We start from the raw sequence: 144179 nt of genomic DNA, 5'->3' as shown, positions 1-144179 counted from the left end.
AGCTTGCTTCTTATTTTTAGATAACACTGAAATTATAGTAGAAGATTCACTTGAAGTCATTTCCATATCGGCTTCATATACGGTTTTCTCTTGCTCCACATGTCCATCAACCGTATGTTGATCACTTTCCCCGTTTTGTACAAGCTTTAGTTCATTTGTACCTTCATATAAAACATTGCTGATGTCTTTGCCCGCATCATTGCCTTGATCAGTGTCCAATTTTTTGGACAGTGAAGAGCAATGTGACGTTGTTGATAGCCTGTCCTTTTGCAAGACAGAATCAATATAAGAGCTTTTTGCTCCACCAAAGTCTTTGCGTTCCAAGTCAGGAAAAATAATGACATCTGTACCCATCTCCCATTGTGCACTAGGAGAGCTCTCCTGGCTCATACCCATTGAGCTCATGGTCTGGTTAGTTTCAGACTTCATAGACCCTGTGCTAGAATGGGATAACATGCACCTTTTCTTCCTTTTCGTAACAAATTCACCACTTTGTGCCTTTCTGTTGCTAGAAGAAAATACTTCATCCAATGGTAGCAAGGAGTCCTTGACTTTCCCAGAGAGAGAATCCCGGCTTGCGTTCTCATTGAATTCTGAAAGTTGTTCTAAAAAGAAATATAAAATATTTATTATATATTCTATATAAATAATACAGTGGCATCTTCTATGTCTAAGGGGTAGTTAACACAACGTTAACACAGGAATTTTGCAGTAGATTTTAAAATGCCAGCATTTTTTTAAACGTATTTTTCTGCGTCGCAGGTTTTTTCTGCCTCCCATGGTTTTCAATGGTAGGTCAGAGGCGAAAAGCGCTCAAAGAAAGAGCATGCCTCCCTTATGGGGACTCAGAAAGCCAAGTCCCCATGAGGGGATAGGGAAGAATGTCCTGCTTGTATTATTGGGCTGAAAATGCTGCAGCAGGCATAATGGCATCGGCCATGTTGAAATAGGGCTGGGCAATTAATCAAATTAATTCGATTAACTCGCCCTGGTCTGCCCCCTCCTGTTTCTGCTTCCCCATGGAACTGCTGTTCTGTACTGAACAAAATGATACAGCACGAAACAGCAGTTCCGCGGAGGAAGCAGGGACTCCTCGTATATAGCAAAACGACCCCGCTGTAGATAACACCCCCCTTATAGATCGCGCCGATGTAGATAGCACCTGCTTGCAGATCGCACCACCACCGCCCTTGTACCTTGCAGATCACACTACCCCCCTATTTACCTTGTAGTTCACACCACAACCCCCTTATAGATCGTGCCGCTGTAGATAGCACCCCCTTGCAGATCGCACCACCCACCCTTGTACCTTGTAGATCGCACAACCCACCCCTTATAGATCGCACCGTTGTAGATAGCACCGCCTTGCAGATCGCACCCCCCCTTATACCTCGTAGATCGCACCACAACCCCCCTTATAGATTGTACCGCAGTAGATCGCACCCGCTTGCAGATCGCACCCCCCCCCCCTTGTACCTTGTAGATCGCACCCTCCCCCATGTACCTTGTAAATCGCACCACAACCCGCCCTCTTATGGCTGGGGATTCAGCTCCTAGTGGCAGCTACAGCGGCGCAATCTCAAAGGGAGGGGGGTGCAATCTACAAGTAAGGGTGGGTGGTGCTGTAATTTACAAGCGAGGTGGGTGCGCTCTACAAAGGAGGCGGGTGGTGCTGCGATCTGCAATGGAGGGGGGAGTGGTGCTGCAATCTACATGTGGGGGTGAGATCTACATGTGGGGGTGCGATCTACGAGGTGAGGTACGATCTACGTGGGGGTGCTATCTGCAATGGCTTGTGGCACTGTCGACATGGGCATTTCTTTTCACTGTCGTGTGATTGTAGCCTAAATGACTATAATGCCGGGAGTCCCGTTCACATGAACCCTGGTAGGGCTGTGAAAACTGGCTGACACACGGATCATTTTTCACGGTCCAATCATCGGAGACCGGTTGAGGTGGTGACGGGCAGAGGGGGATGTTAGTGCACGCAGTGCATCACTGATTAGAGATTCTGTTAACCTGTTCCTTGCCGGGGAACACAAGGGGAACACATGTATCTATTCCTTTGCACACCTAACAATTATTTGCATTAGCTAGCGCCAGGTGCCCTATACTCTAGTATTTTATCGAATATTTTTTTCATGTGATGTCCTACTCGCCTCTTTGGGTTATATATTTTATCTTTGTCTTGTGTATGTGTCTTTTTTTTATTGTGGGCTTTGTCGGCCTTATTTCTTAAGATTTTAGTATTTTCAAAATGATACACCGTTTTTTTTGTTTATTGTCGATACCTTCCTATTGGTATACAAAATGAGCCAGAGCCCCAAACTACACGCTACTGAATGGTAGGTCCAGGGGACCTATACTGCAAGCAAGCGGTAGCCTGGGGGGGGGGGGGGTAACATTCACCAACCTCTCCGCGCTTTTTCTCCATCTTCCAGACTAATAACCTGGAGCACCCCTTAGTGTTACAGCCTTTACTAGGGGGACACTGGTGGGAGAAGTGTTAGAGGTGCCGCTTAGGTTGGTGGGTGACAGAGGAGCTGACACTCTTGTCCCACTTCACAGGCAGGTCGGGCATCAGTGCATTTGAAACATGAGAGCGAGCGCTCGCCAAGGAGAGGACACAGGTGTCAAACCGGGGTCTCATCTTCTTGCTTGATGGAAAATAAATGAAAAAGTAAAAAATCCTTGCTAGAGACTCTGCTGCTATCAGCAGAAGCGTCTGCCTCCTACAACACTAAGCTAAGGCCTCATTCACACGGCAGGGTTTCCCGGCCGGGTGCCGGCCGTTCATAAATCAGCCGGCACCCGGCTGCATTAGGAATAATAGACCCCTAATGGGGCTATTCACACGACCGATTTTTTGACGGCCGGGAAAACCAGCCGTCAAAAAATAGGACATGCTCTATCTTCGCCCGGGTACCCGGCCCCCATAGAAGTCTATGGGGCCGGGAATTACACGGCCATCACCGGAATGTGTCCCGAGTGATGGCCGGGTTTTCCGGCGCTTGCGCTCTATCTCCTCCTCCTCACAGCGCAGAGTGCATGTGAGGAGGAGGAGTTGATGCAATTCTGACGAATGGCATCGCTGTACACTGTGGCAGGGCCGGGGTGTACAGCAGGTGGAAGGGAGCGCTGCGCTGGCTCCCTTCCCCTGCTTGTTAAAAGCACCCTGGCCCGGCGACACCTTCGATGGCGCCGCTAGCAGCTGCTGCGGCTGCTACTACTGCAGCGACGCCACTATAGCAGAGCAGGGAGGTATCTCCCTGCTCTGCTATGTGCTAGCCGCACTTTAGCTCCTTGAAGGAGCGGAATCCCCGAACACACGGGGATTCCGCTCCTGGACAGAGCGCTTGATGTCTCTGTCCATATCTGGGCAGTGACATCAGGGGAAACTCCTGAAGCGGAATCCCCGAACACATGGGGATTCCCCTTCAGGAGTTGCCGCTGATGTCACTGTCCAGATCTGCCCGGCCCGGCACGGATGCAAAACTTAATGCAAACCGGCCGGGCAAAATGGCCGATTTTACCGGCCGACACTCGGGCTCGGGAACGACCCGGTCGTGTGAATCCCACCTTAGACTGAATAGGGACTGTGGGCAGGGTATATCCTATAAGAGGAGTCACTTTTTTTTTTATATCTTAGTGTCAAGCCTCCTAGTGGCAATAACATATAGCCACAGTCTGTGTCCCCCAAATGTAACGAACAAGAAAAGACAAATTATCGATAATATATAAATCCTAAGATATATCATGGTATATTTGTATGGGCTTTGTGTAATCGACATGCAGCCAAGTATTACCTTTGGAAGATAAATTCAAGGTATGCAATTCTGGTTCATCCAGCTTGTCACGGTTTTCTCTGACAACAGTGGTTAGTGGTGAAGGTGGAACAATAAGGCGATTTTCTTCATTCACCACAATAGGTTGACGACTGTTGCGTTTAACTTGCCCCACGGAGTTGGAAGGAACCCTTAATGCCACTCCTGTTAGCCTAACCGTTAAGAGAGAGAAACCGTAACATTATTACATACATTTTCAAGCTACACATGGTAGTTATGATCTCCTAATTATATGATAAAGGAGGCTACTGAAAAAAATAACTTGCTAATCGGCGAGTGTCCGACAGCTGGGACCCCCACCGTTTACAAGAACGGGGGTTCCATACCCCGTTTGAACGGCGCAGCAGATCGCTAATGCGCACTGCAGCTCTATGCATTGTCTTTGGGAGCGCCGGAAATAGCTATTTCCGCCGCTGCCATAGAGAATGAATGGAGCAGCAGTGCACATGAGCGAGCTGCTGCTCCATTCAAACAGGGTAAATGGTTGGGGTCCCAGCTGTCGAACACCCACCGATCAGAAATTTACCCTCTATCTTACGGAAAGGGGGTAACTTGTTGTACCTGGAATACCCCTTTAACCCCTTAGTGACCAGCCTATTTTAGGCTCTAATGACTAAGCAATTTTTTTTATTGTCGGATTCAAAGAGCTAGAACTTTTTTTTAATTTTCCGTCGACATAGCTGTATGAGGACTTGTTTTTTGTGGGGTTAGTTCTACTTTTTAATGGCACCATTTTGGGGTACATATTTTTTGATGAACTTTTATAAACTTTTTTTAAAAATTTTTTTTTTGGGGGGGGGGGGGGGATAGAAAAAAAACCTGAAAACCATTATCCTGTGCGTTTTAAATTTTGTTCACCGGGCGGTGTAAATAACACGTTCCCTTTATTCTATGGGTCGTTACGATTACGGCGATACCACATATGTAGAGGTTTTTTTTTATGTTTTACGACTTTCAATACTTTCCAAGAGCCAGAACTTTTGTAGTGAAATGTGGGCTTGTTTTTTGCAAGACGAAACGTAGTTTTCATTGGTAAATTTTTTGGGGAACACGGGACTTATTGATTAACTTTTATTATGACTTTTTTGGGGGGCAATGGAAAAACATGGCGATTTTGCCATTGGTTTTTGCATTTGTTTTTTATGGCATTCAGTTTGCGGCTTAAATTACATGTTAACTTTATTGTTTGAGTCCTTACGATTGCGGCGAAAACCATATAGGTGTACTTTTATTTCTTTTTTTACACTTTTACTAAATATAACCCCTTTTTTAACGGTCACCTTTATCAATCATTTTTAATTAACTTTATTTATAGACTTCTTATTTTTTCAGTCCCACTAGGAGACTTCACTATGCAATCTTTAGATCACAGATATAATATAACTTCGTATACTAGAGCATTACTGCCTGTCAGTGCAAAACAGTGCCTCCCCGGCGGCATTTAGCTCCGTGATCCAGCTGTCTCTAGACAGCTGTATCAGAGCTTCAACTGGAGACCACTCACCGCGGTCTCCGGTCATGTGATCGTTGTGACAACCTGTCACAACGATCACATTACTCCTCCCAGTGGTGCTTACGCGCTGGACTGTGAGGAGCTCTGTGATACAACTGTATCACGGAGCTTTCACCTGGAGACTCGGTCTCTAGTCATGTGATCGCTGCGACAGCCTGCCCACACCACTACCAATATTGGTCTATGGAGATTGCCTGGCAGTGCGCAGGATTTTATGTAGCTGTTTGCAACGGAAGTGGCTGAAACATCTAAAGTCAATAATTAGGAGGGATGTCCACATACTTCTGACCATATACTATAGAATCGCATTATATATTTCATATATTACCTAAAGCCTTGATACTCATCCGTAGACAATGCACTCTGCTGGCTAAAACGTTGACTCTTTGTTTCATTTAACGATAGACGATCTGATGACTATAGGAGGTAAATATTTAAAACAGAATACAGTTACGGTAGTTTCTTAAAAGCAGCAAAATATAGTCTGTTCACATTCCCATCTATTGAACTGTCAAACACTGAAGTAATACACCCCCTCCCCATCTCCACTCTTCAATCCTTTCAATGCATTACCACATATAGGCCTCCTATACACATTTTTTTTCAGCATTTTAAAATGCATGCACAAAAAAAATGCATTTCAAACTTTTTACATGCATTTTTAGTGGCGTTTTTAATTTTGCAATATTTTGTACATGCATTTTTCCTGGCATTTTTGAAGCCCTGTAAAGAAGCCTATGGAAAAACAACCAGGAAAGAAAATGCCAAATCTAGAGTGTGCTGCGTTTAAAACAAACAACAAAAAAGGTCACTGACCCCCAAAAAGCAACAGAAACGCCACAAACCCAGAGGCTCTGTATGTAGTTACTTTCATATATTACTGTTCAGTTTAACCCCTTCCCTCTTTGGCCGCTTTTGACCTTCCTGACAGAGCCTCATTTTTCACTTTATGTGGTAATAACTCCGGAATGCTTTTACCTATCCAAGTGATTCTGAGATTGTTTTCTCGTGACACATTGGACTTTATGTTACTGGCAAAATTTGCCCGATACATTCAGTATTTAATTGTGAAAAACACCAAAATTTAGCGAAAAATTGCAAAAATGAGCATTTTTCTCAATTTAAATGTATCTGCTTGTAAGACAGGCAGTTATACCACACAAAAATGTTGCTAACTAACATCCCCCATATGTCTACTTTAGATTGGCATCGTTTTTTGAACATCATTTTATTTTTCTAGGACGTTACAAGGCTTAGAACTTTAGCAGCAATTTCTCACATTTTCAAGAAAATTTCAAAATGCTATTTTTACAGGGGCCAGTTCAGTTGTGAAGTGGCTTTGAGGTCCTTAGATATTAGAAACCCCCAATAAGTAACCCCATTTTAAAAACTGCACCCCTCAAAGTATTCAAAAAAGCATTTAGAAAGTTTCTTAACCCTTTAGACATTGCGCAGGAATTAAGGCAAAGTAGAGGTGAAATTTACAAAGTTCATTATTTTTTTCCAGAAATTCATTTTTTTGTACCACAGAATTTTTTACCCAAGAAATGCAACTCAATATTTATTGCCCAGGTTCTGCAGTTTTAGTAAATATCCCACATGTGGCTCTAGTGCGCTACTGGACTGAAGCACCGGCCTCAGAAGCAAAGGAGCACCTGGTGGATTTTGGGTCTCCTTTTTATTAGAATATATTTTAGGCACCATGTCAGCTTTGAACAGGTCTTGTGGAACTAAAACAGTGGAAACCCCCCAAAAGTGACCCCATTTGGGAAACTACACCCCTCGAGGAATTTATCTAGGGTTGTAGCAAGCATTTTGACCGGCCAGTTTTTTTGCAAAAATTTTTGGAACTAGGCCATGAAAATGAAAATCTACATTTTTTCAAATAAAATGTAGGTTTAGCTAATTTTTTTTCATTTCCAAAAGAACTAAAGTAGAAAAAGCACCACAACATTTGTAGAGCAATTTCTCCCGAGTAAAACAATACCCCACATGTGGTAATAAACGGTTATTTGGACACACGGCAGGGCTTAGAATGGAAAGAGCGCCATTTGGCTATTGGAGCTCAAATTTAGCAGGAATGGTTTGCGGAGGCCATGTCGCATTTGCAAAGCCCCCTAGGGGACAAAACAGTGGAAACCCCCAACAAGTGACCCCATTTTGGAAACTATACCCCGCGAGGAATCTATCTAGGGGTGTAGCAAGCATTTTGACCGGCCAGTTTTTTTTGCAAAAATTTTTGGAACTAGGCCATGAAAATGAAAATCTACATTTTTTCAAATAAAATGTAGGTTTAGCTAATTTTTTTTCATTTCCACAAGGACTAAAGGAGAAAAAGCACCATAAAATTTGTAAAGAAATTTCTCCCGAGTAAAACAATACCCCACATGTGGTAATAAACGGTTGTTTGGACACACGGCAGGGCTTAGAAAGGAAAGAGCGCCATTTGGCTCTTGGAGCTCAAATTTAGCAGGAATGGTTTGCGGAGGCCATGTCACATTTGCAAAGCCCCTGAGGGGACAAAACATGGGAAACCCCCAAAAAGTGACCCCATTTTGGAAACTATACCCCTTGAGGAAATTATCTAGGGGTACAGTGAGCAGTTTGACCCCACAGGTGTTTTACAGAACTTATTGGAAGTAGGCCGTAAAAATGAAAATCTACATTTTTTCAAATAAAATGTAGGTTTAGGTATTTTTTTTTCATTTCCACAAGGATTGAAGGAGAAAAAGCACCATAAAATTAGTAAAGCAACTTCTCCCGAGTAAAACAATACCCCACATGTGGTCACAAACATCTGTTTGGACACACGGTAGGGCTCAGAATGGAACTAGCACCATTTGGATTTTGGATAGTGTCTGGGCGCCATGTTACATTTGCTGAGCCCCTGTAGTACTAGTACAGTGGAAACACCCCAAAATTGACTACATTTGGGAAACTGCACCCCCTGAGGAATCATCTAGGGGTATAGTGAAAATTTTGATCCCAAAGGTTTTTTGCTGAATTAATTAGAATTAAGCTATGAAAAATAATTTTTTTTTCCAACAAGAAGTAGTTTTAGATCAACATTTTTCATTTTTACAAGGAATAGAGAAGAAAAAGCACCCCAACATTTGTAAAGTAATTTCTCCCGAGTACGGTAACACCCCATATGTGGTTATAATAGGCTGTTTACGTATATGGGAGCATTCAGAAGAAAAGGAGCGGTATTTATCTTTTGGAGCGTCGATTTTGCTGGAATGGTTTGCGGACAGCATGTTGCATTTGCAAAACCCCTGATGTAACAAACAAAAGTGACCCCGTTTTAGAAACTACACCCCTAAAGGCATTTATCAAGGGGTGTAGTGAGAATTTAGACTCCACGGGTGTTTTTCCGAAATGAATACGCAGTGGATGGTGCAAAGTGAAAATTGCAATTTTTCCACTGATCTGCCTATTCATCGCACAATATGTTGTGCCCCTAGAGAATCTTACCCCATAAATTGTTAAGCGGGTTCTCCCGGGTATGGTAATGCCTTACTTGTGGCCATAAATTGCTGTTTGGGCACACTGTAGGGCTAAGAAGTGAAAGACCGCCATTTTGAGCATGGATTTTGCTTGGTAGTAGTTCTGTTTGGGGTTTTGCTGGTATTTCCGTTTATAATGTAGGGCATATGTAATCTGTGCCAAGTACATCAGGGCATAATAAGAGGGTATAATAATGGCGTAAATAATACAATTATCCATAGATGTGTGGTACGCTGTGAAGCAATCCGTTATGCACAGGCCGGTGTCACACTGATAAACGGTTTTCTTTCTCACTCCCCTTTTGTAACGCTCTGCACCTTTTGGGGACTTTTTCTCCTTCGTAGTTTGGGAAATATTACTGGGAAAGTTTTGCGCTGGTATAATACGGGCGCCCTCGCTTCCAGTGGATGTGCGATGTCCCTTCCCTTTCCTAGTTCCTAAATACTAGGGCCCTGAAACTGAAGGAATGTTCCCCTCCGGCCTGCGCATTGAGATGTTTTTTCATCACCGCATTACTAGTGCCGTAACTTTTTTATTTTTCAGTTGATTCAGCGGTGTGCGGGCTTGTTTTTTGCGAGACGGGCTGTAGATTTTTGTACCATTTTGGAACACATACGACTTTTTGATCACTTTTTATTTCATTTTTTGGTAAAGGAAATTACCAAAAACAAGCAATTCTGGAATAGTTTTTTATTGTTTTTTTTTATCGGCATCCACAGTGCGCCCTAAATTACATGTTCGCTTTATTCTGCGGGTCGATACGATTACGGTGATACCAAATTTATATAGTTTTTTTTATGTATTGCAGCTTTTGCACAATAAAATCACTTGTTTTATAAAATAATTTGTTTTCTGTGTCGACATATTGTAAGACCCATAACTTTTTTATTTTTGCGTGCACAAAGCGGTGTCAGGGACTATTTTTTGCCGGACGGATTGTCGTTTTTATTAGTACTATTTTGGAGTAAATGTGACTTTTGGATCACTTTTTATAGCATTTTTTGGAAGGAGATGTGACCTAAAAACAAAGATTCTGGCGTTGTTTTTCATGTTTTTTTTACGGTGTTTACCGTGCGGGATAAATTACATAATTGTTTTGTAGTTTGGGTCGTTACGTACGCGGCGATACCAATTATGTATAGTTTTTTTTATGTATTGCGGCTTTTGCACAATAAAATCACTTTTTTTATAAAATCATTTGTTTTCTGTGTCACCATATTCTAAGACCCATAACTTTTTTATTTTTGCGTGCACAAAGCGGTGTCAGTGATTATTTTTTGCGGGACGGATTGTCGTTTTTATTAGTACTATTTTGGAGTAAATGTGACTTTTTGATCACTTTTTATAGCATTTTTTGGAAGATCTAAAAACAAAGATTCTGGCGCTGTTTTTCATGTTTTTTTTTTTACGGCGTTCACCGTGCGGGATAAATTACATAATAGTTTTGTAGTTTGGGTCGTTACGGACGCGGCGATACCAATTATGTATAGTTTTTTTTAATTTTTAAGGTTTTTCCCATAATAAAAGACTTACTATGGGAAAAAAGTCAGTTTAGCTTTATTTTTATTTGAAATGTGTGTGTTTTTATTGTTTTACCACATTTTTATTATCTTTTTTTTACTTTTCTGACTTGTCCCACTAGGGGACATGAGGGCCTGATGCCCCGATCGCTAATCTAATACACTGCACTACATACGTAGTGCAGTGTATTAGCGCTGTCAGTTATTCACTGACAGCAAGCCTATGAGGACGCGCCGCAGGCGGGTCCTCATCGGCTCCCGTACAAGGCAGACTCGGACGCCATTTTCTGGCGTCCGATTGCCACAGCAACCCAGTGATTGCATCACTGGGTTGCCGGTAGGGTGAAAACCTATCAGATCCTGCGCTCTATTGAGCGCAGCATCTGAGGGGTTAATCTGCCGGATCGGAGAGTAGCTCCGGTCCTGGCAGTTACAGGAGGGTGCCAGCTGTATAATACAGCTGTCACCCCGCGGTGATGGTGCCGGCTCTGCTTCGGAGCCCGCACCATTACTGCGCCGTACATATACGGCGCTTTGCGGGAAGCACCTCCCGACAGCGCCGTACATGTACGGCGCATGTCGGGAAGGGGTTAAAGGTGCTGTTCCGGTATTAAATGTAATTGCAATATAATTCAGAATTACAAATTAATGTTTTGTAATTTAAGTTTGAAAAAAAATAAATTCTTACACACAGCCCTGCACACGTGCGCACAACTCTTCTTTAGCTTTATATGTTGGACTCTCTCTCTGGCTCTAAAAAGAAATGCAATGTGGGGCATTTGTGAAGTTTCTTCTAGAGGAGGCAAAGGCAGCGAAACAAAACGAGCAACCGTGTTGTGGTCAATGACTCCTGCTCAGAATGGTCCCCGGTTATAAGTGGTGCACCCCAGGGTTCAGTGCTGGGACCACTATTATTCAACTTATTTATTAATGATATAGAGGATGGGATTAATAGCACTATTTCTATTTTTGCAGATGACACCAAGCTATGTAATATAGTTCAGACTATGGAAGATGTTCATGAATTGCAAGCCGATATGGACACACTGAGTGTTTGGGCATCCAGTTGGCAAATGAGGTTTAATGTAGATAAATGTAAAGTTATGCATCTGGGTACGAACAAACTGCATGCATCATATGTCCTAGGGGGAGCTACACTGGGGGAGTCACTTGTTGAGAAGGATCTGGGTGTACTTGTAAATCATAAACTAAATAACAGCATGCAGTGTCAATCAGCTGCTTCAAAGGCCAGCAGGATATTGTCGTGTATTAAAAGAGGCATGGACTCGCGGGACAGGGATGTAATATTACCACTTTACAAAGCATTAGTGAGGCCTCATCTAGAATATGCAGTTCAGTTCTGGGCTCCAGTTCATAGAAAGGATGCCCTGGAGTTGGAAAAAATACAAAGAAGAGCAACGAAGCTAATAAGGGGCATGGAGAATCTAAGTTATGAGGAAAGATTAAAAGAATGAAACCTATTTAGCCTTGAAAAAAGACGACTAACGGGGGACATGATTAATTTATATAAATATATGAATGGCACATACAAAAAATATGGTGAAATCCTGTTCCATGTAAAACCCCCTCAAAAAACAAGGGGGCGCTCCCTCCGTCTGGAAAAAAAAGGTTCAACCTGCAGAGGCGACAAGCCTTCTTTACTGTGAGAACTGTGAATCTATGGAATAGCCTACCGCAGGAGCTGGTCACAGCAGGGACAGTAGATGGCTTTAAAAAAGGCTTAGATAATTTCCTAGAACAAAAAAATATCATCTCCTATGTGAAGGTGTAGAATTTTAGTTTCATCCCTCCCCTTTTTCCCATCCCTTAGTTGAACTTGATGGACGTGTGTCTTTCAACCTTACTAACTATGTAACCTCTAAAGGACACCGTCCCTGAGCTGCAGGTCTGAAGAAAATCTAACAGAGCAATTGGATTAAATTCGGAGAGGGGGGGGGGGGGGGGTGTGTTCTCTGGATCCATGTAAGGTATAGGGCTAGTTCTAGCTTTGTTAGAAAGATTGGTTTGCATGATAGTATGTTGGAATTTCTTTTTTTACACCATGTGCCTACAGATACTCTTTAAAGTAACACCTGGCAAAAGACGTTTTTAGGGAAAAACAGAAAAGTGTAAAAAAAAAAAACACCACCAAAAATGTGAGTAAACAGTGTGCGTGCGAATCGAGCCTTACTCAGATCCCTTACGATGCATCTAGGTTACCATTATGATTTTAACAGTCACTGGTATTGTATAAATAGACAATGAGGAAACAAAAAAGTGGAGAAAATACCTCCATTGTGCTGCTGATTTCAATAGCGGCAGGCAAGTTAATATTCATGAATACATCGATATCTTTAAGCATTTTGTTCTGTAAAAGAAAGCAGGTATTACCTGAAGTTATTTATTGTAACAAGCGTCAGTTCAGCAGGTCATTAAACCGGGGATACATTAAAAATTACATCAGTCCTCCATCCCCCAGCTGCTCCTCTTCCAAATAAGGGTGCGCACAGACGCTGATAACGTCACCAGTCGTGCCAACTTGCACCATTCACTTACACTGTGCGGATGTCAAATAACATCATCCGCACACTGGGACTGTGGCTTAAAGAGACTCTGTCCCCACATTATAAGTGGCCTATCTTGTACATGATGTCATCGGCGCTGTAATGTAGATAACAGCAGTGTTTTTTATTTAGAAAAACTATCATTTTTTACGGAGTTATGACCTATTTTAGATTTATGCTAATGACTTTCTTAATAGACAACTGGGCGTGTTTTTATTTTTTGACCAAGTGGGCGTTGTAAAGAGCAGTGTATGACGCTGACCAATCCGCGCCATACACTTCTCTCCATTCATGTACTCAGCACATAGTGATCTTACTAGATCATGATGTGCTGTCACTTACTCACACATTAACTTTACTGAAGTGTCTTGAGAGTGAATAGACATCGCTTCCAGCTAGGACGCGATGTCTATTCACAATCCCGACACTTCGGTAATGTTTGTGTGGGACTTAATGACAGCAAGCGTGATCTCGCGATCGTTGATCGTTTTTCTAAATAAAAAAACATTGCTGTAATCTACATTACAGCGCCGATTACATTATGTACAATATAGGGCACTTATAATGTGGTGACAGAGCCTCTTTAAAGCAGTTGGGTGCTGGATATACATACTATTGTGTGCTTCTGCTCAACACAGGACAACAGCCCTACCCTGACGGCTCAGTCTAAGTGTTTAATAACACGTGTAGAAGCAGTGGCGTCTGTAAGCAGTCAGTCATAGGTAGTCATGTTGCATGATATTTGGTCACACTCTTGACTATTTTAGTTGTAGACTGGAACCCGCTCTCTAACCATTGACTATAACTTATTGCAGCCACCTGATCTTTGAACTCTTACGTTAGGTTAGTCGCTAGTTCCTACTGGTCTGACCAGCTGCATTCACATGAACATGATTTATTGCTACAACACTGCAAGCTGCTATGCAGGTGGCGTCCCCCATCGTGCTATCACACGGGACCAGGGTCTTCCCTCAACCTCCAAAAATATTATAATTGACACACAAAAAAAAACCTGCAGGATCAAGAGCACCCCCTGTATACATAGCACGGTGTATGCTTTTGCTTACATACGTCAGTGTGGGAAAGCTGGGTGCCTCTAATATGTTACCTGTGCCGGCGCCTGGCTGACGTCAATTGCTGCCCATCAGTCCCAGACTGACTGCTCAGTGCCAACGTGTAATAAGTACGTGAGAAAAAGTAGCAGCATTAAAAGGTCAATCATATTCCATCCTGTTTTTACAGAAAATTCCATTACTACTAAAACAGGATAATAAAAAAAAAAAAAAAAAAAAAAAGGATATGACAGATTGTGGTCTATGAACATTGAGATTTATTTCAGGTATTGTACTCAAACCGGTCCCATGGAAAACATGGCAGCCACTGCATACACGTGAGAACATTTGCTGCTGGTGTCAGACTTACCACAATACTTAGGTTTTGTCTAAGCAAAGCATTCTGAAAATGCAGCATCTTGACTTCCTTCTGGAGGAACATTATGTCATTTCCCAATCTACTTGACTTCTCTTTCTCAACAGTTAGGGCACGTGCTAAAGCTTTATTATTGTGCTTTAGGGAAACTTTTAGAATAGATGAGTTATCTAAAAGACACAAAGATGGCACCAGAACAATATAGAAACGGTGATGCAGGGATTTTTTCTGTAATTGAAAAGTATATACATATTTTTTAAAGGTAATTTTTATTAAGACCTCATAACAAAACAGCGGTACAGATACAAAAACAAATTAAAAAATGTTGCATACAGTAATACAAGTATATACATATTTTAAATACATATACCTGCTCGGCCATGGGTAGCCATGCATAGAAGCTCCCAGGTCACAGTTTCCGTGCGTATGGTAATAGTGACGTCACAAGGACAGCACATCAGGATGTGGCTAGTGTTCACAACAGGGACATAAACCCAGTAGGGAATACATAGACATGTACTTAGTTTTACATATATATTTATTTACAGTGCATTCAGAAAGTCTTCAGACCCTTTCACTTTTTATACATTTTGTTATGTTGAGGCCTTGTGCTAAAATAATAAAAAATTCAAGCTTTTCCCCATCTATCTGCACTCAATACCCCATAATGACAAAGTGAAAATAGAATTTTTATAAAATGTATTAAAAATGAAAAACTGGACATAATTATTCAGACCCTTCGCCATGACACTTAAAATGTAGTTCCAGGGGCCTACCATCTCTCAAGATCATCAGTGAAATGTTTCTACACCTTGATTGGAGTCCACCTGTGGTAAATTCATTTGTTTGTACATGATTTGGAAAGACACACCCGTGTCTATATAAGGTCTCACAGCTGACAATGCATATCAGAGCAAAAACCAAGCCATAAGGCGGAAAGAACTGCCTGTAGAGCTCAGAGACAGGATTGTGAGGAGGCACAGATCTGGAGGAGGGTACAAAAAAAATAAATTATGCTGCACTGAAAGATCCCAAGAGCATAGTGGCCTCCATAATTCTTAAACGGAAGAAGTTTTGAACAACCAAAACTCTTTCTAGAGTTGGCCGGCTTGACAAACTAAGTAATCGGGGGAGAAGGGCCTTGGTATGATAGGTGACCAAAAACCCAATGGTCACTCTGGCGGAACTCTAAAGAGCTTGTGTGCAGATGGAAGAAACTTCCAGAAGGTCAACCATCACTGCAGCACTCCACTAATCTGGGCTTTATGGCCAGAAAGAAGCCTCTCCTCAGTAAAATACACATGATAGCCTACCTGGAGTTTGCAAAAAAAAGCACCTAAAGGACTCTCAGACTGTGAGAAACAAGATTCTGTGGTCTGATGAAACCAAGATTGAACCTTTTGTCCTCAATTCTAAGCATCATGTCTGGAGGAAACCAGGCACTGCTCATCATCTGCCCAATACATCCCTACAGTGCAGCATGGTGGTGGCAGAATCATGCCGTGGGGGCATTTATTTTTTTTTAACAGCTGGGACCGGGAGACTGGTCAGGGTTGAGGGAAAGATAAATTGAGCAAAGTACAGAGATATACTTAATGAAAACCTGATCCAGAATGTTCTGGACCTCAGACTGGGCTGAAGGTTCATCTTCTAACAAGTCAATGACCCTAAGCACACAGCCAAGACAACACAGGAGTGGTTAGGGACAACTCTGTGAATGTCCTTGAGTGGCCCAGCCAGAGCCCTGACTTGAACCCAATCAAATATCTCTGGAGAGACCTGAAAATGTCTGTCCACCGACGGTCTCCATCCAACCTGACAGAGCTTGAGAGGATCTGCAGAGAATGGCAGAAAATCCCCAATCCAGGTGTGCAAACCTCGTGGTATCATACTCAAGAAGACTGGAGGCTGTTATCGCTGCCAAAGGTGCTACAACTAAGTACTGAGTAAAGGGTCTGAATACTTATGTCACTGCAAGATTTTAGTTTTTCCTTTTTAATAGATTAGCAAAGATTACTAACATTCTGTTTTCACTTTGTCATTATGGGGTATTGAGTGCAGAATGATGGGGAAAAACATAACTTTTTTTTATTTTAGCACAAGGCCGCAACATAACAAAATGTGAAAAAATTGAAAGGGTCTGAAGACTTTCCGAATGCGTTGTATATATGCATCAGTCAAGACAATTTAGACCTATTCGTCCAACCATTAACTAGTCAATCTTTTGTTCAACAAGCTGTCGATCAATCGAGACGCTATATTGGATTCCCCAGCCAAAATTCTGAGGTATATGTTACAAAAAGAAGATTGATCAGGTGGTGTAAAATCACCTCAAAAACGCATCAAACCAGTTGTGTAGCGCATTTGATATTTTACTATAGACTTTAATGCAACATCTGGCCGCACTTAAAACTGCATGAAAAAAACGCCTAAAAAACCCCACGAAAAATGCACAAAAACCCAGCAAACCGCTGTGTGTGAATTAAGGCTAATGGGACTCTGTCGGTACTGAAGACACCTCAAAACGGCTGACAGAGCTATATAGAGGATGGGGAGAGTAACATAACCATACCTGTGGTGGCTGTCATACAAGTTGAATGACAGAAATCTCAATTCTAATGTCCCTCGCGCCACAATCGTAAGTGCCCCCTCTGCTCTGACTTATGGCTCTAGCTGCTATCCGATTGGACGCTAAAGCAATCACTTAGTAGAGGGGCTGGAGAACAGACAATTTAGAGAGCCAGGAGCACTGCACATGAAGGGGCCGCCCCCATGGCACTTATGATCGCGGCGCTAGGGGCATTAAAACGTATTAAACCTGCATGGCTGTCAACACAGATATGGTTACAGTGCTCTCCCCGTCGTCTATATGGCGCGGTGAGCCGTTTTGAGAAGTCAAAACGGTTTACAGATTCCTATTAAAAAAAAAACCCTGCATCAATACTGCTGTGTAAACAAGGCTTAACCGTACAGTCTGCAAAACGATCCACAGCTTGTTAGTCTAGATCTGAGCTCATACAAGCGTCATCTCATTTCTCCACACACAGAATTGTTTCTGGCAATTTAAACTGAATCAAAAAGCGCTTTAAAAACGCTAGCGTTATTAAAATGTTACATGCGGTTTTAATTGGGTGTCATTTTGTACATACTATTTTTCTGCCCTATAGAGAAGCCTATGGGGAAAAATGCCATACCCAGAGCATGCTGCATTTTGAAAAAAGACCACTAGCCACAAAAACCGCCACAAACCAAATAGTAGTTGTGTGTAGCGCATTGTATATCTGGCCGCACTAAAAAGCGCTTTAGGTAGAACAATTGAGTCATTTGAGACAAACTGGTTCCTATGGATACATTCACTGACAGATATAGCTTTATATATGGGGCAGTCAATCCCGACCAACCAGTCTGTCTCATTACACAGCTCTTCAACTCAAGAAAAACTGGCATTGTGTTGAGGGCAGAGAAAGGGCAACGAGACTGAGGCTGGGTTCACACGACCTATTTTCAGACGTAAACGAGGCGTATTATGCCTCGATTTACGCCTGAAAATAGGGCTGCAATACGTCGGCAAACATCTGCCCATTCATTTGAATGGGTTTGCCGACGTATTGTGCAGACGACCTGTAATTTACGCATCGTCATTTGACAGCTGTCAAACGACGACGCGTAAATTGACTGCCTCGGCAAAGAAGTGCAGGACACTTCTTTGCCACGTATTTTGAGCTGTTCTTCATTGAACTCAATGAAGAGCAGCTCAAGATATAGGAGCGTCACAGACGCCTCGTAAATTACGAGGAGGAGCATTTACGGCTGAAACGACGCAGCTGTTTTCTTCTGAAAACAGACCGTCATTTCAGCCGTAAAAGCCAGCTAGCGTGTGAACATACCCTTAGCAGTATTCAGTCTTACTTCTCGTCATCCCTTACCTAGAAATGTATTATTTTTTGGGGGTTAAAAACCATAAAAAACGGAGCAATAAAAGCGCTGGCGCTTTATAAAATTTAATACTTTGTAACATTCTCCCTGTGTATATACCATGAATGTCTGAAACAGGAAACCCCCTTTAAAGAGGACCCGTCACCTCTCCCAACATGTTGGTTTTAGTAAATAATTGAATTTCCTATGAAATAAAAATTCTGGAGCATCTTTTCTTAGACTCTGCGTTGTGCCGTTCCTCTGTTACAGTCGACTGCGCTATTGATTTTGTCAAAACCAACGGCACCCTGTCACAACGATGACAAACGGAAACCATTAGCGAGGTTTCCATTTGCCTTTCCATTGAGGGGTCAAACCAAATAGTAGTTGTGTGTAGCGCATTGTATATCTGGCCGCACTAAAAAGCGCTTTAGGTAGAACAATTGAGTCATTTGAGACAAACTGGTTCCTATGGATACATTCACTGACAGATATAGCTTTATATATGGGGCAGTCAATCCCGACCAACCAGTCTGTCTCATTACACAGCTCTTCAACTCAAGAAAAACTGGCATTGTGTTGAGGGCAGAGAAAGGGCAACGAGACTGAGGCTGGGTTCACACGACCTATTTTCAGACGTAAACGAGGCGTATTATGCCTCGATTTACGCCTGAAAATAGGGCTGCAATACGTCGGCAAACATCTGCCCATTCATTTGAATGGGTTTGCCGACGTATTGTGCAGACGACCTGTAATTTACGCATCGTCATTTGACAGCTGTCAAACGACGACGCGTAAATTGACTGCCTCGGCAAAGAAGTGCAGGACACTTCTTTGCCACGTATTTTGAGCTGTTCTTCATTGAACTCAATGAAGAGCAGCTCAAGATATAGGAGCGTCACAGACGCCTCGTAAATTACGAGGAGGAGCATTTACGGCTGAAACGACGCAGCTGTTTTCTTCTGAAAACAGACCGTCATTTCAGCCGTAAAAGCCAGCTAGCGTGTGAACATACCCTTAGCAGTATTCAGTCTTACTTCTCGTCATCCCTTACCTAGAAATGTATTATTTTTTGGGGGTTAAAAACCATAAAAAACGGAGCAATAAAAGCGCTGGCGCTTTATAAAATTTAATACTTTGTAACATTCTCCCTGTGTATATACCATGAATGTCTGAAACAGGAAACCCCCTTTAAAGAGGACCCGTCACCTCTCCCAACATGTTGGTTTTAGTAAATAATTGAATTTCCTATGAAATAAAAATTCTGGAGCATCTTTTCTTAGACTCTGCGTTGTGCCGTTCCTCTGTTACAGTCGACTGCGCTATTGATTTTGTCAAAACCAACGGCACCCTGTCACAACGATGACAAACGGAAACCATTAGCGAGGTTTCCATTTGCCTTTCCATTGAGGGGTCAACCCGACGGAAACCTGACGGAACCCCTCAACGGAAAGGGTGAACAGGCCCTCATACAATACATTTCATACTTACTTAAAGTTTTTGTCTTGATTTTTGCAGCAAGAGAAGTTTGCAGCTTTACAGCCTTCAAAGAGCCATTAAGTTTTCCCCGCATTCGTTCCTTTAAGGATTGTAAAGCGGTAATGGATGTAGAGTATGGAACGTCCATTTTGCAGACGTTGCATTAATCAAGCTGCAGAGAAAAAAGAAACCACCAGAGAAATAGAGAAAAGTAATGTGTATGGGAGGAGGTCATCTGTTGAAAGAGCAGTTTACTACTAAATAGAAATATTTGAGTTTGCCCTTTTCTATTCATATAGTGGTCAGTCAAACACTCGTTTGACTAAGGCCTGATTCACATTGCATTATTCTTCTTCCATCAGAGGTATACGTTGAGAGGAGTCCCAGCGTATACCTCCGATGGAAGGTGGCGACGTATCATACTGTATAGGCGTTCAGTGTGATACGTCACTTCGGGCACAGTGCTATTTGAAACTCTGGCCGTGGACTCTGCAGTTGAAAGCATCTGACATCACTGTCCATATATAGACAGCGTAGTTAGGGGCTTCTCCAGTTCTGGAGTCCCCGGCCGGAGTGCTACTGATGCTCTGACCGGGGACTCCGTAGTTGAAAGCTCCTGACGTCACTGTCCTTATATGGACAGTGACGTCAGGGGCTTCCCTAGGGCCGGAATCCCCGGGATGAGCGCTACCTGATGTTCTGCCCAGGGACTCCGACCCTGGGGAAACTCCCCGATGTATATGTTTAACGTCTGCATCTGACGAATGCCATACAGTAGCACCCGAAACACATAGGCTCCCACGTTGTAAAAACGTATACCGCACGGTATATATATATTTGCTGCAGGATCCCTCAGGATGGAATAGTGTAATCTACTACGTTATTCCATTCTCCAAAAAAGAGATATATTGAGCTTTACCAGACCCCCAGAGGACAATAGGACATTCTTTTAGCCTCTGTTGTGCTATTGGCGCCCTATGGACAGGTTTAGTGTCTACGTCTAGAGTTTCCCCAACGCACGCGCCAAACAAAGCGATAAAACGCAATGTAAATCAGACACCAAAGAAAAACTCGTGCAGGACAAAAGATGTCTGTAAAAGGTAGATTTTCATTAAAGGGTCCGAGATAAAATTACTATATATTAATGCTTGTAATTTATTAATGTAAATACATTTGTAATATACTTACATTTTCCAAATTGGCCCCGTTTCCAGATCCTGCCATGGGGTACTTGACGGGTGACGTCACCCTTTGGCCGCTGTGTTGATCTTCAATTATTTTCCGGGTAGACGACACGTCACTTTTGACATGCCGTGTATGGGCTGTTCTGTTATACCGCACATGCGCGGTCCCTGCTGTTCTCGATATAACATCAGGGACCGCGCATGCGCGTTACGGGCGTTACAACAGAACAGCCCATACACGGCACGTCTAAAGTGACGTGTCGTATACCAGGAAAATAATTGAAGATCAACACAGCGGCCAAAGGGTGACGTCACCCGTCAAGTTCCCCATGGCAAAATCTGAAAAATGTAAGTATATCACAAATGTATTTACATTAATAAATTACAATTAACACATAGTCAATTTATTTTGGAAAACCCCTTTAAGTCCAACAATAAAAATATGAAAAAACATATAGATGAAAGGTTAACGCACTCACAGACTGGAAAGAAATGGTGGGCTTTCCTGAAGCCAAGGAAGAAACGCTGCACTACTAACAGACTAAAACTGGCAAACGTATGTATAGAGAGTCCGTATCCCTGCAAAGAAGTAATAAATAGTAAAGAATACAAAAACTCTCATGTATACAAGAGACAGAAAAGACCCCCGAAGTGAGAACAACAATCAGTAATGACGTGTACCAATGGCAAGAAAACGTAAGTAAAGCAACAGGTGGACCCACCACTCCCGACGCACGTTGTCGCAAGAATGCAATGTGAATGAGGCCTACCAAAAAATTCCCCCCAACCACCCCATACCCCAGGAGTGCATGTGTACTCAATGGGGAGAGGAGACTACGCAGCTGACAGACACCTTTGGTGGCGGACTATCTCCTGTGAAGAAAAGGATCAGGCAATGTTGAAATCCAACATGCCCGATCCTTCTTTCCCAAACATCTGCCATCGGGGGGGGATACATATTAGACAATCGGTGGGTCCGGCCGACATTAATCTAATGTGTATGAGCATCTAAAGTTGTACTGATTTGTTGTTGGTCAGGACTCCTCTCTAAAAGCCAGAAAAGGGAAACCACCACAAAGAGCAGCTCCTGCTGCGGAGGATTTGGGGTGAACGTGTAATAGATGCCCACACATTTATTCATGTATAGTGGCGGGTGAACAGGTGGGCTGTTTCCATAATTCCCATAAAGTTGTATAGAGCGGCAGCCCGTATGTTCACCGCCACTGCATACAACTGCCCGTCACCGTGGTTGTGCTGGTGACAAGGAGCGGGGACTCGGATCTCCTGTACTAGTTTTGATGGTGCCAGTGATCTTACATTGATCACCAATCCTATTGTTGATTGTGCTAGCCAGATTTGCTATTCAGGAGACCAGAAAAGCATGGTGATGACCCCTGCGAGAGCTATGATGGGGCCATATTGCCTGTCACCCAGCTTTCCCAGACACAGATATTAGTAAGAAATGACAGCTCAAGGCTATATATTATATGTATGTTTCTATATAGATAAACGTATGTAAGAATAATGAGACGAGATATCAGGACCAGTGGATAACAATATCCGGATGATATGCATTTATAGGAGAACGGAAGCTGCTGCCCGGGTCACGGTAACGCGCAGAACGGACCGTGGATATGGCGTTATAGCATCGTGACAGAGCACAGCGGTGACATCAGGGGATGGAGTAGAACGAGCTGCCGTCCACACACCGCCCTCAACCAGACCGGGCTTACCTCTATGTACAATCACAGCCGCCGTTACTTCCGCTCTCCCCGAAAAAAATTCAAATTTCGAGCTCCGTGAGCACGCATGCGCAGCGCGTGTTGAAGCGACCAGTCAGAACGCACAGTAGGCGTGGTTTACCTACAACGGAACTTGCTTCGTTTGCCTTAACCGGCCATTTTTGTTTTGGGAAGTGGGAAAAGGCGCAATGAAAATGTGTTTAGTGGTTATCTTATTTCAGGCGTTATGGGTGTACAGTACATGGAGTAGGTACTTTTAACCTCCATTGAGTACTTAATTCATACTAATCCATGGGCATAAATGGTTTGATCTTTAAGGGGTATTCCCATAGTTGCCAATATTTCAATTTTAGGGTGTGGCGTCTTTGGTGGGTGTGTTTTATTGGGGGCGCGGCTTATCTGGTGGGGCGAGGCTTTTCAAAATTTTCTGCATACAAATAAACGAACAAAAATATCTGCACTAGTTTGGCTCACAACTATTTTGGTAGCCAGTATCTGTCTCTGGTTTTCCAGTTGTATGCAAGCAGGTGATGTCTCACTTTATCACTAGGGCTAGGCAATATGTGATGACCACTACTGGTAGTGTAAAAACCTAGCGTAGATAGTGCCGCACTCAGTTTCCTGCTCTGCCATAGTATTCAATTGTATCTGTGTCCTAAAGACGCAGATACAATTGAATGTAGCAGTTGCCGGGACAGTAATTTGCCGGGACTGTCTCTGTAAATTCGGGACAGTCCTGGCAAATTCAGGATGTCATAAATATCAGATAGATGCGGGTCCCACCTCTGGGGTCCCACTTCGCTGAGCTACACTGTTTCCGTAAGTCCCATAGTAATGAATGGCAGTTACGGAAGCAGCTTGGCATGCGAGCTATGCAATTTCGTAACTACTATTCAGTTCTATGGGACTTCTGGAAACAGCGTAGCTAAGCGAGCTATGCTGTTTTCTTCTTCATGGACGGAAATCACACTCTTCAGCCATAACACAAAGCGGAATAACAGGGTTTAGGGGGCCCCGTTCTAGAGATAGGTGCGGGTCCCAGAGGTGGGACCCACATGTATCTGACATTTGTGACATATCCTGTGGATATGTCATCAATATCCCTAATGGGAAAACCCCCTTAAAGAGACTCTGTCACCACATTATAAGTGGCCTATATCCTACATAAGGAGATGTGTGCTGTAATGTAGGTGACAGTAATGCTTTTTATTTAGAAAAACTATCTATTTTTACCACATTATTAGTGATTTTAGATTTATGCTAATTTGTTTCTTAATGCCCAACTGGGCATGTTTTTACTTTAGACCAAGTGGGCGTTGTACAGAGGAGTGCATGACGCTGACCAATCAGTGACCAATCAGCGTCATACACTTCTCCCCATTGATTTAGTCAGCGCACAGTGACAGTGTGTTATTCACTATGTGCTGTCTAAGGCTGGATTCACACGAACATGGCGTTTTTGCAGACGCAAAAACGCGGCGTTTTGCGCGCGCAAAAACCACTTGACAGCTCCGTGTGTCATCCGTGTATGATGCGCGGCTGCGTGATTTTCGCGCAGCCGCCATCATAGAGATGGGGCTAGTCGACGTCAGTCACTGTCCAGGGTGCTGAAAGAGTTAACTGATCGGCAGTAACTCTTTCAGCACCCTCGACAGTGAATTCCGATCACCATATCGAGCAACCTGTTTAAAAAAAAAAAACACGTTCGTACTTACCGAGAACTTCCCTCCCGGCCGTTGCCTTGGTGACGCGTCCTTGGTGGCGCGCCTCTCTTGACATCTGGCCCCACCTTCCTGGATGATGCGGCAGTCCATGTGACCGCTGCAGCCTGTGCTTGGCCTGTGATTGGCTGGAGCTGTCACTTGGACTGAATTGTCATCCCGGGAGGTCAGACTGGAGGAAGAAGCCGGGAGTTATCGGTAAGTCAGAACTTCTTTTTTATTTACACGTTCATGTATATTGGGATCGGAAGTCACTGTCCAGGGTTCTGAAACAGTTTAACTCTTTCAGCACCCTGGACAGTAACTATCTCCTGACGTCGCGTACCGGTGAAGTTCGGTTCGGTTGTCCGGGTTCGCTCATCTCAAAGACACTCCGTTTGGATGTTTGTAAACAGAAAAGCACGTGGTGCTTTTCTGTTTACATTCATCCTTTTGACAGCTCTTGCGCGAATCACGCAGTTCACACGGAAATGCTTCCGTGCGGCATGCGTGGTTTTCACGCACCCATTGACTTCAATGGGTGCGTGATGCGTGCAAAACGCCGAAAGAACGGACATGTCGTGACTTTTTTTCAGCGGACTCACGCTGATGAAAAATCACGGACATGTCTGCACGGCCCCATAGACACATGTAGGTCCGTGCAACGCGCGTGCAAATCACGCGCCTTGCACGGATGTTTTCCCGTTCGTCATAATAAAGCCTTATACTGACACATTAACGTTACTGAAGTGTTTAGACAGTGAATAGACGTTCCTTCCTGCCAGGACGGGATGTATATTTAGAATCCCGACACTTCCGTAACGTTTCTTTGGTACTTACAGCAGAGCAAGCGTAATCTTGCGAGATCACGCTGTAAATGACAGGTTACAGGGAGATTACGCTTTGCTCTGCTGTAAGTCCCACACAAACGTTAGCGAAGTGTCGGGATTGTGAATAGACATCCTGTCCTGGCTGGAAGGAATGTCTATTCACTGTCTAAACACTTTAGTAACGTTAATGTGTCAGTATAAGACAGCACATAGTGAATAACGCAGTGTCACTATGCGCTGACTAAATGAATGGAGAGGAGAGCATGATGCTGATTGGTCAGCGTCATACACTCCTCTGTACAACGCCCACTTGGTCTAAAGTAAAAATAGGCCCAGTTGGGCATTGAGAAATGAATTAACATAAAGCTAAAATCGCTAATAACGTGGTAAAAATAGATTGTTTTTCTAAACAAAAAGCACTGCTGTCACCTACATTATAGCGCCGATCTTCTAATGTAGGAGACAGGGCACTTATAATGTGGTGACAGAGCCTCTTTAACCCCTTCCCGCACCTTGGCGTAAATGCATGTCCAGGTGAGCAGTAACTTCGCGCACCTGGGCGTGCAGTTACGCCCGCGCTTTAACAGTTAACCGCCGCACGGCGCTACACCGCAGCGGCGGTTAACTGTGCAGGGTGTCAGCCCTGCTCTCCCCGTTGCCGATCAGTGGCCTGTCGCCGCTGAAATCGGCAATTAACCCCTTCGATGCGGTGGTCGATAGCGATCACCACATCGAAGAGGTTTACAGCGGATCGGCAGCCCCCCACATGCATTTGTGGGGGCTGGCGATCCTTATCATGGCAACCAGAGGCCAGACAATGACCTCCGGGTTGCCATGTACGGAAGCCTCGGAGGAGCAGCCTCCGGCCGGTCCTCCGATGCTTCCTGTCAGTGTGACTGTCACGTCACAATGACAGTTAGAACACATTACACTATGTATGTAGTGTAATGTGTTCCAGCAGCGATCAGAGCTGCAAGTCTAAGTGTCCCCTAGTGGGACAAGTAAAAAAAGTAAAAAAAAGATAATAAAAATGTTTTTAAAAAGTGTAAAAATAAAAGTTAGAAGTGACATAAACAAAGAATGCTTTTTTTCCTATAATAGGTCTTTGTTTTAGGAAAAAAATGAACACGTTAAAAAAAGTACACATATTTGGTATCACCGCGTTCGTAATGACCCCAACTATAAAACTGTAATATTATTTTTCCCGCACGGTGAACACCGAGAAAAAAATAAATGAAAAACAGTGCCCAAATCACAATTTTTTGGTTACCAACCCCCCCAAAATATACAATAAAAAGTGATCAAAAAGTCGCATGTACGCCAAAATTGTACCGATACAAACTACAACCCGTCCCGCAAAAAACAAGCCCTTACACTGCTTTTTTGACTGAAAAATAAAAAAGTTATCGCTCTCAGAATATGGTGACACAAAAGATTATTTATTTTATAAATAAGTGATTTTATTGCACAAACGCTGCAAAACATAAAAAAATTATATACATATGGTATCGCTGTAATCGTATCGACCCGCAGAATAAAGTATAATGGTCATTTATAGCCCAGGGTGAAGGCCATAAAAAAAACGAATAAAAAACATTGTCAGAATTGATGGTTTTTGGTCACCTTTCTTGCCAAAAAATGGAATAAAACGTGATCAAAAAAATTTCTGGTACCCCAAAATCGTACCAATGAAAACCTACAGATTGTCCCGCAAAGAATAAACCCTCACACAGCTCTGGTGGAGAAAAAATAAAACAGTTCTGGCTCCCAGAATATGGCGATGCAAAATGTGCAGTGTCCAAAAGCAGATAACATCGGGTGCCATTTATCAGTGCGACACCGGCCACAGATCTGCGGATTATTATTTATTTACTGCATTATTATACCCTCTTATTATACCCTGATGTACCCCGCACAGATAACATGTACCCTGATGTACTCCGCACAGATAACATGTACCCTGATGTACTCCGCACAGATAACATATGCCCCCACATTATAAACTGAAACACCAGTAAGACCCCAAACAGAACAACTACCAAGCTACATCTACGCCCCAAAAGCCAAATGGCGTCCCTCCCTTCTGAGCCCTGCAGCATGCCCAAACACCAGTTTACGTCCATAGATATGGCATCGCCATACCCGGGAGAACCCGGTTAATATTTTATGAGGTATTTGTAAAGGATCTGCCAGGCACAGCTTCGGGGTTAACGCCCATAGGTAATCAGTCTTCACCTGAGTCTATGTCTCTGAGACTGACTCCAGCTTCCACCACTCAGGCTGGCAGGCTTAGGAGTGGGAGAGACTATCGCAGCCTGGCCAGACTCAGCTAGCTTCCGCCCTCTGTCTATTTATACCTGCCGTTCCTGTTCCTCCTTGCTTGTGATTCTTCTCGTGTGGTTTCCTGGTCCAGCTACACCTTCTGACTATTTGATCCTGCTCCATATTGACCCCGACTACTCTCCTGCTGTGCGTTTGGTACCTCATACACTCCTGGTTTGACTCGGCTTGTTTACCTCTCTTGTTGCTCTCAGTGTTGCCATGGGCAACTGTCCCATTTCCCTTATCTTTGTGTACCCTTGTCTGTTTGTCTCGTGCACTTACTGAGCGTAGGGACCGCCGCCCAGTTGTACCCCGTCACCTAGGGTGGGTCGTTGCGATTAGGTAGGGACTGAGTGGCGGGTAGATTAGGGCTCACTTGTCCTTTTCCCTACCCCTATCATTACATAATCACAAGCCCATTACCTAGTCTACCCTGGTCCCTGTCTCTACTATGGACCCCGTTGAGACCCTGGCCCAGCAAATGCAGGGTCTCTCCCTACAGGTCCAGGCCCTGGCTCAGAGGGTCAACCAGCTTGACGCTACCATGGTAGTGCCCCTCACCTCACCTCTTGAACCCCACCTCAAGTTGCCTGACCGGTTCTCAGGGGACTGGAGGACTTTTCTCTCCTTTCGGGAGAGTTGTAGGCTTTACTTTCGCTTAAAGCCTCACTCCTCAGGTTTTGAGAGCCAGCGGGTGGGTATAATTATGTCCCGGCTCCAGGAAGGGCCCCAAGAGTGGGCCTTCTCCTTGGCTCCTGACGCCCCTGAACTTTGCTCCGTTGATCGTTTCTTTTCTGCTCTCGGACTCATTTATGATGAGACTTACCAAATGGGGTAATGAATGCATGACGTCATGTTTTTCTGTTAATTCTATTTCTCCCCCTGAGGAGGTGAACACGCTACCTGAGTTTGTTCAGGACTTCGTTGATGTTTTCTCTAAGGAGGCCTCCGAAGTGTTACCTCCTCATAGATAATACGATTGCGCTATCGAATTGGTACCAGGAGCTAAGCTTCCTAAGGGTAGGATATTTAATCTTTCTTGTCCCGAACGTGAAGCCATGAGAGAGTATATCCAGGAATGCCTGGCCAAGGGTTACATTCGCCCCTCTACTTCTCCGGTAGGTGCTGGCTTCTTCGTAGGGAAGAAGGATGGTGGTCTTAGGCCATGCATTGACTACCGTAACCTGAATAAGGTCACTGTAAGGAACCAGTATCCCCTTCCTTTGATTCCTGATCTCTTTAATCAGGTTCAGGGGGCCCAATGGTTCTCTAAGTTTGATCTACGGGGGACGTATAACCTTATCCGCATCAAAGAGGGGGATGAGTGGAAGACTGCGTTTAACACGCCCGAAGGTCATTTCGAATACCTTGTCATGCCCTTTGGGTTGTGTAATGCTCCGGCGGTCTTCCAGAATTTCATAAATTATATTTTGAGAGATTACCTGAGGATATTTCTTGTAGTGTACCTTGATGACATACTGGTGTTTTCCCAGGACTGGTCCTCCCACATTGAGCATGTCAGGAAGGTGCTCCAGGTACTTCGGGAAAACAAACTGTTTGGGAAAATGTGTGTTTGGGGTACAGGAGATACCATTTTTGGGTCAAATCCTCACTCCTCATGAATTCCGCATGGACCCCGCCAAGGTTCAGGCTGTGGCGGAATGGGTCCAACCTGCCTCCCTGAAGGCGTTAGTGTTTTTTGGGGTTCGCTAATTATTACAGGAGATTTATTGCTAACTTCTCGGTCATCGCTAAGCCTCTTACGGACCTCACTCGCAAAGGTGCTGATCTCCTCCACTGGCCTCCTGAGGCTGTCCAGGCTTTTGAGGTCCTTAAGAAGTGCTTTATCTCGGCCCCGGTGCTGGTTCAGCCCAACCAAATGGAGCCATTTATCGTGGAAGTTGACGCATCCGAGGTGGGAGTGGGGGCTGTCTTGTCCCAGGGTACCAGGTCCCTCACCCATCTCCGCCCCTGTGCCTACTTCTCCAGGAAGTTTTCGCCCACTGAGAGAAACTATGATATTGGCAACCGCGAACTCTTAGCCATTAAATGGGCATTTGAAGAGTGGCGCCACTTCCTGGAGGGGGCTAGGCACCAGGTAACGGTCCTTACCGACCACAAAAATCTGGTTTTCCTAGAATCTGCCCGGAGGCTAAACCCGAGACAAGCTCTATGGACGCTATTTTTTACCAGATTCAACTTTTTGGTTACCTATAGGGCTGGGTCTAAAAATATTAAGGCCGATGCACTGTCGCGTAGCTTCATGGCCAGCCCTCCTTCGGAGGAAGATCCTGCTTGTATTTTGCCTCCTGGTATAATCATTTCTTCTATTGATTCTGATTTAGTCTCTGAAATTGCGGCTGATCAAGGTTCAGCTCCCGGGAACCTTCCTGAGGACAAGCTGTTTGTTCCCCTGCAATACCGGCTAAGGGTACTTAGGGAAAATCATGACTCCGCACTATCTGGTCATCCAGGCATCCTGGGTACCAAACACCTCATTGCCAGAAACTATTGGTGGCCTGGGTTGCCTAAAGACGTTAAGGCCTACATCGCCGCTTGTGAGGTTTGTGCTAGGTCCAAGACTCCCAGGTCCCGACCAGCGGGCTTACTACGTTCGTTGCCCATTCCCCAGAGACCTTGGACACATATCTCCATGGATTTTATCACCGATTTGCCTCCATACCAAGGCAAGTCGGTGGTGTGGGTGGTAGTAGACCGCTTCAGTAAGATGTGCCACTTTGTGCCCCTCAAGAAACTACCCAACGCCAAGACGTTAGCTACCTTGTTTGTCAAACACATCCTGCGTCTCCATAGGGTCCCTGTCAATATTGTTTCGGACAGAGGGGTACAATTTGTTTCTTTGATTTGGAGAGCCTTCTGTAAAAAGTTGGAGATTGATCTGTCCTTCTCCTCTGCCTTCCATCCTGAAACCAATGGCCAAACGGAGAGTACTAATCAATCTCTAGAACAATATTTAAGGTGTTTTATCTCTGACTGTCAATATGATTGGGTCTCATTCATTCCCCTCACCGAATTTTCCCTGAATAACCGGGTCAGTAACTCGTCAGGGGTCTCCCCCTTTTTCTGTAATTTTGGGTTTAATCCACGGTTCTCCTCCGTTTCACCTGGTAGTTCCAACAATCCCGAGGTAGAGGTCGTTCATCGGGAACTGTGCACAGTCTGGGCCCAGGTTCAGAAGAACCTAGAGGCGTCCCAGAGCGTACAAAAAACTCAGGCTGATAGAAGACGTTCTGCTAACCCCTTGTTTATGGTCGGGGATCTGGTGTGGTTATCGTCTAGGAACTTGCGCCTTAGGGTCCCGTCAGAGAAATTTGCTCCCCGGTTTATTGGGCCGTATAAGGTCATTGAAGTCCTCAATCCTGTCTCCTTCCGTCTGGAGTTGCCCCCATCTTTTCGAATACACGCCTCCCTCCTTAAACGCTGCTCCCCGTCCTTGGCTCCCTCGAGGAAACCTCCTGTTCCCGTTCTCACCCCTGAGGGGGTGGAATTCGAGGTGGCCAAGATTGTGGACAGCAAGATGGTCCAAGGCTCCCTCCAGTACCTGGTCCATTGGAGAGGATACGGGCCTGAGGAGAGGACTTGGGTACCCGCCCGGGATGTTCACGCTGGGGTATTGGTCAGGAAGTTCCACCTTCGTTTCCCCAATAAACCAGGTCCACTTAGAAAGGGTCCGGTGGCCCCTCATAAAAGGGGGGGGGTACTGTAAAGGATCTGCCAGGCACAGCTTTGGGGTTAACGCCCATAGGTAATCAGTCTTCACCTGAGTCTATATCTCTGAGACTGACTCCAGCTTCCACCACTCAGGCTGGCAGGCTTAGGAGTGGGAGAGCCTATCGCAGCCTGGCCAGACTCAGCTAGCTCCCGCCCTCTGTCTATTTATACCTGCCTTTCCTGTTCCTCCTTGCTTGTGATTCTTCTCGTGTGGTTTCCTGGCCCAGCTACAGCTTCTGACTATTTGATCCTGCTCCTTATTGACCCCGGCTTACTGACTACTCTCCTGCTCTGCGTTTGGTACCTCGTACACTCCTGGTTTGACTCGGCTCGTTCACCTAACTTGTTGCTCTCGGTGTTGCCGTGGGCAACTGTCCCATTTCCCTTATCTTTGTGTACCCTTGTCTGTTTGTCTCGTGCACTTACTGAGCGTAGGGACCGCCGCCCAGTTGTACCCCGTCGCCTAGGGCGGGTCGTTGCAAGTAGGCAGGGACTGAGTGGCGGGTAGATTAGGGCTCACTTGTCCTTTTCCCTACCCCTATCATTACAGTATTTGTCTTCAGTGGCACAAACTGGGCATAACATATAGTGCACTAAAATGGCATATGAGTGGAAAATTGTAATTTTCACTCCGCACCATGCGCTGCGCATTAACCCCTTCGCGCACCACAACATAGCATGTCTTAGTGTGGGGGGTGATGTATGGAGCGTCTCACGTGAAAAATAAAGAATTTAAAATGGCAAAATCGCTGTTTTTTGGTCACCTTGGCTCTACCTAAAAATGTAATAAAAAGTGCTCAAAAAGTTGTATGTACCAAAAAATGGTACCAATAAAAACGACCGCTCGTCCCTCAATAAATAAGCCCTCATACCACTCTATTGACTGAAAAATAAAAAAGTTGTGCTCTTGAAACGTGGGGAGGAAAAAACTAAAACGGAAAATAAAAAAATGGATCAGTACCGGAAAGGGTTAATTACTTTCCAATGAAAAACCATTTATGACCACACGTGGGGTATTGCCGTACTTGGAAGAAATTGCTTTACAAATGTTGGGCGGCTTTTACCCCCTTTATCCTTTGTGAAATTGAAAAAATGCAACATTTTAGTGGAAGAAATGTTGATATTCATTTTCACGGCCTAATTCTAATAAATCCTGCAAAAGACTTGTGGGGTCTAAATGCCCACTATATCCCTAGATAGATTCTTTAAGTGGTTCTAATTTCCACTTTTGGGGGGTTTCCACTGTTTTGGTCCCTCGGGCGCTTTGCAAATGCTACATGGCACCCAAAAACCATTTCAGCTAAATTTGAGCTCCAAAAGCCAAATAGCGCTCCTTCCCTTCTAAGCCTTGCTGTGGGTCCAGAAAGCAGTTTATTACCACATATAGCATATTTCCGTAATCGGGAGAAATTGTTTTACAAATGTTGGGGTGCTTTTTCTCTTTTATTCCTTGTAAAAATTCAAAATGGCTACCTTTTTTCAGAAAAAAAGTCGATTTTTACCTTTACAGAATAATTCCAATGAATTCAGCAAAACAACCGTGGGGTCAAAATGCTAACTTTACCCCGAGAAATTCCTTGATGAGTGTAGTTTCCAAAATGGGGTCACTTTCCGGGGGTTTCCACTATTTTGTCCCCTCCAGTGCATTTCAAACGCGACACGGCGCTGAAAACGATTCCAGCAAAATCAGAATTTCAAAATCCAAATGGTTCTCCTTCCCTTCTAAGTCCTGCTGTGGGTACAGCAGTTTATTACCACATATGGGGTATTGCTATAATCAGGAAAAATTGCTTTACATATGTTGGGGTGTTTTTTCTCTTTTATTCCTTGAAAAAATTAAACATTTCTACGTTTTTTCAGAAAAAAAGTAGATTTTCATCTTCACAAACTAATTCAAATAAATGTAGCAAAAAATCTGTGTGTTCAAAATGCTAACTATACCCCTAGATAAATTCCCTGAGGGGTGTAGTTTCCAAAATGAGGTCACTTTTGGGGGTCTTTATTGTTTTGGCCCCACAAGACCTCTTCAAACCTGACATGGTACCTAAAATATATGCTAAAAAAAAAGGAGGCCCCAAAATCCACTAGGTGCTCCTTTGCTTCTGAGGCCTGTATTTCAGTAAATTAGCGCACTAGGGCCACATGTGGGGTATTTCTAAAAACTGCAGAATCTGGGCAATAAATAATAAGTTACATTTCTCGGGTAAAACCTTCTGTGGTATAGATTCTTTTTTTATTACAAATGAATTTTGTAAAAAAAAAAATGAAATTTGTAACTTTCACCTCTACTTTGCTTTAATTCCTGTGAAACGCCTAAAGGGTTAATACACTTTCTGAATGATGTTTTGAATACTTTGAGGGGTGCAGTTTTCAAAATGGGATGATTTATGGGCACTTTCTAATATATAAGGCCCTCAAAGCCACTTCAGAACTGAACTGGTCCTTGTAAAAATCGCCTTTTGAAATTTTCTTGAAAATATGAGAAATCGCTGCTAAAGTTCTAAGTCTTGTAACGTCCTAGAAAAATAAAAGACTGTTCAAAAAACGATGCCAAACTAAAGTAGACATATGGTAAATGTTAACTAGTAACTATTTTGTGTGGTATTACTATCTGTTTTACAAGCAGATACATTTAAATTTCGAAAAATGCAAATTTTTGCACATTTTCTTCAAATCTTGGTGTTTTTTACAAATAAATATTGAATTTATAAACCAACTTTTTTCACTAACATAAAGTACAATATGTCACGAGAAAATAATCTCAGAATCGCTTGGATAGGTAAAAGCATTCCGGAGTTATTACTACATAAAGTGACACATGTCAGATTTGAAAAATCGGCTTCGTCCTGAAGGCCAAAACAGGCTCAGTCCTGAAGGGGTTAAGGACACGGCCAATCTTCGTCTTTTCATTTTAGTTTTTTTCTCCCCGCTTTCCAAAAGCCATAACTTTTTTATTTTTCCATAGACATAGCCGTGTGAGGGCTTGTTTTTTGCGAGACAAGTTGAAGTTTTCCATGGCACCAGGGCATAATGTACCAGGAAACTCCAAAATAATTATTTGGTGAAATGGGCAAAAAACTGTGTTTACCACATTTTTTGGGGGGTTTTGTTTTTACACTGTCCATCAGGCGGTAAAAACTACATGTTCACCCTAGTCTACGGGTTGATACGAATACAGCATTACCAAATTTATATGCTTTAGGGAAAAAATGGGAAAAGGTTTTTTTTTTTTTTTTACTTTTAGTGTTTATTTATTTTTTTAAACATTAAAAAAAACATTATTTAACGTTTTTTTAGTTTTTGTTTTTTACTTTTGTTGGATCGCTTGCATGATATACTGCAATACTCCTTTGAAGCCCTGCTAGAGGAGTCAAAGGAGTATAAAGATGTCCGACCTGGAGGCATTCATTAGGCCCCTAGGCTGCAGAGATGACCACCGGTACCCTGCAATCGCGTTGTGGGGGGTTGCCGATGGCACGTCAGTGGGGGCCTCCCTGATTGTAAGAATTTAAATGCTGCGGTCACGATTGAAACAATTGCATGCAACCTTTTCTTCACAAGTATAATGAAACGCACAACAGCACAACATGTAATGGACAGCTCCTAGTGGTTAAAGAGACATTCCCATTTATGGCATATACACAGAATATGCTATGAATAGCTTTAAAGGCAATGCACACATCTGAAATCTTTATATATATATATATATATATATATATATATATATATATATATATATATATAAACAAAAATTTGAACAGCACATTCCAACTAAATGATATAAAATGTGTATGCAGGTGCAGGAACACATGTGACTGCAAATATACAGCAGAAAAAGAATGGCGACAGCACACTGCGAAACTAATGCCACCTAAACCACTAAATATAAATAAATATGCACTAAAGCTAAATCTACTTATAATAGGGAGGTTCTTAGTGCACATTTTGATCAAAAAGTGTTAGCCCACCTGCCACGACAAGGCGACCTCTGTAAGGTGGGAACCTACGCTGCACATACACCCAGAACTGGGACTAAGCCTACATATATACCTGGGGATGGTAGGATCCAGCATTGAACTGATTAAAATCACCCAGGGCAGAATGGGAGTAGTGCAAAAACAAAAATGGAGGCAGTCACTAACCCCACATATATGGATCACATAAACAACAAAAATGTGAACAGCACATTCCAACTAAATTATATAAAATGTGTATGCAGGTGCAGGAACAGCTGTAACTGCAAATATAGAGCAGAAAAAGAATGGCGACAGCACACTGCGACACTAATGCCACCTAAACCACTAAATATAAATAAATATGAACTAAAGCTAAATCTACTTATAATAGGGAGTTTCTTAGTGCACATTTTGATCAAACCTTACAGAGGTCGTCGTGGCAGGTGGGCAAACACTTTTTGATCAAAATGTGCACTAAGAACCTCCATATTATAAGTAGATTTAGCTTTAGTGCATATTTATCTATATTTAGTGGTTTAGGTGGCATTAGTGTCGCAGTGTGCTGTCGCCATTCTTTTTCTGCTATATATATATATATATATATATATATATATATATATATATATATAAAAATGTCTATCAGTGTGTTTTATGCAACTTTCTAAAAACGTATTAAATTTTTTTTTTACTTTTTGAGATACAGCTGCTTTGTATCATGTATGCATATATAGCATGTATAGCATTATCTTTGTCCGAACCCATCTAAAATAAAAAGGAAGCCACTTGCCGATAATCTTGATAACCGTTTCATAAACATGTCAACCAGAAATTCCCCATATAGCCATAAATGTTGCCATATAGTGCCAGCTACAATCATAGTCACAGCAATCCTTCCCCTACCCTAGCCCTGTATCTAAATACCTTGGCCAAGTAGTGTGGCTTGTTGGCATCCTCTCTGCCATCTAGCACTAGGGGAACATTCCCCACCAAGCGCCGCAGTATTGTTCCTTGCCACAATGACACTCATACAGTGCCAGGTATACTAAAGTTAGTTTAGTTCCCACTAAACCGCAACATACTTACTTCCTCCTCCCCATTCCCTGTCTGCAGACCTACAAATATTATATATAAACACATCAATGGAAAAACTCTACTGAGGTATGTTAGATTTTTACCGTGAAAGGGGTTTATCAGCCACTAAAAATTGATGGCCTATTCTCAGGATAGGCCATCAATAGCTGATGGGTCGGGTCTGACTCCCGGGACCCCCGCCAATCAGTTGTTTTTAAGGATGTGCAGCTCTCGTATGAGCGCTGCTTCTCCTTCATTTCTTCTTGCTCACTGTGAATCGTCAACACACATCTAGCGGCGATTCTGTAATGACGGGGGTAGGGAAACGGACAAGTGAGCCCTAATCTACCCGCCACTCTGTCCCTGCCTACTTGCAACGACCCGCCCTAGGCAACGGGGTACAACTTGGCGGCGGTCCCTACACTCAGTAAGTGCACGAGACAAACAGACAAGGGAACACAAAGCAAAAGGAAAGGGGCAGTTGCCCACGGCAACACCGTGAGCAACAAGAATGGTGAACGAGCCGAGTCAAAACCAGGAGTGCACGAGGTACCAAACGCAGAGCAGAAGAGTAGTCAGTAAGCCAGGGTCAGTATGGAGCAGGATCAAATAGTCAGAAGCTGTAGCTGGGCCAGGAAACCACACGAGAAGAATCACAAGCAAAGGAGGAACAGGAAAGGCAGGTATAAATAGACAGAGGGCGGGAGTTAGCTCCGTCTGGCCAGGCTGCGATAGGCTCTCCCACTCCTAAGCCTGCCATCCTGAGTGGTGGAAGATGGAGTCAGTCTCAGAGACACAGACTCAGGTGCAGACTGATTACCTATGGGAGTATACACAGAAGTTGTGCCTGGCAGATCCTTTACAGATTCACAGGTATTGCAGCCTTTTCTCCCAGTGAAGTGAATGGGAGAAGAAGTCTGCAATATTGCCACTACATCCGTGTTGATGATTCACAGTGAGCAAGAAGAAATGAAGGGGAAGCAGCACTTGTATCAGTGCTGCGGCCCCTTCATAATTGCTGATCGGTGGCATCCCGGGAGTCGGACCCCGACCCATCAGCTAATAATGGCCTATCCTGAGGATAGGCCATAAATTGTTACTGGCTGGAAAACCCCTTTAATTTGCTCTGTATTCCAATTATAGAAAATTTCCAATACATCTCGACACTGATGCTCATGAAATGTGTTTGTCGTTATATTGGAGCAGTCATTTTCTATTATTTCTATTAAAAGTAGTATAAACAATCACAGTTTTACAACTGTATTACTGATATCACTCCTTTGTCTCTACTTCAGTGGCGTAACTACCGCTGTAGCAGCCATAGTGTCTGCTATGGGGCCCGCGGCATGAGGGGGCACCTGCTAGCAGCCGCTATGGCCACTTTCAATAGTATCTGCGTCCTTAGGACGCAGATACTGTTGAGCACTATTGCAGAGCAGGGAGGTATCCCCCTGCTCTGCCATTTACTAGGCTACATGATTCCTGCGTAGGCCGGCCAATGCAAGGATCCCGTCGGCGTTGTGGAGCATCTCCGTTCGTCGCAGTAACGGGGCCCAGGTGAGTACAATTTTTTGGTTTTATTTGGGGGCACTGTCTACAATGGGGAGGTGGGGGGCTGTATGGCACTATATAAAAGGGGGAGATGGGAGGCTGTAAGGCACTATCTACAAGGGGAAGTGGGAGCACTGTCTACAAGGGAGGCTGTATGGCACTGTCTACAAGGGGGAGGGGCACTATCTACATGGGGGTGACACATCAGGGGGGCTGTATATCACTGTCTACAAGGGGGGCTTTATGGAAGAATCTACAGGGAGGGCTGTATGGCACAATCTACAGGGGGGCTGTATGGCACAATCTACAGGGGGACTGTATGGCATAATCTTCTGGGGGGCTGTATGGCACTATCTACAGGGGGGCTGTAGGGCAATATCTACAGGGGGCTGTATGGCACTCTCTACAGGGCGGCTGCATGACACTCTCAACAAGGGGGAGGTGGGTGGCACTGTTTACAAGAAGGGGGCTGTATGCAAAAGTTTGTTATGGAGCCCAGTCTTTCCTAGTTACGCCCCTGCTCCACTTTACACCCTAAACCTCTTTTTCCTTTGCTCCCTTACTTTTGTTGTTCAGTATTTCTTCTGTCCTTTTTTCTGTTAATACGCTTTATCATCTTTTAGGCTAGGGATACACGGCTACTTTGTCCACAACACAGGTCGCGCAGCTAAAGATCGCAGTTTCGCCCTGCCTGCATCTCAGCTAATGAAAGTCAACCCATGGGTTGTATCTATCGCGACACGACAGTCCGAACCTGCTATATTTTTTGCGACTACAGGCAGGGCGACTTAGCGATCTTTGGCCGTGTGACCTGTGTCGTTTTATAAATATAGCAACATTCTATGATTAGAGGGACTCAAGGCAGAATCTAGCCCTTCTTCTGTCTGACTAAACAGCATCCCCTTTCACAAAACATAAAATACATACGCACAAATTAATATAAAATTGTTAGAAAAACACCAATTTCACCTACTAGTGAAATCCAAATATATACAGTGAATTACTTTACCCCATCACCCAATAGTCTGGAAATCCTGCTAATCAAGCACGTGACAAAAATTGTCCCATGCTAGTTACCATATAGTCCAAGCACTGGGGTCTGGGGGTCAATATAATATTTGTGTATAAGTACATACATGTATGCAACTTCCACTTCAGAACTTCTGATAATTGGGCACCTACACACAAATATGCAAACCTATACAGTGCAGCAAGTTCGTGCCGTGATCTGTCATGCTATACCATAAAAAGTGAATCCTTTAAATCAAGCAGAGCAAGTATTTCTTACTCAGGGAAGGATATTTACCTATGACAAGATAGTTCCCTTTATGTTACCAGTGCCGGTTTTAGACAAAGTGTGGCCTTAGACAAAGTAAAAGTGGGGCCCCAAATACTGTATTATTGTATCAATAATGCAGTAATTTTCAGAAGGCGGTGTGCAGGGAACTGCATCGCTGATTTCTAGCATGTCCAGGAGTGTTGCAAGCCCCAAAGCATATGTCCCCCCTCTCACACAAAACAATTATCTATATACGTATACAGTTATTAAATCATACCACTATACCAGATTAAATATTACCTGCATACTGTTACTGAACACAACTCACTATTATAAGACCAATATTACCAATAATAACACAATATAAGATCCAAATAATACCAACACACCATAACCACATGGTGTTTGAATAATACCCCCATCATTTTTAATGAATAATATCATCACGCCGGCCTGCACAGGGATTCTGTCCCAGCATCTTATAGGCTAGAGGCCTAACGTGGCCTCTAGCCTATAGTATTCAATTGCACCTGCGTCCTGAGGATGCAGATACTCTCACTGCCCCCCCCCCCCCCGGTGTTAACGACGTCACCGGGCATGAGGGGGCTCGTGCTGCCCGGCCCATAAATGTTATGTGCAGGGCAGCGCGCGCCCCCTCATGCTGCCGACACGTAACAGCCGCTATGGCTGCTATAGTCGGCAAAGGGCCCTGACTATATGGGATTTTGGCCTTGACAATTGGCCAGTTTGGCCCCCCCCCCTAACGCCGGCCTGGCATGTTACGGGCTAGAAATTTAAATGAGTTGTAGGGTACAAAAAGACTAAGACTGTGCAAACACAAGGCCAGTCCTCCAACTTTAAAGCAACTGTAAATAGAATAACATTTATTAGGGTATAACTATGTATGCAATTCCCTATTACAGTGAATCTCAACTAGGGTAGTTGGGCTGCGAAACCAAAAAATAGATTATTTCAGAAAGTAAGTGGATTACACTATAAAAACAAGGGATTGAATATCACCATTTTAGGCTTTGTTCACCTCAGCGTTCCTTTCTGCTGAGGGGTTCCGTTGGAGGTTTCAGTCGGGTTAACCCCTCAACAGAAAGGCAAACTGAAACCTTGGCTTCCATTTCCCTCACCATTGAACTCAAAGGTGATGGAAATCTAGCTAATGGCTTCCGTTTGAAACCATTGTGACAGGGTTCCGTCGTTGTGACGGAATTAATAGCACAGTCGACTGCGCTGATTAATTCAGTCAAAAACGATGGAACCCTATCACAAAGGTGACAAGCGGAAACCATTAGCTAGGTTTCTGTCCCCATTGAGTTAAATGGTGAGGGAAAGAGAAGCTAAGGTTTCAGTTTGCCTTTTCGTTGAGGGGTAACCCGACGGAAACTTCAGATGGAACCCCTCAACGGAAAGGCAACGCTGATGTGAATAGGCCCTAACTGCTGACCAGATTGCAGGGTATAAATTACAGATGTCAGCGACAGTGTGTAAAGTGTGGCCCTCAATAGGTGGTGGTGTAAGGTCAAATGCAGGTGTTAAGCCAAAGATGGTACGAAGACAGGATATTATGCAGCAGCTGAACTTTACTACGTCAGTGTTCACGGTGTCAGGGATCATTACTATGTATATTGTCTGAAAAATATTATCCTCACACATATGTATATACATTTCAGTTCTTTGTGTAATATACTGATATATATAACAAGTTCTTTGTTCATGTCGGACACACCTATGGAAGACACCGCCCCCTGGAATGCAAAGAGGAGTGTGCAGAAGAATGTATAGGAAGACTTACAGCAGAAGAGCCAATGGGATTCAAGCAAGTCCCACATCTATAGGGAAGGGCATGTGTCTTCTTTGTGTGTGTTTCTTTGTTCTGAATAAAGTTCAGTTCCTCCTGGCTGACATTGAAGCTGTACCTCAGACATTTGTGTGGTGTACTTCTCTCCAGGCATGCCTTCAGCTTTCAATTTACAGAGGTGGTTATTCGGTGTGAAATACGGACCTGACATTTGGCGCCCGAATGTGGGGCCTCACTCGAGGAAATATCAAAATCCGGACAGTCGACAATCACAGGGTGAAACAGAGGACTCAAAGTTGCCCACTGAAGGAATTTGATCACCTCCGCAATAACACGGTAAGCGAATTGATTTTATAAATCTTCGTCTTATCTGTGTTAGTGGGCAGTCTTGTGGCGATCTGTAGAACCCTTTTGTTGATTTCCTGGACTATCTCAGGCGACAGAGGTGATATTTTCCGCTGTGAGGTAAAAAACCTGTGAGACCTTAGTCGCGCCCGACTAACCATCCTCTGGGTAATTAGAGATGATAATAATTCTAGCGAGATGTAATAATAAATACATTGCAGACTAGAGATGATAATAATTCTAGCGAGACGTAATAATAAATACATTGCAGACTAGAGATGATAATAATTCTAGCGAGATGTAATAATAAATACATTGCAGACTAGAGATGATAATAATCCTAGCGAGATGTAATAATAAATACATTGCAGACTAGAGATGATACTATTTCGGCGAGACTTAGCGTTGGAGACTGTGAAATTATAATATTTCCTGCCAGACCAAGAGTTGCAGATCGAAAATTGTTATATAAATTACGTGTATAATATAGACTGTTAGAATGGATGGTTTACGGTCCATATTCAAATCTCCAGGATAGTCCGAAAAATGAAGAAATTGATGGGAGTGTGTGGGATCCATAGAGGAGGGCGGCTCCAAGCCGCAGATTGGGCAAAAGGTATTCTGGAGAACAAAGGGAAGTTGGAAGGTAGTAAGTTGATGGAAAGTGCTTTAGAGGGATTTGCAGAAGAAGAAGTTAGGAATAAGAAAGGTATTGTATGTATTAGAAAACAGGACCAGCCGACGCCCGGTAATGGCGTCCGTACCTCATGTTGAGTGTGTCCTCATTGTGGGTGGGAAACCACCCCCCCTTCACAGCTGCGCACTGTGTTTCCAATGGGAGAGGCTGCCCCCCCCCTGCCCCTGATGTGGCCACGCCCGGCCCAACCAAATCAGTATGAAATAATCACCTTGTTAATTTTGTCATTTGTAGTGTTTTTTCTATTTACAGAAGTTCCAGTCTAGTTCACTGATGAAACAACACGTCATCATAATATAGAGATGGTGGCCGACAGATTGTATTGTTAAAGATTATGTGGTTGATGTTTTGAACGTAGATAATTCCTATACAATGGTGTGATGAATGATTGCAGATACGTATGTTGTTTTGCCGGCATTGAAAGTGTTAAGATTGTGAGACTAGAAGTTGTGAGAAATGAGTGTGTGACCCCCCTCCCTCTCCCCTGTAGTGTGCTGTGTTTGGGAGGAGGAGGGGGGCTGACTGGGTGCAGTCTGCAGGGCTGATGAGACAAAGGATTTCAATATGCACTGCTGAGATATATATATATATATATATATATATATATATATATATATCAGTAATGTCTACAAACCTAAATAAATTTCTTCTCTTTTGCGCATGCGCTGTTGTTTATAAAAGTTACGATATTTATGTGTTATGATGTGATCAGATTTCATGCGTTTTGATGTTAATTCAGATGTATTAAACTTTAGATACTGTGAGACACGGGGTTTTGAAAATGTATGTGCCCCCACCGTTCCCTATTTATATATACAGTTTATTGGTTTGCAGTAATTAATGTTATCAGAGATAATATTTTTTGTTTTATTGAATAACTAACTACAATTGTTTTGTTTTTGATTTCACACATGAGTTATGTCATTGTAAAGATCAAATGTATTTTCGTCAGGAAAAAGTCATTTTTGTTTCAGGCTGTTGCACATTACAGGGGGTTAAACTAGTGCCGCACAGATAGAGTGCCAGACTTTGTTATGTTGAGATGTAGTTTTGAACTCTGCTACATTACTTTCGCAGAGTCCACAAAGGGGGGAATGGTGAAGGGACTGATCAGGTACAATTTTGGTTTGTTTTGAGTTAATTAATTTGGTTTCAGGAGATCTAAAAATGTGTAAGAGACCATCCCCCTCCAGCAAAGTTACACAGGAGGCAGAGGTGACGTCACTCACACGAGTCTTTATGGATTTAGATGAGGGAGAAGGCAGAACAAAAATTGTCTGGACATTGTTAATTTGATGTAAAGTTTTTAGGAATGTTTTATTTTTATTTGTTTTTGTATTAATCAAGTATTTGCAGAATCTGATAAAAGTGAGATTCTCAAAGTATTCTGGATTATCAGATGAGTGTGGAGAAGTGTATAACATTTGGTTTTATTTTAGAGGATGAAGATGCCACCCCTTTGAGATGTTCTATCTATATGTGACATGGGTTTTTAATGTAAATTTGTAATAAAGAGATTTTATTATACAGTATGTACAAGCCGGGATACGAGGCACCAGGTAAATTACCCAGAAACCACTCTCACCTTCTCGTTCATCTCAAGGAGTGGAGCTGGAGGTGCTCGCTGAGGCTTGTAACCTGGCAGAAGGTAAGACGGCCGACATTTACACTGACTCTAGGTACGCTTTTGGCATCGCCCACAATTAAGGGGCCCATTGGTAGTAGGAACTTTATTGGATCATCGGGTAAGCCAATTGAGAGAGCGAGAGAAGACAGAACTGACAACAAGGGTATGTGCAGCCAGGTGTCAGTAAATTGGCTTGTCCCTGAATACAATAATGCCACCACTAGGTTTGTAGCAGCCGGCATGATGTGCGCACGGCATGACATAGGTAAAACAGCAAAGGTACCTGTGAAAAGTGCAGCCCGGCCAGATTACCCATCCCAGCCACTGGAGAACATACAACTACCCGAGGTAGAAGTGTATGACAAAGTGCTCATGTGTGTAGACCTGTTCTCAGGGGGGGCCTGAAGCCCGGCCTGTATTTTTCCCACTGCAGACCTTGTGTGTAAGTGACGGGGGGAACAATGTTATCCCAAGTATTGAACTGGTGTTTGTACAATGATAAGATGTCAGCAGTTCTCTAGACATTGTCCCAAGGTTAGTTTGTTTAATAACTGTATTTAAGAAGGGTTGTGGGAATATTAAATACTGAGGTTAAGTTTTATGTAAAGTTCTGGACCAGCCTTAGCATTGGACTATTAGAGTCATGCGTCAGATAAAAGGTACAGAAGCGGAATATTCCCATTCGAAAACATTTTTATTTGTTTATTTTTATTTTTGTTGTGAAAGGGAAATTTTAGAGCAGAGAATTCTGTGCAGTGTATATGTGTATGTATAGATATGTATATAAAGAAGAAGAATCAGTTTGTAAGTTTTAGTTACTGACCAGTGTGAACGTTTAAAATAAATCTGTCATTGTTAATGTTCTCCTTCAAGTTAATTATCTGATTAAGATCAATTACTGATTAGGCTATGAAAAGCTTGTTCTTCACAGGAAGAGTCCAACTGGGAGCGGAAGGCGTGAGAACCAGATTCTAACAGAATGTGGACGGATAAGGGAAGATGAACCGGTAACACCCAAGGCACTCTTGATGGCCCTTGCATTGATGGTGTATGACCTCACATATGCCCCAAGACTGCAAGGATCGACGTGGTAAGATCTAATTGGTATGTCCCAGGTTTTACAGCTGTCGCTGCTAAATTCTGTTAGAGCTGTTTGATTTGCCTACAGAACAGTCCTGGCAGACCGGTGCCAACCTTATCATACGCGTCTCCCACGAAGAGAACCGACCTTGAGAGGCCTTCCCAGGTAGAAAGAACCAGATTAGAGTAAGAAAAATTGGTTTGAGACACTTGTCAGATAAACATGTGGAATCTGTGTATGTTTCTGTGAAGTGGAGATGTTCTAGGCAATCAGCTGAGATCAAGGTACAAATCCTGCTGAAAGAGTATCACCAAGTGCAAATGAAATGTACCCAATAAATTACACATCTTCTAGGTGCCCTGTCCATTGTAACAGAGAAGTATTTCCTTATATAAAGGTGTTTGATGTCATTTAAGGGCCTGACATTATTGTATGTACTTAGAACAACGTTTATAATGTATGCGGATGATGTTATCACCAGATTAGTATTTATTTTAACAATTGACAAGAGTTGGGGGTCCCCAGCAAGTGCCAGTAAATATGAACTAAAAGACTTTTAACACGATGAACTCCATCACTGAGATGCGGCAGGCGCAGCCTGAGCCACTACAACGCGTTTATCATGAACTGACGGCAGTGTCACAATTCTAAGCGGCCGCCCAGACAAGTAACTTGCCTGAGGAAGAGTACAGATGCGGAGGGTTTGATAGTCACAATACAACTCCACTAATCCGCCTACGTGGGATCTCACCCCAGGCTCACAACATGAGGTGCTATGTACAGCCTGATGACGTAAACTAAAGGAGACGGTGTCGGACAGATGAGAAGGACCAAACCAAGTCCTGATGACATCAGCAAAGTAAAGACCAAAGACCTGAGTGAATCCGTCAGCAGGATCAAGTGTTTTGATAAGTAAGTGACCAGGAGGGGGTAATAATAACTCCCCCACTGGACACCAACGTAGTCTGACTCCACAATTGTGTGGGTTACCCTGAGGGTGACAGTCAGTGAAGAGCAGAAGACAGGAGAAGAAGAAGACGATGGTGTACAGGACTGGCAATGAACTGATGGGACCCGAGACCTGAGGGTGATGGCATGAGATTGGTGATAGCATTATGTTATTAGCTGAGGCCCTATTGTTTATAATGTCTGAGGTTTATAATTATAATGTGTGTAAATATGCCACGGTGCTGCAAATTACAATCTGAGGAGTTTTATGTGAAGGTGTGAGGTGAAGGTCACTGTGCTGCCCATGACCTGTCATATCTGCAGGGGTAAAGTCCCATTAGGACAGTAAGTGACAGTGCGACAATTATTACTGTTAATAAAAATTTAGACCGGATTAATATATATATATTACAACCAGCAGTGGTTTGTAGATTATATCAAGACAACCATCCTGTATCCAGAGGAGAATAGGGAAAGTTAGGACCACTCCGACACCTTGGAAGTCCAGGTACAAAGGGGGGTTACTCATCAGGAGTAGCTCGTCTGAAACTGGTGAAGAAATCCAAAACCCCTACCCGCCTGGTTCGAGTGGTCAGTGGTAGGTTGCTAGGCAAGACTCAGGGATAGAATAATATTTTTAGGGGGGACTGTCAGGGATCATTTGTAATGGCAGGAAGGAGGTGAAGGGAAAGTGAGCCCTAATCTACCCACCGCCCTGTCCCTGCCTACTTGCAACGACCCGCCCTAGGCGACGGGGTACAACTGGGCGGCGGTCCCTACACTGTCTAAGTGCACGGGAGAACAAACAGGGAACACGCAAGGGAAGGGGCAGTAGCCACGGAACGCCACGAGGAAACGGAGCGGTGAATGAGTAGTCAGGACCAGGATGAAGTGGAGTATACCAAAGAGAGCACGGAGAAGGAAGCAAGCCAGGGGCAAAGCAAAGCAGGTTAAGCGGAACTGCAGCAAGGCAGAAGCACGGCAGAAGCAGGCTGGAGCAAGCAGCAGTGAGGCCAGGAATCCAGAAGCATTACAAGCACTGAGGAAGAGAACACGGCTGGTAATAAAGGACAGGGGGCGGAGCTAACTCCGACTGACCAGGCCGCGATAGGCTCTCCCACTCCTGAGCCTGCCACCCTGGTTGGTGGGAGATGGTGTCAGTCGAACAGGTCTGGCCTCAGGTGTGGATTGATTAATCCCAGGACTATACCTAGACGTAGTACCTGGCAGATCCCTAACAGTACTCCCCCTTTTATAAAGGGCCACCGGACCCTTACTAAGAGGACCCGGTTTAGTAGGGAAGAGAAGGTGGAACCTCCTGATCAATACCCCAGCGTGAACATCACGGGCAGGTACCCAAGTCCTCTCCTCCAGCCCGTATCCTCTCCAATGGACCAGGTACTGGAGGGAGCCCTGGACCATCCTACTGTCCATAATCTTGGCCACCTCGAATTCCACCCCCTCAGGGGTGAGAACGGGAACAGGAGGTTTCCTCGAGGGGGACCAGGACGGGGAGCAGCGTTTAAGGAGGGAGGCATGGAAGACGTCATGTATGCGAAAGGATGGGGGCAGCTCCAGACGGAAGGATACAGGGTTGAGGACTTCAATGATCTTATAAGGTCCAATAAATCGGGGAGCAAACTTCCTGGACGGGACCTTAAGGCGCAAGTTCCTGGACGACAACCAGACCAAATCCCAGACGACAAACCGGGGGTTAGCAGAACGTCTACTATCCGCCTGAATCTTTTGTGCGTTCTGGGACGCCTCTAGGTTCTTCTGAACCTGGGCCCAGACCGTGCACAGTTCCCGATGAACATCCTCTACCTCAGGATTATTGGAACAACCAGGGGAAACGGAGGAGAACCTTGGGTTAAACCCGAAATTACAGAAAAACGGGGAGACCCCTGACGAGTTACTGACCCGGTTATTCAGGGAAAATTCAGCAAGGGGAAGGAATGAGACCCAATCGAATTGACAGTCAGAGATGAAACACCTTAAATATTGTTCCAGGGATTGGTTAGTCCTTTCCGTTTGGCCATTAGTTTCGGGATGGAAGGCGGAGGAGAAGGACAGATCAATCTCCAACTTTTTACAAAAAGCTCTCCAAAATAAGGAAACAAATTGTACCCCTCTGTCAGAAACGATATTGACTGGGGCCCCATGGAGACGCAGGATGTGTTTCACAAACAAAGAAGCTAACGTCTTGGCGTTAGGTAGCTTCTTAAGGGGCACAAAGTGGCACATCTTGCTGAAGCGGTCTACTACCACCCACACCACCGACTTGCCCTGAGATGGAGGCAAATCGGTGATAAAATCCATGGAGATATGGGTCCAAGGTCTCTGGGGAATGGGCAAGGAACGTAGTAGGCCCGCAGGTCGGGACCTAGGGGTTTTGGACCTAGCGCAAACCTCACAAGCGGCGACGTAAGCCCTAACGTCTTTAGGCAACCCAGGCCACCAATAGTTTCTGGTAATGAGGTGTTTGGTGCCCAAGATGCCAGGATGACCAGATAGAGCGGAGTCATGGTTTTCCCTGAGTACCCTTAGCCGGTATTGCAGGGGAACAAACAGTTTGTCCCCAGGGATGTTCCCGGGAGCTGCACCCTGATCAGCCGCGATATCAGAAGCTAAATCAGAATCCGTGGCAGAAACGATTATACCAGGGGGTAAAATACAAGCAGGATCCTTCTCGGAAGGAGGATTGGCCATGAAACTACGTGACAGAGCATCAGCCTTAATATTCTTGGACCCAGCCCTATAGGTAACCAAGAAATTAAATCTGGTAAAGAATAGTGCCCACCGAGCTTGTCTAGGATTAAGCCTCCGGGCCGATTCTAGGAAAACCAGATTCTTGTGATCCGTAAGGACCGTTACCTGGTGTCTGGCCCCCTCCAGGAAGTGCCGCCACTCTTCAAAAGCCCATTTAATGGCTAGAAGTTCGCGGTTGCCAATATCATAGTTACTCTCCGTGGGCGAAAACTTCCTAGAGAAGTAAGCACAGGGGCGGAGATGGGTGAGGGAGCTGGTACCCTGGGACAAGACAGCCCCCACTCCCACCTCGGATGCGTCAACCTCCACAATAAATGGCTCCTCTTGGTTGGGCTGAATCAGCACGGGGGCCGAGATAAAGCACTTCTTGAGGGTCTCAAAGGCCTGGACGGCCTCAAGGGGCCAATGGAGGACATCAGGACCCTTGCGAGTAAGGTCCGTAAGAGGCTTAGCGACGACCGAGAAGTTGGCAATAAATCTCCTGTAATAGTTGGCGAACCCTAAAAAACACTGTAACGCCTTAAGGGAGGCAGGTTGGACCCATTCCGCCACAGCCTGAACCTTGGCAGGGTCCATGCGGAATTCATGAGGAGTGAGGATTTGCCCTAAAAATGGTATCTCCTGTACCCCAAAGACACATTTTTCTGTCTTAGCAAACAGATTATTCTCCCGAAGGACCTGGAGCACCTTCCTGACATGCTCCACGTGGGAGGACCAGTCCTTGGAAAACACCAGTATGTCATCAAGGTACACAACAAGAAAATTACCCAGGTAATCTCTCAGGATTTCATTAATAAAATTCTGGAAGACAGCAGGGGCATTACACAACCCAAAGGGCATGAACAGGTATTCTAAATGACCCTCGGGTGTGTTGAACGCAGTTTTCCACTCATCCCCCTCTTTGATGCGGATAAGGTTATATGCCCCCCGTAGATCGAACTTAGAAAACCATTGGGCTCCCTGAACCTGATTAAAAAGATCCGGAATCAAAGGAAGTGGGTACTGGTTCCTTACGGTGACCTTATTCAGGTTACGATAATCAATGCACGGCCTAAGACCACCATCCTTCTTCCCCACGAAGAAGAAGCCAGCACCTACAGGAGAAGTCGAGGGGCGAATGAAACACTTGGCCAGGCATTCTTGGATATACACCCTCATAGCTTCACGTTCAGGACATGAAAGATTAAATATCCTACCCTTAGGAAGCTTGGCACCAGGCACCAAATCGATGGCGCAATCGTAATCTCTATGGGGGGGCAACACCTCGGAGGCCTCCTTAGAAAACACATCGGCGAAGTCCTGAACAAACTCAGGAAGCGTGTTTACCTCCTCCCGGGGAGAAATAGAGTTAACAGAAAGACATGACATAAGACATTCACTACCCCATTTGGTGAGATCCCCAGTATTCCAATCAAATACTGCAACCAGGGAAAACCTAATACCAAATCAGACGATAATCCCTGCATCACCAGTACAGAGCACTGCTCCAAATGCATGGAGCCAACCAGGAGTTCAAAAACAGGAGTATGCTGAGTAAAATAACCATTAGCAAGGGGAGTTGAGTCGATACCTACTACAGGGATAGGATAAGGTAAATCAATAAAAGGCATCTTTAGAGACATAGCAAATTCCACAGACATGATATTAGCAGATGAGCCAGAATCCACGAAAGCGCTGCCCGTGGCAGACCGGCCAGCAAACGAGACCTGAAAGGGAAGCAAAATTTTATTGCGTTTCACATTAACGGGAAATACCTGTGCGCCCAAGTGACCTCCCCGATGATCACTTAGGCGCGGAAGTTTTCCGGCTTCTTATTCTTGCGCCTGGGACAGGTGTTCAGTAGATGCTTGTCGTCCCCACAGTAGAAGCAGAGACCATTAATTCTGCGAAACTCCCTACGTTGTCGAGGGGACATGGAGGCTCCGAGTTGCATAGGTACCTCCAAGTCCTCCGTGGAGGGGCGAGGAGACGGGACTTCGGGGGGAATCGCAGAAAAGTCAGAGGGGAGCACATTGAAGCGTTCAAGCTGACGTTCCCTGAGACGTCGGTCAAGTCGTACTGCTAGGGCCATAACCTGGTCAAGGGAGTCAGAAGAGGGGTAGCTAACCAGCAGATCCTTCAGGGCGTCAGATAATCCTAACCTAAACTGGCACCTTAGGGCCGGATCGTTCCACCGAGAAGCTACGCACCACTTTCTAAAATCAGAACAGTATTCCTCAACCGGTCTCCTACCCTGACGTAAGGTCACTAGCTGACTCTCGGCTAAAGCAGTCCTGTCAGTCTCGTCGTAAATGAGTCCGAGGGCAGAGAACAAACGATCAACAGAGGAAAGTTCAGGGGCGTCAGGAGCCAAGGAGAAGGCCCACTCTTGGGGCCCTTCCTGGAGTCGGAATATGATGATACCCACCCGCTGGTTCTCGGAACCTGAGGAGTGGGGTTTTAGGCGGAAATACAGTCTGCAACTCTCCCGGAAGGAGAGAAACGTCTTACGGTCCCCTGAGAACCAGTCAGGTAACTTGAGGTCGGGTTCTAGAGGTGAGGTGAGGGGTACTACTAAGGCAGCGTCACCCTGGTTGACCCTCTGGGCCAGGGCCTGGACCTGTAGGGAGAGGCCCTGCATCTGCTGGGTCAGGGTCTCAAGGGGGTCCATGATAGCGTCAGCGTAGGAGAAATGGTAGACTAGGTAGGGGCTTGTAATTATGTAATGGCAGGAAGGAGGTGAAGGGAAAGTGAGCCCTAATCTACCCACCGCCCTGTCCCTGCCTACTTGCAACGACCCGCCCTAGGCGACGGGGTACAACTGGGCGGCGGTCCCTACGCTGTCTTAGTGCACGGGAGAACAAACAGGGAACACGCAAGGGAAGGGGCAGTAGCCACGGAACGCCGCGAGGAAACGGAGCGGTGAATGAGTAGTCAGGACCAGGATGAAGTGGAGTATACCAAAAAGAGCACGGAGAAGGAAGCAAGCCAGGGGCAAAGCAAAGCAGGTTAAGCGGAACTGCAGCAAGGCAGAAGCACGGCAGAAGCAGGCTGGAGCAAGCAGCAGTGAGGCCAGGAATCCAGAAGAATTACAAGCACTGAGGAAGAGAACACGGCAGGTAATAAAGGACAGGGGGCGGAGCTAACTCCGACTGACCAGGCCGCGATAGGCTCTCCCACTCCTGAGCCTGCCACCCTGGTTGGTGGGAGATGGTGTCAGTCGAACAGGTCTGGCCTCAGGTGTGGATTGATTAATCCCAGGAGTATACCTAGACGTAGTACCTGGCAGATCCCTAACATCATTACTATGTATATTGTCTGAAGAATATTATCCTCACACATATGTATATACATTTCAGTTCTTTGTGTAATATACTGATATATAACAAGTTCTTTGTTCATGCCGGACACACCTATGGAAGACACCGCCCCCTGGAATGCAAAGAGGAGTGTGCAGAAGAATGTATAGGAAGACTTACAGCAGAAGAGCCAATGGGATTCAAGCAAGTCCCACATCTATAGGGAGGGGCATGTGTCTTCTTTGTGTGTGTTTCTTTGTTCTGAATAAAGTTCAGTTCCTCCTGGCTGACATTAAAGCTGTACCTCAGACATTTGTGTGGTGTACTTCTCTCCAGGCATGCCTTCAGCTTTCAATTTACAGAGGTGGTTATTCGGTGTGAAATACGGACCTGACAACGGCACACCCGACCACAGCAGGAAAAACAATACTTCTTAATGCGAGAGACATAGTCTCTTATATAAGGCGGTTCAGGCTGGTGGAGGATGGCTGGCTAGCTCACACTTCTCGCGGACAGAGCTTAGGGCGCTCCAATGCTGTCAAAATGGTATCCGAGCCGTACATTCTGGCCCCAAACAATTTAGACCAGCCAGCGAGCCAGCCACTATTCTGCTTTACCTGCCATAAATAGACACAACATTACAGTGCAGGAAACAAAACGACAGTACAACATAAATACAACATAAACACCCGCTGTTACTGGTCACATAAATACAACATAAACACCTGCTGTTACTGGTCACATAAATACAACATAAACACCTGCTGTTACTGGTCACATAAATACAACAGGCCGGAAAGGCCCCTGTTTCTGTGGAACGCCTCCAAGGGGGTAAAAACACCATAGAAAATACAGCATAAATAGCACACGTTAAAGGCACAGTCCATATACAAATCTACATAAATATGCATCACAAACTGCTTTAACTGGTTGCCGACACAGGACGAGATTTGGCAGCTGAACCTGATGGCCGCTTGATAGATCAGCTCCAGCACCTAGCAGCTATAATTAGCAACTTACACCTTGAGAATAAGAGAGATTTTCCCTGCAGACCTTACCTGGAGACTGGAGATGCAGAGGAGACGAAAACTTGTGGCTAAACCGGTCAAGCTGTCGGACTTCTACTACCCCTGCCGATCTGAGGGGGAGAGAGACGAGGTGGCATCCGAATTGCAGGCCAGTTCACCTATTTCAGAGCCGCCTCATCGTGGCTCGTGGGGTGAACCGGAGGATCCGATGCCGAGACGGAGCATGTCTATGCCGTCACTGGAGGTTAGTTCCCCCTCTTATGGGAGGACATCGCCGACAACAGCCGCCATTACCGCGGCCTCTACAGCGTAGATGGCTCCCCCCACAGCTCTGCATTGCCACGTGGGTCAGCTCAGTCGGCGCCATCTTCCCCATCCTCTAGAAGTCATGTGAAACAGAGAATGAGACTGCAGGATCCCGATCTGATGCAGGACACGGTAGGGGGTAATGACTCTTCTAATTATGTACCTGGGCATGTTCTTGATCATCTGCCTTCATCTTCAAACCCTGTCACGGAATCTATGCTGAAAACCATGTTGCAGGCGCTTCACCAGTCATTGCATGCAGGCATGGCTGAGCTTATTAACCCCCTAGCAACCTCTGTAGCAGCAGTGGAACATAGAGTGCAAAAGGTGGAAACGAAAATGGGTGAAATCACCTCATCTCATAACACTCTTATTGATGCACACTATGACTTGGAAGACTTGAAAGCCAAAATTGCAGACTTGGAAGTTAGGTCTAGACGCAATAACCTCAAATTCCGGGGAATTCCGGAAGAAATTGCGCCGAAGGACCTTAGTCAGTATGTCCAAGATTTTATTCAGGCTCTGCTACCTGCCTGTACCCCACGAGACCTAATTATAGACAGAGTACACAGACTACCCAAGCCTAAACACCTGGCAGACTCCATACCCCGAGATGTGCTGGTCAGAGTGCATTTTTTACACATCAAAGATCGATTTCTGAATGCCTCAAGAAAGGGTATCTCTATTCCGGCGAAGTTTAAGTCTCTCTGCTGTGACTCTGCAGCTACGCAGACAACTAAACCCTATCACTTTGGCTCTACGGAATAACAACATTCTTTATCGGTGGGGATTTCCGGTCCGCCTCATGGTCTCACAAAATTTAGTCTCATATCATTAAATCTGTATCGGATGGCATCAACCTTTTGCGACAATGGAACATTGTAGTTTCTCCTCCTAAGCCTCTACGATGGACTCTCCACAACGTATCAGAGAAGAGTGGCGTACGGTTGGTCATCGTGGGCGGCCACCTCGCTGAGCGCTTGGCTTGATGTCAGGATGGTCGTAGTATGGCACTCCGCGCTATTTTCTTGGACTCTGTCTTGTTCTTACGGTTCTCATACGCCACTTTCGGTGTCAATTGGCTGTCATCGGGGTTCGGTTTCGGATGGACTGTTCTACCCCCGATCTACGGGACAACCCAGTTTGTTCTTTCTTGGAATTTGTTTCTATGTTGTTTTTTTTTGTTTGTTCAATTTATTTTATTTCACATCTGTTTTCTACAGTTTGGATTCTAAGCAGTGCTTACATCATTGCTTTACATATGAGAAATTATGCTTTCTTTAGGGGGCCTCAACTTTTGCGGGCTGTAAGGAGCTTTCTCCCAAATACTTACCGTCATGGATTAGATCAGACATCAGCACGCCTCCATATTGAATAATGGTTATATCGTTTGCTTCCCTGAATGTAAATGGCCTTAAAGGGAAGGTGTCACTAAAATTTTTATATATATATATATATATATATATATATATATATATATATGTTATTGCTTTTATTATGTCATTAAAGTACATTTTATTTATTTGTGTTTTTTTGTTGTACTTTTTTCTTTTTTCTTTCTTTTACTTCTCTATGGGGGCTGCCATTTTTTTTTTCATCTCTGTATGTGTCGATTAACAACACATACAGAGATGGAATACGGCACATACATCCCCATAGAGAATGCGAACGGGAGCCGTTCCATTCACTATAGTGTACGCCGTCTGTGTGGGAACGGCGCATGCGCCACTCCCACACAGTCCAAAAGGAAGGTCTTCGGCAGAGCGACATCCGGCGCCATTTTCATGTGGACCGGAAGCCGCGGCCAGACAATAAGATGACTACTTCCGGTCGCGGCTTCCGTCCATATATTCAGAAGCAAGGACTAGGAGCGGAGGGAGCTGCAGCGGCAGGAGCAGGTAAGTTATGTTTGTGTATGTGATGTGTGTGTATGTTTGTGTTATACTGTGTGATTACCACTGTATCTAATCCTCCTACACTGTGCATTCGCTCAAAAAATGGCGGCACACAGTGTAGGAAGTTTGAACATTCAACCCCCTCCTTTCTCCTGGCACTAGCCAGGATAAAGGAGGGGGGATTGATGAGTACACTAGAGCGAGTGTCTCTCCTCCAATTTTGCAGCATAAAGCAATGAGGTTGCTTTACCACATGCCAATGCTGCAATTTTGGGAATTGCTCCCTCTAGTGACCAGCACATGGAAATGTTATAAATTAGAATCTAATTTATAATATTTCCTCACTTGTGAAAAAATTAAAAAAATTAGAGCAATGTGTAATCCTTTATATACTAAAGGTTTGACTAAAAAAAAATATATATATATTTTTCTAGCGACACATTCCCTTTAATAGTCCTCAAAAACGAGCACACATGTGGAATGAAGCCAAATCTAGGATGTCTGACATTTTATGCATCCAAGAAACACATCCCTTGAAAAAAGATGCTAATCGAATAAAGAATCACCTCTTTCCTGATATTTATCAATCACATTATTCCACTAAATGCAGAGGCGTTCTGATAGCTGTTAAAAATACTGTTGCCTTTCAGCTTCTTCAGGTACATATACATCCAGATGGGCGGTATATTCTATTAGTATGTTTACTTAATAATGTAAAATACACCTGGGTGAATCTGTACGCCCCTAATAGACATCAAAACTAGGTTTTTTCATAAAATCTTTAGGCTTATTGATAAACATAAAGAGGGGAAATTGCTCATATGCGGAAATTTTAACACTGTAATGGACACGTCACTTGACTCTACATCCAGTACTAGGTTATCTCAGACCTCTTTGTCTGATATGTGTTGGCGTTTACAACATAGCTCTGAGACGGATTTCTCCTTTTATTCACAGCCACATAATAGTTATTCCCGCATTGACATGTTCATTGTTGATAGAGATTTGCTACTCTTGACCAAAGAGTCGCAGACAAAGGATATTACATGGTCTGACCATGCTACCTTGACGCTGCAACTTGAGGAACGACACAGTATTAATCAGACTTACCTGTGGCGCTGTAACCCCTTTCACTTGTCCCATAGTAAATACAAAGTAGAACTTGAGCGAGATCGTAAGGAATATTTCCAGACTAATGATACCCCTGATATTACTATCGACACACTTTGGAACGCTCATAAAGCGTTTATAAGCGGTTCATTGATTTGCCTCTGACATATTGTTAAGATACAAAGACTAGCAAAGATCGCTTCGTTAACTGAGGACTTACATAAGTTGGATGTGTTAAATAAATCAGCTCCGTTTTAGAGTTATGCAGAACAGCTCTTTCGCCTTAGACAGGACTTACGTCAATGTTTACTGACAGAGTATGAAAAATCTCTTAGAAAATGAAAGCCAAATACTACTTGCGAAATAATAAAGCAGGTAAATTGCTCGCAGCCAGACTTAAAGCTCAGAATAGAAAATCTAGAATTCCGTTCTTGCTTGACCCCCACACTAAAAGAAAAATTTTGCACCCTAAAGACATAGAGGATCAGTTTAAAACATTCTATTCGTCCCTGTATAATTTGAAGGATGATCCATTCACGACCTGCCCGACACCATTAGACATTGAGGATTTTTTTAAACATATTTCGCTTCCTAGATTGACATCATCCCAATTATCTGCCCTTAATGCCCCAATCTCGGAGACAGAGATATATGACATTATTCGCGGGCTGCCGTCTGGCAAGTCTCCTGGACCGGATGGCCTGACTAACGCGTATTATAAAACGTTCCATGACATTTTAACACCTTTTCTTATCAAATTTTTCCAAAAAGCTATGTCCTCGGGGGAATTCTCACAGCGGTTCAAGCCTTGTACTCAAATCCGTCTACAAAAGTCTTTATTCTGTCCTCATACACGTTAGCACGGTGTGTAATCTGACATGTAGCTTTCTCTAGCTTTATCTGTATTTCCCGTTCTGCGAAGCTGGCTTTCGCTTTTGCCGCTTCAGCTTTTGCGCGGGCAATGGCGGCAGCTTCCCTGATCGATGTCCTGTTAGAGCCACTTGTCAGGGACCTTGTCTTGACCGAAGATGCTCGACTTTGAGACATGATGCGACCGTTAGGAGGTTGCTGCGATATCCGTATGCATGCTCTGCGTGGATAATGGCGGGCACCCTATGGTCTGATCTTCTGAGCTTGTTCTCAGCAGTCGTTTCACTATTCTGTCCTCATACACGTTAGAACGGTGTGTAATCTGACATGTAGCTAAACCCCCTGTCTTCTTAAGAAAAAGGCTGTGAAACTGTAATCTTTCTCTTTATTGCTGGTAGACAGGAAAGGGTGAAACTATAGGATGAAATAACAGTAGTATTCAGAATATATCAACTGTACAGTGCATAGGATACATATAATCTGCTACACACACACATTATAACATGAGGTAATACTGCAAGCTGACAATGTGATATCTGATACAGCAAAACATACAGTGAACCACAGTATATAACATATAGATATTGATCTTACCGACTATGCTTAGAACAGGCTGTTGGCACTGAACTTGAGGTAGAACTGGCATGATGAGGAAAATGGCTGCTACTCATACACAAACAGGAACAGGAAATAACCCACAATGCCTCAGGAGCTTTCCCATAATACATAGAGAACTACAATCTAGGAATACACAAAACCACCAGTAGATGGTGCTATAACCATATAATACAATATAGATGGGGTACAAGAATAAGCAATTGCAATATCTGTACTGGTAATCAAAGACAAAAAAGAGGTATTATTACGTAAATAACTGGACTAGCTGGTGAGGACAGAACAGTCTTCATTAATGGAGTATTATCGGATGATTTTAAAATGACTAACGGCACGAGACAAGGCTGCCCTCTATCACCCCTCATATTCATACTGGCTATGGAACCCCTTGCTCAGATGCTGAGAGTACATGAAAATGTACATGGCATAACGGTTGGCTCCCTAACTCATACTATCTCATTATATGCTGATGACATCCTTTTGTCTTTGTCACAACCGGAGACTTCCCTGGCGGCAGTCTTAGAATGCATACAGTTATTTGGTAATATTTCTCTATATAAGCTTAAAGAGGCTCTGTCACCAGATTTTGCAACCCCTATCTGCTATTGCAGCAGATAGGCGCTGCAATGTAGATTACAGTAACGTTTTTATTTTTAAAAAACGAGCATTTTTGGCCAAGTTATGACCATTTTTGTAGTTATGCAAATGAGGCTTGCAAAAGTCCAAGTGGGTGTGTTTAAAAGTAAAAGTCCAAGTGGGTGTGTATTATGTGCGTACATCGGGGCGTTTTTAATACTTTCACTAGCTGGGCATTCTGATGAGAAGTATCATCCTCTTCTCTTCAGAACGCCCAGCTTCTGACAGTGCAGATCTGTGACGTCACTCACAGGTCCTGCATCGTGACGGCCACATCGGCACCAGAGGCTACAGTTGATTCTGCAGCAGCATCAGCGTTTGCAGGTAAGATCGACTTACCTGCAAACGCTGATGCTGCTGCAGAATCAACTGTAGCCTCTGGTGCCGATGTGGCCCTCACGATGCAGGACCTGTGAGTGACGTCACAGATCTGCACTGTCAGAAGCTGGGCGTTCTGAAGAGAAGAGGATGTTACTTCTCATCAGAATGCCCAGCTAGTGAAAGTATTAAAAACGCCCCGATGTACGCACATAATACACACCCACTTGGACTTTTACTTTTAAACACACCCACTTGGACTTTTGCAAGCCTCATTTGCATAACTACAAAAATGGTCATAACTTGGCCAAAAATGCTCGTTTTTTAAAAATAAAAACGTTACTGTAATCTACATTGCAGCGCCTATCTGCTGCAATAGCAGATAGGGGTTGCAAAATCTGGTGACAGAGCCTCTTTAATACCCAAAAATCACAGATTCTCCCCTTGTGTCTATCTCCGTCCACATTACACATTTTGCAAACCAAATATCTCTTAGATTGGAGGACAGATGATATTTAATTTTTGGAGCTTCACTTGACTCCTTTACATAAGTCTTTATATGTGACCAATTTTATACCGCTCCTTAGCGACATAAAAAGTGTAGCTGACAGGTTACAAAAATGTGAGATCTCCTGGATGGGTAGAATCACCTCCTTTAAAATGCCTCTACTTCCAAAGCTTTTATATTTATTTCGCACCCTTCCCATACATCTTCCCAAGACATTTTTCAAACAAATCCTAAAAATCCTATCACAATTTGTGTGGGCAAAACAGAAACCTCGTATTGCCTCTCACATTCTGACAGAAAACTGGGGGGGGGATGGGGATCCCGAATATACATGGGTACTCAGGGCCGCCATCAGGGGGGTATCAGGGGTAGTAGTGTAGGGGGCCCGGCCAAACTTAATTGAAAGGGGGGCCCGGCAACTGCCGCGACTTGCCTTTGGTACAAAAAAACAGGCCCCTGCAATGGGGCCTGTTTTTTTCACCAAAACAATGTCGTGAGCTGCGGGCCCCCCTCTCGTGAAACACCGCCGTGAGCTGCGGGCCCCCCTCTTATCACCGCCGCGAAATACCGCCCGCTTGCGCGCGTATGAGCGAGCGCGCGACCACGCGCGACCGCGCGCGAACGACCAGGCGCGCCGCCGAGAGGGAGGCGGTGCGCCCGCAACACAAGATCTAGGGGGAAGGACAGCCACACTGGACAGCGGCGCAGTCTACTTACCTGCTGGCCCGCCTCCGACTCGTCCTCCTCGTCCGCCTCCGACTCCGCCTCCTCGTCCGACTCCGCCTCCTCGTCCTTCAGAGCGTGGCTGCGTAAGGAGAGGGGGAGGAGTCTAGTTGTTGCGCGGCAGCAGTTTTACGATCCTCGCCATTTTCTGGAGGCTGGAGGTGAAGGACGACATCTGGACCGAAGATATCGCCTGAAGAGGACTGGAGTGGGAGCAGCTCTTCTGACACGGTGAGTAAAGTGTCTCAAAGTGCTATTTATGTATGGCCCTGTTCACACAGAGTATTTTGCAGGCCAAAAAAATCTGCCTCAAAATTCCTTAAGGAATTTTGAGGCAGATTTTTACCTGCCCATACTATCTTGCCGCGTTGAGATTGCATTTTCTGCCTCCCATTGATTTCGATGGGAGGTCAGAGGCGGAACCGCGGCAAGAAAGTACATGCTGCTTTTTCTTTTTTCCGCGTCTGGCTCCCATTGATTTCAGATTAAATCAATGGGAGGCGGTTTTGGAAGTTGTTTGGTGCTGATTCTGACGCAGTGTCCGAGTCAATATCAAGGCCCAAAAACTCTGTGAACTGGGCCTTATTGTTAGGGCTTATTCAGACGAACGTGTAATACGTCCGTGCAACGTGCGTGATTTTCACGCGCCTCGCACGGACCTATGTTACTCTACGGGGCCGTGCAGACTGTCAGTGATTTTCACGCAGCGTGTGTCCGCTGCGTAAAACTCACGACATGTCCGATATTTGTGCATTGTTCGCGCATCACGCACCCATTGAAGTCAATGGGTGGGTGAAAATCACGCCCAGCACTTCCGCAGCAGTATAAACTATGAATGAAAACAGAAATGCACCACGTGCTACAAACATACAAACAGAGTGTCATAATGATGGCGGCTGCGCGAAAATCACGTAGCCGTGCATCATACGCTGCTGACACACGGAGCTGTTATGACCTTTTGCATGCGCAAAACGCCACGTGTTTGCGCGCACAAAAAGCACACGCTCGTGTGAATCCGGCCTTAGGGTAGGAACACACTAGGCATGAACACTGCGGATTTTATGCAACACATTTTATTGTGGAAAATCCGCAGCGTATTACAGTCGCAGCAGAGTGGATGAGATATGAACAAATCTCATCCACACGCTGCAAAGAAAATGGACCTGCAGTGCGGCTTTTTAAGCCGCAGCGTGTCAATGTATTCTGTGGAATCGCCGCTCCTCTGTTGCGGAAATGCTGCGGTTCTGCCGCAAAAATCACACATGAGAAAAAAAAAAGGTACTTTTTTACATTTATAAAAAAGTTTAGACTTGCCCCGGCCGTAGTCCTGGTGACGCGATCCTCTATTCTTAGCGCAGCCCGGCCTCCTGTCATGACGTTTCATCCCATGTGACTGCTGCAGCGGTCACATGGTCTACAGCGTCATCCCAGGAGGCGGGGCTACGTTCATAAAAGAGAGATGCGTCATCTAAACTACGGCCGGGGCAAGTCTAAACTTTTTTTTCCCTGCAGGATTCCCGCAGCGGACACGCCTCACGAAACCTGCGCCACTATTTGGTGCGGTTTTGCTGGCGGAATTCCCTGCGGCTACCGGGGCGGATAAACTGTGTAGTTTTACTCAGCATATCCGCCTAGTGTGTCCCTTATGATGTCGCTCCTGGAGCTGCTGCCGGTCTCTAAATAGGCAGTTGGTCCAGTAGAATTTGGAATTATTTTTTTTTGTGAACCAGCTTAAAAAAACACAAAACTTTTGTGTTAGGGCCTGTTCACATCACCGTTTGCTTCTGCTCCGGGGTTCCGTCTGAGGTTTCTGTCGGGTGAACCCCGCAACGGAAAGTGAAAGTGACAGCACAGCTTCTGTTTCAGTCACCATTGATCTCAATGGTGACGGAAACATCGCTAATGGTTTCCGTTCGTCACCATTCCGGCAGGTTTTCAGACGGAATCAATAGCGTAGTCGACTGCGCTAATGGTGACGGAAACGGAAGCTGTCACTTTCACTTTCCGTTGCGGGGTTCACCCGACGGAAACCTCAGACGGAGCGGAAGCGAACGGTGATGTGAACAGGCCCTAACACAAAAGTTTTGTATTTTTTTAAGCTGGTTCACAAAAAAAAATAATTCCAAATTCTACTGGACCCTCTGCCTATTTAGAGACCGGCAGCAGCTCCAGGAGCGACATCATAAGGGACACACTAGGCGGATATGCAGAGTAAAACTACACAGCTTATCCGCCCCCGGTAGCCGCAGGGAATTCCGCCAGCAAAACCGCACCAAATAGTTGCGCAGGTTTTGTGAGGCGTGTCCGCTGCTGGAATCCTGCAGGGAAAAAAAAGTTTAGACTTGCCCCGGCCGTAGTTTCGATGACGCATCTCTCTCTTCTGAACGTAGCCCCGCCTCCTGGGATGACGCTGTAGACCATGTGACCTGCAGCAGTCACATGGGATGAAACGTCATGACAGGAGGCGGGGCTGCGCTAAGAATAGAGGATCGCGTCACCAGGACTACGGCCGGGGTAAGTCTAAACTTTTTTATAAATTTAAAAAAGTGCCTTTTTTTTTTTTCTCATGTGTGCTTTTTGCGGCAGAACCGCAGCATTTCCGCAACAGAGGAGCAGCGATTCTGCAGAATACATTGACATGCTGCGGCTTAAAAAGCCAAAAGCCACACTGCAGGTCCATTATTTTTGCACTCTGCTGCGACTGTAATACGCTGCGGATTTTCCACAATAAAATGTGTTGCATAAAATCCGCAGTGTTCATGCATAGTGTGTTCCTACCCTAAGGCCGGATTCACACAAGCGTGTGCTTTTTGTGTGCGCAAAAACGTGGCGTTTAGCGCATGCAAAAGGTCATAACAGCTCCGTGTGTCAGCAGCGTATGATGCGCGGCTGAGTGATTTTCGCGCAGCCGCCATCATTATGACACTCTGTTTGTATGTTTGTAGCACGTGGTGCTTTTCTGTTTTCATTCATAGTTTATACTGCTGCGGAACTGCTGCGCGTGATTTTCACGCACCCATTGACTTCAATGGGTGCGTGATGCGCGAACAATGCACAAATATCGGACATGTCGTGAGTTTTACGCAGCGGACACACGGACACACGCTGCGTGAAAATCACTGACAGTCCGCACGGCCCCATAGAGTAACATAGGTCCGAGAATCACACACGTTGCACGGATGTATTACACGTTCGTCTGAATAAGCCCTAACAATAAGGCCCAGTTCACAGAGTTTTTGGGCCTTGATATTGACTTGGACACTGCATCAGAATCAGCACCAAACAACTTCCAAAACCGCCTCCCATTGATTTAATCTGAAATCAATGGGAGCCAGTCGCGGAAAAAAGAAAAAGCAGCACATCCTTTCTTGCCGCGGTTCTGCCTCTGACCTGCCATCGAAATCAATGGGAGGCAGAAAATGCATTTTTCCCTGCGTTTTTTGTCTGCTGTCCTCAATCGCCGCGGGCAAAAGACGCGGCAAGATAGTGTGGGCAGGTCAAAATCTGCCTCAAAATTCGGTGCGCGGTTGCAGGCGGTCGCGGGTGCGCATGCGCGGGAGTTTGCGGGTGCGCGCGATCGGTCGCACGGGCGGCAGTGTTTTACGGCCCCCATGACGACCCCCATGCTACCCAGGGCCGCCATCAGGGGGGGTATTATGGGTACTGATGTGAGAGGCCCGGCCAAACCTAATTGAAAGGGGGGCCCGCAGCTCACGACATTCTTTTGGTGAAAAAAACGGGCCCCATTGCAGGGGCCTGTTTTTTTTCTACCAAAGACAAGTCGCGGCAGTTGCCGGGCCCCCATTTCAATTAGGTTTGGCCGGGCCTCTCACATCAGTACCCATAATACCCCCCTGATGGCGGCCCTGGGTACCATGATATAGTGCTGGACGGAGTACCGTTAACAGGCGGTGCCACGGTAGGGGGGCCCAGAAAATTTAGCTGTAGGGGGCCCTGAAATTCCTGATGGCGGCCCTGTGGGTACTACATAGCTACTTTGGTTGCTCAAGTTTCTCCTTGGTGGAAATATGATAAAACTAAACCTTGGGTTAATATTGAGGCTTCCTATATTTTTCCAGCTTCGCTTAAAGCGCTCTTATTTCTCCATCACTGGGATTTACCTTGTGTGTCAGATATATCTCCGCTTACTTTGGCTGCCTTACACTGCTGGAGATATTTGCATACATGTTCCAAAGATTGTCTTCCTTTTTCCCAAATCTTGTATACCCATAGATTTTCTTGAGTTGGTTATCCCGGCCATTAATATTGCCATGTGGAAACACTATGGGGTGATGGATCTTTCCCAGATCCTTGAGAATAACCAACTAGTCAACTTTTCCTGTTTGAGATCCAAATACTCATTGCCTACATGGGACTTGTATAAGTATTTCCAAATTCGACATTTTATGGTGAGACATAACAACTTGGACTCTGTATGCAACCTTAAATTATTTAGCTGACTGAATAAGGGATCTAAAGGCCTTAAATATATATATGACTTAATTGATACTCAAGCCGCATTTGTAAAAACGTATCCTATTAAAATGTGGGAGAGGGACTTAGGGACAACGTTTGCAGACAAGGAATGGCTCAAGGCTTTTAAACTACTACATGCCTCCTTATCATGTTCTTCCCATGCAGAGGCCGCGACTAAAACTGTTCTAAGGTGGTACTACACACCAGACCGTCTCCAACAGATGTTTCCCCACACCACAGCCCAATGTTGGAGGAACCGTACCTCTAAGGGTACGCTGATACATATTTTATGGGAATGTCCTATTATTTGTGGCTATTGGAAGGAGGTGTTTGACCTCTTGAGAGAACTGCTTGTGATTCGGGTCCCCATGTCACCATAGACAGCCTTACTTCTCCTTCAGTTGGAGGAGGTCTATCCACACTCTAAGATCTTAGTTTGTAAAATTTTGGTCATGGCTAAATTGGTTCTAACCAGTGGCGTAACTACCGCCGTAGCAGCCGTAGCGGCTGCTACGGGGCCCGCGGCATGAGGGGGCCCATGTCGCCCGCCGGCACGGGCCCCACCATGGCCGGAGGCTCCGCTAGCTGCCGCTATGGCTGCTACAGCGGGACGCCACTGAACACTACGGCAAAGCAGGGAGGTATCTCCCCGCTCTGCCATTAAACAAAAGACATGTATCCCCTATCCACAGGATAGGGGATACATGTGTGATCGCTGGCATTGATAGGGAGAACGGGGGACTGAAAGTCCCCTGATGTTCTCCATCACAAACCTCGGACTTCCGGGGTCTGTGTCGGCAGAGCTGCGCAGACGGCGGAAGTCACAGGTTAGTCATGGAGAAGTTCAGGGGACTTTCGGTCCCCTGTTCTCCTTATCGCTGCCAGCGATCACACATGTATCCCCTATCCTGTGGATAGGGGATACATGTCTTTTGTAGGACACACTGTAGGTCGCATTTTTTTGGGAGGGAGGACGCTGTATGGCGTTCCCTACAGGGGAGGTCTGTATGGCATTCCCTACAGGGAGGGGCTGTATGGCGATCCCTACAGGGGGGCTGTATGGCGTTCCCTACAGGGGGGGCTGTATGGCGTTCCTACAGGGGGGGGCTGTATGGCATTCCCTACAGGGTGGGGCTGTATGGCATTCCCTACAGGGTGGGGCTGTATGGCATTCCCTACAGGGAGGCTGTATGCCGTTCCCTACAGGGGGGCTGTATGGCGTTCCCTACAGGGGGGGCTGTATGGCATTCCCTACAGGGGAGGGCTGTATGGCGTTCCCTACAGGGGGGCGGCTGTATGGCGTTCCCTACAGGGGGGGCTTATGGCGTTCCCTACAGGGGGGGCTGTATGGCATTCCCTACAGGGTGGGGCTGTATGGCATTCCCTACAGGGTGGGGCTGTATGGCGTTCCTTACAGGGGGGCTGTATGGCGTTCCTTACAGGGGGGCTGTATGGCGTTCCCTACAGGGGGGCTGTATGGCGTTCCCTACAGGGGGTCGGCTGTATGGCGTTCCCTACAGGGGGGGCTGTATGGCGTTCCCTACAGGGGGGGCTGTATGGCATTCCCTACAGGGGGGGTGTATGGCGTTCCATACAGGGGGGGGCTGTATGGCGTTCTCTACAGGGGGGGCTGTATGGCGTTCTCTACAGGGGCGGCTGTATGGCGTTAGCGCCATACTTCCCCCTCTGTAGATAACGCCATACAGCCCCCTATGTAGAGAACGCCATACTGCCCCCTGTAGATAACGCCATACAGCCCCCTCTGTAGATAACGGCATACAGCCCCCCTGTAGATTACGCCATACAGCCCTCCCCCTGTAGGGAACGCCATACAGCGCCCCTGTAGATAACGCCATACAGCCCCCTCTATAGATAACGCCATGCAGCCCCCCTGTAGATAACTCCATACAGCCCCCCTGTAGATAACTCCATACAGCCCTCTCTGTAGAGAACGCCATTCAGCCCCCCCCTGTAGATAACGTCATACAGCCCCCTGTAGATAACTCCCTACAGCCCCCTGTAGATATCTACAAAGGGGGCTGTTTGGTGTTATCTACAGAGGGGGCTGTATAGCGTTATCTACAGGGGGGCTGTAAAAAAGGCACTATCTACAAGGGGGGGTTGTGTGACACCCTGGGGAGGGGGGCCCCAGTCAAAAGTTTGCTATGGGGCCCAGTCTTTCCTAGTTACACCCCTGGTTCTAACTCGCTATTGGAAATCTACTAAGGCTCCACCTCTTCCTGAACTAGTTTAGCTGATTAATATGTCTTATGTATATGAGAGAATTATTGCGTATGGGAATTTTACTTTTGACACATTTGTTAAGAGATGGAGTTTGTGGGCTCATAGCTCTTACTGTACTTCCACATGATGAAACATTCATTCTCTCAATGTAGAGACTTCTCTACTGCCTTCTCACATTGATATGTAAGCTGGTTTGTTTTAAACTTCTTTTGTTTATCTTTGTTCTGCTGTTCATGTGCCCATTTTGTATTTTCTGATGATGCTTACAAAGGTTGGAATATTATGCACTGGTGACTAGTACACAGGATGATACCGGATATTTGACCTGTATTGATATATGTTGATTTAAGACGATGCACATTTCTTTGTTTGTTCATTATTCTGTAAATTCTCAATAAAAATCATTGAAACTAAAAGTGTATGGCACTGACCAATCAACGTCATACACTTCTCTTCATACCAGCCCAGCTTGATTCACAGCAGAGCGTGATCTCGCGAGATTACGCTGTGACGTGACTTTCTCCCACAGGTAATTCACTGGGGCGACGGAAGACTGAACAGACATCGCCTCCATCGTGCCAGGACGTTTACCTGAATCTGCAGCAGATGGGGGCGATGTCTGTTCAGTCTTCCGTTGCTCCGGTGAAGGACCTGCGGGAGAAAGTGACGTCACAGTGTGATCTTGCGAGATCACGCTGTGCTGTGAATCAAGCTGGGCTGGAATGAAGAGAAGTGTATGACGCTGATTGGTCAGTGCCATACACTTTTCTATAAAACACCCACTTTGTGAATAGAAAAAAAATGGCCAGTTGGCAATTTAGAAAAAAATTTGCAGAAATCGAAAAATTTTCATAACTTGGTCAAAAATAAATGTTTTAAAAAAAAACAAAAAAAAACTGTAGTTATTTACATCAATGAGATAGGGATGTTATAAACTGCTGAAAGAGCCTCTTTAATCTATTTTTGTCCTATACTAGATTTACAGGATTTCTAAATCATTAGGTGCCGGATTATTACATTTTAATATTTGTAATCTGACAAGTTTTAATGTATTAAATTTAATCTACACAAATCCCACAGATATGAAAATGCAGTCAGATGACACACTTTCATGTCAATTTAATGTAAGTTTATGACACCACTTGTTCTGTATTGTAGTGTCATATTTCCTTTGAGGCTAGAAACCTAATACACTGATATATAAAGCAGGTAATTCAATGCAGACCTTTCAGCTCACAGTCAGCTTAAGTGTTTTGTGTAATAAACTATGCGGTTTCATAGCAACATAAGAAGAATGAAAAAAAAAACCACATGCTTGCGTTATGCAATCCACTTTCTGCTGCTTTAAGCCACAGCAACACTGTCAAGAATAGAATACAGGTAAGATAATATCTGTTTAGCTGCAGAAAGAAATGCTTTTTGGCCTGTGGAATAGATTTTTCATCATTTCAGAGTGATTTCTACATGTCACTGGGTGGTTGTCTTGTCTATATTTAGCTGCGACAGTTTTTTTTCTCTCTTTTTTCTTATTCTCTCTATCTCACCTTCCCTCTTTTGTCCATCATTCTTACAGAATGCATCATGTTAATTCCTAAATGTACAGAAACACATATGTTATGTAAATGCCAAATACTTTGCCAAACATTTGTAACGTTTTTATGCCAAACACTATACACATAACAGATCAACTTAGAAAACATGACTGTCCAATTGACAATAGAGCACTGTGACGTACTGCACTGAGATAATATTTTTATCTAAGCAACTTCTCATGTAACTAGAGTTCAGGCACCGCAGAATATTTCCCCTAGCAGATTTTGCGATAGATAGATAGATAGATAGATAGATAGATAGTCCACCATCCAGCAGCACCAGTATATTAATCCTTTCATGACCAAGGGTCATTGATACCCCTGTGTCCAGGTCAAATTTTCCATTTCTGATATGCACTTCTTTAAACGATATCGTTGCAACCGCTTTGAATATCACAACTATTTTCACTTTGTTTTTTGTTTTTTTACAAGACTCATGTGGCTTTCATTTTCTAGATTTGTTTAATTAATTCCATGTTTTGAATTTTTATTATGAGCAGATAAATCCCAAAAAATGTGAAAAAAACACTTTTCTGGTCTATCTATCTATCTATCTATCTATCTATCTATCTATCTATCTATCTATCTATCTATCTATCTATCTATCTATCTATCTATCTATCTATCTATCTATCTATCTATCTATCTATCTATCTATCTATCTATCTATCTATCTATCATCTATCTATCTAGCTATCTATCCTGTACAGCTCTTTAACAATTAGTTGTCTTCTCTCTCCGTCACCATGGATCGCTGTGAGGGGAGAGTGAAGAGTGAAGACGGCTACATACACACGACAGTGAAAAAAATGGCAGTTAACAACAGATCAACTGTCTGATTTTAATGGCTTTTTTGCATCCATGTGTCTCAAAGTTTGAATCCATTTCTCGGCCGTCTGACCATTTTTTAACCCCTTAGTGACCAGCCCATTTTAGGCCCTAATGACCAAGCTATTTTATTCGTTTTTCTATAGTCGCATTCAAAGAGCTATAACGTTCTTATTTTTTCGTCTACATAGCTGTATGAGGACTTGTTTTTTGCGGGATTAGTTGTGCTTTTTAATGGCACCATTTTTGGGTACATATAATTTTTATATTAACTTTTATTAACCTTTTTGGGGGGGATTATAAAAAAAACCTGAAATTCCGCCATTGTTCTATGCATTTTTAAATTGACGCCGTTCACTGTGCGACATAAATAACATGTTACCTTTATTCTATGGGTCAGTACGATTACGGCGATACCACATGTGTAGAGGTTTTTTTTATGTTTTACGACTTTTGCACAATAAAAACACTTTTGAACTAAAATTATTTGTTTTTGCATCGTCGCTTTCCAAGAGCCGTAATTTTTTTATTTTTCCATCAATGTAGTGATTTTTTGGGCTTGTTTTCTGCGGGACAAGACGTAGTTTTGAATGGTACTGTTTTGGGGTGCGTGGGACTTATTGATTCATTTTTATTATGACTTTTTGGGGGGCAATGGAAAAAAAATGCAATTTCGCCATGGTTTTTTGCGTTTTTTTTTTACGGTGTTCACTTTGCGGTTTAAATTACATATTAACTTTATTAATGGAGTCATTACGGTCGCGGCGATACCACATATGTGTACTTTTTTTTTTTTTTTACACTTTTACTAAATAAAACCACTTTTTATGGAAAAAAATGGTTTTATTTATTTTTTTACTGTACTTTTTATTATTAATATTTATTTCACTTTGATGACTGATTTTATTAGTCCCACTAGGGGACTTTACTGTGCGATCATCCGATCGCTGCTATAATGCTCTGGTATACTTCGTATACCAGAGCATTATTGCCTGTCAGTGTAAATCTGACAGGCAATCTGTTAGGACGTGCCTCCGGCGCGTCCTAACAGGAATATGTCCAGGGCAGACCTGGGGGCTTTTATCAGTCCCCCGGCTGCCATGACACCCCATCGGAGACCCGCGATTGCATTCGCGGGCCGCCGATGGGTGACAGAGGGAGCGCACTCCCTCTGTAAACAAAGTTAAATGCCGCGGTCGCTATTGACGGCGGCATTTAACGGGTTAAATGGCCGCGATCGAAGTAAACTTCGATCGCGGGCGTTGGAGCAGGAGCTCAGCTGTCATCAGACAGCAGAGCCCCGGCTCCTGCCTGCACGGGAGACCCGTGCAGGACTTAGACTAGGCTGACGTGAAAAGGCATCAGCCTAGCCTAAAGCCCATTAGTGAATCACGTAAAAAGGCGTATTAGTGGTCACTAAGGGGTTAACCGTCATTTGCCATCCGTTTTTCATGGACGTTAAAAAAATGAATGAATTGTAATCGTTCGTTTTTTTTAATTCCAACCCCCTGAAAACACCAGTGCCCATGTAGATAGTGACGCAATACCACTGTAGATAGTGCCACATTGCCCACCTAGATAGTGCCAGTGCCCACACAGATAGTGCCAACTGTAATAGTGCCACAGTGCCCACTGTATTAGTTCTACAGTGCCCACTGTAATAGTGCCACAGTGCCCACATAGTGCCGCAGTTACCACTGTATAGTGCCCACATAGTGCCACACACAGTACCCATGGAGAAAGTGCCAGTGTTCCATGTAGATAGTGCTACCCCCTGCAATTAGTGCTATTCCCCTGTAAATAGCAGCATCCCCCCTGCAGATAGCGCAACCCCCTGTAAATGGCACCCCTTCCTGTAAATAGCACCATTGTAGCCCCCTGTAGGTTCGGAATCCCTCTGGCCAGGGATTCCGCTCCTATAGGGAGCGCCATATGTCTCTGTCCTTATATGGACAGTGACAGTGACATCAGGGGTTAACTCTAAAAGCGGAATCCCCTGCCAGAGCGGGGATTCCGCTCCAGGAGTAGCCCCTGACGTCACTGTCCATATATGGATAGTGACACCAGGGGCTTCTCCAGTAGTAGAATCCCCGGCCGGGAATTCCGCTCCTAGAGCGAGCCCCTAAAGTCACTGTCCAAATTGACAGTGATGTCAGGGACTCTCTTTATAAGCCGAATCCCCGGCCAGTGCAATCTGACACCGGGAATTCCACTCCTAGAGGGAGTTTAGGTGGTGGCGCTATCTACAGTGTGGGGGGGTGAGATGCTATACACAGCGGGGGGGGGGGGGGGGTTACTATCTACTGCAGGGGGTTGCTATCTGCAGTGGGGGGGGGGTGGCACTATCTCCAGCAGAGATGGAGAGACGGCGGGGGCTCCCTCTAGGAGGGGAATAGTCGGCCAGAGCGCTGGCCGGGGATTCCGATCCTAGAGTGATCTTAGGTGGTGCTATCTACAGAGGGTTTTGCGCTATCTACAGTGGGTTGTGTGTGGCGCTATCTATAGTGGCGGGTGTATTCCGGGGGCCCTCAAAGCCCCGGCAGACATGAGCGTGCAGCGCTGCTCACACTGAAGCAGCACTGCACTCATTAAACCCCATTCCAGGCTGCCAACGATTATATACGTGACAACTGCACGGGGCATCGGCAGTTGGAACGTATATAGCCGTATGGCAGTCGTGAAGGGGTTAAACATGGGAGGGTTCACGCCTCAGGGATCCGTGGGCAACTGCCCCTTTGCTTCTGTGTGCCCTTGTCTTGTGTTGTCTGTCTTGCACTTACTGAGCGTAGGGACCGTCGCCCAGTTGTACGCTGTCACTTAGGACGGCCCGTGCAAGTAGGCAGGGACTGAGTTGCGGGTCGATTAGGGCTCACCTGTCGTCTCCCTACCCCGATTCATTACAAATATGACAGATAAAGATGAGATGGATAGATATGAGATAGATAGATTCATAGATAGTTAGATAGATTCATAGATAGATTCATAGATAGACAGATAGATAGATAGATAGATAGATAGATAGATAGATAGATAGATAGATAGATAGATAGATAGATAGATAGATAGATAGATAGATAGATAGATAGATAGATAGATAGATAGATGAGATAGATCACCAAACAGCCATCAGTGAATCCCCCTTTTCCTGATTAATGGGCAGGGAAGGTTCCCCTCGTGCCCTCCTTATATTCTAGCCCTGGGTGTGCGTGTCTATAAATTACCCCTGCTACCCCTCTTACCTTCTATTTTAGGGCAGCTCACAGATGCTCTAACAACTGTCTTGTCTGGTAACAAAGATACAAGAGGAAAATAGAGGACAGAGGAATTTTTTTATTTATTTTTGAAGAAAAGGATTTCGCTTTGGGCTAAGCTACTTCTGCCCCGACAAGTAGTCCTGAATGTGGGATGTCGAATGATGAACATGGTGTCCTGATTTTTACCTCCATCCCTGGCTGCAATTTCAGCTGATGAAAGCGTGAACCTAGCTCCTTCTTAACGAAATCTTCAGGTTCTTGGTCTTTGCAGGCAGTATTATTTTACCAAAAGCAGTGACAGGGTGTAGGGTTCACAGCAATAAACCTACAAAATTATCATTTTTACCAAAGTAGTGACATTATTAGGATTATTTGGACTTCTCCGTTATTATCCTCCCATTCTCAGAGCACAATGTGTGTATATGTATCCAGTTAGTGTTCGGATCAATTTATTTCAGAACCACCACTAAATTAATTTTTTTCAGAGTCTAATGATAGAAGTTTATGATGCTGTGGAGCGGGTACCACATTTAAAGTTCTTTCCCTCTCCATTACTCTTAATTTCCCCTTATATTAATGTCTGCACCTCACCCGCAGGACTCCAACCTCCGGTGAATATTGTGATCTGTAAAGACTTAATGGAAAGAAAACTTCTGAGGAAAGAACTTGAAAAGCTTTTGTAAGTATGACTAATAAGTAGGACTGTATTCTGTATGACTGCAATGTACTAAGTAGAATTAATATGTTTTCAATTTGTAATACTTAGATAGAATTTGTTTCACAGCAAAATTAACAGTTTTTTTATGTGGATTTTGCCGCTGATTTCACAGTTTCTACATTGAAAAGGGTGAAATCCACCGTGAACATCCAGAATGAGCACACTTTGATTTCCAGCAACATTCCCTAAAACAAAAACTATCCCCCCCAAAAAAAGTAAACAAAAAATGTATATGCACCCCAAAATGATTCCATTGAATAAATACAACCTGTCCTGCGAAAAAAAAAAAAAAGTCCTCAAAAGTCTACGTCGCCTGAAACATAAAAAAGCTATGGCTCTCTGAATGTGGCAATGCAAAAATGAAAAAAATAATAATTTATGTTTCTTAAAGCGGTTGTCTGGTTAGATAAAATTTATGTCGTAGCCTCAAGATAGACCATCAATATCTGATCAGTGGGGGTCAAAATCCCAGCACCCCTCCAATCCGCTGTTTGAAGGGGCCGAGTTGCTCCGTCGAGAGCTGCCCTCCCCTTCATCGCTTATGCTTCTCCATGCTATAAGTCGCCATCACATTCGTAGCGGCGGTTCACACTATTACAACCTTCTCCCAAAAGGCCCCTTCAAACAGCGGACCGGCAGAGGTGCCAAGAGTCGGAACCCCACCGATCAGATATTGATGGCCTATCCTCACATTGAAGGCTTGAGAAAGGCTCCAGTGAACGGAGCTGAAACGTTGCACTGGCAATAAAAGTACCCACTTTTTTCACCTTTACTATTGGAGTTGCTGCTCAGTTTTTGACTTCTGTGTATCTGGGACTTGGTCTGTCCCTCGGAGCCTGCACCCACACGCTGCCGGTGCTGCTGGACTTGGTATATTTATATATATATATATATATATATATATATATATATATGATAGATAGATAGATAGATAGATAGATAGATAGATAGATGATAGATAGATAGATAGCCAAACACTGTCCGAGTGTCATACTAATAATGTGGCAGTATAGTGCCAAATTGTGCCATGTAGGTGCAACAGTTTGTCAAACATCGAGTCAGTTAGTGCCCACCAAATGCCAGTGCCCAGAGAGTGCCATATATTGCGAACATAGTCATATAATATTCACATAGAGCCAAACAGTGCCCACATTGTGCCGCCAGTACTTTACAGTAGACCATGCCATTCATGATCAGTCACCAATGTTGCTTCTAAGTACTAGTAGACTTATACTATACTGTTCACACTGAGTTTTTTGGAGCTGATTTTGACGCGGAGAATGTGTCGTAATCAGCACCAAAAAACTTCTGAAATCGCTTCCCATTGATTCTTCCCAGGCAACTTTTAGCCACTCGCAGGAAAAAAAAACGGCATGTCCTTTCTTGCCACGGTTCCACCTCTGCGCTCCCATTAAAGTCAATGGGAGGCAGAAAAAACCTGCGGTGCTCGTTTCAGAGCGTTTTTCGCTGCGTTTTTTGCTCGCAGTCCTTGCATTAACTTCAATGGCCGCAGGCAAAAAGCGCAGCAAAAACCGTGGCAAAAAAGAGCAGGCAAGTCAAAATCTGCCTCAAAACTCATGAAGGAATTCTGAGGCAGATTTTTTCTGCCTGCAAAAAACTCTATGTGAACAGGGCCTAATACATTATTTAATTAATTGAATAAATGCCAATATAAATATTCTCTGCTTCTTTTATTTTTAAAGGGGAGACTATGTTAGTACTACCCTCCGAGAGAAGGAGTTTGACCCAAAAGGAAGTAAGAAGTCCTCATCTTTAGATGACCTGGTAACAAATCTATATCTTACAGTAGTTATTTAGTCTGGATTATCATATTTCTATACCATACATATGTATAGTACTTGTGCTGCGATCTATGTCGGCTGTTAGTCGAACTATCTAATTCTGCCCCTTTTCAAGTACTGTAGACATATCTCTGGAATGATCTTGCCTACAATGTAAAAATCAGAGTAAAGTATGAAGCTCAGTTAACTCTACCTGTAATCCATAGACAGGGAGGTCTCATTTACTGGCCTTATGTAAACCTGGTATTGATAGAGGATACAGTCCCTAGCACCTATACAGAGCACCTGCCCCGAAAGGGGTGACTCTGTGTGGAACCTGCTCCTACACTGGTTACACCCTAAAGATATACCTACGGCGCTCTTAACGCGTTTTCTTCCATAGTCATAAGAGGATTCATCAGGGAAGTCGCAGGGCTCAACAGCATAAACATAAAAAACAGTCCACTGCAGTGGCTGAATACACAATCTGATGCAATGCGCCAGGGCAGTGGGCAGAGTTTAAGATCACATGTGAAATAGGAAGGAGTAGTGGGTCACGTGGCACCATACACTAAACACCAAAAAAAAGTACCATGCTGCCCAACCCTGTCGAAACATGCTTCATACACTCTGATTTTTAACCACTTAGATGCCACCGTTGATAGCAACCGCGGCACCTAAGTCGCTAGAGAGAGGAGGGCGCGCTCTCCAACAGTCCATTGCGCCCGATCAAAAAGTTACATGCAAAATGATAAGAATAAAAAACACAGCTCGACCCGCAAACAACAAGCCCTTACAGTGCTTAATCAACAAAAAAAAAAAGATTCTCAAAATATGGCACCTACATTTTTTTTAACACATTTTTTTTTCAATGTAAAAGTAGTAAAACATATAAAAACAATATAAATTTGGTATCACCATAATCGTATCGACCTGCAGAATAAATTTAACATGTCATTTTGAAAAGTGAAAAAACAAAACCCAAAAGCATTGGAGGAATCGTTGTTTTTTTTCCCAGTTCAACCCACTAAGATTTTTTTTTCAATTTCCCAGTACATTATTTATATGGTACATTAAATGGTACCAATTAAAACTACAATTTGTCTCGCAAAAAACAAGCCCTCATTTGGATATGTCGATGGAAAGATAAAAAAGGGCCTCTTCCGGCTACAGAGCACTCTCCCCAGCAGACCCAAGATACATTGCAGTCTAGTACGGTCTAGATCAGGGGTCTCAAACACGCGGCAGAGGAGAGAGCAAGCCGAAGGAGGAGTGCGCCGGCGCTCCTTCATGACGTCCCAGAGCAGAGCATATGCCAGGGCTCTGTTTCGGGACTCCTGCTCTGAGGAAGACCCTGACATCACTGTCCATATATGGACAGAGATGTCAGGAGCAGAGCTGGAGTCCCAGTCAGACTGCTAGAAGCGGCTCTGCTCCGGGACTCCGGCTGGTGAAGCCCCTGACATCACTGTCTATATATGGACAGTGATGTCAGGAGCAGAGATGGAGTCCCAGGCAGAGAGCTAGTAGCGCTCTGCCCGGACTCCGGCTCTGGGCTTGCCCCTGACCTCACTGTCTATATATGGACAGTGATGCCTGGAGCAGAGCCGGAGTCCCAGGCAGAGAGCTAGTAGCGCTCCCGCTCGGGACTCCAGGTCTGGGCTTGCCCCTGACATCACTGTCCATAAATGGACAGTAATGTCAGGGGTTTCCCCGGAGTTCCAAAGCATAGCCTATACTAGTGCTCTGCTCTTGGACTCTGACCCTGGGGTTGCCCCTGACATCACATTTCGGTCCAGGAAGATCCCCTGATGTCACTGTCCATGGACAGTAACTTCAGGTTGCTCCTCCAATTGAGGAATACCTGGCCTAAGCAATGCTCTGGCTGGGGATTCCACTCCTAGAGGGAGCCCTAATGGAGGTCTATGTAGGGAGGTGTGTGTGTGGCACTATCTATAGGTGGTGGGTGTGTGTTTGTGGTACTATCTACAGAGGGCACTGTGGCATTATTTACAGAGGGCACTGTGGCATTATTTACAGAGGGCACTGTGGCATTATCTACAGAGGACACTGTGGTATTATCTAGGGGGGGTGTGGCATTATCTACAGAAGGCACTGTGACATTATCTACAGGTGGGTGGGTGGCAGTATCTACAGATAGCACTGTGGCATTATCTACAGAGGGCACTGTGGCATTATCTACATAGGGCACTGTGGCACTATCTAAAAAGTGGCTGTCCAATCTTGATATTCTTGTGTCTGCCAAACGCTGCCAACTGAGCAGCCAGACTGCATTTAGCGAAACTTAAACTGGAAAACTGGATTGTTTAAATAAGCACGTGAAGTAAACTCGCAAATTTCCGTCAAGTTTAAACCTAGCGCTAATATTATAGTAAGATATTATTATTATTATTATAGTAATGTAGTATTGTTATAGTAATGTAGTTTTATTATAGTGATGTAGTATTTTTATAGTAATGTAGTATTGTTATAGTAATGTGGTTTTATTATAGTAATGTAGTATTGTTATAGTAATATAGTATTGTTATAGTCATGTAGTATTGTTATAGTACTGTAGTATTGTTATAGTCATGTAGTATTGTTATAGTAATGTGGTTTTATTATAGTAATGTAGTATTGTTATAGTAATATAGTATTGTTATAGTCATGTAGTATTGTTATAGTACTGTAGTATTCTTATAGTCATGTAGTATTGTTATAGTAATGTAATATTATTATTATAGTAATGTTGTATTATTATAGTAATGTAGTATTATTATAGTAATGTAGTATTGGTATAGTGGTGTAGCATTATTATAGTAATGTAGTATTATTATAGTAATGTAGTATTGGTATAGTGGTGTAGCATTATTATAGTAATGTAGTATTGTTATAGTAGTGTGGTATTTTTATAGTAATGTAGTATTATTATAGTAATGTAGTATTGGTATAGTGGTGTAGCTTTATTATAGTAATGTAGTATTATTATAGTAATGTAGTATTGGTATAGTGGTGTAGCATTATTATAGTAATGTAGTATTGTTATAGTAGTGTGGTATTTTTATAGTAATGTAGTATTATTATAGTGATGTAGTTTTTTTATAGTAATGTAGCATTGTTATAGTAATGTGGTATTATTATAGTAATGTAGTATTGTTATAGTAATGTAGTCTTTTCTAGTAAAGTAGTATTATAGTAATGTGGTATTATTATAGTAATGTATTATTATTATAGTAATGTTGTATTATTATAATGATGTAGTATTATAGTAATGTAATATTGTTATAGTAGTGTAGTATTGTTATAGTAATGTAGCATTATTATAGTAATGTAGTATTGTTATAGTAGTGTAATATTATTATAGTAATGTAATATTATTATAGTAATGTAGTTGTCACGGTGCGGGGTACCGCGTGGCGGGAAGGCAGCTGGCCAAACAGGAACAATACAATGTCTATAGTCCAGAAAGGATACCTGAGGCAATGTAGACTGTAGCGGTGATTTAGGCTTAAGATGGGTCTCCGGCAGCAGACAGACACCCGGCGGGTGTGACAGTAGATGCAGCGGAAGACACAACTCGACTTCAACTCTATACGACACACAGGCATGGTAGCACGGGATACAGGGTACAGGCAGCAGGAACGGGTAACACTGGGAACTGAAAAACACTAGGAGACCATTTGTAAGACAAACTTTAGGTTACACAAGAATGCTCAGGCAATGATCAAGAGGGTATAGCCCTTTTTATAGTCCAGCAGCATTCTGGGCTAATTGAAGATTCACTGCAACTGGACGCGCACTGGCCCTTTAAGGCCGTGCACGCGCATCCTGCGGAAGACAGTCTCTGAACCAGGAAGTGAATGCCGGCGTCTCTCAGTAGGGAGATGCCGCCGAGAACTCAAACGTCCATGGCCGCGGCCGTCAGAGTATAAGTCAGAACGACGGTCTGCGGCCATAGCCGTTCAGTAGTATTGTTATAGTAATGTAGTATTGTTATAGTAGTTCGAATAACGAATTAATTAACAATAATTTTGTATTGTATCAAGTTTGAAAGTAATGCGGCTCGTCAACTTCACATTTTTTCAATGTGCAGCCTATTTACCTGGCCGAGTTTGAGACCCCTGGTCTAGATGCTGAAAGCTGTCTGGAACCTATCAGCAGGACTGCCTTTGCAGTGCTGGTATGCTGGCACGATGGAATTCTCTCACAGACTCCCATTGGTTCTCTACTTGCCATCAGTACCTTGCACTTCCAACAGTCACACCTGGCAAGCTTTCTGCACAAACGTCACTGATGACTCACTGACACTTCTAACCACTCAGCGCACCAAAATGTCTCTTTTATAGACTCACACCACCCTGTATGGAGCCTGTGCGTTGCCACGCTGCTGCTTCTGCACACCTGACAAGACTTAGACAGCCTACCATACCCACTTGAAACAACACGAACATCACAACATATTAAAGGCACAATACATGCAACAGAAAGCATAAACGAACATAGTATAACACAACAGTCCAGTTACTTTCCTTGGCACAGTTCAAGTGCATTTCTTGGTAAGGAGTTTCTAGGGGGGGGGGGGGAGCTGACGCTTTATTATAATCTTGACCAACCCATTTAGTCACTCTACTGTAAATGGTTATTGATATAAATGTTCGATACGTTGGATGTTCAGTAGGTAAATGTTTTCATTTTTATGTTAATGTATTTTTATTTTTAGGCCCATTATGACTTGGCCATTGGTGTTGCGTTACAGTGGCTTAGTAGCTCTAAAGGAAATGAATCACTTAAAAAAGAAAGACTGTAAGTATTTTAAGTATTTAAAATTAGAAGTTGGGAGGCATGGGAATGCCTAACTGGAAACTTCACTATGATGCTTTACATATTTCTCAAACATCATATTGGGCTAGAAAACCTAGCGATAATTTATGGTGGACCTTGGAAGAACACCTTAGCCCCACCCCTCTCCGAGAATTACTATGAAGATCCTCTAAATGCCTCCCCCACCCCACTATCTCTAATGATATTACACAAGCCACACTCAAAGTTTGAAGATGTTTATGATCGTCACCTGAACAAATCCTTTTGAACTCTTCCGAAAGAACGAGAACTTCACACACTTCTGATAACAGCCATAATAGTGCATTTCTCAGGTTCTCCCCTGCCTTCCAACTTGACACTTGCTCCGCTACAAAAGCTACATGATATAAATCTCGCCCATTCCTACCAATGTCTCATTTCAAACTATAGAGACCTATTGAAATCTAGGTATCCAGACAATGCCCACCCATGCATCTGTTATCCAGGGTCTATTGACACCTCCAAGCTTTTAACTGACTACTTAAGAGACACTATATCTCCTAATGGGAATCGAATATTGGTATAACATTTACAAGGAGATTTCTCAAATATATAATCTTTCTCAAGGCACGTCTCGCCAACAGTGGCACAGTGTCTACATAAAGTAGATCACATTTTTCACGTGGAGGAATTCTCAGCCTGGGAAACATGGGTAATCTTTCGTACCTCCGATTTTATAGCAAATTGTCTGGACTAATGGTTAAGCACAACTCTCTTAACTTTTGTCTCAGCATTACGTAACTACCTGGAACTTCCCACTGCCCCTTCCCTCCTCCAAGCTCAGTTTGAGCTCTGTTTTCTTTATGCTGTTTTAATGTTTGCTTTAAGTCATTATAAAATCATGCAACATGTGATACCTCACAAATCATTGTTTTTTATTCCATATTGAACCAATATTTGACAAAACTAATAAAAAGAGAATTTAAAAGAAAAGAAAGACAAATGACTGCTGATAACTAATTGGGAGTTTACCCTGAAAATAGTGACACAATTAGAGGTCTCATCCGTACGTACAATGTAGAACGGTAAAAATATATAATACATGAAAAAAGGATTCTTAGTCAATTATTAAAAAGGCCAAAGAAAAATAGTTTTTGAAGTTCTTAAATTCAAAATTACAAATAGAAAATCTCACATATCCTAGCAATATGCCATCACTTTATAAGATGGGAATGACCCTTTAAAGAGGCTCTGTCACCACATTATAAGTGTCCTATCTTCTACATAATATGATCGGTGCTGTAATGTAGATAAAAACCGATCATTTTTGACAGAGTTATGACCTATTTTAGGTTTATGCTAATGAGTTTCTTAATGGACAACTGGGCGTGTTTTACTTTTAGACCAAGTGGGCGTTGTGGAGAGAAGTGTATGACGCTGACCAATCAGCATCATACTCTTCTCCCCATACATTTACACAGCATATAGTGATCTTATTACATCACTATGTGCAGCCACATAAACACACTATAACATTACTGTAATGACAGGGATAGGGAAACAGACAAGTGAGCCCTAATCTACCCGCCACTCTGTCCCTGCCTACTTGCAACGACCCGCCCTAGGCGACGGGGTACAACTGAGCGGCGGTCCCTACGCTCAGTAAGTGCACGAGACAAACATACAAGGGAATACAAAGCAAAGGGAAAGGGGCAGTTGCCCACGGCAACACCGTGAGCAACAGAGTGGTGAACGAGCCAAGTCAAACCAGGAGAGCACGAGGTACCAAACGCAGAGCAGAAGAGTAGTCAGTAAGCCAGGGTCAGTATGGAGCAGGATCAAATAGTTAGGAGCTGTAGCTGGGCCAGGAAACCACACGGAAAGAATCACAAGCAAGGGAGAAACAGGAAAGGCAGGTATAAATAGACAGAGGGCAGGAGCTAGCTCCGTCTGGCCAGGCTGCGATAGGCTCTCCCACTCCTAAGCCTGCCATCCTGAGTGGTGGAAGAAGGAGTCAGTCTCAGAGACGTAGATTCAGGTGTAGACTGATTACCTATGGGAGTTAACCCCGAAGCTGTGCCTGGCAGATCCTTTACAATTACTCAATATATTATCACCTATATATATTTTCAACAAATTTGTTATTCTCAAGATACCACAATATCCATATATATTTAACCAAAAAAGAAACATCTTGATATCACACAGATTCGATTTATTGAATAGAATTTATTTTATTAATGACACATTTGTACAAAAATAGTGTCCTGACAGTGTCCTGACAGTGAATATACATTACCTCCAGGCAGGACGTGATGTCTACTCAGAATCCTGACATTTCTGTGTGATATTTACAGCAAGGCAAGCGTAATCTCGTTTTAAATGACAGGTTACATGGTAATCTCGCGAGATTACGCTTGCCTTGCTGTAAATATCACACAGACGCTACAGAAGTGTCAGGATTCTGAATAGCTATCACGTCCTGGCTGGAGGTAATGTATATTCACTGTCAGGACACTTGAGTAACGTTATAGTGTGTTTATGTGTCTGCCCATAGTAATGTAATAAGATCACGATATGCTGTGTAAATGAATGGGGAGAAGTGTATGATGCTGATTGGTCACTGATTGGTCAGTGTCATACACTTCTCTCCACAACGCCCACTTGGTCATATAGTAAAACACGCCCAGTTGTCCATTAAGAAGCTCATTAGCATAAAGTAAAATAGGTCATAACTCCGTCAAAAATGATTGTTTTTCTAAATAAAAAATCACTTCTGTAATCTACATTACAGCGCCAATCATATTATGTAGAAGATAGGGCACTTATAATGTGGTGACAGAGACTCTTTAAGTGGAGTCAGAGGATATCAGGAATATTTATATGATTGCATTAGCATGTCTCCAACTCAGTGAAAATGAAGTTCAAACTACAACTCATGGGCACATGGCTCTTACATTACAGTTGTTATCAGAGTTCTGTAACGACACATGCACCTGTCCATCACATGACCAGGACAGATTTTCATCCACTGGGAGTAAACAATAAGGATGGGTTCACACTGAGTTTTTTGCAGGCTGAAAATCTTCCTCAAAATTCTGTCTGCCCAGCGATTTTCGCAGCATTTTTCGCCGCGTTTTTCACAGCGAAATACGCTTCTTCTGCCTCCCATTGATGTCAACGGGAGGTCAGAAGCGTAAACGCCCGAAGATAGGGCATGTCCCTTCTTTTTCCCCCGAGCTGAAATCAATGGGAAGCATTTTCTGAAGTTTTTTAGCGCATTTTCGACGCGATTTCCGCGTCAAAAAATGTGTCAAAGAACTCTGTGTGAACTGGCCCTAAAGGTTTCTATTTAATGACTGCAAGCAAAGATCTCAAAAGCCATGAGGAATTGACACAGAAATCATAGGGAAATGGGAAGCATTTTCGGACGTTTTTTGGCGCATTTTCCGACCCGATTTCTGCGTCAAAAAATGTGTCAAAGAACTCTGTGTGAACTGGCCCTAAAGGTTTCTATTTAATGACTGCAAGCAAAGATCTCAAAAGCCATGAGGAATTGACACAGAAATCATAGGGAAAATAATACCAATTTTAATTATACAAATAATAACATTTATCTGCTGAAACCGTATTACCCCTTAAAGGGAACCTGTCACCAGCATTTCACCTATTAAACCGACTATACCTGGTGGTAGTGGGTGAAAAATCATTTCTATATAACCTATAATTGTCTGCTTAGTCGGCTCTGTAGCTTTAGTATTTAGCTTTTTAGTGTTCTCACACCGTATGCTAATGAGCAGAAAAGAGTCAGATCTTCATTTGAAAAGAGTCAAATCTTCGTTTTGAAAAGAGTCAAATCTTCATTCCTCAAGTCTTTCCGAGTTTACCTCACTTTCTTACTTTTGATTGACAGCTCCTCGCCTTCCCGCAGCACACTAAATCCCGCGCTTGTGCATTGATGTCCTCTTCTGGTGTGTGCGCACAAAGGGACACCGGATTATTACGATAAAAGGCGCAAAACGTTTGCAGACCGTTATTTACAGTCTGAGGAGGAGTTTAGGAGAGGGGATAACGGCAATGAACTTTTTATAGCAGCAGCTAGTGAGGGAGAAGTAAAGTTCAATAGGTGAAATGCTGGTGACAGGTTCCCTTTAAGTATTAGGGTGGAGACGTGAGAACCATCAGCTTTTAGAAATTTATCTATTTTACATTAATTACATTGTAACTAGAAAGTGCTGGTTTCCATAGCCCCCCCCCCCCAGAGCATTTACCAGATTTATGTTAAAGTTAGGTTGAGTTCACACTTGCCGGCCGAGACGCGTAAAAAAGAACACTACTTTTGGCCTGATGATTGTAGTTTTCGCAGAATAGATATCACAGCTATTTTGAAGCTAAAACTCCTTGAATGACCTGACAAATGATCACAGCATGCGGAGACATTGGTACCGCACACACACTAAGCCACATAAGTAGCATATTCAGACCCCAAAATTAATTCAGACCCAATAGCAGACATCTAAGTTCTTTCATGCCCCAGAGCAGGCCCCTAAATTAATTCAGATTCTAGACCAGACCGCTAGGTTAATTCAGACACTAGACACCTAAATTTAAACAGATGCTAGACCCCAAAGCAGACCCCTAAATTAATTCACATCCAAGAGCAGGCCCTCAAATTATTTCACCCCAGAATAGACTTCTAAATTAATTAAAGACCTCAGACCAAACCCCTAAATGTATTCAAAATCCAAACCCTTAAATGAATTCAGATACCAGACACCTTAAATTAATTCAATTTGGCTATGAATAAGAAAACCATCCGAAATGCCTTGCTGACCGGATTTCTTTCTATGGATTTTCAAACTTGTTACAATAAATCGTGAATTTTATTGGAGAGCTTTTTCAGTGCTGGAGTCTTCCTTTACTGTTACTAAATTAATTCAGACCCCAGATCAGACCCCTAATTTCAAACCCCTTAAATACCCATAATAATCAGTATTTTCTTTTAATTATAGATTTATTTAAAATTCCTAGAGATATAGTTCTTCTACTATATTCTACTATGCCTTCTCTTAATTTGCTATTTTAAAGGTGTTGTCCAGTCTCAAAAAAATGATGGCTTATCCTCAGACCCGGATGCATGTCAAGTAACAAAGTGATTTCATGAAACTGGGCGCAGTGATATCACAGCACATGGGTGATAAACAATGTGAAGTCATAGAACACAGTTGTTGGCCACAGTAATGTCATAGTATAGAAATAATGCGCACAGGGATGTCACGGCATAGTGGTAATAAACATGGTGATAAAACACAATGGTTTATGACAGTACGAGGATAATAAACAGTGATGCCACAGTACTGCGGATAGAGGGCCATTGGGGCTCCGTCAGGCCTTAGGACCCAGGTGTAAATGCAACCTCTGCACCACCTAATACAACATCCCTGTCTATTAGCCTTGTCTGTTGGTGACAATCCTTAATATAATTGTGGTCTTATGAATAGGAGTTTGGTATTTAAACAATGTAATATTATTATCAGTTTGATTTAAAGTTATTTGATTATTACAATTACATTTTTTTTTTGTTTAGTAAATTGGCATTAAACCATCATAAATACCCAAATCGCATGGAGAGAGAAGCTATGATTTTATCCTCTTTTGCAGGCGTGCTAATGGTAAGAACACAATATTGAATTGGATTGATTTAAAGTATGACATCACCTTTACACATTTAGCAAAAAGATTTGTATCTTGTATTTGTACAATTATTATACAGTTTATAGGATTCATGTTGCAGGATGGAGGGTCGATCACTAATCTGATCGTGGCTTGGAAACAAACAATTCTGTAAAATGGATGTGTTAACGACTTTGAACATGTCAGATATACCTTTTTTACATGAAGGCGCACAGTTATTATGTTATTTGTTCACTTACTTTTGGAGTCATCACAATCTTTTTAGTATATTTTTAAGGTTATTAAATTCACTTTTGTATTATGTGACCTACTCTATTACAGAATAACTTCCCAGTGGAAGAAGTCTTCGAAATATATAGGAATAAACCTTCAACAACACGACTGCAGAACTCAGCCAAGGTAGGTTTTACAATGCTCCGAAGAAGCTTTTTTGAACTTCTATGTACCTACATAATAGATCTGTCCTTTCAAAATCATAAAGAAGAAGCATATATATATATATATATATATATATATATATATATATATATATATATATATATATATATATGTATATTCATAGAGACAAATTTTATATATATATATCATTCATTGGTACTTTTTTTAGAAGCCTCAATTTGTGATTAGATAAGCTTCTAGCCCTTTTTCGAATGTTGTCATCGTATCTGCTATTACTACAATCAGATTACAACTTTTCTAGTGCGGGTCATATAGTAGAAACAGGGATGCGTTTGGACTGGTGGTGATTTTCTTGGCGTTCTTTGCACAAGTTTTCTTGACTGATACCTATGTATCGTTGTCCCTAACTTCGATGCTTGTAAAATGTATTTTGTTGTATAAGTTTCGTTGTTGGTAAGTTATTGCTCTGCTTTTTTGTTGCTGGTGTTATCGATGGTTCAGAATTGTAAAAATTATTTTATGTGTACGGTATCATGGGCTTAATTCCTATATTTATTTATCAGCATTTTTTTGCATGTATCGATAAAACAACAAGCCCAAAAACTGTCAGACAAAATACATTTCATTCACTGATGAGTTGTTTATTTAAGCCTTTGAATTATTATCGTATATGTAACAGTTTAATAATTTTCTCTAACACGTCTGAAGGAGCCAACCCTGGCATTGACTGAGCCCCAGTCTGTGTATCTTCTGTACTCCCCAGGTCTCAGGTAATACTGACGTCCCCTGTAGTTGGGCTGCTCATAAAAGATCCAGTGGCCATCAAAGACATTGCAGGAGTGGATGTCATGATAATTAAAACGCTCATGGACTGAGGGGCAGTCTTCTACAAACTCCATGCTCTCTCCTCTGAAGTCATCTCTTTCATAGATCCTTATTCTGTAGGAACCACGTTGCTAGAATATAAAAGAATATGTTATTGTAAATATTCCGATATTTTAATAAAGTAAATATATTGAAGGTTCCTTATATTATTCGAGTGCTATGCAAAGCTGCATGGCACAGTTCTTATGATGCATATCATATTATGTAAGTCATATGTGTTATAATTTAAGTAGCTAAAACTGCTACTAAAACTTCTAAAGCTAAAACTGTCAAATGGTATTGACAGTAAAAAAAAAATTACATTGGCACAAAGAACATTTTTCCAAGTCAGATATGTTTATGTGACTATGTTAAGGTACTTATATAGTGTATAGAAATACTTTGGTATGATGATCCTGAATAGGGTTAAATTACTTTATAACTAAGGAAGTGTCACATTCTTAAATAAAATAAAGACATTTGGATACAGATTGCCAAATTGTTAGCAAGGTACATAAAATTCACTTGAGAACACTTGTAGGAGACGTACTTGAGGAATGATACGGCAAGACCTGATAGAGTCATTGAATCCCAGCCACTGCTGGAAGTCAGGATACTCTCCTCTCCTCAGGAAGTACTGGTGTCCAGTGTAGTTGGGGTGTTCATACAGCATCCAGTTTCCATTTTCCACACGAATGGAATTGCAGCGATTGAAAAAGGAATGAAGATCAGAACAGTCAGAGCTGCACTCATAGGAGCGGCCCTGGAAGTTCCTGTCCTCATAGAAGATTATCTGAAATAAGATAACAATAGTAACATTGAAGAATAAATAAATATATATATATATATATATATATATATATATATATATATCACCAATAATCAAAACAAGAAAAAGGTGTCGAGTGCACTGTAAAAAAATATTTTGGGAACCTCAAAAATTCAAATAGATAAGAAATAATGGAAAAACACCTTATTCTTGTGGAAACATATCATATATTGTATATATCACGATACATTTAATAAAACACAATCAAATAAGTAATGACAGTGGTGATCAACAAAAAAAAGTAACAACAATAATTAAAATAAACGCTATAAAAAACTAGAAAGTGCCACCTATATCTAGAGTGTGGCAGTGTAGATTGAACTGTTTGAGTTCAGGGGATGTAAGAAATGTGACGGTTCTGCTAGACCCTCATAGCAAGCAATGGTAACATCTTAGTCGAAAATCGCTATCTATACCACCTTTAGAAATAATATTGTTGAGATGAGCTCCGTCTACTATTCTTGTAGCCTCATGTAAAGATATTGATCAAAGATAACTGTAAATAGTAATGGAAAAGCTCTAGTCTCACCAGTCCCAAGATATTCGTTTGGTACCTTGCAATTCAGGACACCAGACCGGAGAAGGTCCGTCTGTCCATAGTAACATTGAGGAAAGGGTAACTATACATTTTCTGTATTCTTACATAATGGGGAAGAATGTCGATCTTGATTTTCACAAATATGCCTGCAGTGTATGTGTCCATAGTGTGCCAACTTCTGGTATTCCATGATTGTCCTTACTTATTCTTATGATACATATGTCGTGCTGTTTATCAATAGTCCTCACATATGAGAAAGCTCCTCTTAAATTTGCACTAGAGCTTTACATCCTATATTTCTCTTTTTACATTATTAACTTCACTTAGGCAAAGTGAGATAGAAATGTACGTTACCTTTCCCATCTTGGTTGTTTAGCTGTCAGTGGACCCTTTGAGTGAATACTGTTTTGACAGGGTTAGTGGTATCCCTTATATACTCATGTGTAGGACCAGGGGAGGGACTCAGCAAGCTAGTTGTGTAAATATAATGTAGTGTACTCAGCAAAAGAGACCTACACAATTCATTCACACAGGCTGTCACGCTTTATTGGAGAATTTTCTTTCTTTAGTTAACGCTTAGGCAAAATCCGCTTTGTAGAGTTTCAAAAACAAAGGGGAGATGTCAGGCGTCATATATGGGGTCAGCAGATTTCATAGGTTATTTTGTGAATTGCCAATGGTAACAGCTCGAGTCAATTCTAGAATGCTGAGGCGATGGTGACATTATAGGTATCACTTACACAGTAACTATAGTGAACAATAAAAGGCCTATATTAAAATGTCATAACAATTTCTTGAATGTACAGAACATCGTTTTTATTACAAATACTGCTTTTAATTCAGATCACCTTATTTTCAAGCAGATATTTAAAAAAATGAAAAATTTTAAATATGCATTAAATGAATTACTTAAAAATGCACATTTCATGGGATAGATCCACTCTAAGAGTTGACATATACAAAATGCTCATATAGAGTTTAATGGGTTCTAATAGCAGTCACTGTGTGGCCCTCGTGAACCACAGTTTAGGTGGGAAGCTGTATGTAGTTTCTGACGTCCAGTTGTATTGGATTCCAGCCATTCTGGTGTGGAGGATCCAGCACGGTCACCTTTTACTTGGACAACCCATTAATTTTAATGTGATGGCACTGCATGAAAATTTTGTATTTCTTGCCAGGTTCCCCCACAGATTACAGCTGGCCACTGTTCATCCCAGCAACAGAGCATCATGTGATCACCTTATTGTTGCGTGATCCTTCTAAAAAAATGGGATTCTGCAAAGCAGACAACCACTTTACGGCTTCAGACACATAGCTGTATTACCAATCTGTGTTTTACGTAAAATGGTGCAAATAGCCTGCTATATTATACTAGTATAATAGTAAAGTATATAATCTACTATTTCCTTTGGAGACACACAGAGGTTTTATCTCATAGGGGGGAAAATGCACCATCCCATGCCGTATTACAGAACAATGCTTCTAAACGCTGACTAAAGAAATAATCCCGGAAAGCCCCTTTAACTGAATCCTTTATTTGCCCTTTTACTACCTTTTTAGGGTACAATTATATAATAATGTGAAAGACTGCCCCCTATTAGCTGAATCCATATTATTATTATTGACTATCTAAGGCCCATTGCATACCATGATTGGCAAGGTATACTTTTTGTTGGGAAAAAATACACATAGGTTGCCAAATGTGTGTAAACGTTTGCCAGAAATATGTATTTAAAAAATTTATATGTGCAAATGTATGCAATGTATAGCCTATATATACTTGTATCCGTTTCATCATAAATTAAAAATTAACATTTGGGCAATTTGTTTTTTAAGTAAAAAAAAAAACACGTCAGACAACATATTCAAACCTATGCCAAAGTTTGCCAAATGTTTGCATAGATCAACCTATTCCAATTATAAAAAATATGTTGCCTATACTTTTTAGTGTAAACAATAGCGTAAAGCCCTGCACAAAAATGAATGGCAAAATGACACACTTTGGCATACGTTGGCCCCAGAAAAAACGTATTCAACAATATACTAAATAGGGGGTGTGTAAGATACCTTAAGGCCAGGATCCCACATACAGTTTTAGTGCAGTATTTTGCAATTTTTTTCCGCCAAAGCCAGAAGTGGATTCAAAATTAAATAAAGACATAAAGAAAATACTGAGGCATCTCCTTTCTGTCCACGCCTGTATTTGGCTCAAAAACGAAGCCAAAAACGGCAACAAAACTGTGTGTGTGTTTTTATGGCCTAACTGTTTTTTTTCCAGAATGACCTCTGTTTGGTTTTTGTCTTTACACTTCTCAATGGCATGTTCATATTTTTTATTATATCAGTCTACCTTCTTTTTCCTTCAAATCTTAGGAGCATAACCGTCTTCTCTAATAAACTGCATCTACTTTTATGTCCAAAAGATAGCTTCAGTCTGGTCAATTGTGTTTTAAAAGGAGGGTTAAGCTGGGCTCACACGTGCAAATGAAAGAATACCACCTTAAATAAATAAATATTCAAAAATCCTGGTTATACAGTGTTTGCAAACATAAATACTGTACACCTTAAAAGGTTTCTAAACCTTTTTTTAAAAAAACAAAACGATTTCTTAACAAATAGAACATATACAGTGCTCCTATTCTGCAATAAACTCTGGGTTGCATGGATAAAAACTGTTTAAAAAGCTGTCTTTTCTTAAACTGTGATGGGAAAATGAAACATTAACTTTGACTAGTTGTTCCATCTAAACCATCACCCTCCAATATTTTGAAATAAAAAAATACGTACAACCCCCCCTCACCCTCCTATTGTGACTAGAATGAAGATGTACTCACCGAACACTTAACATTCACCTAGCAAAGCTAGAACTTTTTTCTTATCTTAATGTTTTGTTTATAGAAATAGTTTTATACATTTATATTAGGGGGTCAATAAGATGATTTCACACATGAACAATTCATTACAAAAACTGTTCTATGGACTGGGGAACATCATTTTTGTGTGTTATTCAACAGAAGTCTTTGTATAGTCTCAGCCTAAAGCTGGCTAAGATAAAAAATAGTTGTAGGCTGAATGATTATTCGACTCATAGCTATCTCCCCTGACTTTTTCAGACCTGTTCATTTGGCTTTGCTGAAATGCCATGTTATTTCTACATACTTATATATATATATATATATATATATATATATATACTGTATAGTACAAAACATACAATGGAGCGTGGCATAAACTCCATTTAAATATGCAACCACAATTAAACCCCAAAGGCGTAATAAAACCAAAACTGTATATGCAGAATAAAAGTATATTTTTATTAGATCAATATAAAAATGAGTGATGGATCGCCAAAACAGAACCAGTATGCACACAGGGTTATCCACCAAAAGGTAGTAACAATAGGATATGAGCTAAAAGTTATAACAAAGTATCTGGGTAAGGGCAAATTTATACATAGATAAGTACTATTCAATTGCAAAAAGAAATACATATGCAGCAAAATGTAGATAATTTATGAAAACACTATATAGCCTATGAATGAAGGTACTAAGTGTAATAAAAAGGTATATAAAGAAAGACTGAAAATGACTAGGAACAAAGCCGAATAAAACCAATGAAAGATGGAAGCTCTCCCATAATGAAGCATCAAAATGGCATGAAGAGGGAGGGGAGGACAGACTTTCTCACAGTGCAGATTTGAACAGTATTTTCCTTTAGGCCTCATGCCCACTTCAGTTTTTTTTCTCAGGGTGCTAGCCGTTTTTCTGATAGCTAGCACCTTGACCCATTCATTTCAATGGGGCCATGCACACTTCAGTTTTTTTGACGGTCCCGTTGCTCCGTTCCGATCTAAAGTAGAGCATGTCCTACTTTGGTCCGAGATTCCGTGACCGTGAGGCCCATGCAAATCAATGGGGCCGTCAAAAAAACTAAAGGCACACGGAAGGCATCCGTGTGCCGTCCGTGTGTGATGGAGCCGTTGCCTAGCAACGGCCGGGCGGGCAGAAAAACATTACAGAGATATTACACTAATCGGCAGCCATTTGTCTCTATCAATCACTGATAGAGAAAAGAGGCTGTTGATTAAAAATAAAATAAAAAGCAGTTCATACGTACCCGGTCGTTGTCTTGGTGACGAGTCCCTCTTCCGCCAGTCCGACCTTTCTGTATGACGCGTCAGCCTGTGATTGGCTGCAGAGGCCGCTGCAGCCTGTGATTGGCTGCAGAGGCGGTCACGTGGGATGAAGCGTCATCCCTGGAGGCCGGCCTTCTGACCTCAACTTGACGTGCGTGACCGCCACTGCAGCCTATGATTGGCTGCAGCGGTGACATGGATGGGCGAACAGGAGGAAAGTAAGTATGAAATTATTTTTATTTTTTTTATTTCACTAAAATTGTATTTTCCGAGCGCTGAGCATGGTACTGTCCAGGGTGCTGAAAGAGTTACCGCCGATCAGTGCAGCCCATTAACTCTTTCAGCACCCTGGACAGTACCATGCTCGGCACTCGGAAACGGAAACACAGAGTGCACACGGCCGCTAAAACGGGCACACGGATCCATCAAATATGGCTGTGAAAACGGTGTTGGAAGTGTGCAGGAGGCCTTAACCCCTTAAGGATCTGGCTAATTTTGGACTTTAGGACGCAGTCCAATTTTTCAAATCTTACCTGTGTCACTTTATCTGGTAATTACCTTGGAATGCTTTTATTTATCTACGTGATTTGTTTTTTTTTTCCCGTGACAAATAATACATTAATTTGGTGGTAAATTTTGGTCGTTATGTTTACTCTTTATTTATAAAGAAATCCAAAATGTAAAGAAAATGTAAAAAAAATTTCAAATCCTATGCTTCTAAAAAGAATAATGATACCACACAAATTAGGTAATAAATAAGGTTTACTATATGTCTCTTTTATATAAGCATATTTTATACATTTAATTTCAGTGCCTAATATGTTGTGCCCAGCTTTTGCCAATGGAGACGCATACATTTCTACCGGGTTTCGGTGATACCCCACATGTGGCTGTAATCTTCTGCTTGGGAACACAGCAGGGCTCAAAAGGGAAGATCTGCCCTTTGGAGCACGGATTTTGCTGTAATGATTTTTGGGCGATATGTCACATTTTGCAGAGTCTCTGAGGTACCAGTACAGTGGAAACCCCGAAAAAGTGACCTCATTTTGAAAACTGCACCTCTTTAGGGCATGCCCCCACGTGGCGGAATTCCTCCGCAACTGTCCGCATCAATGCCGCACCTAATCCGGGTTGCGGATTACGGCTGCGGATCTGCCCAAAACGTGCAGTAAATTGATGCGGACTAGCTGCTGCGGACTGCGGAAAAAGTGCTTCCCTTCTCTCTATCAGTGCAGGATAGAGAGAAGGGACAGCACTTTCCCTAGTGAAAGTAAACAAATTTCATACTTACCGGCCGTTGTCTTGGTGACGCGTCCCTCTTTCGGCATCCAGCCCGACCTCCCTGGATGACGCGGCAGTCCATGTGACCGCTGCAGCCTGTAATTGGCTGCAGCCGTCACTTAGACTGAAACGTCATCCTGGGAAGCTGGACTGGAGACAGAAGCAGGGAGTTCTCGGTAAGTATGAACTTCTATTTTTTTACAGGTTGCTGTATATTGGGATCGGTAGTCACTGTCCAGGGTGCAGAAACAGTTACTGCCGATCGCTTAACTCTTTCAGCACCCTGGACAGTGACTATTTACTGACGTCTCCTAGCAACGCTCCCGTAATTCCGGGAGCCCCATTGACTTCCTCAGTCTGGCTGTAGACCTAGAAATACATAGGTCCAGCCAGAATGAAGAAATGTCATGGCAAAAAAGCAAGACGCATCCGCAGCACACATAACATGTGCATGACAGCTGCGGACTTCATTGCGGAATTTAGAATCTCCATTGAAGTCAATGGAGAAATTCCGCCATGAGTCCGCAACCAGTCCGCCACTGCTCCGCAACAGACAGAGCATGCTGCGGACACCAAATTCCGCTCCGCAGCCTATGCTCCGCAGCGGAATTTTACTCAACGTCTAAACGAACACTTCTAAATTAAAGTGGAAGTCAATGGAGAAACGGCTCCGCTGCGGATTAACGCTGCGGAGTGTCCGCAGCGGAATTCAAGTGCAATTCCGCCACGTGTGAACCCAGCCTTAGGCATTCATCTAAAGGTGAGGTTAGCATGTGGGTCACAGATGTTTTCCAGCATTGAATGGATGGTTCAGAGCAAAAATTGAATTTGCATAAGCTGTGCAGGGTATTTTGGGACAAAAAATAATTTGGGAGTTACAATAAAAATTAAAATTCAAGAGATGTATGGTATGTTCCAATGGTAAATGGTGTCCTCTCTTATCTCCCATTGCATCCGTTTTGGGTCCCTTCCCTCCTTAACAGTAGAGGGGATTTTGCTTGGAAAGTGTTGTTCTGGTACAATGCGCGTGGCCTCGCTTCCAGAAATACTACCCCCACTTCCCTTGTCTCCAAATATTAGGGCCTTAATCGTCAATCTCTTGAAAGTACAGACATGTCCACCTTTGGTCTGCACATCGATGTAACACGTATGCATTATATAGTACCAACTGTATGTGCATGGTCAAGTTTTTGTACCACACTCTCGATTTCTGCATGGCGCTACATGGCTTCAGCTCTTGATATGAGAAATCAAACCCCCTCCCCCTGGGGGTTTCTGTATTGGTACATTGTACTGGGACAGGGTGTGCTGCTATTGTCGGGTATTGTGCTCAATATAAGGACATCTCTCTTGTCCTTATACTTGACAAACTATACGTTGTTGTTGCATAATGCCCTGCTCTCGCCCCTTCTGAATATTTTTCCAAGCAGCGACCTAGGGAACCTTCTCTGATTTTTACTAACAGGACCACATGCCACGGTACTTCTGGAAGCGAACCACCTAAATGTGTGGACGCTGGTGTAGAAATAATTAATGTGGAGTGGGCCCAGCAGTGGGTGCACCAAACTTTTCCAGTAACTCCCTGGAAGCGAACCACCTAAATGTGTGGACGCTGGTGTAGAAATAATTCATGTGGAGGGGGCCCAGCAGTGGGTGCATCAAACTTTTCCAGTAACTCTCTGGAAGGGGGGGGGCATTCTGGGGGGTCAATTCGGGTGTCCTTCTCTTTGTAGATCCTAAACACAGCCTATTTTGGCCTTTAGGACATAGCCGATTTTTTCAAATCTGACATGTATCAATTTATGTGGTAATAGCTTTGGAATGTTTTTACCTATCCAAGCGATTCTGAGACTGTTTTCTCGTGTACTTTGTGTTAGTGAAAAAATTTGGTCCATAAATTCAGTATTTATTTGTGAAAAAGACCAAAATGTAGAGAAAATTTGCCAAAAATAGGATTTTTTACATTTCTATGTATCTCCTTGTAAAACAAATAGTAATAACACACAAAATTGTGACTAGTTAACATTTCCCATATGTGTGCTTTATGTTTGCATAATTTTTTGAACATCCTTTTATTTTTCTAGGACGTTACAAGGCTTAGAAATTTAGCAGCAATTTCTCACATTTTCAAGAAAATTTCAAAAGTCTATTTTTTAAGGGACCAGAGTTCAGTTCTGAAGTGTCTTTGAGAGCCTTATATATTATAAAGTCCCCATAAATCACCCTATTTAAAAAACTGCACCCATCAAAGTATTCAAAACAGCATTCAGAAAGTGTTTTAACCCTTTAGGCGTTTCACAGGAATTAAAGCAAAGTAGAGGTGAAATTTACAAATGTTATTATTTGTGCCAAAATTAATTTGTAATACATTTTTTTTTGTAACACAGAAGGTTGTACCCAAGAAATTCAGCTCAATATTTATTACCCAGATTCTTCCATTTTTAGAAATATCCCACATGTGGGCCTAGTGTGCTGCTGGACTAAAACACAGGTCTCAGAAGCAAAGGAGCACCTAGTGAATTTTGGGGCCTTCTTTTAAAAAAAATATATTTTAGGTACCATGTCAGGTTTGAAGAGGACTTGTGGTGCCAAAACAGTGGAAACCCCCCAAAAGTTACCCGATTTTGGAAACGACACCCCTCAAGGAATTTTTCTAGGGGTATATGTAGCATTTTGACCCCACGGGTTTTATGCTGAATTTATTGGAATTAGTCTGTAAAGATGAAAATCAACTTTTTTTCTGAAAAAAACATTGCATTTTTTTACATTTTTACAAGGAATAAAGGAGAAAAACACCCCAACATTTGTAAAGAAATTTCTCCCGATTACAGCAATACCCCATATGTGGTAATAAACTGCTGTTTAGACCCACAGTAGGGCTCAGAAAGGAAGGAGCGTCATTTGGACTTTCTAGCGCAGATTTTGCCCTTTAATGGTTTTTGGTGCCATGTCGCGTTTGCAACAACCTGAAATGACCAAAACAGTGGGAAAACCCCCAAAAGTGACCCCATTTTGTAAACTCCACTCTCAGGGAATTTTTCTAGGGGTATAGTTAGCATTTTGACCCCACAGGTTTTATGCTGAATTTATTGGAATTAGTCTGTGAAGAACAATTTAGAAATTTTTAATTTTTACAAGCAATAAAGGAGAAAAGCACTGCAACATTCGTAAAGCAATTTCTCCCGATTACGGCAATATCCCATATATGGTATTAAACTGCTGCTGGAACCCACGGCAGGGCTCAGAAGAGAAGGAGTGCCATTTGGTGCACAGATTTTGCTGGAATGGTTTTCTGGTGCCATGTCGCGTTTGCAGAGCTCCTGAGGTGCCAGTACAGTGGAAAGTCCCAAGAAGTGACCACATTTTGGAAACTAAACCCCTTAAGGAATTTATTTAGGAGTATAGTGAGCATTTGGACTCCAAAGGTGTTTTATAGAAGTTATAAACACTGCATTTTCTCCAATAAAACTTTGGTTTATCCCCAAATGTTTCATTTATACAAGGGATAATAAAAGAAAAAGCACCCCACACGTTGTTATACAATTTCTCCTGATAAGGGAAATACCCCGTATGTGGCCATTATCTGCTGTCTGGGCACACGGTAGGGCTCAGAAGGGAAGGCCCACCGTTTTGTTTATGGAGCATGGATTTTGCGCAAATGGTTTTTGAGCACCATGTCTCATTTGAAGTACCCCTGAAGTGCCAATACAGTTGAAAGTCCAAAAAAGTGACCCTATTTTGGAAACTACACCATTCAAGGAATTCTTGCAGGTAGTTAGGTCATATTTTAAACCAACTGGTCTTTTCCAGAATTTAATGTGCAGTGGAAGGTGCAAAGTGAAAATTGCAAATTTCCCACCATTATGCCATTTCAGGGCTCAATATGCTATGCCCAGCTTGTGCCACTGAAGTTATATATCTTGTGCTGAATAATACTCCATGTATGATATTTACACAGTTCCAGTAGGTTTTTAGGGCCTACTTTTTACTTAGATCCAGAGGTTCCAGAACATAAAGAAAGTTCAAGAAACGCCTCATTTAATAAAATTACACCCTTCAAAGCACTGTATTCATCTAGGAGCATAATGGGAATTTTTAGTTTTTTTCCTCGGGGTGGTTTTATTGGAATATCAAATTAATTTGGAAAGTAAATGCCCATGGGGTATGTATTAATTGGATGTGATGTCAATGAAGGAGTAAAAATTTGATTTACTGTATATCAACAGAGGTGTGTTGTCAAAAACGGAAGCATTCTCCGATGCAGAGGCCTGGTTTAGAGGGACAAGTCATACAGTAGTGAGTGGTGTCTTTCCTAATCCCTTTGCTTGAGCAAACTCGACACCTTTTCTGGGTTTTGTTTTGTTTTTTTCTGTGGGGGGGGGAAGTACTTTGGGGAAATGCTGGCCAGGTATTATTCTGGAGATCCCAGAAGTGCTGCTGCCTTCACTGCTGTCCTCTCCGTCTTGGTCTCCAAAAATCTGTTTTTTAATAATTTTTTCCGGAAATTCCAGGAAAAACTCAGTATTGCTGGCTGTTCTGTATAGAACAAAGGCGTTATAGAGTGCCACTTGGGTGAGGTATACAACCAATTTTTTATACCACACTTTTGATTTTCCTAGGGCACTGTAGGGCTGCAGTACCTGGTCCGAAAGATCCACCCCTCCCATGAATTGGTTATAGTTCTGGATGCACACAGGCTTCATGGTCTGCTCTGTGGCTCCTCTGACTGGAACTGTGGTGGATCGATCAGCATGGAGTGTGATCAAAACAAAGACATCACGCTTGTCTTTATATTTCACAAACATTAGATTTTCCAAGGAAAGAGCCTTGCTTTCCCCACAGCGCAATGTCTTTTCTAAAAAGGACTTGGGGAGACCCTTTTGACTTTGCCGAATTGTGCCACATACTAGTGTGCCCCTGGCAGCCAGGCACTTCAGGAGGGGGATGCTGTTGTAATAGTTGTCCAAATACAAGTGATACCTGTGGTCCAGTATGTGGTGGAGCAAATCCCATACTATCCTCCCACTTATTCCCAGGACAGGGGGACGGTCTGAAGGCTCGATCTTCGAATCCTTCCCTTCATATACACGAAAGCGCAGTGTATACCGGGAAACATTTTCGCAGGCCTTATACAGCTTCACACCATACCTAGCACTTTTGTTGGGTAGGTACTAGTGGAAGTGTAATCTGCATTTAAAGTGGACTAGGGATTCGTCCACTGCTGGGCATTTTTGGGCACCTGACTAAATTCATAGTTCAGTAATATGTGGAAGACCACCATTCACACAGTGAATTGAAATTAGATCACAATGCTGTACACCACCTGGATGATATATATGTATTGAAGGGAGAGAGGGAAGGAGGAAAGCATGTGATCTTTTAACATGTAACTTTTATTGGTATGCTATAAAATTGACAATGAGGATAAAAATCCGATGGTGCAAACGGGTATGTGCGAGTGACCCCCAAACTCACATACCCATTGGCCAGTTAGCTAGTATAGTAATGTGTGTTGTTGTGGAATTCACATTGATTATATATTTCCAGCTTAGGTAACTGTGGAAATTACATTACATCCTGTGCTGCCAAAATTTAGCAAGCAGCACAGTATGGATAAGTTCCAGCTGCCGGCAATACAGTGGACATTGTGTAGCGAAGAGCGAGATATACTCGCAATTGAAGCCGGCTGAGACCAACTGTTAGACAATCAGGTGTGACAGGTCTCCACGAGGCCAGTGGGTAAGTATGAAACAGCTATTTCCACTTATGGACCTTGGATGTATGCTGTCAGTTATTGTTACTGTTAAACTTATATAAACTTATGAGTGTGCTGCCATGCAGTTGGCGGGCGGCACAGTGTGAACAAGTACCAGCCAACTAATCCCCCACGATAGTGCTCATACTGCCGAAGCAGTAGTGTGGAAGAAAGCTAAGGCTGGTGTAATACAATGGCACCCAGCTGTCAGCTGGAGCAGCAGTGTAAGTGAGTCATTGGATTGTCAGACTCACTCGGGACGATGCAGGACCCGACATGCACGCCGCGCCCGGGATCGGGGCAGCAGGACACTACTCCCGCAATGGGCAGAACAGCAGTGTGACAGACATCGTGCGGTGGGTTAACCGGCGCCGGTCAGCAGCCACAGAAGCAGGTAGGTGAAGGATGGGTGGCGATGAGGCAATGACTGGGTTAATTTTGTAATTTTTTTTCCTTTATACACTGGGCAGTGACAGGCGTCTTGGTGAACAGGAGGCTGAATGAGGCACAGGGGACTGGATGTGGCACGTAGGCTGTTATAGGTGCCAATCAGGCATAAGGCGTTTGCACAGGAGGCTGGATGCAGCACAGGAGGCTGCCAAACTTATGATGGGGCACCAAGGGTACTGTTCTGTGGCGCAGATGGCTGGTGATATAGGGCACAGATCACCTATATAGGACACAGGCCACATGTACCCCATATAGGGCGCAGATCACCTATATAGGACACAGGCCACGTCTACAGGACAAGTGTATAGGGCACAGTAGACTGGCTTCTGGGTGATCCAGGGGTTAATTTATTTACTTTTATATATTTTTCCTTACAGGGTAACTATACAATCTTCAATGGCTCTGTCTCTGATCACTTCCTGAGAGAAGTGAATCGGAGACTACACTAAACTCCCCCCTCCAACTGACATACTAAACTGCGATTGGTCCATCTGCACTGATGGACCAATCACAGCGATCGCCGGCTGGGGACTGCTGTGATTGGTCCTTGGCCTGAATCGCTAGTTACTATGCTGTCACAGACAGCTGTCTTTCTTAAACTCCTGCCGCACATCCCGGTGCGGCGGCAGTTTAAAACGATCACATAACTGTACGTGGAGATGCGGGAACAGACAGCATTCCATGACGTACAGTTACGTGAAAATGTGGGAACGGGTTAAAATGTACCAGGAACCCTTCAATAAAAATTCACTACTAGGGGATATAAGCCTGGGCAAACTTGTCACTGAAATGGTCTATAAAGGGCATAATTTTAAACAAGTGGTCAAGACTGGTAATCTCAGTGTGGGCACTGCGCATTATAATGTAGGCACCTCAAGATCGCTTCAAAGCGTGTTCTGGACATGGCCATGCAGTGTTTTGGGGTGTGGTACAATATATCCGAGCACCTGTAGAACCTAATGCTCGGCTTCTTCAACAGCCTAATATTCAATACAATTGGCCAAAATGTTACCATCTCCGCTACATCTATGGGTGTCCTCCTGTGGGGTTTAGCATAAATTTAACTGGGGTTTTGGGATATAAATGGTCGGGTTTATTGATCGGGGGTACAACAATTTTGGGGGGTCATCCAAATGGATTCGGGGGCCGCTTCAGTGGCAGTTTTTGGACGTTTTCTCACCTACTAGCGGATGAAAAGCAAAGTAGTGTCATCCTCACTAGCTGACTCAGTGTCAGATGCCGGAAAGGCGTAGAAATTTTCTACTAAAAAATGACAGGCGTACAAATTGCAATAAAAATTACTGGCGTACAAATTCTTTTAAAACATGACTGGCGTAAACATTGTACACAAATAATTATTGCCGTACAAATTCTGTACTGAAAAATGGCAAGCGTAAAAATTATGAAGTTGATCACAGGGAGGTAATTACTGGGAGATGATGGGGGTGATGACGTGAATTGTTAACGTACAATTTATATGCTAAAAATTGATAACTGGTGTACAATTTAGGTACTAAAGCGTAATAACTGGTGTACAATTTTTGCACTACAAATTACGTTGGTGATCACAGCGAGTTGATCACAGGTAGATGATGGGGGTCAGTGGCGTAACTACCGCTGTAGCAGCCATAACAGTTGCTACGGGGGCCGCGGCATGAGAGGGCCTGTACCACCCGGCCCAACACATAACATTAAGTGCCGGGCAGCATGGGCCCCCTTATTCCCGGTGGCGTCGCTAGCACCGGGCATCCGGACGACTGCCACGTTCAATTGTATCTGCGTCCTTAGAACGCAAAGACAATTGAACACTATTGCAGAGCAGGGAGCTAGCTCCCTGCTCTGCCTTTTGCTAGGCTACAGGCCACGTTAGGCCTGCAGCCTATAAGACGCTGGGACAGGATCTTTGCACAGGCCAGCGTGATGACATTATCATCGTGTCGACCTACGCAAGGGTCATGTCTCAGGCTGCTGTAGAGCAGCAACGTTTGTCGGGGCTTTATTTGTTTGAGGTGGCACTATGTACAAGAGGGGACTTCCGGGGCTGTGAGGCACTACGTACAAGGGGGGTATGTGGCACTATCTACATGGGGGAGTATGTGGCACTATCTACATGGGGGGCTATGTGGCACTAACGCACTGTATACAAGGGGGGCTATGTGGCACTATCTACAAGAGTCGGTATGTGGCACTATCTACAGGGGGGTATGTGGCACTATCTACAAGGGGGGTATGTGACACTATCTTCAAGGAGGTTAAGTGGCACTATCTACAAGGGGGTATGTGGCACTATCTACAGGGGGTATGTGGCACTATTTAAAAGGGGAGCTGTGTGGCACTATCTACAAGGGGGGGGGGGCTATGTGGCACTATCTAAAAGGGAGAATGTGGCACTTTCTACAAGGGGTATGGCACTATCTGCAACCGGGTATGTGGCACTATCTACAAGGGGGTTATGTGGCACTATATACAAGGGGGAGCTATGTGGCACTATCTACAGGGGTGTTTCCCGGTGCTATAAGTTTCGGGTCAGTTTTTTTAATAACTATTATGACTATGAAATAACATAATTAATTGATAACACATGTTATAATATCCGTTCTGAACTGTTTGTTACAGTTTTCGTAACCCTGTAGATAAAGGTTAATAAGAGTAGACTGGTGGCCTAGCTGTCTTTTTACATTGCACACAGAACTGCTAAATGTTCATTGTCGGGAGGGCAGCGGATGTGGGGGTGGAGAGGGTGTTGGTTGCGGGGGAGGGGGTCCCAGTACAAAGTTTGCTATGGGGCCCAGTCTTTCCTAGTTATGCCCCTGATGGGGGTGATGACATGAACGGATCACTGAGGTGATCCCAGGGCGATAATCGGTTTGATCGCAGGGGGAGTGAGCACAGGGGGGAGAGCACAGGGGGGTTGATCACAAAGAGAATGGGGGTGACCAGACAGGGATGATGGGAGTAAACACCGGTAAGATTAGTACTGTGGGTGATACTGGGAAAATCATGAGGCTTATCACAGAAAAACAAGTACTTTTTGCATATCAATCTGCTCTGCTGTTGACAAGTGCCTTCACTAACCATCATATAGACTCAACATCAGCATTGACTGACCAATTACAGCGATTGCCGGGACGGGACCGTTCTGATTGGTCCCCCAGCAGTTAGTGATTGGCTGCTGTCGATGACGGTTTAAAGCGGTGCCGTAACTATATGGCAATTTGCGCTAACCGCTTTCCACCCATGACATAACTGTACATAATGTGGTGGGAAGGAGTTTTTATGCCATAACCCGGAGTGAAATAAAAACACATAAATAGTATAATATAAAAATGATTTGTTATATCTTTTGATGCACCCCTTGTTTTAGGTTACCGCTTAAAAATATGGATCTAAAATACTGACCAAACCTGTATTGTATGAAAGTGGGCTAAGCATATACTCTCTAAATTGCAGAAGGTATGCTCTCCTGTATCTATGGGTTCCACTGTAGTCTGTATACTGCATAGTGGTTTAGAGTTTTTGTGCATGCTGTATGGAGCCACTCATTATGACTATGGCACACCCTTTTCTTGCTAGTTTTATTATAATATCCTTGTTTTTCCATCTTGCTGACCAAGTTGTGCAGTTATGTATTATTCTTCCTATTTAGTGGAGGCTTATAGATGTGGTTGTGTTTTTCATACACTTTAGGCCTGATTCACACAAACGTGTTAAACGTCCGTGGGACGGCCGTTGAAACAGCGGCCGTCCCACGGACCTATGTTATTCAATGTGGCCGTTCACACAGTCGTTGTTTCAACGGACCGTGTGAAGGGTCAGTGCGAAAATAGGACATGTCCTATGTTTTCACACATCACGCATCCCTCCATAGACTCTCAACTATGGGGGATGCGTGACATCGCGTCCCGCAGCGCTGAGCACGGATGCACCTCGGACGTGAAAAACTGCAGGTTTTCACGTCCGAGATGCGCAGCGCTCGCGTGAATCATGCCTAAGTGTTCATCTTTTCAGCTACATTTAGTACCTCATGCAATGTTAATGATTACCACTTATTAGACATAATAAGCCACTCATTATGACTATGGCACACCCTTTTCTTGCTAGTTTTATTATAATATCCTTGTTTTTCCATCTTGCTGACCAAGTTGTGCAGTTATGTATTATTCTTCCTATTTAGTGGAGGCTTATAGATGTGGTTGTGTTTTTCATACACTTTAGGCCTGATTCACACAAACGTGTTAAACGTCCGTGGGACGGCCGTTGAAACAGCGGCCGTCCCACGGACCTATGTTATTCAATGTGGCCGTTCACACAGTCGTTGTTTCAACGGACCGTGTGAAGGGTCAGTGCGAAAATAGGACATGTCCTATGTTTTCACACATCACGCATCCCTCCATAGACTCTCAACTATGGGGGATGCGTGACATCGCGTCCCGCAGCGCTGAGCACGGATGCACCTCGGACGTGAAAAACTGCAGGTTTTCACGTCCGAGATGCGCAGCGCTCGCGTGAATCATGCCTAAGTGTTCATCTTTTCAGCTACATTTAGTACCTCATGCAATGTTAATGATTACCACTTATTAGACATAATTTCAAGCTCTGTGCTGCCATATACCACCATAGTTATAGACACATTGAATATCAATAGAAAAAATATATGAGCTGTGTTTTTCCTTTCACATATACATGTCTGCAAATTATTTATAGAATGCTTCATTTTTTATAGAGATAGTGTGTGTATTTATATATTTTAGATTCATAATATAAGAACAAATAATTACCATAATTTCCATGTTATTTTTCCACATTGTAAAAACTTTTAAAACATAATAGTTTTTGTATGGTATCTGATTTTCCTTCACTCATTCATTACCGTAATTAACATTTTTGCAGGGACATTTGACTCAGCCCTTCAACCTTTCACTACATCCATTTGCCATGCTTACTGCTCCTCAGGCAGCAAAACATGCTTTACAGCACTGTAAGTACATAAAACTGTATTACAGATTACATGTGATATTTTAGAAGTATGGCCAAGAGGAAAAAACATTTACTTTAGTGTGCAGTTTAAAAAAAATATAATATATATACTACTCGTCCTCCTCAATGAATTAGAATATCATCAAAAAGGTAATTTATTTCAGTAATTCAGTTCAAAAATCGAAACTCATATATTATATAGATTCATTACACACAGAGTGATCTATTTCCAGCATTCTTTTCTTTTAATGTTAATGATTATGGCTAACAGTTACTGAAAACCCAAAATTTAGTGTCTCAGAAAATTATAATATTATATAAGCCCAATTTAAAAAATTATTTTTAATACCGAAATGTTGGCCTACTGAAAAGTATGTACAGTATATGCACTCAATGCCTGGTCGGTGATCCTTTTGTATGAATTACTGCATCAATGTGGTGTGGCATGGAGGCGATCAGCCTGTGGCACTGCTGAGGTGTTATGGAAGCCCAGGCTGCTATGATAGCGGCCTTCAGCTCGTCTGCATTGTTGGGTCTGGTCGTCTCTCATCTTCCTCTTGACAATAACCCATAGATTCTCTATGGTGTTTAAGTCAGGCGAGTTTGCTGGCCAATCAAGCACAGTGATACTGTGGTTATTAAACCAGGTATTGGTACTTTTGTCAGTGTGGGCAGGTGCCAAGTCCTGCTGGAAAATGCTGCGCCGTTCCTCTGCTCAGCCGGAAGTGCTGGCTGTTCAAAGGCACGAAATGTTGCCTCTCATAGCCCCTTCATCCTTCTACTCCCTCTGAATTCATGTTATGCCTCAATCCCCATGCTCCCTGATGGTTACACATAGTTGACAACAGTCCAGAATTTACACAGATAGTCCCAGCAAATTATTGTCCCAGGAATTGTCCAAGCAGCTGCTACATTCAATTGTATCTGCATCCTCAGGACGCAGATACAATTGAATACTATGGCAGAGCAGGAAACTATCCTCTTCCTGCTCTGCCATTCACTCCTCCTGGAGCGGAATCCCTGACCAAAGCATTGCCGACGCTCTGGCCAGGGATTCCGCTGCAGGAGGTGCCCCTGACATCACTGCCCTTATATCGACACTGAAGTCAGGGGCTCCCTCTATGAGCAGAATCCCCGCCCAGGGCATCGGCAACACTTTGGCTGGGGATTCCAGCTCTCCAGGAGGAGTCCCTGACTTCACTGTCCATATAAGGGGAATGTCAGGGGCACATCCTGCAGCGGAATTCCCGGCCACAGCATTGTCGATGCTCTGGCCGGGGATTCCGCTCATAGAGGGAGCAACTGACGACGTCATTGTCCATATATGAATAGTGAAGTCAGGCGCTCCTCCTGAGTGTTGCCGACACTACTGGGGGAGACCATGGCATCACTGTTCCTGTATGGATAGTGAGGTCAGCATCTCTTCCAGGAAAGAAATTCCTGACCAGAGCATCGGCAACGCTCTGGCTGGGGATTCCTCTCCAAGAGGGAGCCGCAATGGCTCTATCTACAGGGAGGTGGCGTGGGTGTGGTGCTGTGGCGCTATCTACAAGTGGGTTTGTGGCACTATCTAGAGGGGGAGTGTGTGTGGCATTATCTACAGGGGGCTGTGTGGCATCATCTACAGGGGGGCTCTGAGGCATCATCTACTGGAGCTGTGTGTCATCTACAAGGAGGCAGTGTGGCATTATCTACAGGGGGGCTGTGTGGCATCATCTACAGGGGGCTGTGAGGCATCATCTACTGGAGCTGTGTGGCATCTACAAGGAGGCAGTGTGGCATAATCTACAGGGGGCTGTGTGGCATAATCTACAGGGGCTGTGTGGCTCTGTCTACAGGGGGGCTGTGTGTCTCTATCTACAGGGGGCTGTGTGGCTCTTTCTACATTGGGTTGTGTAGCACTATCTACAGGGGGCTGTGTGATATTATCTACAGAACCCACTGTGGCACTATCTAAAAAGGGGATGTGTGGCACTATCTACAGTGGGCACTGTGGCATCATCTACAGGAAGCAGTGCATGGCAATATCTACAAGGAGCAATGTGTGGCAATATCTACTGGGGGCAGTGTGGAGCACCATTTACAGGGGGGCAGCGTGGCAATATCTATACATCATTATAACTGCCATCATCCCTATATATAACCCTCATCAGCCCTGTATATAACTCCCATCATCCCTGTATATATGCTCTATTCACACGACAGGCTTCGAGTGTCGGCTATTTTGGTCCGTTTTTCTCGGTTGTTTTGACCCGTTTTGCATCAGTTTTTTTCCCCTGTTAGTTTTAAAAACTGATGAATTTCATTTGTACATTTTCTGCCACACACTTCCCTCTGTAGATAATGCCACACACTGCCCGCTGTAGATAATGCCACACACTGCCCTCGGTAGATAATGCCACACACTTCCCTCTGTATCTAATGCCACACCCTGCCTCTGTAGATAATGCCACACACTGCCCTCTGTAGATAATGCCTCACACTGCCCTCTGTAGATAATGCCACACACTGCCCTCTGTATATACTGCCACAGCCCCCTGTAGGTAATGCCACAGAGACCCCCTTGTAGGTAGTGCCACACAGACCCTCTTGTAGATAGTGCCACACAAACCCTCTTGTAGCTAGTGCCACCCAGCCACCCTGTAAGTAATGCCATACACAGCCCCCCTGTAGGTAATACCACACAGCCCCCCTGTAGGTAATGCCACACAGCCCCCTGTAGGTAATGCCACACAGCCACCCCCCATAGACGGCACCCCCCCTGTGGGGGACCGCTGCAGGAGATGTCCCTGACATCAATGTCTATAGATGGACAGTAGAGTCAGGGACTTCTCCTGCATCGTAATTACCGACCACAGTGCCGGGGATTCCGCTTCAGATGTCCCTGATGTCACTGTCCATATATGGACAGTGAAGTCATGGTCTTCTCCTGGAGCGGAATCCCCAGCCACAGCGTCGGCTGGGGATTAGGGATTCAGCTCCTAGAGGGAGCAACAAAATACCCTTTTCCTCACATGCACTTCGCACTGTTAGGAGGAGAAGAGAGCACAATGCACGGCCGTCACTGGGATCACATCTCCTTCCTCGCAGGCTTCTTGCAGGTCGGGCTGTAGGCGGAGCTAACTGTGGTGTCCTCTCAACTGTGCCTCGGACACCATGTTCTTATATCTATTGAGCGAGGACGTGGTGTCCAATCAACTTTGCCTCAGAAATCACGTGGTGTCAACTGTGCTTCGGACACCACGTTCTTCCCGATTTATATATAAGCTGATGGGTGGTATATACAGAGATGACGGGGCATATACAGGGATAATGGGGGTTATATACAGGGATGATGGGCTATATACAGGAATAATGGGGGTTATAACCAGGGATGATGCGTTTATATATGGGGATACTGGTGGTTATATACAGGGATGATGGGGTGATATAGAGGGATGATGAAGTTATCTACAGGGATATAACTTCCATCATCCCTGCATATAACTCCCATCATCCCTATATATACCAGCCAGCAATCATCCCTATATATAACCCCCACTATTCCTGTATATAACCCCAATCATCCCTGTATATAACCCCATAATCCCTGTATATAACTCCCATCATCCATGTATACAGGGATGACGGGGGCTATATACAGGAATGATGGGTGTTATATACAGAGATAATGGGGTTATATACAGGGATAATGCTGGTCAGGCCCGCCATCAGGGCAGTACAATGATTAAAAAAAGGGGCCCACCCGCTTTTCAGCTACTTTGAATGAGGGCCCCAGCGTTAGTGACTTGGAGAAAGGAAAGGACCCTTCAATGTAATAGGGCCCGTTCCTTACTATGAAGTAACTAACACAGGGGTCTTGAGAGGACTTACAGAAGGGGAAGATGCTGCATGTAAGCAGAAGCTCCGTGTGGAGAGATCCCGCCCACCAAACAGGTTCTTCTCCACACAGCCGACTGGACCCTGCAGGCTGGTGACTGTTTCTCCCCTTTCCATCCTGCTTTGCATCCCTCCTGACCCCACTTGAAGAACACAGTATATAAAGTACAGTATGGTAATAAAAAAAAAATAGTTTCCCTAGCGTTTTTATGCAATTTTCGTAATCGTGGCAAAAACGGCGCAGTTTTGACACGATTATATAAAAATCATGGCAAAACCGCGTGATTTGTGCCGTGATTATGGAAATTGCATAAAAAAAAGGTACAAAACATGAAAAAAGTGTTGTTAGGCTATTTTGTCACAGTGTGGTCAAATCCAAATTTTGCTGCGATTTTGCAAAAATTGTGGCAAAAAAATGGGATTTGACCGCACTGAGTAAATTGAGTAATGCCTTATTCAGACGGCCGTGATCGGTCCGTGATATACAAAGCGTGTATTGGCTGTATTTCCCGGACCGACCGCAGTTCAGGGAGCCGGACTCCTAGCATCATAGTTATCAGTGATGCTAGGAGTCCCTGTCTCCCCGCGGGAATACTGTCCGGTACTGTAATCATGTTTTCACTACGAGCCCGGGTACAGTATTCCCACGGGAGGCAGGGACTCATTGACACCTATGATGCTAGAAGCCTGGCTCCCTGAACTGTGGTCGGTCCAGGAAATACGGGCGACACATGGTCCGTATATCACATACCGAACATGGACGTCTGAATGAAGCCACTTCAGACGTAGTGGATTTGTCTCCTTTTTCTGGTGTGGATTGAGCACTGAAAATTCACTACAAATTACAATATAAGGCTATATTTAGACGAACGTGTGTGAAATCGGCCATGATTAACGTTAGTTTTTCACGACCGTTTTGCACCCGTTCGGGACCTGTTTTTACGGATCCCTCATAGACTTGAGGGATCTGTGAAAACTGACAAAAATACAACATGTCCTATTTTTTCATGGGCCCTTCACACGGACCCTTAACCCCTTTAGGACACAGCCTGTTTTGGCCTTATGGACACGGATGATTTTTTCAAATCTGACATGTGTCACTTTATGTGGTAATAACTCCGGAATGTTTTTACCTATCCAAGCGATTCTGAGATTGTTTTCTCGTGACATATTGTACTTTATGTTAGTGAAAAACAGTTTAACTCTTTCAGCACCATGGACAGTGACTATCTCCTGACGTCGCGTACCGATAATTTTTTTGCCGGGTTCGGCCAAAACGAGTTCGGCCGAACCCGGTGAAGTTCGGTTCGCTTGTCCGGCTTCGCTCATCGCAAAGACATTCCGTTTGGATGGTCGGAAACAGAAAAGCACGTAGTGCTTTTCTGTTTACATTCATCCTTTTGACAGCTGGTGCGCTGTTTCAGTCCGTTCGCACAGAAGTGCTTCCGTGCAACCTGCGTGGTTTTCACGCACCCATTGACTTCAATGGGTGCGTGATGCGCGAAATACGCAGAGTTATTGAACCTGTCGCGCTTTTTGCGCAGCAGACAAACGCTGCGCAAAAAGCACGGACTGTCTGTACTGCCCCATAGACTTGTATTGGTCCATGCGTGCCGCGTGAAAACCACGCGGCCCGCACGGACCGAATACACGCTCGTGTGAATCCCCCTTAGTCTACGAGGGCCTCATAGGCTTCCATACATGGCAGACCCGGAGGCCGTTGCTTGGCCTCCGGATGCCATCACAAGCATCAGCAGCCCCCACGATTGCATGGGGGCTGCTGACGTGCTACAAACCCCCTACATGCGGAGATCGCAATCGAGCCCCGCATGTAACGGGTTAATTGCCGAAATCAGCGGCGATGAGATGCTGATCGGCAACACTGCAGTGTCAGCTGTCGGGGACAGCTGATCTCCATGTTCCCGATGCACACCTTGTCGCCGACAGTGTGCATCGGGAACGACACAGTGACTTCCTGTCACTCTGACAGGAAGCCTATCAGGACCAGCCGAAGGTTGGTCCTGATGGGCTTCCGTCCATGGCAGACATTGTTTGGCTTCCGTTTGCCATACTAACTATCGGCAAACGGCGCGATTTCGGACCGGGGTCTGCCGATATGCTAGAAACCCCTAAAATTTGGCGATTGCAACCGAACGCCGAATTTAAGGGGTTAATTCGCCGAAATCAGCGGCAAAACCTCATGCATATGCAGCATAAAAAAATCTGAATGGAATTTTGGACATGCAGAATTGTAACGTATTTCACCCTTTAGAGTATGTTCGCACGCACTGTTTTCAGACGTAATTCGGGCGTTTTACACCTCGAATTACGCCTGAAAAAACGGCTCCATTACTCCTACAAACATCTGCCCATTGTTTTCAATGTGTATTATAGTGTTCTGTTCCCACGAGGTGTTATTTTATGTGTCGCTGTCAAAAGACGGCGCGTAAAATATGCCCGTGAAAAAGAAGTGCATGTCACTTCTTGGGACGTTTTTGGAGCAACGCGAGTTGCTACAAAAACGTCTGAAAATCAGGAGCTGTTTTCGCCTGAAAACAGCTCCGTATTTTCAGATGTATTTTGCTACTGCGTGTGAACATACCCTTAGGCTGGGTTCACACGACCTATTTTCAGACGTAAACGAGGCGTATTATGCCTCGTTTTACGTCTGAAAATAGGGCTGCAATACGTCGGCAAACATCTGCCCATTCATTTGAATGGGTTTGCCGACGTACTGTGCAGACAACCTGTAATTTACGTGTCGTCGATTGACAGCTGTCAAACGACGACGCGTAAATGGACTGCCTCGGCAAAGAAGTGCAGGGCACTTCTTTGCCACGTAATTTGAGCTGTTCTTCATTGAACTCAATGAAGCACAGCTCAAGATTTACGAGCGTCTCCGAGCGTCTCAGACGCCTCGTAAATTACGAGGAGGAGCATTTACGTGTGAAACGAGGCAGCTGCAAACAGTCTGTCTTTTCACACGTAAATGCCTCTCATCGTGTGAACATACCCTTAGGCTGGGTTCACACGACCTATTTTCAGACGTAAACGAGGCGTATTATGCCTTGTTTTACGTCTGAAAATACGGCTCCAATACGTCGGCAAACATCTGCCCATTCATTTGAATGGGTTTGCCGACGTACTGTGCAGACGACCTGTAATTTACGCGTCGTCGTTTGACAGCTGTCAAAAGACGACGCGTAAAATTACAGCCTCGTCAAAAGAAGTGCAGGACACTTCTTGGGACGTTTTTGGAGCCGTTTTCTCATAGACTCTATTGAAAACAGCTCCAAAAACGGCCGAAAAAACGGCACGAAAACGCAGCGAAAAACGCAGCGAATAACGTGAGTTGCTCAAAAAACGTCTGAAAATCAGGTGCTGTTTTCCCTTGAAAACAGCTCCGTATTTTCAGACGTTTTTGGCTCAGCGTGTGAACATACCCTTACAATGCAAATTGTTAATATACTGAAAATCCCTAGCAAAATCTGTCAGGCTATAGGCATCAAAACCGCACGTAAACGCAGGTAAATTCGCAGGTAAAATCCGTACCTAAGGCATAATTCACACAAGCGTAATACACAGGGATGATGGGGTTATATACAGGGATGATGGGTCTTATATACAGGGATGATGGGGTTATATACAGGAATGATGGGGTTATAGACAGGGATGATGGGGTTATATACAGGGATGATGGGTGTTATACACAGAGATGATGGTGGTTATATACGGGGATAATGGCGGTTATATACAGGGATGATGAACGTTATATACAGGGATGATGAGGTAATACACAGGGATGATGGGGTTATATACAGGTTATATACAGGGATGACAGAGTTATATCATCCTTGTGTATTACCCCATCATCCCTGTATATAACCCCCCTCCCCCTGTGTGATTATTACTGGGTGCGTGTGAAAGTGCAGGGAGCTGAGTGACTGTAATTAGAGCAGGGAATAACCTGTGAACATAGGGGGGCGTGGCAGTATGCAAATAGCTGAGATGATATGGAGGAAGGGGACGATGACTGTAAGCTGTCTTCTCAGATGCAGCAAGGGATCATGGGTATGGTTGGTTACAAGACAGGAAACAGTCAGGACCAGAAGCAAGAGATGTAAACAAACAGAAAGAGCAGGAGTGACGATTGAGATCAAACAGAAACTGGTTAGAAGGTTAGTAGGGGGTTTTAGGGAACGCAAACCAAGGCTGGGGGACACGTTTACATAAAAGTCTATGGGTATTATGGGGATAATCGAGCCCGCAACTTTTTAGACTTCAAAAGAGAGAGCCACATGCATACATCTCCATGGGTAGAATTTCCAAAAGGTCATCAGGGGATCTCTGTTGTGTGGTGTGGGGTCCCAGTCAGGGCCGCCATCAGGAATTTCAGGGCCCCCTACAGCTAAATTTTCTGGGCCCCCCTACCAGAACCAGAACTATATCATGGTACCCAGGGCCGCCATCAGGGGGGGTATTAGGGGTACTGATGTGAGAGGCCCGGCCAAACCTAATTGAAAGGGGGGCCTGGCAAACTGCCGCGACTTGCCTTTGGTAGAAAAAAAACAGGCCCCTGCAATGGGGCCCATTTTTTTCACCAAAAGAATGTCGTGAGCTGCGGGCCCCCCTTTCAATTAGGTTTGGCCGGGCCTCTCACATCAGTACCCCTAATACCCCCCCTGATGGCGGCCCTGGGTAGCATGGGGGTCGTCATGGGGGCCGTCAAAGACCGCCGCTCGTGCGACCGATCGCGTGCACCCGCAAACTCCCGCGCATGCGCACCCGCGACCGCCTGGAACCGCGCACCGAATTTTGAGGCAGATTTTGACCTGCCCACACTATCTTGCCGCGTTTTTTGCCCACGGCGATTGAGGACAGCAGACAAAAAACGCAGGGAAAAATGCATTTTCTGCCTCCCATTGACTTCGATGGGAGGTCAGAGGCGGAACCGCGGCATGAAAGGACGTGCTGCTTTTTCTTTTTTCCGCGACTGGCTCCCATTGATTTCAGATTAAATCAATGGGAGGCGGTTTTGGAAGTTGTTTGGTGCTGATTCTGACGCAGTGTCCGAGTCAATATCAAAGGCCAAAAACTCTGTGAACTGGGCCTTATTGTTAGGGCTTATTCAGATGAACGTGTAATACATCCGTGCAACGCGCGTGATTTTCACGCACCTCGCACGGACCTATGTTACTCTATGGGGCCGTTCAGACTGTCAGTGATTTTCACGCAGCGTGTGTCCGTTGCGTAAAACTCACGACATGTCCTATATTTGTGCATTGTTCGAGCATCACGCACCCATTGAAGTCAATGGGTGCGTGAAAATCACGCCCAACACTTCCGCAGCCGTATAAACTATGAATGAAAACAGAAATGCACCACGTGCTACAAACATACAAACAGAGTGTCATAATGATGGCGGCTGCGCGAAAATCACGCAGCCGCGCATCATACGCTGCTGACACACGGAGCTGTTATGGACCTTTTGCATGCGCAAAACGCCACGTTTTTGCGCGCGCAAATAGCACACGCTTGTGTGAATCCGGCCTTAGGGTAGGAACACACTCGGCATGAACGCTGCAGATTTTATGCAGCACATTTTATTGTGGATAATCCGCAGCGTATTACAGTCGCAGCAGAGTGGATGAGATTAGAACAAATCTCATCCACACGCTGCAAAAAAAATGGACCTGCCGTGTGGCTTTTGGCTTTTTAAGTCGCAGCATGTCAATGTATTCTGTGGAATCGCTGCTCCTCTGTTGCGGAAATGCTGCGGTTCTGCCGCAAAAATCACAAATGAGAAAAAATAAAAAGGCACTTTTTTAAATTTATAAAAAAGTTTAGACTTGCTCCGGCCGTAGTCCTGGTGACGCAATCCTCTATTCTTAGCGCAGCCCCGCCTCCTGTCATGACGTTTCATCCCATGTGACCGCTGCAGCGGTCACATGGTCTACAGCGTCATCCCAGGAGGCGGGGCTACGTTCAGAAGAGAGAGATGCGTCGCCAGGACTACGGCCGGGGCAAGTCGAAACTTTTTTTTCCCTGCAGGATTCCCGCAGCGGACATGCCTCACGAAACCTGCGCCACTATTTGGTGCGGTTTTGCGGGCAGAATTCACTGCGGCTACCGGGGCGGATAAGCTGTGGAGTTTTACTCAGCATATCCGCCTAGTGTGTTCCTTATGTTTTCGCTCCTGGAGCTGCTGCCGGTCTCTAAATAGGCAGTTGGTCCAGTAGAATTTGGAATTATTTTTTTTTGTGAACCAGCTTAAAAAAATACAAAACTTTTGTGTTCGGGCCTATTCACATAACCGTTCGCTTCCGTTCCGGGGTTCCGTCTGAGGTTTCCGTCGGGTGAACCCCGCAACGGAAAGTGAAAGTGACAGCACAGCTTCCGTTTCCGTCACCATTAGCGCAGTCGACTACGCTATTGATTCCGTTCGAAAACCAGCCAGAATGGTGACGAACGGAAACCATTAGCGATGTTTCCGTCACCATTGAGATCAATGGTGACTGAAACGGAAGCTGTGCTGTCACTTTCCGTTGCGGGGTTCACCCGACGGAAACCTCAGACGGAACCCCGGAATGGAAGCAAACGGTGATGTGAACAGGCCCTAACACAAAAGTTTTGTATTTTTTTAAGCTGGTTCACAAAAAAAAATAATTCCAAATTCTACTGGACCAACTGCCTATTTAGAGACCGGCAGCAGCTCCAGGAGCGACATCATAAGGGACACACTAGGCGGATATGCTGAGTAAAACTACACAGCTTATCCGCCCCGGTAGCCGCAGGGAATTCTGCCAGCAAAACCGCACCAAATAGTGGCGCAGGTTTCGTGAGGCATGTCCGCTGCGGGAATCCTGCAGGGAAAAAAAAGTTTAGACTTGCCCCGGCCGTAGTTTAGGTGACTCTCTCTTCTGAACGTAGCCCCGCCTCCTGGGATGACGCTGTAGACCATGTGACCGCTGCAGCAGTCACATGGGATGAAACGTCATCACAGGAGGCCGGGCTGCGCTAAGAATAGAGGATCGCGTCACCAGGACTACGGCCGGAGCAAGTCTAAACTTTATCAATTTAAAAAAGTACCTTCTTTTTTTTTCTCATGTGTGATTTTTGCGGCAGAACCGCAGCATTTCCGCAACAGAGGAGCAGCGATTCCACAGAATAAATTGACATGCTGCTGCTTAAAAAGCCAAAAGCCACACTGCAGGTCCATTTTTTTTTGCAGCGTGTGGATGAGATTTGTTCAAATCTCATCCACTCTGCTGCGTCTGTAATACGCTGCGGATTTTCCACAATAAAATGTGTTGCATAAAATCTGCAGCGTTCATGCAGAATGTGTTCCAACCCTAAGGCCGGATTCACACAAGCGTGTGCTTTTTGCTCGCGCAAAAAACGTGGCATTTTGCGCATGCAAAAGGTCCATAACAGCTCCGTGTGTCAGCAGCGTATGATGCGCGGTTGCGTGATTTTCGCGCAGCCGCCATCATTATGACACTCTGTTTGTATGTTTGTAGCACGTGGTGCTTTTCTGTTTTCATTCATAGTTTATACAGCTGCGGAAGTGCTGGGCGTGATTTTCACGCACCCATTGACTTCAATGGGTGCGTGATGCGCGAACAATGCACAAATATAGGACATGTCGTGAGTTTTACGCAGCGGACACACGGACACACGCTGCGTGAAAATCACTGACAGTCTGAACGGCCCCATAGAGTAACATAGGTCCGTGGGAGGCGCGTGAAAATCACGCGCGTTGCACGGATGTATTACACGTTCCTCTGAATAAGCCCTAACAATAAGGCCCAGTTCACACAGTTTTTGGGCCTTGATATTGACTCGGACACTGCGTCAGAATCAGCACCAAACAACTTCCAAAACCGCCTCCCATTGATTTAATCTGAAATCAATGGGAGCCAGTCGCGGAAAAAAGAAAAAGCAGCACGTCCTTTCTTGCCGCGGTTCCGCCTCTGACCTCCCATCGAAGTCAATGGGAGGCAGAAAATGCATTTTTCGCTGCGTTTTTTGCCTGCTGTCCTCAATCGCAGCGGGCAAAAAACGCAGCAAAAAAACGCGGCAAAAAAACGCGGCAAGATAGTGTGGGCAGGTCAAAATCTGCCTCAAAATTCTTTAAGGAATTTTGAGGCAGATTTTTTTTCTGCCTGCAAAATACTTTGTGTGAACAGGGCCATACATAAACAGCACTTTGACACACTTTACTCACCGTGTCAGAAGAGCTGCTGCTCCCACTCCAGTCCTCTTCAGGCGAGGTCCTTCAGGCGAGGTCTTCCAGGCGAGGTCTTCGGTCCAGACGTCCAGTCCTTCACCTCCAGCCAGGCTCCATGTAAGTTGGGTCCATCTGTGTCCGCGGGTGCGCGCGCTTCGTTCGCGGGTGCGCGCGCGCTTCGTTCGCGGGTGCGCGCGCGCTTCGTTCGCAAGTGCGCGCGCGGCCGATCGCGGGTGCGCGCGTGCTGTCGAGGCTGCGAACGTGCGTGCTGTTGCTTCTGCGAGCGCCCGTGCTGTCGCGGTTGCGCGCTTTTGCCGGGTGCGTGCTCGGACGGTCGCGAGTTTGCGGGTGCGCGTCATCGGTCAGCGGTGTTTGACGGCCCCCATGAGAGGGGGGGCCCGCAGCTCACGACATTCATTTGGTGAAAAAAACGGGCCCCTTTGCAGGGGCCCGTTTTTTTCTACCAAAGACAAGTCGCAGCAGTGGCCGGGCCCCCCTTTCAATTAGGTTTGGCCGGGCCCCTCACACCACTACCCCTAATACCCCCCTGATGGCGGCCCTGGTCCCAGTGGTGAGCAGCCTATACATTGCCCATATAAATAGGGACTTCCTAAGGTGGTGAAGGCCCTGGGGCATGTGCCCCGTCTGTCCTCTCTTTAATCTGGCCCTGATTAGCCAAATAATAGTGCGTGAAAATGGTTCTTACAAGGGCTGTAGAAATTGCTGTCAGCACACTGAGGCAGTCCTTGCATACCCTTGAGGAAGGGGAGGTGGTGTTGCGTGGTCTGCTGTTTGTTGAATATAGAGGACTTGAGTAATAGCCTAAATGACTGGATAGCTGTGGATTGTGTACAAAGAAAATAAAAATCTCCTGATGTTAGAATACAGAACTTTGTTTCATATTTTAACACACTCGGAGATGTGACATTTGCTTTATTATTATTGCTTGGTCTGATATACAATTTACTTGAAGTGTTATAGACATGTCTATGGAAGGTTTTGCTGTTCACAGAGCTGAAGAGTGGTACTGCAGAAAAGAAAAACAACATTTTCCAAGACAATAAATAATATTCCTAAATTGTCTACGACATAAAAAAATATTGTTATAATATGATAGCAACATTCAATTGTATGAAATTAGGTACATGATTCTCCTCTAGGTGCCAGACTATGGAATTCCTCTGGCAGAAATGAAACTATATCCTTACAAGACCAGGATTTGGACTCAGATCTACATGTAGTAAGTAACAGAGCACTGACTATGATTTATGCACAATTATTTCTGCAATATACATATATAAAAAGTCAGATCCAGAAGTATTTGGACAGTAACACAATTTTCATGATTTAGTCTCTATACATCACAATGGATTTGAAATAAAGCAATGAAGATGTGTGTCACGGCTTGGGGTGTGGACCCACTGGGCCGCACTGCTTAGCGGGATAGCAGCTGGCCAAACAGGTATTATGCAATGTCTATAGTTCTGAAAGGGTACCTGAGGCAATGTAGACAGTAGCGGTGGATTCAGGCTAAGATGAGGCTCCGACAGCAGACAGACACCCGGCGCAGTGCAACAAAATAGATGCAGCGAAGGGCACAACACGACTCCAACTCTTGAAGACACAGAAGCACAGTAGCACGGGATACAGGGTACAGAAAGCAGGAACGGGAAACACTGGGAACTGGAAAACACTAGGAGACCATTTGCAAGGACAAACTTAAGGTAACACAACAACGCTCAGGCAAAGATCGAGAGGGCAGAGCCCCTTTTATAGTCCAGAGGCATTCTGGGCTAATTGCAGCTATTCTGCAAATGTGCACGTACTGGCCCTTTAAGGCCGTGCACACGCCCTGCGGTAGACAGTGTCCGGACCAGGAAGTGAGTGCCGGCGTCTCCCAGGAGGGAGATGCCGCCAGTAACTCGCTCGTCCATGGCTGCGGCCGTCAGAGGTTAAGTCAGGACGACGGTCCGCGGCCATAGACGTTACAATGTGATTGAAGGGTAGACCTTCAGCTTTAATTCAAGAGCTTTAACAAGTATAATTTAACCAGAAATTACAGTAATTTTTACATAGTCCCTCCATTTTTACGGGCTCAAAAATAATTGGACAAGCTAACATAATTATAAATATAAGGATTATTTAAAATACTTAGATACAAATCCCTTGCAGTCACTGACTTCCTGAAGTCTGGAACCCATGGACATCATTAAATGCTGAGTTTCCTCCCTTAAGATGCTTTACTAGGCCTATTACTGCAGCCGCCTTCAGTTGCAGCTTTTTTGTGGGTATTTTGTCTTTCAGTTTTGTCTTCAGCATGCTCAATCGGACTGAGGACTGACTTGACTATTGCAGAATATTCAATTTCTTTGCCATAAAAAGCTCTCGGGCTGCTTTAGCTATATGTTTTGCATTATTATCTATCTGTACTTTAAAGTGCTGTTTTGCAGCATTCGACTGAATCTGAACAGAAAGTAAAGCTAAATACTTCAGAATTCATCCTGCTGCTTCTATCCACATCATCAATAAACACCAGTGATCCAGTTCCATTGGCAGCCATAAATGCCCATGCCATAACGCTGCCTCAATGCCTCCAATATCTTTGACAGGTGAAGCAGTATGCCTCGAATCATGAGCCCTTGCCTTCCTTCTCCATGTTGCTCTCTACCCATCATTCTGAGACAGATTCGTCAAGGTATCATCTGTCCTAAGAATCTTGTTCCAGAACTGGGCAGCTTTTTTAGATGTTTTCTAGCAAAGTCTAATCTGGCCATTCTGTTATTGAGTGTTACCAGTGGTTTGAATTTTGAGATAAACCCCCTGTATTTACATACATGAAGGAGTCCCTTGATTGTAGACTTTGACGATGATACTCTGGCCTCATCGAGAGTGTTCTTGACTTGGTTAGATGTTGTGGAGAGGGTTTTCTTTACCAGGAAGAATTGGGTGATCATCCGCTTTAGTTGTCTTCCGTCGCCACTCATAAAGTTTCTGCTTGCTCTTCTTTTTGGTCTCCTTCACTTGCATTGACTGCATTTTAGAGTTCCCATAAACAGTTACAAAATACAAATTCAACACTGGGAATCAATTCCAGACCTTTTATCCTTTTAAATTGTCGTTCAATAATGGGGGAACTCGCCACACCAGGCCATAAAACTGCTTGTCAGTCAATTGTCCAATTACTTTTGAGCCTGTGAAGATGGAGGGAGTTTAAAAATGGCAGTAATTCCTAAACAGTTAATGTAATATTTTTGTTAAACCCTTGAATAAAAGCTGAAAGTCTACACTTCAATCACATCTTAACTGCTTTTTATTTCAAATCCATTGTGATGGTGTAGAGATGTTAAATTATGAAAATTGTGTCACTGTCCAAATACTTCTGTATGTGACGTTAGATGTTTTAGGCTGGAATACCTCTATTATGTTCAGCTAAAAATGCCTTATAATAACAGTTGTCAGCAAGAGTTGCTCGTATAGATCAGCTCTCCATTCTGGCTCATAGAGAGTGTCCCTTATAGGGCACATGAATTGGGGTTGTGCTGCTATGATAGCCCTCACTATTGAAATGAGCTGTGTGTCCAGTGTCTTCTCACAACAACTTATTTAATTTTTATGGCCCATATTTAGAAAAGACATGTTTGCACATTAAATTTCTATGGACAGAGTATCAAAATGTGCACTATTTCATGATTAAAATGAAGGGAGTTACCCGTAAATAGTTGATGACCACCTGCAGCTTCCCAGGTGAAACATGTTGATTTCTCGATCATAATCTTTGTTATAATGAGCATGTATTTGGTAAAGGCCATGACATAACTTGTGTTGTATGCCACTCATCTTTTTTTTACATGCTTGTAAATGATTCCGCCTTGCTTTATTATAGGGACAGGAAAGAGATGAAATGTCAACTGAACTTGAATCTGAAAAAGATACTGAAGATACAGCTGACGACATAAATCCATGAAGACCTAAAGAAATTCATACCTGAATTATATTTAATAATTTCTTCCTATATATTTTCTCTCTACACATTGGTACAAAGTATTTTTAACCCCTTCACAACTGCCATACGACTATATACTTTTCCAACTGCCGATGCCCTGTGCAGTTGCCACGTGTATAAACGTTGACAGCCTTGAACGGGGTTTAATGATTGCAGTGCTGATTCAGTGTGAGCAGCGTTGCACTCTCATGTCTGCCGGGGTTTTAAAAGCCCCGGACTACACCCCAGTCTGTAGATAGCGCAGGACCCTGTGCAGATAGCGCTACCTAAGCTCCCTCTAGGAGCGGAATTCCCGGCCAGCTCTCTGGCCGGGGATTCCCCTCCTAGAGAGAGCCCCCGACGTCTCCCAGTCCTGCTGTAAATAGTGCCCCCCTTGTATATAGCAACCCCCCCTGGAGATAGCGCCACCTAAACTCCCACTAGGAGCGGAATCACCGGTGTCAAATCGCTCTGTGCCGGGGATTCCGCTTCTAAAGAGAGCCCCTGACGTCACTGTCCACCGTCAGGGGCTCTATCTGGGAGCGGAATCCCCGGCCGACAGTCTGAACAGGGATTCCGCTACTGGAGAAGCCCCTGGCATCACTATCCATATATGGACAGACGTCAGCGGCTCTCTCTAGGAGCGGAATCCCCGGTGTCAGATCGCTCTTTGCTGGGGATTCCGCCAAAAGGAGAAGCCCCTCGTGTCACTATCCATATATGGACAGTGCTGTCAGGGGCTACTCCTGGAGCGGAATCCCCGGCCAGATGGATTCCGCTCCTACAGGGAGCTACAGTGGTGCTATTTACAGGAAGGGGTGCCAATTATGGGGGGGGGGGCTGATACATACAGGGGGAGTGGCACTATCTACAGGGGAAGTGACGCTATCTGCAGGGGGTGGCGCTATCTACAGAGAGGATGTTGCTATCTACAGGAGGTGGCGCTATATACAGGGGGGTGGTGCTATATACAGGGGGGAAAGTGCAAACTGCAGGGGGAGGTGCTATCTGCAGGGGGAATGGTACTATCCACAGGGGGTGGCACTATCTGCAAGGGTTTGCTCTATCTACAGAAGGTGTGGTTCTGTCTACAGGGGGTGCTATATACAGGGGGTGTGGCACTATTTACATGGGCACTGTGGAATTATATGGGCACTACCTACAGATGACCCTGGGGTGCTATCTACATGGGCACTGTGTGTGGCACTTTGGGCACTATCTACAGTGGGCAACTATCTACAGTGGTATTGCGTCACTATCTACATGGGCTCTGTGGTGCTTTCAGATGGCTGCGACAAAAAAAACCCTAACAAATAAAATTCATAAATTTTTTTAAGGTGCATGAGAAAGTGGATGGCAAATGTCAGAGAAAAACGGTCAGACGGCCAGGAAATGGATTAAAATTTTGAGACACATTGATGCAAAACAGCCATGAAAAACTGACAGTTGAACTGTTGCTAACTGCCCTTTTTTTCACGTTGTGTGAATATAGCCTTATAGACCTCTCATCCGCTCACAGCGATCCAGGGTGACAGTATATATATATATATATATATATATATATATATATATATATATATAAAAATACAAAAAAGTGTTTTTTTTCACATTTTCTGCTCATAATAAAAATTTAAAACATGGAATTAATTAAACTAATCTAGAAAATGAAAGCCTCATAAGTCTTGTAAAAATGGTTGTGATATTCAAAGCGTTTGCGAAGACATTATCGTTTAAAGAAGTGCATATCAGAAATGTAAAATTTGACCTGGGTTAAGGATGACCAGTCTAACGGTCTACTGACAAGTAATCATGACTCAACTATTTGTATTAGGAACAATTGATGTTTCTCTTAAGGATCTTGATATAGAGAATGCGTAGGTTTCTGGTCTTCTCTTTGGCCTCACGCACACGACCGTGCCCATAATTACGACCCGTAATTACGGGCACGGCCGGCCACGGGCAGCTGGCCGTTTTTACGGGCCGTGCTCCCATTATAAAGTATAGTAGCACGGCCCGTAAAAAAAAAAATAGGACATGTTCTATATTTTTCAACGGCACGGCACCTTCCCGTAAACAAACGGGAAGGTACCCGTGGCCAATAGAATTCTATGAGCCCGTAATTACGGGCCATAATTACGGGCATTTTTACGTTCGTGTGCATGGGGTCTTTATTTGTTGTTTTCGTTGTATTAATTTCTATGTATACATCCTATAGGCCCCATGCACACGACCGTATTTTTTCCCTCACGTAAATACTGGCCGTAAATACGGGTCCTTTGTCACACGTTTTTAACCCATATTTAACCCGTATCTACAGATCTGTGCCCTTAAATACGGGTCCATTGTCACCCGTATTCCACCCGTATTTACAGACCGTAAAAAAGGGGGGCTGGAAAAGATGTCACAATCATGTCCAAACCCCTTAAAAGGGTCACATGATCGCTCAGATGCCATTTTCTCTGCTTCTCTTTATTCAAATATTGAAATCCCCTGACATTGCCTAGCAAGGCTCCCTGAAATAGGACGTGTTCTATATTTTTCAACAGCCCGGGCACCTTCCTGTACGCAAACGGGACGGTACCCGTGGCCAACAGAAGTCTATGGGCCCGTAATTATGGCCCGTAATTACGGGTGTTTTTACGGTCGTGTACATGGGGCCTACAGTGTAATCTTAATATGCTATCCTAAGGTCCAATAGATAATGTCTATACATATGGATACATATTTTTAACAATAAATGTGATTAGTAACAACTTCTGGTTTCTGTGCATTATCTGGAATATTGTACAACTTGTTGGTGGGTGATCAATCACATACATTATGTTTTGTACACATATCATAGAGGCAGCCCATGCGGTTGCTATGGAAGCGTAGACCTGTTTATAAGGGTCTCTTACAGATCACAAGATATCAAATGCCTTGATAGGATTTAAAGATACACTATATGGACAAAAGTATTGGGACACAAGTTCAGTACATATATACAGCACCAGAACCAACCTCAGTACATATATACAGCCCTAGAACAAAGCCCATACATATATACAGCACTAGAACCAAGCCCATACATATATACAGCACTAGAACCAAGCCCATACATATTTACAGCACCAGAACCAACCTCAGTACATAAATACAGCACTAGAACAAAGCTCAGTACATATATACATCCCCAGAACCAAACTCATTACATACACTACCGTTCAAAAGTTTAGGGTCACTTAGAAATTTCCTTATTTTTGCAAGAAAAGCACAGTTCTTTTCAATGAAGATAACATTAAATTAATCAGAAATACACATTGTTAATGTGCTAAATGACTATTCTAGCTGCAAACGTCTTGTTTTTAATGCAATATCTACATAGGTGTATAGAGGCCCATTTCCAGCAACCATCACTCCAGTGTTCTAATGGTACATTGTGTTTGCTAACTGTGTTAGAAGGCTAATGGATGATTAGAAAACACTTGAAAACCCTTGTGCAATTATGTTAGCACCGCTGTAAACAGTTTTGCTGTTTAGAGGAGCTATAAAACTGATCTTCCTTTGAGCTAGTTGAGAATCTGGAGCATTACATTTGTGGGTTCGATTAAACCAGACATGGGCAAACTACGGCCCGCGGGCCACATACGGCCCGTTAGGCTTTTTAATCCGGCCCGCCGAACTTGTCCAAGATATATCCGTCCTCAGCAGCTGCTAGTTCGCGCAGGAGGACGGATATATCCGTCCTGTGATCGCGCGGGTACTGACAGTTTACCCACGCGATCAGCGGCAGGAGCACGGCTGTTATACACAGCCTGGCTCCTGCTGCAACTGCCGGAATCGAAGCACGCGCCGATTCCGGCAGTTTAACCCATTAAATGCCGCTGTCAACAGTGACAGCGGCATTTAATGTGTTTGACAGAGGGGGGAACTCCCTCTGTCTCCCGATCGGCGCCCCCGCAAACAAATCGCGGGTCGCCGTCGGGTTTCCATGACAGCCGGGGGTCTAACAAAGACCCCCAGGTCTGTCTTCAGCATCTGCCTGTTAGGCGATGCCAGAGGCATGACCTAACAGATTGCCTGTCAGTTTTACACTGACAGGCAATAATGCTTTGGTATACGAAGTATACCAAAGCATTATATATGCGATCGGCACATCGCATAGTGAAGTCCCATGGTGGGACTAAAAAAAAAAAAGTAAAACCGTTAAATAAAGTTTGTGAAAAAAAAAATAAAAAAAATTACAGTCAAAGTCAAATAAAACTACTTTTTTGCCCCAAAAAGTGGTTTTATTTAATAAAACGGTCAAAACAAATCACACATACACATATATGGTATCCCCGCGATCGTAACAACTTGACCAATAAAATGAACACATTAATTAAACCGCCGGATGAACGGCGTCCAAAGAAAACGCAAAAAACAACGGCAAAATTCTCTCTTTTCTCCCATTCCCCCCATAAAAAATAAAATAAAAGTTCATCTATAAGTCCTATGTACCCCAAAATAGTACTAATGAAAACTACACATTGTCCCGCAAAAATCAATCCCACGTACGGCCACATCGACGGAAAAATAAAAAAATTACGCCTCTTGGAACGCGGCGATGCAAAAACAAGTAATTTTTTTCTAAAAGGGTTTTTATTGTGCAAACGTAGAAAAAACATATAAAACCTTTACACATTTGGTATCCCTGTAATCGTGCCGACCCGGAGAATAAAGTTAACATGTTATTTATGCTGCATAGTAAACGGCGTAAATTTATAACGTGAAAATTAATGCTGGAATAGCTGCTTATTTTCAATTCTCTCCTAAAATAAAGTTGATAAAAGTTAATCAATATGTTATAAGCATCTAAAAATGGTACAATTACAAAACACAACTCGTCCCGGAAAAAACAAGCCCTTATACAGCTATGTCGACGGAATAAAAAAAGAGTTACGACTCTTGGAATGCAACCGTGAAAAAACAAAAAATAATCCTTGGTCATTAACGTGCAAAATGGCCCGGTCATTAAGGGGTTAATGTGGCGCGTATTTCTCTTTATTTCACTTTAATTTTCACTTCGTTTCACGTCACCATTAAGCCCTTCGGTTTTCAAAGAGTACAATATCAGCCGTCACTTTGCCACGAAGCATGCAAACTATGCTAGCAAGCAGTCAACACAAGAACGGGCGGCTACTGCTCAGAGGTTGGCAGCTAATTTACAGAGTCAACAGAACTTTTTTCTTGATAAATCACAGTGCGTATGTTATTTTAATCTATTTACATTTCCTTCTCCCAGTATCTGCGAAATAGTATGTAAATGCCATATCTTGCATATTCCTTGAGACAAATTTATTAACTGATAAGGGCTATTTTTCACATTTGAAAGACAGTTAATAAATTGGGTTGTAGTGTTCTTACTGTGCTATGAGGTTTGCACACACTACATTTAATGCTTTAGTATATCCGGCCCAAACACTCCCTCCAAATGCTCCTGGCCCGGCCCCTCTGTCAAATTTTAGAACCCATTGTGGCCCGCGAGTCAAAAAGTTTGCCCACCCCTGGATTAAACTCTCAAAATGGCTAGAAAAAGAGAGCTTTCATGTGAAACTCGACAGTCTATTCTTGTTCTTAGAAATGAAGGCTATTCCATGCGAGAAATTGCCAAGAAACTGAAGATTTCCTACAACGGTGTGTACTACTCCCTTCAGAGGACAGCACAAACAGGCTCTAACCAGAGTAGAAAGAGAAGTGGGAGGCCCCGCTGCACAACTGAGCAACAAGACACGTACATTAGAGTCTCTAGTTTGAGAAATAGACGCCTCACAGGTCTTCAACTGGCAGCTTCATTAAATAGTACCCGCAAAACGCCAGTGTCAACATCTACAGTGAAGAGGCGACTCCGGGATGCTGGCCCTCAGGGCAGAGTGGCAAAGAAAAAGCCATATCTGAGACTGGCTAATAAAAGGAAAAGGTTAATATGGGCAAAAGCACACAGACATTGGACAGAGGAAGATTGGAAAAAAGTGTTATGGACAAACGAATCGAAGTTTGAGGTGTTTGGATCACACAGAAGAACATTTGTGAGACGCAGAACAACTGAAAAGATGCTGGAAGAGTGCCTGACGCCATTTGTCAAGCATGGTGGAGGTAATGTGATGGTCTGGGGTTGCTTTGGTGCTGGTAAAGTGGGAGATTTGTACAAGGTAAAAGGGATTTTAAGAAGGAAGTCTATCACTCCATTTTGCAACGCCATGCCATACCCTGTGGACAGCGCTTGATTGGAGCCAATTTCATCCTACAACAGGACAATGACCCAAAGCACATCTCCAAATTATGCAAGAACTATTTAGGGAAGAAGCAGGCAGCTGGTATTCAGCTGTTGTGGGAGCCGCTTGACAGTATGGTAAGCAAGAAGTGCCCATCAAGCCAATCCAACTTGTGGGAGGGGCTTCTGGAAGCATGGGGTGAAATTTCTCCCGATTACCTCAGCAAATTAACAGCTAGCATGCCAAAGGTCTGCAATGCTGTAATTGCTGCAAATGGAGCATTCTTTGACGAAAGCAAAGTTTGAAGGAGAAAATTATTATTTGAAATAAAAATCATTATTTCTAACCTTGTCAATGTCTTGACTATGTTTTCTAGTCATTTTGCAACTCATTTGATAAATATAAGTGTGAGTTTTCATGGAAAACACAAAATTGTCTGGGTGACCCCAAGCTTTTGAACGGTAGTGTATATACAGCACCAAAACCAATCTCATACGTATATACAGCAACAGAACAAAGCTCAGTAATTATATACAGCATCAGAACCAAGATCAGTACATATATACAACACCAGAACAAACACAGCTCAATTTAGTGCAACCCCTGCCGTATAGGTTTGTGCGGCGTAAAACTACAGCTCCCAGCATGGCCCGTACAATGGTAAGGATATGCTGGGAGATGCTGTTTCACAAAAAAAATATCATACCACCCATCATCTTGCTGCAGATCATACAGTGACTACAGTGCTGATTAGAAGCTGAGTAAACATTTACATTAAGTGACTCACTGGTGACGTCTCAGATTTTAGTTCTTTTTTTCTCCCTCTGGTCAAGACATCTATGATGGATTTCTACCGGCCATGACCCATTTCTGCAGTTTTCCGCTCAGATGTCTTCAGCTTCTCACTTTTAAAACATTTCTGCACCTATAAACAAAGTTAAAATTCTTAATACCTCTAAATATGATAAAGTGCCATACACTGCACCTCTAACTATAATAGCGCCATACACTGTGTCCCTGATTATAATAGTACCATACACTGTCACACACACACACACACACACACACACACACACACACACACACACACACACACACACACACACACACACACCGTGCCCCCTGTAGATAGTGCCCCCATAGCCCCCTGTAGATAGTGACCCACACAGAGCCTCTGTAGATAGTGCCCTACATAGAAGCCCCTGTAGATAGTGTCCCACATACAGCCCTCTGTATATAATGCCTACATATGGACTCCAGAGCTGCAAGGCAATAGTGCTAACCACTGAGCCACCGTGCTGCCCTACATATAGCTTACCCTATAGATAGTACTCCACGTATAGCCCACCTCTGTAGATATTAAAGGGAAGGGAAAGAGAAAGATGTGGTCTAAACTAAATGGTAAATAAAATAAGTAGCTTTATTAGGTATGCATTAAATTAAATGTTAAAAGTCCATTGGTGCAAACGGTATGTGTGAGTGACCCCCAAACTCACATACCTTGGCCTGAGTAGGAAATAGATATTATATGAGAGATGCCACTACTGGAATATCAAGTGATTGCACTACCGCTATTGAGCACTAGGTGGCACGTGTCACTGCACTAAACTGAGAACAAAAGCTCCCGATGAGATAATGGAATCAGTGATGGTATGGACCAATAAATCCGCTAGTGTAGCTAGCCCGTGCTGGAGAGGTGTGCCGATACCAACGGGCAGCTGAGGGGACCAATGTGGCCCACCACAAGTGTTGATTGATTAATAGGATTATTGGCCGCATTCACACACAACGATGTGCTGCGTTATAAATCGGCAGCTAAATAGACTTGATTGGAGTGAGTGTGATGTAGGTGATTCCACTGTAAGGGATATGAGGTAATTCCACTGAATTTAATTGTAATGTACACATTAATGGATTGTGAATAATGAGATGGTTTGAAAGTATAAATTGTAGTGGCTCAAAATAATTTAGTTGAAATCCAATTCACAATTAAAGCAACATATACGCTGAAGGAGTTTATAGCTGCGCTGATGTGACAGCCAGCAGCTGTAGAAAGTTGGTAAATAGTATTGATACGAGCCGCGCTGTTAAAACAGCGAACAGCTAATAGGGCTCAGAATTGACCCTACATTAAATGAGTGACCAGATGTAATCTGGCCACTTACACATTCAGCGTTATTGTTGCGTTTGTATTGGACAGTTTGTGAGCGCAGGCAGACCTGACCGCTATCTGCCTAGAAGGCAGCGAATTGGAAGGCGGCTGTGAGGTGTGTCGCTGTCAGCTGGATGTAAACCCAGACACGGTAAGGAGCAACCGTTCACTGGGTTTAGTCTTATACAGGAGCGGTTAAAATAAATCCGCCCAGTAAGCTCAGTGTATGGATCAAGCTGATTAGTAGAGCAGTGAGGGTTCAGTAATTTAGACCCCACAAGCTCGCTACACCTCACCTATGGTCAGACTCGAGGATAATAATTTGCAACCTCGGGGAGACCGTGCCTGGAATTACCAGCCGTCAGACCATATCATGGTGGGAGGTGAGGGAGATAACCCAGCTGATCTGGATAAGACAGCGAGACACGCTAGCGGTATAGTGCAGTGAGACAGCTGACAACTGTCAGCCGTATTGTGTGGCGTGATCTATTGAGAGCTGAACAGGGACAGCTCTGGCCATGTGTAGGCACCAAGGATAATGGATTAAAAACCCGACGCGCGTTTCGCCAGCATTCTGGCTTCTTCCAGGGGTGGGAGGCCGCCATTGAAGTGCCCTATAAATAGGGTCCTTCTTGATTGACAGTCTCAGAGACCAATCAGAGACCTCAGTCTCGACTGGTATGATATGGGTAGGATTCTCTATAAATTATTATGAGAAGTTGCAAAAATTATTAACAGGACACCATGACTGCAAAAAACTATAACAAGTTGATGGAAAAAGAAAGAAATGAGGAGGATATATATTGAATTTTAACTTTCTAAAAAAACTGTCATTTTAATTTTATTTTAAATTTAAAAACAAAATGGATTGTATATTGAATGGCATGTAAATCCTATGATGGTAATAACGGTATACCTCGGACAGCGGAGAAGATGGAAAGTATATGTGTATATGAATATAAATGAGTGGCAGCACGAAAAGTATATACTAATATGAATCTATTACAGAAAACATCCGAAGCCAAAATTTTCGTTGAGTCCAAATGGACTCACTGTTTTCATGTTGAAAATCCATTCACTTTCCTTTTTCAAGAGTGCTTGATCTAAATTGCCCCTTCTGATGCCCATGCGTATTTCACACAAGGCCCAGCCTTTGAGGGTAGTCCAGTTGGAATTGTGAACATTCCCGAAGTGTCTGGCTATGGGGGTTGGATTAAATGGCTTATTTTTGATCCTGAAGTCCTGCTCATTTTTTGCAAAATTGATTATGGAGTTAATATGCTCACGGATCCGTATGCGCAGTTCTCTCTTGGTTTTCCCAATATATTTGAGACCGCATGGGCATTCGAGGCAATAGATTACTCCAGGGGTAGAGCAACTCATATGGTCAGAGATCCGATGGACAATACCAAAGGCATCTGTGAACTCTCGTTTGTCCACTAATACCCGACAGGCTCTACACATTTTACAAGGGTAGAAGCCAGGGTTAAGTACTGGCCTATTCTTGCTTATTCTTGAAAAATGACTCTGGACCAGAACGTTTGAAATGGTCTTACAATTTCTGTATCCCAGAGAGACCCTACTGGTAAGAAGGTTGTTGAGTACTGGGTCACTCAGTAAGATGTTCCAGTGACGGTTTAGAATGAGTGTCATTTCATCCCAACAGTCATTAAAATCAGTGACAAATCGTGGTTGAGACCGTTCTGTGTTAGTCTTTATTTTTGGGGTCAGCAGCGTTTCCCGATCTGTCCTCAGCGCCCAGTTGTAGGCTTTCTTGATGTTCCTTTTACTATAATTCCTACATAACAGTCTGTTCTTCAATTCTGTTGCCCGAGTCTTAAAGAGCTGAAAGGTGGAACAATTTCGTCTGAGCCTCAGGAATTCTCCCTTTGGAATGCCTCTGATGGTGTTAATGTTTTTTTGCGATAAAGATCTGTCTCTATTATGCCCCGCTCGTTGGTAAAAAGCCTAACATCCAAAAAGGGAATGGACTGATGGTCATATGTTAAGGTCAATTTGAGGTTAAAGTTGTTGGTGTTCAACACCTCTACAAATTCTTCAAGTTCCCTAGAAGAGCCATTCCAGATGAGTAAAATGTCATCTATGAATCTGCGCCAGATATTAATCCTGGAGGTAAAATTCTCCATTTCGGGACAGAAAACGTGACATTCTTCCCACCAACCCAGATACAGGTTGGCAAAGGTGGGTGCCACCGCTGCTCCCATGGCTGTTCCTCGTAGTTGCAAATAAAACCTGCCATCGAAAAGGAAATAATTGTGTTTCAAAATAAACTTTAGTGCACGTAGGACAAAGTTCTTCCGAGATGGATTATAGCCCTCCTTTCTTTGCAGGAAAAACTCAACCGCTGCACAGCCTACCTTGTGGTCTATGCTCGTATAGAGGGACTCCACGTCGCAGGTGGTGAGCCATTCATCCACCTCCAGGGAACTACCATTCAGGTCTTTGAGCACCTGCATGGTATCCCTGGTGTGGGAAGGTAACTGGTATACTAGTTCACGTAATTCTTCGTCTAACCATTGGTTACATTTTTCGGTCAGATTACCCACACCAGAGACAATTGGTCTCCCTGGGGGGTTGGTGGGGTTCTTGTGCACTTTTGGGAGGAGATAAAATGTTGCGATCCTAGGGTGCTGTACCTTCAAGAAATCCCTCTCTCGAGCAATAATGGCCCCCTCTTCAAAACCATCTTGGATCATCTCATTATATTCCTTTAAGAATTGTTCAGTTGGGTCGCCCCAAAGTGGACGATAACAGGCTTTATCTAGTAGTTGCTTCTTGGCTTCCAGTAGGTATTTTTCTTTGGACCAGATGACAACATTGCCCCCTTTATCTGAATTCTTAAAGACAACGTCTTCCCATTTACGTAATTCCTGGAGTGCCCGTTCTTCATCTGGACTGAGATTGTGAGAAAGCTGTTGCCCAGATAATGACAATAGATCCTGGGATACTAGGTCAACAAAGACTTTGATGGCCGGGCAACCTTCTAAGGAGGGCATGGTAAGGCTTTTGGACTTAACCTTTGATTTTTTATGAGAGGTGGTCAGAGAATCAAAATCACCTTCACATTGTTGGGTAGAGTTTTCCAACAACAGTTCCTCTAGGTCTCCCAGTGTGTTTATTTCTACTTCTGAAAGACAATCCAAGTGAGCAGTGTTTGACTGTCCCCCATTAATGATCTTATTTGGTCTATTAAACATTTTTTGGTAGAGCAGTTTCCGCCCAAAGAGGTGAAGATCCTTGATTACGGTAAATTTATTAAGCTTCGTGGTTAGACAAAAATTAAAGCCCTTTCCAAGGACTGATAGTTGGGGACCCGTGAGGACATGACTAGAGAGGTTGATGACTCTCAAACATTCCTCACTGGAATTTGTATCGCTATGAATCACTTTTTGTAGGGTCTCTGAGGTTCCTTCCTCCGTTGTTGTGAGCCCCTGAAACCCCACCTCCCTCTGTCCCGTAAAAAAGGCACCTCAGTGGTGGTGTTGTCAATGTTTCTATTGGGATTTCTACTCCTGCTGAATTGTCTACCCTGAGTTGACTGTGGATCTGATTCCGGGTCTGATGTATCTGTCCCATCTGTACCTGTGTCAGAAAACTCATGTGGGTCCAGTGTCTCTTTATGAGTTTGTATGTTAGTAGGTCTCCCAGTTTGGAACCTCTGGGATTTTTTCTTTCCCCAGTCGTATATATCTCCTCTGGAGTAATCTCCCTTGTCTCGTGAGAATTTCTTCCTTTTCCGGTTTTTGATTTTAACTTCAACAGCATCTATATAATCTAATGTCTTTTTAAAAGCCTCTGCAAACGGTGTAGAGCCCTCATACTTCTCCAAGCTGGGTGTAAGTACTGCAAGGTCTTTCTCTACCAAGTTAAGAATATGGGTTTCGTCCTCAATAAGTATGCCCATAAGTGTATTGGAACACACTGTAAGGGCTGATTCCCATTTCTCTTTGAGTCCTGGTTTGGACAGTTCGTATGAGGGAAAAAGTGGGATACGTAGGCCTCTTGTGATAAGGCCCTGTTATAGATATTGTTCCAGTGTTATTTTGGTCCAGGTGGATTGTACCTGCCTTATCTGAAGGTTTTTAAACTTTTTAATGAGATCGTCCATATGTAGCTCCATTGATTGCGTCTCCTGAGTGTAAGTTCCGCTATCTGAAAAAATACTGCCAACATCCTCCTTCTGGCGTAACTGTCTCTGTTTGAGTTGGTCTATAATGCTCGTCTGAGCCATGGTGTCCTAAAAAGTTGATAAGTGGATATGGTGATCGAAAAGTGTCCAAGGCCATTATTGCTCGAGAGAGGGATTTCTTGAAGGTACAGCACCCTAGGATCGCAACATTTTATCTCCTCCCAAAAGTGCACAAGAACCCCACCAACCCCCCAGGGAGACCAATTGTCTCTGGTGTGGGTAATCTGACCGAAAAATGTAACCAATGGTTAGACGAAGAATTACGTGAACTAGTATACCAGTTACCTTCCCACACCAGGGATACCATGCAGGTGCTCAAAGACCTGAATGGTAGTTCCCTGGAGGTGGATGAATGGCTCACCACCTGCGACGTGGAGTCCCTCTATACGAGCATAGACCACAAGGTAGGCTGTGCAGCGGTTGAGTTTTTCCTGCAAAGAAAGGAGGGCTATAATCCATCTCGGAAGAACTTTGTCCTACGTGCAATAAAGTTTATTTTGAAACACAATTATTTCCTTTTCGATGGCAGGTTTTATTTGCAACTACGAGGAACAGCCATGGGAGCAGCGGTGGCACCCACCTTTGCCAACCTGTATCTGGGTTGGTGGGAAGAATGTCACATTTTCTGTCCCGAAATGGAGAATTTTACCTCCAGGATTAATATCTGGCGCAGATTCATAGATGACATTTTACTCATCTGGAATGGCTCTTCTAGGGAACTTGAAGAATTTGTAGAGGTGTTGAACACCAACAACTTTAACCTCAAATTGACCTTAACATATGACCATCAGTCCATTCCCTTTTTGGATGTTAGGCTTTTTACCAACGAGCGGGGCATAATAGAGACAGATCTTTATCGCAAAAAAACAGCCACCAATAGCCTTCTGGATGCCACAAGTGCTCATTCCATTAACACCATCAGAGGCATTCCAAAGGGAGAATTCCTGAGGCTCAGACGAAATTGTTCCACCTTTCAGCTCTTTAAGACTCGGGCAACAGAATTGAAGAACAGACTGTTATGTAGGAATTATAGTAAAAGGAACATCAAGAAAGCCTACAACTGGGCGCTGAGGACAGATCGGGAAACGCTGCTGACCCCAAAAATAAAGACTAACACAGAACGGTCTCAACCACGATTTGTCACTGATTTTAATGACTGTTGGGATGAAATGACACTCATTCTAAACCGTCACTGGAACATCTTACTGAGTGTCCCAGTACTCAACAACCTTCTTACCAGTAGGGTCTCTCTGGGATACAGAAAATGTAAGACCATTTCAAACGTTCTGGTCCAGAGTCATTTTTCAAGAATAAGCAAGAATAGGCCAGTACTTAACCCTGGCTTCTACCCTTGTAAAATGTGTAGAGCCTGTCGGGTATTAGTGGACAAACGAGAGTTCACAGATGCCTTTGGTATTGTCCATCGGATCTCTGACCATATGAGTTGCTCTACCCCTGGAGTTATCTATTGCCTCGAATGCCCATGCGGTCTCAAATATATTGGGAAAACCAAGAGAGAACTGCGCATACGGATCCGTGAGCATATTAACTCCATAATCAATTTTGCAAAAAATGAGCAGGACTTCAGGATCAAAAATAAGCCATTTAATCCAACCCCCATAGCCAGACACTTCGGGAATGTTCACAATTCCAACTGGACTACCCTCAAAGGCTGGGCCTTGTGTGAAATACGCATGGGCATCAGAAGGGGCAATTTAGATCAAGCACTCTTGAAAAAGGAAAGTGAATGGATTTTCAACATGAAAACAGTGAGTCCATTTGGACTCAACGAAAATTTTGGCTTCGGATGTTTTCTGTAATAGATTCATATTAGTATATACTTTTCGTGCTGCCACTCATTTATATTCATATACACATATACTTTCCATCTTCTCCGCTGTCCGAGGTATACCGTTATTACCATCATAGGATTTACATGCCATTCAATATACAATCCATTTTGTTTTTAAATTTAAAATAAAATTAAAATGACAGTTTTTTTAGAAAGTTAAAATTCAATATATATCCTCCTCATTTCTTTCTTTTTCCATCAACTTGTTATAGTTTTTTGCAGTCATGGTGTCCTGTTAATAATTTTTGCAACTTCTCATAATAATTTATAGAGAATCCTACCCATATCATACCAGTCGAGACTGAGGTCTCTGATTGGTCTCTGAGACTGTCAATCAAGAAGGACCCTATTTATAGGGCACTTCAATGGCGGCCTCCCACCCCTGGAAGAAGCCAGAATGCTGGCGAAACGCGCGTCGGGTTTTTAATCCATTATCCTTGGTGCCTACACATGGCCAGAGCTGTCCCTGTTCAGCTCTCAATAGATCACGCCACACAATACGGCTGACAGTTGTCAGCTGTCTCACTGCACTATACCGCTAGCGTGTCTCGCTGTCTTATCCAGATCAGCTGGGTTATCTCCCTCACCTCCCACCATGATATGGTCTGACGGCTGGTAATTCCAGGCACGGTCTCCCCGAGGTTGCAAATTATTATCCTCGAGTCTGACCATAGGTGAGGTGTAGCGAGCTTGTGGGGTCTAAATTACTGAACCCTCACTGCTCTACTAATCAGCTTGATCCATACACTGAGCTTACTGGGCGGATTTATTTTAACCGCTCCAGTATAAGACTAAACCCAGTGAACGGTTGCTCCTTACCGTGTCTGGGTTTACATCCAGCTGACAGCGACACACCTCACAGCCGCCTTCCAATTCGCTGCCTTCTAGGCAGATAGCGGTCAGGTCTGCCTGCGCTCACAAACTGTCCAATACAAACGCAACAATAACGCTGAATGTGTAAGTGGCCAGATTACATCTGGTCACTCATTTAATGTAGGGTCAATTCTGAGCCCTATTAGCTGTTCGCTGTTTTAACAGCGCGGCTCGTATCAATACTATTTACCAACTTTCTACAGCTGCTGGCTGTCACATCAGCGCAGCTATAAACTCCTTCAGCGTATATGTTGCTTTAATTGTGAATTGGATTTCAACTAAATTATTTTGAGCCACTACAATTTATACTTTCAAACCATCTCATTATTCACAATCCATTAATGTGTACATTACAATTAAATTCAGTGGAATTACCTCATATCCCTTACAGTGGAATCACCTACATCACACTCACTCCAATCAAGTCTATTTAGCTGCCGATTTATAACGCAGCACATCGTTGTGTGTGAATGCGGCCAATAATCCTATTAATCAATCAACACTTGTGGTGGGCCACATTGGTCCCCTCAGCTGCCCGTTGGTATCGGCACACCTCTCCAGCACGGGCTAGCTACACTAGCGGATTTATTGGTCCATACCATCACTGATTCCATTATCTCATCGGGAGCTTTTGTTCTCAGTTTAGTGCAGTGACACGTGCCACCTAGTGCTCAATAGCGGTAGTGCAATCACTTGATATTCCAGTAGTGGCATCTCTCATATAATATCTATTTCCTACTCAGGCCAAGGTATGTGAGTTTGGGGGTCACTCACACATACCGTTTGCACCAATGGACTTTTAACATTTAATTTAATGCATACCTAATAAAGCTACTTATTTTATTTACCATTTAGTTTAGACCACATCTTTCTCTTTCCCTTCCCTTTAATACTTAGCAATATACGGTGGTGTACACCCATGTGGTCCTCCTGACCTATTCTCTCTAGTGAGACAGGTGATCTTCACCAGTTACTATATACTACCGTGTCCTGCTTGGACACTTTTCGATCACCATATCCACTTATCAACTTTTTAGGACACCATGGCTCAGACGAGCATTATAGACCAACTCAAACAGAGACAGTTACGCCAGAAGGAGGATGTTGGCAGTATTTTTTCAGATAGCGGAACTTACACTCAGGAGACGCAATCAATGGAGCTACATATGGACGATCTCATTAAAAAGTTTAAAAACCTTCAGATAAGGCAGGTACAATCCACCTGGACCAAAATAACACTGGAACAATATCTAGAACAGGGCCTTATCACAAGAGGCCTACGTATCCCACTTTTTCCCTCATACGAACTGTCCAAACCAGGACTCAAAGAGAAATGGGAATCAGCCCTTACAGTGTGTTCCAATACACTTATGGGCATACTTATTGAGGACGAAACCCATATTCTTAATTTGGTAGAGAAAGACCTTGCAGTACTTACACCCAGCTTGGAGAAGTATGAGGGCTCTACACCGTTTGCAGAGGCTTTTAAAAAGACATTAGATTATATAGATGCTGTTGAAGTTAAAATCAAAAACCGGAAAAGGAAGAAATTCTCACGAGACAAGGGAGATTACTCCAGAGGAGATATATACGACTGGGGAAAGAAAAAATCCCAGAGGTTCCAAACTGGGAGACCTACTAACATACAAACTCATAAAGAGACACTGGACCCACATGAGTTTTCTGACACAGGTACAGATGGGACAGATACATCAGACCCGGAATCAGATCCACAGTCAACTCAGGGTAGACAATTCAGCAGGAGTAGAAATCCCAATAGAAACATTGACAACACCACCACTGAGGTGCCTTTTTTACGGGACAGAGGGAGGTGGGGTTTCAGGGGCTCACAACAACGGAGGAAGGAACCTCAGAGACCCTACAAAAAGTGATTCATAGCGATACAAATTCCAGTGAGGAATGTTTGAGAGTCATCAACCTCTCTAGTCATGTCCTCACGGGTCCCCAACTATCAGTCCTTGGAAAGGGCTTTAATTTTTGTCTAACCACGAAGCTTAATAAATTTACCGTAATCAAGGATCTTCACCTCTTTGGGCGGAAACTGCTCTACCAAAAAATGTTTAATAGACCAAATAAGATCATTAATGGGGGACAGTCAAACACTGCTCACTTGGATTGTCTTTCAGAAGTAGAAATAAACACACTGGGAGACCTAGAGGAACTGTTGTTGGAAAACTCTACCCAACAATGTGAAGGTGATTTTGATTCTCTGACCACCTCTCATAAAAAATCAAAGGTTAAGTCCAAAAGCCTTACCATGCCCTCCTTAGAAGGTTGCCCGGCCATCAAAGTCTTTGTTGACCTAGTATCCCAGGATCTATTGTCATTATCTGGGCAACAGCTTTCTCACAATCTCAGTCCAGATGAAGAACGGGCACTCCAGGAATTACGTAAATGGGAAGACGTTGTCTTTAAGAATTCAGATAAAGGGGGCAATGTTGTCATCTGGTCCAAAGAAAAATACCTACTGGAAGCCAAGAAGCAACTACTAGATAAAGCCTGTTATCGTCCACTTTGGGGCGACCCAACTGAACAATTCTTAAAGGAATATAATGAGATGATCCAAGATGGTTTTGAAGAGGGGGCCATTATTGCTCGAGAGAGGGATTTCTTGAAGGTACAGCACCCTAGGATCGCAACATTTTATCTCCTCCCAAAAGTGCACAAGAACCCCACCAACCCCCCAGGGAGACCAATTGTCTCTGGTGTGGGTAATCTGACCGAAAAATGTAACCAATGGTTAGACGAAGAATTACGTGAACTAGTATACCAGTTACCTTCCCACACCAGGGATACCATGCAGGTGCTCAAAGACCTGAATGGTAGTTCCCTGGAGGTGGATGAATGGCTCACCACCTGCGACGTGGAGTCCCTCTATACGAGCATAGACCACAAGGTAGGCTGTGCAGCGGTTGAGTTTTTCCTGCAAAGAAAGGAGGGCTATAATCCATCTCGGAAGAACTTTGTCCTACGTGCACTAAAGTTTATTTTGAAACACAATTATTTCCTTTTCGATGGCAGGTTTTATTTGCAACTACGAGGAACAGCCATGGGAGCAGCGGTGGCACCCACCTTTGCCAACCTGTATCTGGGTTGGTGGGAAGAATGTCACGTTTTCTGTCCCGAAATGGAGAATTTTACCTCCAGGATTAATATCTGGCGCAGATTCATAGATGACATTTTACTCATCTGGAATGGCTCTTCTAGGGAACTTGAAGAATTTGTAGAGGTGTTGAACACCAACAACTTTAACCTCAAATTGACCTTAACATATGACCATCAGTCCATTCCCTTTTTGGATGTTAGGCTTTTTACCAACGAGCGGGGCATAATAGAGACAGATCTTTATCGCAAAAAAACAGCCACCAATAGCCTTCTGGATGCCACAAGTGCTCATTCCATTAACACCATCAGAGGCATTCCAAAGGGAGAATTCCTGAGGCTCAGACGAAATTGTTCCACCTTTCAGCTCTTTAAGACTCGGGCAACAGAATTGAAGAACAGACTGTTATGTAGGAATTATAGTAAAAGGAACATCAAGAAAGCCTACAACTGGGCGCTGAGGACAGATCGGGAAACGCTGCTGACCCCAAAAATAAAGACTAACACAGAACGGTCTCAACCACGATTTGTCACTGATTTTAATGACTGTTGGGATGAAATGACACTCATTCTAAACCGTTACTGGAACATCTTACTGAGTGACCCAGTACTCAACAACCTTCTTACCAGTAGGGTCTCTCTGGGATACAGAAATTGTAAGACCATTTCAAACGTTCTGGTCCAGAGTCATTTTTCAAGAATAAGCAAGAATAGGCCAGTACTTAACCCTGGCTTCTACCCTTGTAAAATGTGTAGAGCCTGTCGGGTATTAGTGGACAAACGAGAGTTCACAGATGCCTTTGGTATTGTCCATCGGATCTCTGACCATATGAGTTGCTCTACCCCTGGAGTAATCTATTGCCTCGAATGCCCATGCGGTCTCAAATATATTGGGAAAACCAAGAGAGAACTGCGCATACGGATCCGTGAGCATATTAACTCCATAATCAATTTTGCAAAAAATGAGCAGGACTTCAGGATCAAAAATAAGCCATTTAATCCAACCCCCATAGCCAGACACTTCGGGAATGTTCACAATTCCAACTGGACTACCCTCAAAGGCTGGGCCTTGTGTGAAATACGCATGGGCATCAGAAGGGGCAATTTAGATCAAGCACTCTTGAAAAAGGAAAGTGAATGGATTTTCAACATGAAAACAGTGAGTCCATTTGGACTCAACGAAAATTTTGGCTTCGGATGTTTTCTGTAATAGATTCATATTAGTATATACTTTTCGTGCTGCCACTCATTTATATTCATATACACATATACTTTCCATCTTCTCCGCTGTCCGAGGTATACCGTTATTACCATCATAGGATTTACATGCCATTCAATATACAATCCATTTTGTTTTTAAATTTAAAATAAAATTAAAATGACAGTTTTTTTAGAAAGTTAAAATTCAATATATATCCTCCTCATTTCTTTCTTTTTCCATCAACTTGTTATAGTTTTTTGCAGTCATGGTGTCCTGTTAATAATTTTTGCAACTTCTCATAATAATTTATAGAGAATCCTACCCATATCATACCAGTCGAGACTGAGGTCTCTGATTGGTCTCTGAGACTGTCAATCAAGAAGGACCCTATTTATAGGGCACTTCAATGGCGGCCTCCCACCCCTGGAAGAAGCCAGAATGCTGGCGAAACGCGCGTCGGGTTTTTAATCCATTATCCTTGGTGCCTACACATGGCCAGAGCTGTCCCTGTTCAGCTCTCAATAGATCACGCCACACAATACGGCTGACAGTTGTCAGCTGTCTCACTGCACTATACCGCTAGCGTGTCTCGCTGTCTTATCCAGATCAGCTGGGTTATCTCCCTCACCTCCCACCATGATATGGTCTGACGGCTGGTAATTCCAGGCACGGTCTCCCCGAGGTTGCAAATTATTATCCTCGAGTCTGACCATAGGTGAGGTGTAGCGAGCTTGTGGGGTCTAAATTACTGAACCCTCACTGCTCTACTAATCAGCTTGATCCATACACTGAGCTTACTGGGCGGATTTATTTTAACCGCTCCAGTATAAGACTAAACCCAGTGAACGGTTGCTCCTTACCGTGTCTGGGTTTACATCCAGCTGACAGCGACACACCTCACAGCCGCCTTCCAATTCGCTGCCTTCTAGGCAGATAGCGGTCAGGTCTGCCTGCGCTCACAAACTGTCCAATACAAACGCAACAATAACGCTGAATGTGTAAGTGGCCAGATTACATCTGGTCACTCATTTAATGTAGGGTCAATTCTGAGCCCTATTAGCTGTTCGCTGTTTTAACAGCGCGGCTCGTATCAATACTATTTACCAACTTTCTACAGCTGCTGGCTGTCACATCAGCGCAGCTATAAACTCCTTCAGCGTATATGTTGCTTTAATTGTGAATTGGATTTCAACTAAATTATTTTGAGCCACTACAATTTATACTTTCAAACCATCTCATTATTCACAATCCATTAATGTGTACATTACAATTAAATTCAGTGGAATTACCTCATATCCCTTACAGTGGAATCACCTACATCACACTCACTCCAATCAAGTCTATTTAGCTGCCGATTTATAACGCAGCACATCGTTGTGTGTGAATGCGGCCAATAATCCTATTAATCAATCAACACTTGTGGTGGGCCACATTGGTCCCCTCAGCTGCCCGTTGGTATCGGCACACCTCTCCAGCACGGGCTAGCTACACTAGCGGATTTATTGGTCCATACCATCACTGATTCCATTATCTCATCGGGAGCTTTTGTTCTCAGTTTAGTGCAGTGACACGTGCCACCTAGTGCTCAATAGCGGTAGTGCAATCACTTGATATTCCAGTAGTGGCATCTCTCATATAATATCTATTTCCTACTCAGGCCAAGGTATGTGAGTTTGGGGGTCACTCACACATACCGTTTGCACCAATGGACTTTTAACATTTAATTTAATGCATACCTAATAAAGCTACTTATTTTATTTACCATTTAGTTTAGACCACATCTTTCTCTTTCCCTTCCCTTTAATACTTAGCAATATACGGTGGTGTACACCCATGTGGTCCTCCTGACCTATTCTCTCTAGTGAGACAGGTGATCTTCACCAGTTACTATATACTACCGTGTCCTGCTTGGACACTTTTCGATCACCATATCCACTTATCAACTTTTTAGGACACCATGGCTCAGACGAGCATTATAGACCAACTCAAACAGAGACAGTTACGCCAGAAGGAGGATGTTGGCAGTATTTTTTCAGATAGCGGAACTTACACTCAGGAGACGCAATCAATGGAGCTACATATGGACGATCTCATTAAAAAGTTTAAAAACCTTCAGATAAGGCAGGTACAATCCACCTGGACCAAAATAAAACTGGAACAATATCTAGAACAGGGCCTTATCACAAGAGGCCTACGTATCCCACTTTTTCCCTCATACGAACTGTCCAAACCAGGACTCAAAGAGAAATGGGAATCAGCCCTTACAGTGTGTTCCAATACACTTATGGGCATACTTATTGAGGACGAAACCCATATTCTTAATTTGGTAGAGAAAGACCTTGCAGTACTTACACCCAGCTTGGAGAAGTATGAGGGCTCTACACCGTTTGCAGAGGCTTTTAAAAAGACATTAGATTATATAGATGCTGTTGAAGTTAAAATCAAAAACCGGAAAAGGAAGAAATTCTCACGAGACAAGGGAGATTACTCCAGAGGAGATATATACGACTGGGGAAAGAAAAACTCCCAGAGGTTCCAAACTGGGAGACCTACTAACATACAAACTCACAAAGAGACACTGGACCCACATGAGTTTTCTGACACAGGTACAGATGGGACAGATACATCAGACCCGGAATCAGATCCACAGTCAACTCAGGGTAGACAATTCAGCAGGAGTAGAAATCCCAATAGAAACATTGACAACACCACCACTGAGGTGCCTTTTTTACGGGACAGAGGGAGGTGGGGTTTCAGGGGCTCACAACAACGGAGGAAGGAACCTCAGAGACCCTACAAAAAGTGATTCATAGCGATACAAATTCCAGTGAGGAATGTTTGAGAGTCATCAACCTCTCTAGTCATGTCCTCACGGGTCCCCAACTATCAGTCCTTGGAAAGGGCTTTAATTTTTGTCTAACCACGAAGCTTAATAAATTTACCGTAATCAAGGATCTTCACCTCTTTGGGCGGAAACTGCTCTACCAAAAAATGTTTAATAGACCAAATAAGATCATTAATGGGGGACAGTCAAACACTGCTCACTTGGATTGTCTTTCAGAAGTAGAAATAAACACACTGGGAGACCTAGAGGAACTGTTGTTGGAAAACTCTACCCAACAATGTGAAGGTGATTTTGATTCTCTGACCACCTCTCATAAAAAATCAAAGGTTAAGTCCAAAAGCCTTACCATGCCCTCCTTAGAAGGTTGCCCGGCCATCAAAGTCTTTGTTGACCTAGTATCCCAGGATCTATTGTCATTATCTGGGCAACAGCTTTCTCACAATCTCAGTCCAGATGAAGAACGGGCACTCCAGGAATTACGTAAATGGGAAGACGTTGTCTTTAAGAATTCAGATAAAGGGGGCAATGTTGTCATCTGGTCCAAAGAAAAATACCTACTGGAAGCCAAGAAGCAACTACTAGATAAAGCCTGTTATCGTCCACTTTGGGGCGACCCAACTGAACAATTCTTAAAGGAATATAATGAGATGATCCAAGATGGTTTTGAAGAGGGGGCCATTATTGCTCGAGAGAGGGATTTCTTGAAGGTACAGCACCCTAGGATCGCAACATTTTATCTCCTCCCAAAAGTGCACAAGAACCCCACCAACCCCCCAGGGAGACCAATTGTCTCTGGTGTGGGTAATCTGACCGAAAAATGTAACCAATGGTTAGACGAAGAATTACGTGAACTAGTATACCAGTTACCTTCCCACACCAGGGATACCATGCAGGTGCTCAAAGACCTGAATGGTAGTTCCCTGGAGGTGGATGAATGGCTCACCACCTGCGACGTGGAGTCCCTCTATACGAGCATAGACCACAAGGTAGGCTGTGCAGCGGTTGAGTTTTTCCTGCAAAGAAAGGAGGGCTATAATCCATCTCGGAAGAACTTTGTCCTACGTGCACTAAAGTTTATTTTGAAACACAATTATTTCCTTTTCGATGGCAGGTTTTATTTGCAACTACGAGGAACAGCCATGGGAGCAGCGGTGGCACCCACCTTTGCCAACCTGTATCTGGGTTGGTGGGAAGAATGTCACGTTTTCTGTCCCGAAATGGAGAATTTTACCTCCAGGATTAATATCTGGCGCAGATTCATAGATGACATTTTACTCATCTG

At 43.8% G+C, this 144179-nt stretch overlaps 3 protein-coding genes across 7 annotated transcripts in view; 1 reads left to right on the top strand and 2 right to left on the bottom strand.

Moving 5' to 3' along the window:
• SGO2 (shugoshin 2) overlaps window positions 1–22769 on the bottom strand; it is a 30603-nt gene extending 7834 nt beyond the window's left edge. The window contains exons 1-8 of one of the 3 annotated variants that reach the window (XM_075829899.1): window positions 22689–22755; window positions 21435–21534; window positions 19784–19943; window positions 14372–14547; window positions 12676–12753; window positions 5687–5775; window positions 3807–3997; window positions 1–605 (exon numbers count right to left, since the gene is read on the bottom strand). The exon at window positions 1–605 is cut by the window's left edge and continues 1414 nt beyond it. In XM_075829899.1, coding sequence (XP_075686014.1) covers window positions 1–605; window positions 3807–3997; window positions 5687–5775; window positions 12676–12753; window positions 14372–14547; window positions 19784–19919 — 1275 coding nt within the window. In that variant the 5' untranslated portion in view covers window positions 19920–19943; window positions 21435–21534; window positions 22689–22755. Of the gene's footprint in view, window positions 606–3806; window positions 3998–5686; window positions 5776–12675; window positions 12754–14371; window positions 14548–19783; window positions 19944–21434; window positions 21535–22582 lie in introns of all 3 variants that reach the window. The other 2 variants (XM_075829900.1, XM_075829898.1) reach the window with 2 other exon arrangements.
• Window positions 22770–67626: 44857 nt separating this feature from the next.
• Window positions 67627–121226, top strand: C6H2orf80 (chromosome 6 C2orf80 homolog). 3 transcript variants are annotated; one of them, XM_075829894.1, is made up of 9 exons: window positions 67716–67802; window positions 72694–72775; window positions 74518–74599; window positions 79316–79398; window positions 84983–85067; window positions 85411–85488; window positions 104231–104318; window positions 117587–117666; window positions 120310–121226. In XM_075829894.1, exons 2-9 carry the CDS (start codon window positions 72735–72737, stop codon window positions 120388–120390), a joined length of 618 nt encoding a protein of 205 aa, XP_075686009.1. In that variant the 5' UTR covers window positions 67716–67802; window positions 72694–72734; the 3' UTR covers window positions 120391–121226. The 3 variants fall into 3 exon arrangements, with proteins under 3 accessions (XP_075686011.1, XP_075686009.1, XP_075686012.1); XM_075829897.1 differs by lacking the exon at window positions 67716–67802 and having other exon boundaries at window positions 74518–74570; XM_075829896.1 differs by lacking the exons at window positions 72694–72775; window positions 74518–74599 and having other exon boundaries at window positions 67627–67802.
• On the bottom strand, window positions 86147–87163 carry LOC142656121 (gamma-crystallin 1-like; the record flags this gene model as incomplete). Its single annotated transcript, XM_075831012.1, has 2 exons — window positions 86147–86444; window positions 86903–87163. Coding segments are annotated over 2 exons (537 nt in total), but the record flags the coding sequence as incomplete, so codon positions are not given.
• Window positions 121227–144179: the final 22953 nt, after the last annotated feature.

Source organism: Rhinoderma darwinii, chromosome 6 (genome assembly GCF_050947455.1).
Source record: "Rhinoderma darwinii isolate aRhiDar2 chromosome 6, aRhiDar2.hap1, whole genome shotgun sequence".
Taxonomy (NCBI): Eukaryota; Metazoa; Chordata; class Amphibia; order Anura; family Rhinodermatidae; genus Rhinoderma; species Rhinoderma darwinii.
This window is presented reverse-complemented; position numbering and strand designations above follow the sequence as displayed.

What these genes read in the sequence shown, in the direction of transcription:
- C6H2orf80 (XM_075829894.1), top strand. Translation starts at nt 72,735, where the DNA reads ATGGAAAGAAAACTTCTGAGGAAAGAACTTGAAAAGCTTTT. An exon ending in AAAGAACTTGAAAAGCTTTT is followed by an intron (nt 72,776 to 74,517) that starts GTAAGTATGACT and finishes TTATTTTTAAAG; the next exon opens with GGGAGACTATGTTAGTACTA. An exon ending in AAAACATGCTTTACAGCACT is followed by an intron (nt 104,319 to 117,586) that starts GTAAGTACATAA and finishes ATTCTCCTCTAG; the next exon opens with GTGCCAGACTATGGAATTCC.